Source organism: Embiotoca jacksoni, unplaced genomic scaffold (assembly GCF_022577435.1).
Source record: "Embiotoca jacksoni isolate LCO1_2020_lvr unplaced genomic scaffold, fEmbJac1.0.p SCAF_20, whole genome shotgun sequence".
NCBI classification, from domain to species: domain Eukaryota; kingdom Metazoa; phylum Chordata; class Actinopteri; family Embiotocidae; genus Embiotoca; species Embiotoca jacksoni.
In genome coordinates, this window is record NW_027185341.1 from 4,686,409 (window position 1) to 4,827,681 (window position 141,273).

General features: G+C 41.8%; 9 protein-coding genes across 14 annotated transcripts; 3 read left to right on the forward strand and 6 right to left on the reverse strand.

Moving 5' to 3' along the window:
- Positions 1–12,005: 12,005 nt before the first annotated feature.
- metrn (meteorin, glial cell differentiation regulator) lies at positions 12,006–17,532 on the forward strand. The gene is made up of 4 exons (XM_069155776.1): positions 12,006–12,306; positions 13,103–13,536; positions 15,007–15,066; positions 15,712–17,532. The coding sequence occupies exons 1-4, from the start codon at positions 12,200–12,202 to the stop codon at positions 16,023–16,025; spliced, it is 915 nt and encodes a 304-aa protein (XP_069011877.1). The 5' UTR covers positions 12,006–12,199; the 3' UTR covers positions 16,026–17,532.
- Positions 17,533–27,806: 10,274 nt separating this feature from the next.
- Positions 27,807–33,632, reverse strand: ccdc78 (coiled-coil domain containing 78). The gene is made up of 14 exons (XM_069156285.1): positions 33,561–33,632; positions 33,209–33,340; positions 33,034–33,120; positions 32,412–32,768; positions 30,991–31,041; positions 30,788–30,876; positions 30,429–30,507; positions 30,156–30,281; positions 29,858–30,054; positions 29,314–29,488; positions 28,444–28,487; positions 28,273–28,354; positions 28,089–28,189; positions 27,807–28,007 (listed from the first exon to the last, which is right to left on the reverse strand). Exons 1-14 carry the CDS (start codon positions 33,630–33,632, stop codon positions 27,920–27,922), a joined length of 1,680 nt encoding a protein of 559 aa, XP_069012386.1. The 3' UTR covers positions 27,807–27,919.
- A 633-nt stretch (positions 33,633–34,265) lies between these two features.
- Positions 34,266–59,410, reverse strand: ift140 (intraflagellar transport 140 homolog (Chlamydomonas)). The gene is made up of 30 exons (XM_069155779.1): positions 59,308–59,410; positions 58,686–58,849; positions 58,307–58,528; positions 58,037–58,158; positions 57,777–57,907; positions 57,178–57,353; positions 56,843–56,934; positions 56,636–56,742; positions 56,260–56,402; positions 55,920–56,123; positions 55,754–55,826; positions 55,563–55,654; positions 55,268–55,395; positions 55,070–55,187; positions 54,794–54,915; positions 54,551–54,686; positions 54,142–54,273; positions 53,278–53,510; positions 39,258–39,435; positions 38,562–38,752; positions 38,358–38,453; positions 38,114–38,246; positions 37,621–37,764; positions 37,345–37,473; positions 36,974–37,156; positions 36,674–36,877; positions 36,259–36,471; positions 35,717–35,883; positions 35,430–35,571; positions 34,266–35,265 (listed from the first exon to the last, which is right to left on the reverse strand). Exons 2-30 carry the CDS (start codon positions 58,830–58,832, stop codon positions 35,086–35,088), a joined length of 4,338 nt encoding a protein of 1,445 aa, XP_069011880.1. The 5' UTR covers positions 58,833–58,849; positions 59,308–59,410; the 3' UTR covers positions 34,266–35,085.
- tmem204 (transmembrane protein 204) lies at positions 40,429–50,142 on the forward strand. The gene is made up of 3 exons (XM_069155778.1): positions 40,429–41,600; positions 42,354–42,509; positions 48,018–50,142. The coding sequence occupies exons 1-3, from the start codon at positions 41,321–41,323 to the stop codon at positions 48,251–48,253; spliced, it is 672 nt and encodes a 223-aa protein (XP_069011879.1). The 5' UTR covers positions 40,429–41,320; the 3' UTR covers positions 48,254–50,142.
- A 498-nt stretch (positions 59,411–59,908) lies between the features above and the next one.
- On the reverse strand, positions 59,909–69,069 carry telo2 (TEL2, telomere maintenance 2, homolog (S. cerevisiae)). Of its 2 annotated transcripts, XM_069155780.1 has the most exons (20): positions 68,422–69,069; positions 67,755–68,032; positions 67,584–67,652; positions 67,174–67,321; positions 66,980–67,082; positions 66,823–66,891; positions 66,572–66,713; positions 65,476–65,612; positions 65,285–65,364; positions 64,408–64,521; positions 63,640–63,728; positions 63,451–63,542; positions 63,202–63,318; positions 63,011–63,082; positions 62,718–62,888; positions 62,541–62,632; positions 62,337–62,436; positions 62,053–62,117; positions 61,695–61,810; positions 59,909–61,249 (listed from the first exon to the last, which is right to left on the reverse strand). In XM_069155780.1, exons 1-20 carry the CDS (start codon positions 68,760–68,762, stop codon positions 61,110–61,112), a joined length of 2,535 nt encoding a protein of 844 aa, XP_069011881.1. In that variant the 5' UTR covers positions 68,763–69,069; the 3' UTR covers positions 59,909–61,109. The 2 variants fall into 2 exon arrangements, 1 of the variants encoding a protein (XP_069011881.1); XR_011178625.1 differs by lacking the exons at positions 59,909–61,249; positions 61,695–61,810; positions 62,053–62,117 and having other exon boundaries at positions 62,350–62,436; positions 62,723–62,888.
- Positions 69,070–70,228: 1,159 nt separating this feature from the next.
- rab11fip3 (RAB11 family interacting protein 3 (class II)) lies at positions 70,229–98,533 on the reverse strand. 2 transcript variants are annotated; one of them, XM_069155781.1, is made up of 14 exons: positions 95,558–98,533; positions 88,821–88,914; positions 85,494–85,570; positions 82,565–82,737; positions 79,529–79,729; positions 77,226–77,363; positions 76,171–76,206; positions 75,937–76,030; positions 75,485–75,729; positions 74,994–75,075; positions 74,679–74,816; positions 74,410–74,565; positions 74,150–74,290; positions 70,229–74,065 (listed from the first exon to the last, which is right to left on the reverse strand). In XM_069155781.1, exons 1-14 carry the CDS (start codon positions 97,193–97,195, stop codon positions 73,952–73,954), a joined length of 3,327 nt encoding a protein of 1,108 aa, XP_069011882.1. In that variant the 5' UTR covers positions 97,196–98,533; the 3' UTR covers positions 70,229–73,951. The 2 variants fall into 2 exon arrangements, with proteins under 2 accessions (XP_069011882.1, XP_069011883.1); XM_069155782.1 differs by lacking the exon at positions 77,226–77,363.
- Positions 98,534–99,243: 710 nt separating this feature from the next.
- decr2 (2,4-dienoyl CoA reductase 2, peroxisomal) lies at positions 99,244–103,957 on the reverse strand. Of its 3 annotated transcripts, none has more exons than XM_069155783.1 (10): positions 103,813–103,957; positions 102,506–102,624; positions 102,282–102,350; positions 102,068–102,119; positions 101,848–101,983; positions 100,954–101,078; positions 100,566–100,659; positions 100,383–100,487; positions 99,969–100,157; positions 99,244–99,765 (listed from the first exon to the last, which is right to left on the reverse strand). In XM_069155783.1, exons 1-10 carry the CDS (start codon positions 103,924–103,926, stop codon positions 99,731–99,733), a joined length of 1,038 nt encoding a protein of 345 aa, XP_069011884.1. In that variant the 5' UTR covers positions 103,927–103,957; the 3' UTR covers positions 99,244–99,730. The 3 variants fall into 3 exon arrangements, with proteins under 3 accessions (XP_069011884.1, XP_069011885.1, XP_069011887.1); XM_069155784.1 differs by having other exon boundaries at positions 99,911–100,157; XM_069155786.1 differs by having other exon boundaries at positions 102,506–102,610; positions 103,813–103,884.
- Positions 103,958–106,439: 2,482 nt separating this feature from the next.
- On the reverse strand, positions 106,440–119,821 carry LOC138202078 (retinol dehydrogenase 13-like). Of its 2 annotated transcripts, none has more exons than XM_069155789.1 (7): positions 119,759–119,821; positions 109,685–109,803; positions 109,427–109,582; positions 109,218–109,322; positions 108,816–109,028; positions 108,578–108,679; positions 106,440–107,489 (listed from the first exon to the last, which is right to left on the reverse strand). In XM_069155789.1, exons 3-7 carry the CDS (start codon positions 109,566–109,568, stop codon positions 107,167–107,169), a joined length of 885 nt encoding a protein of 294 aa, XP_069011890.1. In that variant the 5' UTR covers positions 109,569–109,582; positions 109,685–109,803; positions 119,759–119,821; the 3' UTR covers positions 106,440–107,166. The 2 variants fall into 2 exon arrangements, with proteins under 2 accessions (XP_069011890.1, XP_069011889.1); XM_069155788.1 differs by lacking the exon at positions 119,759–119,821 and adding an exon at positions 110,764–110,989.
- sbk1 (SH3 domain binding kinase 1) lies at positions 113,344–126,973 on the forward strand. Its single transcript, XM_069155787.1, has 4 exons — positions 113,344–114,089; positions 121,892–122,133; positions 122,767–122,969; positions 123,384–126,973. Exons 1-4 carry the CDS (start codon positions 114,052–114,054, stop codon positions 124,209–124,211), a joined length of 1,311 nt encoding a protein of 436 aa, XP_069011888.1. The 5' UTR covers positions 113,344–114,051; the 3' UTR covers positions 124,212–126,973.
- Positions 126,974–141,273: the final 14,300 nt, after the last annotated feature.

Genomic DNA, 141,273 nt, shown 5'->3' on the forward strand with positions numbered 1-141,273 from the left:
AGGAGTTCCTTAAAGTACATGTGTGAATCGCCAAAAATGGTGACTAAATTCACCACGGTTGCTATTAATGGTTAAAATTCCACCTTGGCCTGTTGATGGTGATTCAATTTTTAGTGAAGTTGAAACGTTTGGAAAAATTGAAAAAGTTTTGCATACACTACAGGAAGATATTTAATATCACTCCAGACCCCCTTGAAAACACGTATATCTACTATCCAAAGAATGTCTGGCAATTTTAGTCGCATTTGAATGAATATTTGTTGATGGTGGAGTTATAGGTTGGAGTGAGCCAAAGATTTGTCACAATGTTGTCTAACTCCTGGGAAGATTGGTGGTGCAGTGGTTAGCACTGTTGCGTCTCAGTAAAAGATTTGGGGGTTCAATTCCCTCCTCTGTAATGACTGATTTTAAAAATCATACTATAGCAGTTCATTCAAATTATGAAAAAAAAAAAAAAAAAGTCATACTACAGCAAAAAGTGATCTGAAAATCATTTTTGGGTCACTTTTTGTGACTTTTGTGCTATAGTATGACTTTTATATCATATTTTGGATGATATGCTATAGTATGACATTTGGGTTACTTTTTGGCCGCCACAGGCACGCCGATCGACGAAAACAAATTCTTATGATAACTTCTAATTCCAAACATGTTAAGAGGGCACAGACTCAATTTCAAGTCGGTCCGACAAAATCCCTAGGAGAAGTTCGTTAAAGTACAACATGTGCGAATCGCCAAAAATGGCAACTAAATTCAAAATGGCGGACTTCCTGTCAAGGTGACGTAATGGTGCAATGTAACTTTTTTGTACATCTAGGTGTGATACACATGTCCACCGGATTTCGTGCATGTAGGTAAATGTGGCCGCCGGGGCATCTCTTTAGGGGGCGCTAGTGAGCCATTTGGCCACGCCCACTTGCGACTCTATTAAAATATGAAATTTTTCGCTGGGAGAGATATGTGTAAAAACTTTCAAAAAAAAGTTTTTGAATATGATAAAGCCTCCAAATAGTCCATTTATTTTTGAGGAGAAAAATAAAAATAATCGCTTGAATAACAATGGAGCTTTCGCACCTTCGGTGCTCGGGTCCTAATAAAAGTTAACGCAGTGAGTCGTGGAGTCATTTCAGAAGTGCTCGAGTGTAAAATGAACTCTGCTGGTTTGGACTAATATAAATACTTGAATGATGAACACAGAATATTTTTGCAGTGTCTGGCGACTGTTAATCATTAGATCTGGATGGGATTCAAGTGAGACATGTTTAGTTTGGATGAATCTGATGAATGATTTGGTCATTTTTTCTCTTATTTTTTGCATCATCCTTATTTTTGTAGACCTCTGATGACTGCAGTGTCCTCTCTTAAAAAGTTATAATGTTTATATCAGTGCTTTACAAGATGAAGAATGCGTAGCCATTAGTCGACACTAAGGCTAGCAACTATCTAAAGTTTAGTCCGTCTCTCTCTGAATAGAACAAATACTCGTCTCTTTACTCTTCCCGTAACAATCCAGCTATTTGTTGTCATGTAAAGTTGCTGAAAAGCAGCTTGTCTTGATCCTAGAAGTGTGTAGTCGGCAGATCCCAAATTGGTCGGTAATCAGATCAGTGTGAGGAGTTTGACAAATGACCAATGACAAGCACTGGACGCTGGAGGATGGGTGGAGTTGCATGGGGTCAAGGCTGGGGGTCAGAGGTTAGCTTTTCAGAAGCGCTCAATCGAAGGGCCATTAAATCCCATCTTTGTGAAATTTTTTCAGTGAGGTGCAGTGGTTCCATTGGGTGGCCCCAATCCATACACTAGCTATGCCCAGTTAAAGCTGTGTGGCCTGATGAAGGAATGATTGGGCCATACCATCACCCCGGATCAGGTATTGAAGTTTGTGTCTTCTGGTTGGTGAAAACTGGGAAAATAGAGTAAGATTCATTGTGTGAAGCTAAATAAAAATCAAATAGAAAGTCATTCATTCTGCTGTGCAGGCACAACAAGATGAAGATGTCCATGCAGATTGTACTTGAAGACTTTATAACAAAATAAAATGGTTTTCTACACCAGCTCTCGGATTTAAATCAACCCTTCTATGGTCTTATATTTTCGTGAAAGCGTCTGCAGTGCAGCTCCTTACCAGGAATATGAATGGAAAAAGCCTTTGTGATCCTATTTTAATTTTTTTTTTGTAACTCCTCAATGTGTGTTATCTCATGTGTAAAGTATGTCGTCTCTGGGGCGTCTTGTCTCTAGCTTTGTTTTTCTACGCCTGCCGTCCAAATTTCCATCACAAACATCTCACCCTGACTGACCTTTTGCTTTCTGTCTGTGGAGAGGCCCTGATTAGCCTGCATACATGTGCAGATAGGCCCAAAATCCTCCAGTTAGGACTGTGTAGAAATGCAGGTTTTCATTTGTGTGTGTGTGTGTGTGTGTGTGTGTGTGTGTGTGTGTGTGTGTGTGTGTGTGTGTGTGTGTGTGTGCGTGCGTGCGTGCGTGCGTGCGTGGCATAAAGAGGAAAACTATGAGTGAGTGCACCCGCTCATGAATGTGTGCATGCATTCAGGACGATACTCCATGCTCTACTTATTCAGCTCGTTCCCTTTTCCTCTTTTCGATCGCTCCTTTGCTTTCTCACTTGTCTGCACTGCACAGTTGGCTGCAGAAAGAAACTACCTCTATTGAAGAGTCACTCTGTCGGAGGACAGACTCTGTTTTGTCTCTCCTCATTTCCCCTCTTCTATCAGCTTCCACTGGCCGTCGGTCTTGGGTCAGATGAAGAAAATAAAGCCAAACAACCACACGGAGCTGTGAGATAAATATTTATGGCTTTGCTGGATTCCCAATTTCCTGAAAACAGAAAAAAGGAGTTTGAGACCACTTAGACAGGCAGTAACACCACAAATCTTTTATCTAAAATGCAAATGATATATATATCAGATGTGTGACATAGAAGAGACACTTTAGCATTACTTCATTAAAATAAAACCCATAAAAAAACAACGTTAAAGCCCAAAAAAATAGTCTTCTCTACATGCATTCACCCCACCTGTTATATACATTCAAATACACCTGTTATCATGAGAACCTCCAGCCTCGCACACCACTACACCCTGAGGGATCGGTGATACGATACCCCTGAAGTAAGAGGTAGGTGTGTGTGTGTGTGTGTGTGTGTGTGTGTGTGTGTGTGTGTGTGTGTGTGTGTGTGTGTGTGTGTGTGTGTGTGTGTGTGTGTGTGTGTGTGTGTGTGTGTGTGTGTTTGGGTGAGAGAAGAGGGGGGCTGGGGTTTACTGGAGCCAAAGAGACACCAAATTTTTGGCAGTCCCAAGGGTTTCTCCTGAACAAAGACTACCTCATTTGCAACAGATGTATATGTTTTTAAAAGGCAGGTTTGTTGATGAGTCGGAGGACACTGAGGTGCAGGGCCTGAGGGAGGGGAGGGCAGGTCGTGTGCAACGGTATTTAAAAAAGAAAGTTAGATCAAAAGAGAAAAAGGGATGAGCTGCAGGTCACCAAGGAGTCTGAATGGAGTTGATGAAAGATGGTGGGAGATAAAAGACGCTCTGGATGCAGATTTGGTGCACCATTAGGGTCCCACTGAGTCCCTTGTCAGAGATGTGAATTGTCATCTCTGGGCTGAAATGTGAAGATTCTCCAATTACTGCAGAGGCCAAAAGAAAGATTCTTAAATCCCTTCATATCATTATTTTACATTTACTGTTACATGCTGCCTTAATCCAGTAATTTACCATCATATTGTCTCTATTTCACCTGTGATCTTCTGATGTTTGCATCTTATTCAAATTAACAATCAAACTAAAATGCAAACTAAAATATTTGCAAGTAGTGGTCCATGCACAAGGTTGAATTTGTACAAGGTAAAGTAGAAAGCACTAACTTCAGATCAGTATTTTCAGTGTTAATAGACATAAAGCTTTGCACCATCTTTGGTTACAAACTTCAAAGCATTCAGCTCTGAAACCATATAACACATTTTCAACTTTATCACTTGAAACTGAATCCATCAAGGCGATGCTGAGCGTAATTCTGATCAGCAGCAAGATTTAAAATCTCCGCAGGAACAGCTGAGAGTCAGCAACTGTTAAGCTCTTTAGTATTTCTATGATATGATGTGAAACGTGATATGTAAAAATGTAATCTCATCTGTCTTATTACACTGATGTGTGAGCATGCAGGAGGGCGGAGGCTTTGGGGATGAACAGTGGGGGGTTTCGTGCATGGACAGATAGCCGAGGGGGTCACAGTATTGGCATGTGTCTTTTGTCTGAGGAAACCATTGTCTGAGGGGGTTTAAAGTTTAAAGTTTAAAGTTTCTATGTGTGTCTGTGTATGTGTGTGTAGGCAGTCTAATTATACTCTGCACAGCTGAGGATGACCTACCTCCTCAGTGCAGTGGAGGGGAGGAGGAGGGGGAGGAGGAGAAGGAGAAGAAAGAGGAGGGGGAGGAGGAGGGGAGGAGGAGGGGAGGAGGGGGAGGAGGAGAAGAAGAATGAGGAGGAGGTGCTCGAGTGGAGTCAGGCAGCAAAAGTAAAAACTGACCATCCAAATCATTTTGTTTGGAAGTTTGTAGCATTTTACAAGTTTGACTGTCTGATCTCCTAAAATTGAATGTAAGCACCTCAATGGGACAATAAATTATTACTGAGTCATACAGCAGGGTTTTTGATGCGCAGTATTACATAACAATGAGACATGGTGAGATTCTGCTGAGCAATATTGTGATAAGTGTGCATACACTAAGAAGGATTATGAAATACACGGTGCTGTACAGAAGGAAGCATAAGTCTGACCCTCTGTAGGAAGCATCATTTCTCATTGATCAGCTTGAGGGACATATCACCTCTGCCTGAGACCAACTCATCATGTTGTAACATTTTAACGTGAAACATTTCACATTATAACAACATAAATAGTATATTGGTATGACAATATACGTTTATTTGTAATAACATGCCACATTTGGATGTCGTTATAACGTGAAAATATTGTGTTATGGCATGACATTTTTTTTTTTGCTTTAAGGTGAAAAATATCTTGCTGAATAAACTTTTCACATTATAATGTGATACTGATTAGTTTTTTTGTTTGGGGGGGTGGCAGCAACATGCACATGTACTCTGCAAGAAAACATTTCAGATTTTGAATTATTTGCCCAAAATGTCAAACTATTCCCTAACTGTCTAGATATTTTTAAGTCAAATTTTTTTTGTGGCCGTTATTATCTGTATAGACATGTGACTCAACTGAGCTGTTCCCTAAACTTTAGGTTATAAAGCCGATGACATTTAGAAGGACTGATGTTGCAGTGCAACTTTTTTCAGGATCAGAGTAACTTACTGAATGACCATCTGTACCCTCTGAGATTTATAAGCATTATATTAAAAGTGCAATGGTTATTGGAATAAAATGATCTACAATCCACAGAATCAAAAGTACGAAAAGTCTTTTACAACAGTTTTAAATTAGTGGACTAATCTTGGCTGCTAATAATATGCATCTGCCTTGACCGCCAAAATATAGCGCCTTTGTGTGTTCCTCTATTGTATCCAAATAAAGGTATTCAAATGTGGATGTGGTGATCCACAACATCTGTCTTTCCTGTGGACGTATGTAAAACACTATACCTATTGTTAATTTTGGAGGGATCCTGCTCCTTGTTAAGTTTCCCTCCAAACTGATTCAGCCAATTAGAAGAAGTGTGGGGGGTAGGAGAGCAGCGAACAAGACAGACAGCGGTGAGCCCCTGTCTGACCCCTAGCTGGACTCCAAAAACACTGCCTATCAAACTCACCAGGCCTGAGGCATCGCTGCAGCACCGCTGGGCTGCTGATTACAATACTCTCATCTGGATTACAAACAGTTGGTTTGGGAGATGCTCTGTTAACTGCAGCTAATTAGAGTCATAAATGTAAAGTGAAAGGGGCTGGAGCTGCAGTATTCTAAAGGACAATAACTAAAGTGGGTTTCCGTCCAAAAACAGACAAACCAAACCATTGACAGACCTAATTTAGCAAATAAATGCCAGGCAATCACAACATGCTCGCCCACACACACCCGTGCTCTAATGAGGGCAATGCAGTGTTTGTAGATGAGCAGGACACATGTTTACTTCAGTCCGGCTACAATCAAAAGCCTTGGTGCTGTCTGCGAATGCTTTGTAGTCTAAATTTACCCCCAAACCTCACGTACCGCAGGAAACTTCCTGTGCATTCTGCGGTGGCTGCAATGTGTTTTTATTTGGATTTTTTTTTTCATCCTTGCCTGCTGCTTTCCTTGCCTGCTGCTTTCAATCAAACGCTGACTGCAAAAAGTAAAATCTTCAGAATTAACAGTCGCAACGTTGCGTGAAGAACCACTTAAAACGAGTCTGGCCTGTTTGTCCTTCAGCATTCAATCCTTTTGAACACTGAGGAATGTGCGAATCATCGCAAAGGACATCAAGGTTAGCTGCACTGTTGACGCTCTGCCTGTTTAAAGTCAGCCTCAGTTCAGTGACACTATCATTACCCATTTACATTGAGATAAGGGACTATAGATCCAGCCTCTTTGTCAAGATAACAAGACAATAATCATCAGACTTCAAGGATTATTACTTTTCATCACCACAAAACTGCTGTGAGGGACATGACCCCGCCATTACATTATTTTTACTTAAATGATATAAGAAAAAAAATGACACACTAAAGGGATAGCAACAAATGCTCAGAGAAACGGAATGTCTGCAAACGTTGTTTTTTTTGTATTAATTATGCAGAAAATTGTCTTCCGTGGTGTTATTTTATTGGTATTGCATGAATGGATTACCAATTATATTAAAGTAACCACTAATTGTAGCTGTTCAATGCATTAAAACTGTAATATTTCCCCTTGAAGATGTAGTGGCACAGGATGATAAGTACAAGTAGTAACAAGTGCTACAAAAAGGTATCTAAGTACATTCGTGAATATACTTTAGATTCAAAACACTGCAGACAAAAAGTTTTGTTTCGTTAATTGCTATTGAGGATTCTGTTTTCTTTCATTTCAAATTGTCTATCTAACACAAGGTACATTATGCATAAATATTGAGTTTGAGGAGTCAAAATGTTTAACTATTAAAAAAGATGGACCTAAAACTTCAAAGGTTTAAGTGTGGCAGAGAACTTTGCAAGTTTGGGCACAAAAGATAGAGAGAGGTCGACTTCAGACACATGCAACCTCTTCCCTCCATTTTGCAAATGAAAGGTCCCCAGGGCACCCAGCTGTGACCTTTGACCCCCCCCCCCAGACACTATAATTAGGTTATATTTGGCGTTGCTGACTGCAAGAAAAGTGTTGAGCCATAAAGAAAAAGACAAACTTTTAAAAATGAGTTTGTCACAGACACACATGACAATGATGAATGAAATACAAAGATTAAAGTACGCTAAACTGAAGGAAGTCCACATGTGCATGATAATCGCAAAAGAAAGAAAGACACAAAAATAAAGAAGATTTGTTGGCTGCGAAACCACAGACAGCATATAAATTTCATATAAACATAACAACACACAGGCAGTATTTTTATGCAAACGTTATGTGGGATCCCGACGGAGAAGATTAAAGCACACAAGGGGCGCATGAGAGGATTGTGACAGTGGAGCTAAGTGATCTATTACATGTTTAGGAATGCATTAGAGAGCATTCTCAGGGTGTCTCTGTGCGTTTCCAGCTGCGTTTGCTATCAACCCCGTCTGCCTGTTTATCTGCTATACGACTCTCTTGTCTTCTGTTTCCCACTGGGCTTTATATACACACACACACACACACACACACACACACACACACACACACACACACACACACACACTCACTCTCTCTCTCTCTCTCTCTCTCACATACACACACTATACAACCAACATGAGAGACACACTATGTGAAATTTACTGTCATACAAACAAACAGGATCCTGAGAAAGTGCAATGAGAGAGCAGGTGTCAGTTTTCACAGGCATCTCTCATGGGGGGCTCGCACGGTAAATATCAGCAACAGTTTTTTCCGAGCAACTCACACTGTTTTTTTTCTCACAGCCTCCGGCCGCCGTTCGACTCTGACTGCAGACCAGCGGCCCCTTACCTGAACAGAGAGGTGAGAACATGTCGCTTTCACTGCTCTCACTGACTCATCACGTGGGAGGGGTTCAGTCGACCCCTTTGCTAAAACGCCGCACGTCACTATCGGGACTTACTTTCGGATAACAGATCTGAAACGCTGAGTTTTTGTAAGACCTGTTGTGCTTGTCAAACAAAATCATTAGAGGCCTTCAAGACTGGTTGCACGTTCATTTTACAGCCTATAATACTGTCATAGATAAATAATAACAGCGGTCACAGCAAAATCGTATCATTGGGACATGTTGTACTTATCAAACTCTGGTTTTTAGACAAAAGTATTGACTCTCTTGCCCTGTTTTCAGCTTGATAACTAGACTTAACTGTAATATGTGAGGGATCCATCCACAGCACAAATAAGTGTATGTTATTGTGCTTTCTATATCAAGGATTCTCTCATTCATGTATCCAAGATTCCACAGCCACTTTCAAATGAATTCCCATGAATAACCTCCAACTAACACAGTCCCGCGGTGTGAAAGGCATATTTTCTGCCTCCCTGAACGTAAGCTGATTATCAACAGTATCCTGACAAGGTCTTAGATCTCATTACCAGCAGATAGATGACCCTGTGCAGGAAAACAAACAGCAGTGATTTCAGATCAACCAGATTAGCACTGAGGTGCCATGGGAAGCTGCAGAGCAGTCTGGGAACGAGGACATCTCAGCTTCTCAACTCATATCAGGTCGTCCTTCAGTGTTTCAGCAAGGACGTTTTGAGGAGCGTACTGCTGCCACACTGAGCGTTTCTGAATAATATAATACCTGCCGACTCCATCAGCCTTCTCATAGCGCATGTCAGGTTGTGTTCACTCCCTGTCATGGCCAGTAAAGTCCAATGCTCTGTTACATAAACACAGGTGTAAAATCCTGATACATATTTAGCTTTTATGTTCTACAGTGGGCTCACACAGTAGAGTTTAAAGGTGGGAATGTAGTTAAAATAGTCATTAAATCAATGATACATTTATACAAATTGTTAGCATGTTAACAAGCCTCAAAATATGCATAAATTTTGGATTCTACAACGAGCAAACTACTGTTGCATGTTAAATGAGACATTAGTTGTTGCACGAGGAACTGTAGTTCATGTTCAGCATCGTTGCACATTCGCATCCAGCGGGATTTAAATGCAACCTTTACAACAGTAAAATTTCTGCCTGCCAACTCTAAAGGGGAAAAAAAAAACACCCTCTTATCTCCCTTTTTCAAACATGAGAAGAGTCTCTGTGTCTGAGGCAGTGAGAAGAAACAGTGAGAGAAAGTTACACACAATGTCAAGGCTCCATAAATACGACCAACAGCACACTGTCACTACATCCTCCCTGTGTTTGGACATACCGACACGCAGAGGAATACAGCCCACCAAGTAAATACACAGAGCTCACACACGCACGCAAACTCTCGTGTGCGTACGGCGGCACTGTTTGAAGACCTTCTCATTGGCGGGCTGGTGGGAACGCAGAGGACACACAGAGAGCAGAAACTCTCCGGGAATCTGCTTCGGTGGTTAAACTATGAGGACAAACAGGCAGTGTGTCTTTACAGTCAAAGATGGCATTGTTCTGGATGTAGAGACGAGCAGGTCTGTTGGCTCACGCACGCACACCGACCTTCGTTTGATTGTAGCTCTGCACACTGATGTGTCATCTGTGGTTCTTTTCTGTGTGTAGTCAAAGGTCCTATGAATACAACATGTTGATACAAGGTGGATGAAAGGGTCTCGTACTGCCACATCAGAGTTCACTGCATACAGGACATACAGATTAGGACCCTTTTTTCTTTTTTTTTTTTACATTTTCGAAACATTTTTATTCAATTCTATTTTTATTTTATGTATTATGTGTATTTGAAATTTTGTACTCATCTTTTTTCTACTTGTATCCTTAAGATGCTGTTACAACTGCATTCCCCCTCTGTGGGATTAATAAAATATGATCTTAATTTATAAATATTTGATGGAAAAGAAATAATTATAAAGCAATATGAATTATTGTTGATATACTGATGATGTATTGGTATCAGTTCAAAGCCTGAATCTCACTAGAGTTTCAACTGGTTGCCTGGCAACTGGTCCCAGTCAAGGAACAGTCACTAACTTTAACAGTGCACCTCTAAAACTCATTATATTGACATGTTATGTGTAGTTTGTCATCTGGTTGCACATGACATTCCTCTAATTCACTCACTGCAAGACATTGATAATGTTGTAATCCAACAGTAGAGAACCACATTAAATCAGAAGCTTGAAGTGGAAGATCCTCGTGTGCATTCAGCACCGAATATGATCCAGGCTGGATACAACTGTAGCTCAGGTCATGACAGGGTCACATGGAGCGTGTGCGCTTTTGTTTTAATGGACAGATGCATGAATACATGATGTGTTTGACAAAATGTGTAAATTTCACTGTCCATGTCTGAGCACACTGTGCACACGTGGCTGCTGTGACAGTCTTGTGAAGTCCATACCCAAGTTTAGGCACTAATATATTCATTTGTCTTTGACCGAGTCCCCCCCCCCGTCGCTTTGTGCTTTAAACTCTGCTGCTTTGAAATGCCCCGCAGAAAACAAAGCTCCGTCCTGCTGCAGACAATAAAGCAGCTGGATTTCTGCACATGTGCCTTTGTGTTGGTCTGAGGCCTTGTCATAACTCCATCGGAGGGACCGAGACATTCATCACGCACACACACACACACACACACACACACACACACAAGCACGCAAAAAACACACACAAGTCCACCAAAAGTCACTGGCTTGGGGAGATGGATGGCAGCATTAGCACAAAAGAATATTTGATTTGGTTATAAATACCGCAACATGAAAGAGCAGCCCAGCGGGAGCAAAGGGCAGAGGGCACGACAACCAGAGGAGGCCAAATCTTCAACATCATCAACATCATATATGGTCTGTCTGAAAATCAGGTTAGCATTATTGAACTGTGACCACTTCTCTATGCAGACGGTTTTTACTTCAGCAATATGAAGTCAAATATATTTTCGGACATTTCAGAGGCCCTTAAAATGGCCGGAGCAGAAAGAAAAGCGTTATCGTAAACTGGTGAGCTTTTAAAAATGCAAACATTAAAACTATGAGCAAACATTTCCCAGAAAGTGGGAATAATTTATAAACCACGATATCTTTACTCTATCAAAGTAGCAAAGGGGTCTATTTACAGTTCTCTTTTCACTCAGGATTGTGTTTTGCCCATCGTTACTTCACTTGGATGTTTAACCTTCACAGAAATAAAATGCATTTGACCATGAAAGTCTTATTTTTACATTCTTCTGCTGAATGAAAAAAAAAATCCCTCTGTGCTCACTTTTAAAGTAGGTTTGAGACATGCACGTGTGAGTACTACATGCAACATGCACCACTAGTAAGTGCGATGTAGAAACGTGCAAATACAATGAGAAATGAGTTCACATGGAAAGCAGACGACTTTAAAATTTTTGGGTATTCATAGATTCTGTATTTTTAAATGATTCAGAATAAAATAAAGATTATAAACCATTTTGTGGATAAAAAAAAAACAAAAAAACATCAGACACAAATCATTATTCACAGCAGAGTATTTTTTTATGCTTTAACATGTCTGTAGAGGGTCTTTAAACTGCTATAGTGTCTGTAAACTCTCTTAGGCTGCCAGTTAATGCGTATTTTCTGTGCAGACATTCCCAACACAATAGCGGACTGGTTCATCTCCGCATACAGTTACTGATCCTGCGGGTCAGACGTCCCTCCCCCTCCGCTGTGTGAGTGGTTTAAAGTTTGTCTTGTCGGACTCCGATTGGTCCGTGAAGTTTTTCTGAGGGTGAATAACTTCAGAGCTGCGCGTCTCTTGACGCACAGCAGCCCGGAGAGGAGCGAGTTCAGCTGTGCACTCTTATCGCGCACATCAGGGTAAGAGGATAGGAAGTTATGGAGGTTATCACAGGTAGATTGTCATTTGTTTTATAGAGGAATTTTTCTCACCAAGGTGTAGGACATCGCAGTTTTTGGAATTATCTTTTGTTAGAACTTTCTTCTTTTTTAAGTGCATCATCCACGGTCGAAAATGTCTGACTTCGGGATCTGGATTAACGCAATTTGGATTTTACTTTTTGCCTTTTTTGACGTGTCCCTCTCAAACTATTCCGAGGACCAGTGCAGCTGGAGAGGCAGGCAAGTATTTCACGTGTTCCCTGTGATCTTCGTGCATTCGCTTTAATGAAACGATGCTGCAAAACACGCAGCTCAGAGAGATGCTACAGGTGTCTCGTGTGTTGTTGTTGTTGTTGGGTTTTTTTTTTAGAGTGAGTGACCGCTGGCAAAGCACAAAGCCTGAATGCAACATGTTGAGGCACGCCATCAGGGCGCAACTAACATGTTTGTTGTCCTCTGCTGCGATTGTCCCTCGGGGCTGTCTGCAGGAGGCATGGAGGGTCCAGACAGACAGGAGACTGAGGGATTAATGCAGATACATGGAGAAAACACACACACACTGTGTGGATGTAGCTGCTGAAGGGCTTTTCTTATCATAGCCATATTGTTCAAATATATTTGGGGGAACTTTAATCGTTATATATAGGTTTATATTTAAAGTTTGGCCCTGAAGATTTCATGACGGAGTCAGCACCACAGATGTGCCAGTAGGCGGCGCTTTTTTTTTTTTGAGTTTGTGTTTAACTGCTGAACTTCTAATGATAAATAATAATAATAATAATAATAATAATAATAATAATAATAATAATAATAATAAAGGATTAAATTCATGTTTTCTGGTTCTATTCATTTCTGATGGACATGTTGGTTTTAGTTGCCCGTTTGCAAAGATCAGATTTAAAGCATCTCAAACTATCTTGCATTAAAGTGCAGTTGTTTCAGAAAAGTTTTGGATTTCTGGCTCAAACTCCTGCCGGGATAAATCGCAGCGAAACGTTTATTTGATCTGGTTTCCTCTCCCCTGTCCTCCCCACAGCGGTTTGTCCCAGCAGAAGGGCAGCGTGGAGCAGATCTCCCTCCACTGCTCCGAGGGCACCCTGGACTGGCTGTACCCCAAAGGAGCCCTGCGCCTCACCCTGTCACCCCGCCTGCCCTCTGTGGCGGTGGGGCCCAGCGGCAGCAGCTCGGGCCTCATCACGGCCTGCGTCAAGCCCTCGGAGGAGTTCCACGGAGCCCAGCTCTACCTGGAGAGAGACGGGGTCCTGGAGCTCCTGGTAGGGGACCGGCTGGAGTCCTCTCCCCCGCCAAGGGTGCGCTGCTTCAGCCGGCTGCCTGGCGAGAGGGTGGCTCTCTTCCTGCAAGCCACACCTCATCAGGACATCAGCAGGAGGATCGCCTCCTTCCGCTATGAGCTGAGAGGGGACTGGACCGCTCGCCTGTCGCTGGACTCCAACCCCATCAGCAGTGAAGGTGAGTCAGAGGCAGCCATCTTGGTTTGAGGGGGGCTACTAGAGGTCAACTGTGAAGAGACACAATGACGTTTTTTAAAAAAAAAAAAAATTTTTTACCTCCATTTGTTAGTTAGTTATATAGTTAATAAATTAGTGAAAATATTTAGTGCAGAAAAAGTTTTGACAAATTTGATTAACTTGCAACCTAAACTTTATTCTCACCTCCCCCCCCCTAAACTGTGGTTGAAGCTCTTTTCCTGCCTTCCTGAAAAGTTTGGCAGATGCACAGTTCTGCCCCAACAGTGATCACATTATACCCCATAAAACCCACTGTGTAGATGATTCATAATTCAGAGCAGGCCTCTGTGGGCTGGTTGGACTTTCCGCGGCTGAGCAGAGTGCAGAGAGGAGGAAGTGGCCAAACTTTCCCCAGAGGCGTGCTGGTTTGGAGCAGGAGCAGGGGAGCTGTGGAGTTGGGAGGAGGGGTACAAAAGCACAGTATGTGGGGCTTTCTCCAGAGTCCAGAGCCCTTTGAATGGGTGCTGCATGAGTATTCTGGGATTACTGCCGTCGCCTAGGCAACAGGGAGGCCTCTGCCCAGCTGAGATGCTCCCCTCTTTTGTTGAGCTGCCTCTCTGTGAGGAGACTTGTCTGTAGGAGTACAGCCCCCTCACTCACACACACACACACACACACACACACACACACACACACACACACACACACACACACACACACACACACACACAGATTAGGTTTGGAAGGGGGTTTGCTGTGGACTAGAGAGGAAGGAATCTCATTTATTAAGAGGTTTTCACTAAGGAGGAGAATGTGTGGGGTGGGCAAGGGGCCTCCAAAGAACCACAAGGAGAACTTTAAAAAATGCCAGGACTTTTTTTTTTTTTTTTCCAGCCACAGTTCAGTCAGTGCAGCCAGCCAGAGCTCTGCTGGCTTTAGTCTTTTTTAGTGTCCAAATCATGTTAGAAAACTTTGTAAGGTGCACTTTATTTTTTTTTTTAGTTCTGAAAAAAGGTGTCAAGCCTTTGCAGAGTTACAGCACAGTAGTTTTTAAGGAGTGGGACTTAACTTATTTAAAAATCTTTGAAGTCCTGCCCTACTCCCTCTCTGGCCCCTGTCTTGGCTTTGATGAGGTGTGACTGTAGACACCCTGGAAGGCTTTAAGGGGGAGTTTCATTTGGCCTTTAAACTGTCTAGTGTGGAAGAGCCTCATACCTTAAAGCTCCTCTGGTCCTCCTTTGCCAACTGTAAAAGTAGCAGCTGTCTGTTAGAGCGCAATGGTTGGTTTCTCTCCTTTGTTGAGTTGAAGGTCCGGACTCTCATCTCACATTCCAGTGAATGTGATCTGGAAATTTGGTCTGTGATTTCCTGGGTATTAGCATATAGGTGTTTTTTTTTTCCAGCAGAATCTTGTATGAGGTCACCAACTGACTCTCCTTCTCTTTTCTTTCTCCCCTTGTTGTCTTTCCAGATGCCTGCAGACCCTGCAACAACACAGAGATCCTGATGGCTGTTTGCACCAGTGACTTTGGTAAGTTTCCACATATAAAAGTAAATAGCTAACCCAAGAATCAAAATCAGTGAATCCACCCCCTCAAATTCTTTTTAGTTTAGATTAACATATTAACCCAGAACACAGACTGAACACAGACATCGAAGCAAAGCCATAGAGTGAAATTATTTCTCATCAGGATCAACAAATCGGCTGTGTCGAATTGGTTTAAAGGCCAACGAATGTGCTCCTCTCAAAAGTGCAAAGGTTAAAGGTGAAACAGCAGATCTCAGCACCTCCCATCACACACCCACAGGAGCCCCTAGTGGAGGCACTGTAGTGGACTAATCCTAACATCACCCCCCAGGAGAAAGAGCAGTGGACTAATCTGCAGGCCTCTGATTGAGCTGTAAGGCCACTGAGAAGTTCAGCTGGCAACAAAAGTTAGAAGGATTAGTGAACAGGCCAGGGTCCTCTTACGACTTTCCATCAGTTGGTGGCTCACAAAGAACCACATCTGAACCAGGCCTGAAATAGGACAATGACACATCAGCAAGATGGAGAAAATACGCCAAAGTTATTTTTTCTTGCTTTAATGTAAATTAAAGGAATAATTATAATTATAATGTAAGATTATAATGAAAATGAACTTGAAATTAACCTGAGGGTCCTGCTCTTTCCCAGTGGTGCGAGGTAACATCCGGTCAGTGGAGGAGGATGAGAACTTACGAGCAGCAGTGATCAAGGTCAGCGCCACCCGCGTGTTTCGTCAGAAGTACGCCCTGTTCACCAGCAACAGTCGCCTGGCCAGCCGCGGCGAGATCAGGACTCTGCTTCAGTGTGGCGTCAAACCAGGACCCGGGAGCTTCCTTTTCACCGGCCGCGTCCATTTCGGTGAGGCCTGGCTGGGCTGTGCTCCCCGCTACAAGGACTTCCAGAGGGCTTACACCACAGCCAAAGCAGCGCAGCAGATACCCTGCGAACTGCCGGTAGACTGAGACAGAAACTGTGCAGCAGCTTGTCGACCATGCAGAATCGAAGCTGTGCTGAAAGGCAGGCCGAAACTCAGCCCTGCTCCACGTTCAGGAAGACGCCACGATGTGCAAATGGTCTCAGAACCACCAACGGACATCGTATTCCCGAAGGACTGAGGATTGAAATGGACCTTTTCCAACACCATTTCAGTGCAATATGCAGTCGCCGGGTCCGAAAGTCTTGAAGGAGTCGTGACATGGCTGAAGTGACGATTACAAGCATACGGCACCGGACAGTTTTACCAACATTGATGCAGCAAAGATAGTCACAGTTATCGCCAAGCTTTCCATTTGGAATAGATTAGGTCAAGTCATTATTCAGGCCTACTGAGAGTCATTGCTTTGAAACTCAGGAAAAATTAGGAAAAGTTTGATAGAAAGTTTCCTGACTATTGGCTAATATCCTGCTGAGGAGTCACTTGAGACAGGTGTTGCTGTGGTCTAAGCTTTCAAAATGGCTGCCTTTTATTCACAGTGTATTTGTTAAGATAACACCTGATGTGTAGCTGGCTTCCTCTGCACTGGGGTTGTCTTCAGTTTTACGATTATCAAGGAGATTATATAAAGTCCTCAGTAAAGGAAATGTTCAAACACTATTTGCACTGATAAAGGAAAGGGAATGATCTGGAAAGTGTGATGCTGCAAGCACTGAAAACCAAATAAAAAGCAACTATATGTAGCATAGTGGAGCGATTCAGAATTTAATATATGTACAGATAATGTGAGCACATACAGTAGTAACACAAAGCTAAGGCTACACGAGCAGCTTCACAGCTCAATACAGTGCTGAAAGCACTTTCATATTCTAGCCAGTCTGAGATTTTGCTTGTGAGGAGACAAGAGAAAAATATTTTATATGTTTAATTTCCATAGCATGCAATATTTCTGCAGAAAATTTAACTAATTGGACTGTATGTGATTTTAAAGAATATTTAAAAGTGTGTCTGTGTTCAGTAGCAGGAGTTTTGCCAAAGCAGTTATGAATCTGGTTGTTGTCGAGTCATTTTCTGCTCTCTGTTGTTATATATTGTAAGAAGTAAAAAAAAAAAAGATATTCAACTGTATATATTCAGCAATGTTCATTAAACTGAAGACAACAGCCATTCATAACTGAAGTCTAGTTGGATTATATGAAATTTTGGTGGAAAAAACGCATTGCTCCACTGGACACGGCTAGCTCAAGAGAAAACAAAATATGCATTTAATGTGTAAAATTCTGTGATGTAAAGTGATCCATAGCTAATGTGCACTATATCAACAAGGAGTAGGGGTTCATACCAAATTACCATAATGTGCATACATTGCCATTTTGCTGTTATTTCTGATTTGAGTTTATGTTAATATCAATGTGAATGTAAATATGTTGATAAGAAATTCTAGAAACAGAAGAATGAAAAAAGTTTTGTGCCTGTATTGTGGAATATTTTTTATGTTTGTCTGCGTTATTAAATATTCTGTTTAAAAAAAAATATCATTGTTGTTGGAGGTATTTATTTTCTTGAAGCCTTTTTACTTAAAACGTACTCTTTAAAGCTTTGTAACTCTACACGGCTCTTTAATGCTCCATAATCCTCTTCTCTAAGTCATCTAAATGTTTAGTCCACATCAAAGGGTTGAGTCCAAAGGTTCCCTCCATGGTAAACTTTCCTCAGACATAAGTCACTTCAAGTACTCATGAATCAGATTCCTGAAGGCTCGGAACAAATGGCATGCCTGAGAGGGCGAGAGGACCTAAAAGAGGGAGAGAGATTTAGGGGCTGAGGCCGTTCGGACAGGGAAGGAGGTAGAAAACAACAGTTGGAATTCTGTTGTCCTCAGACTCCCATTTTCAGCATTCAGGAAGTAATAAATTGCCATTAAGGGAGCGGCATGGCAGACTCGGCTGAGCCGAGGTGCCACACAGTCGCTCACTTCATCCTGACCACGTGTGCACAAGGACACAATCAAACAATGTCCTTCCTTCTCGAAGGTCGTCCGCCTTTCAACCTGGAGTTTGTTTGCACTCTCAGCTTTGGTTCGGCCTACAGCATCTTGTAGCATATCGGCTCCCTGTCATGGCTGACTGTGGTACATTTTCTGCTCTAACAGATAAGGAGCTGCACAGTAGATAATACATGCACATCCACGTTACTGAACCTCTATGATAAATTCACCACCTGTTTCTCCTGTCTGCCTAAACATGTCCTGCACACACCTCAGTAAAGTCTCAGATTTACAGCGTGCAGTAAATCCTTTTGAAAAAGAGCAGCTGGGGAATTAACATGGTGTTCAGGTTAAATGGAAAAGAATCACAAAAGCTCGACATGCTTCCCACGTCCGGCCAGCTCTATCAGCCTCAGAAATACACTGGTTTGCTGCTGCATCAGGAGCTCCTGTATGTGAACCTCCAGCCTCCCCAGCTATTTACTGCCTCAGTGCCCCTTTAAAACATCCTGTGTCTGGGGGCCCCCTGAGCTGCCCAGTACACACACACACACACACACACACACACACACACACACACACACACACACACACACACACACACACACACATACATACACACACACACACACACACACACACACACTCCTCTGCCGCCTCCCTTTCAGTCCATCCGAGGTTCGTGCTGCAGGGCTGATAAGCCAAAACAAAGAGCACTCAAATTATACTCCCTCACCTAATACGTCATGTGACATTTAGACCAAGCTCAACTTCCTGCATTGTTGTCACTTCTTTGTGACCCCAGCTTGAACCCCTAAAGAAGCCGTATTAATGTCAGCGTAGCAACTACAAAGGGGCACAGTTTACTTTTGTATGAGTTAAATAAAAGCTAATAATGTTTTAATGCATGCACCATACTGAACACATTGTGGTGACTTCCATTCACTGGTAATGATGGAATGCATTCCTTCAATGCCGAGTTATTTTCATTTGCTCTGTAGACACACAATAAACCCTCCTCCCCCGCCCACCCCCGTCCTCTCTTTATTCTGTCTCGTTGCGGGGCTGAGCCGAGGTATGGACATGGCAGAGCAGGAAGTGCTCAGGAAAGGAGAATCTGAAGCAGCAGGAGAGAGTTGCTGGGTGTGGGCTTGCAACAGGCCCCCATGGGAGTTGGAGGGGAAGTGGCCGAAGACAAAGCTCCAGAGATGAGAGCAGTACAGACAGGGGAAAGGTGCGCCTGGACATAGTAGAGTACAACACCCCACCCAGTCCTGTGTTTCCAGCAGAAACTCTTCCTGTTATCCATCTATATAAAGGTTCATAAGTCAGATACAGGATGTACTTAGTCAGATATCAAACCAGCCAAATCTTCCTGCATGTATTCTTTTTTAAAACAATATTAATCAGACATGCACAAACTGCCATATATGAGCAAAACACTGGTTTCAGTTTTCTTCAGCAGTTCATGTTGATTTCAATCTTGTCTGTTTGTGCTCTGCAGGTCAAATCTGAAATCAGCTCTGCTCCGGTTTTTGTGTTGCTGTATAACTGAAGGAACATCCATTCAATTTCTTGTATAAACTATTGATATCCTTTTCCAGGGTTAAAGTAATCTCCGTATTAATTTTCATTTCTGTACTATATCTCTCTTTTAGTACACAATAGAGCTTCTCACGCATATCCTGCTCTTTTCATAGGTCCATCAGCTAATCTTTCCCACAACTTGGTCCACAGCTGCTGCTTGTTGTGCTGTTGTGGTTCCAAAACAGTGGTTGCACTGCTCTGACACACACTTGACCCAAATCTCATATCTCTCTCCTCGTGCTAAACGGCACTTGAGGCTGTTAAATGACTAAATCTCCGAAGCTCTTTGGCAGTTTTCTTTTTCCACAGTGATTCACTCTTGGTCCTCGGTGGCAGGTGATAAAGAGTTCGCTGTTCAGTGTGTACTTTGACCGAGTTCATGCTAAATGTCTTTCAAACACTTTCAGGTGAAACATAACTATCGTTCCCTCACAAGATTTTAGATGTATGTCTGTATTGATGCCACCTCAAAATGGGGTATATGAAATGTTTAGGCATGACATGGAAATATGATATATCTGTTAGTTTCATCCAGCTGATGAATGGAAACAAGTCTGACGATTATGCAAAATGATTACATTAATATCTTGACGTTTGTCAAAAGAGATTAGCTTAAAAGCTAAAGCTAACTGTTAGTATTTCTTTTTTGATTTGATGTGTAAGTTTTGCTGATTTTTGCTTCTGTACTGCTTTTTTTTTTTTTACAAGCTAAATTAGTAAGAATTTATGAAATCTCCTTTAATTTCCACAAAAACAAATGATTTTGTAAAGGAAAACACTGTAACCAAATATGAGACCAAGTGGTCTGTCCATCTCCTCCTGTGACTCACTGGCTGTGCATCCCGCTGCCTCTCCATCAGCAACACCAGCTGAGAGTGAGCCTGAAATCTATTACCACATTTTGGCATCCCAGATTCCCAGCTGACAATTTCTGGTTCCCATAACACCCTGGAACAGCTGGGAGGGTTGATTTCCAAAAGGAAACTGTGAGTGTTCAGGTGTGAGAACATGATAACTTGCTCTGCCCGAGTGCTTATCCTCAGACCATAAAAGTGGCAACCATTATCAAATATTAAACTTCAAGCCCTGCTCTGTCTTTAATGGAAGAACTTTGTCTGTGCAGTGACTCATACTGACTAATCTCCAGTGAGCAATTTACAAAAACTAATGTGTAGAGTACTTTTCCCAGAGCAGACTGACATTAGGAGAGAATAATGTGATCAGTTTTAAAGTAGAGTGGGCAGTTTGGGTGGATTGAGAGGTCAAGGCAGAATAGAGAACAAGTGTAAAGCGGTGCAAGAGCATGTTTATCTGGCCATGTTATCCCTCTGAAGTACTGAAGGGAGGAGAGCGAGGAGCCCCCTTTGTTCCTCAAGAGCCTGCAGATGGCTGTAATCCTTTCCAAAATGCGCACTGAAAATCAATCAAGACAGGGTGGACATGGTGTATGAGTGTGGAGGCGGGCGACACTTTTCTCAGGGAGGGGGTCCTGTAAAGAAACACAAGTTGGGTCAAACAAGCGTCTTTGGTGCTTTCCCGCCAAAAAAAAAGTATTGTAAGGAAAGACAGAGGGAATGAATTGCAACCCCCTCCAGCGAAGGCCCGCTCACTAACCCTCCGTTTGAACTGAACACAGCTGCCATCTCCTCCGTTGAATCCTGGGGCAGACATCGCCTGCAGGGGGTACAAGCACAAAACCTCCAAACTCTGACATCATACTCTAATAATGCTACTTCGAGACATTTATTGGTTGGTTGGTTGGTTGGTTGGTTGGTTGGTTGGTTGGTTGGATGGGTGGATGGGTGGATGGATAGATGGATAGATGGATAGATAGATAGATAGATAGATAGATAGATAGATAGATAGATAGATAGGTAGGTAGGTAGGTAGGTAGGTAGGTAGGTAGATAGATGGATAGATAGATAGATAGATAGATAGATAGATAGATAGATAGATAGATAGATAGATAGATAGATAGATAGATAGATAGATAGATAGATAGATAGATAGATAGATAGATAGATAGATAGATCGATAGATCGATAGATAGATAGATAGATGGATAGCATGCTATAAACACAAAACATACAGCTAAGGCAATTGGAATGTAGTTTTGCTGTTTATATTTGGTTGTAAGTAGCCCCTACATGACACCTTAGAGGACTGTTAGTTAACCTGAGAAACACAAAAATGTCAACTTTGTCAAGGTGCTACAAGAAAAGTCAGAAGATCACCTAAAACATAAGGACTCATCCTTTGCCTACCGTGAATGTTTGTATCAAAATTTGACCAACGAGTGGGGAATGAAAATAAATCCAAGAATCACCAAAGTAATGAGGATTCATCTTCCGGTTACTTTAAATACCAAGTACAAAATGTTATGGCAATCCATCAAACATGATATTTCAATGAAGGGGGAAAATGTGAACCCTCAATGGTGACACGAGAGGAAAAGTCAGGAGATGTCTAAAGGCAGGAGGGTTCATCCTCTGGAGACCAACATCTGTGCACAGATCACATCAATCTTCATATCACAAGCCATCAAATAGTTGTTACGATGCGACAGATCCACGCTGAAATCTACAAAGCAAGACTGACAGCATGGCAAATTATCAAAATATTAACCAATGCTTATTTTAAAATATCAGCTATCATCATATGATCATTTCTGAATTGTAACTTGAATGTTCTTTCAGTTGTTTTGCTGCTAAAATCCTCATCTCTGAGCAAAACTCTTGTCAAACAATGACACTTGGACTCTGTCCTGCTTCCTTGCGTGGCTGACGTCAGTCCTTTGGATATTAAGCCCCAGACTGAGAGTCTACCCATCACAGGGAAACACACCTGTTTTTTTGCTGAGCCCTCAAACCCTAGCAATTAACCACCAGGATTATAGTTTTCTGACAAAACATTTCTGATTGTCAACACAAAAGGGAGAAACTTCCCCGGCAGATTAGCTGAGCTCTTGTCTCACTACCTCCCACCCATTTTCTGTTTTTTTCCATCTAATCTTGCAAACTGCAGCGCTGCCTGCCTCACCTTCTTTTGCCCATTTTCTTTTTGCCTGTTATCTTTCCCCTTAGAGGACTTGTCTTGGGTTACCTCCTCTGAGACGTATTGCACTGTGCCTATTGTTCAAACTGTTTATTAAGGAAAGAGGTAGGCAGGAACGAAACTGCCTCTCACTGTGGTTTTGTTATGCTACTAGTATCTCCTTGCATTTTTCTCCTGCAAAACAGCTTCAGGGTGAGATTTGTCAACAGATATACCTGGTGCACGGAGGTGGGACATGATGAAAACATGGTGTTGATACAGAAATTATGTTAGATGTCATAAATTGGTATTGTATATTAAGGTTTGTAGTTCTGTTTTGTGCCTCTCAAGCCTCTCTAACTTCTAGGTAATGATTTCCTACAATTCCCACCATTATTGTGTGAATATCTGTGACAATTACCAAATTGGTACACAGATACCCTGCTAGAAAATGAGCTCATGAACATTGCTGAATATCTTTGATTCCAATCACAAAGCCCAGTATGCAATGTACTTGCATTTCAATTTGGTCCATTGAGTCTAGTGGAGGTGGAGAAAATGGTTCCTCTGCTGCTGAATTTCTCCGGTATGATGGCTGAATATCAGGGAAAACTGGTGAGTCATGTGTTTGACCACTGGAAAACCTGGTATTCAGTTTTGGTTTTTTAAAACCATTTCAAATGCCCCAAAAACTGAACTGTGAATGTTTTAACACGGTGCCACAGTCTCTGTGATTAACCAGTTGGCATCCAGAAAATCTAAATCAAATTCTAAGTAAAAACTGAGGATTATCCAGAGCAAGGGTTGATTCTCGGTTGACTGATCAAGTCGAAAGTTCAGTGTTTACGGTTTTTCGGAACAACTTCCCTTGAAGGACGGGTCATGAGAAAATATTGTACTGGGTACCACCAGTATGCAAATATCTTAAAACCCTGGCGCATTAAGACTGAAACTATTCATGGTCCGGTGGCTCTAGAGGTGAGAGACACACATTTCGTCTTGACATTTGAGTGAACCAAACTTTTAACAGTGTTGAAACTGATGAATGAAGGATTTATCCTTTTAACATCCATTAAATGAAACTTTTAAGTTACATACGTCTCACGTGGTGGAATGTGACAAAGCAATGCCAAGCTGCTGCTGAGAGCATTTCTCACGTTGGATCTAGTCAAAAGAAAAAAGAAACGCAACAACTTCTGAAGCCATTTATGCATCAGATGTGCTGACAGTCGGGCGGCATGTTTATATTCCGACAAAGTGCACTCACAGTGTGCATCAGCCCGGCCGCTGGGGCCTGTACGATGTGTTAGAAGCTCCCGAGCTCTCCTCTCCCTTCGCTCTAACATTCATTCCAGGGGAACATGTGCACTGGAATTCTCCCCCAATTAAGACAGGGATTAGCCGGGTCCACTGTGGGAACGGGCCGAGTGTGGGAAAGCAGAGGGTCTGTCCCTCTCTCCTTCCCTCACCGACACTCAGCCTCATTCTCACTCGCTGCTGTTCATCAAGCTGCCTCCCTCCCGTCTTTCTCACCCTTACTGTAACTGTTCCTCGTCTCTTTTGTCACCCTGTATTCTGTCTTTCTTCCACACACTCCATTCAATTATCACATTTGATCATTTAGCATGCCTCTTTGGAGCTTAACCTGCTTAAAAAAAAAAAAAAAATCATATTTTATTTTCATTCTTCCCTCTCATCTTTAAAATTATGCACACAGACCCCGTTTATTTTTTATTCCCGTCTCTTTTAGCCACCCAGAATCTCCACAGCTTTCAGTCCTAATTCTTCAAGGTTTTCTGAAGTGCATGGTTCTTTCTGTGCTCGCCTCTCCTGCCCCTTCCCTCCTCCCTCTTAATGCCTCTCCAGCCTTCATGCTGAAAGCCTGTCTGGAGGGAAGCTGAGGACTCTTGCATGAATAGTCTCAGACTGTCAGATTGAAAAAAGAGGGGGTGAAAAGACAGCTCATCAGAAAAGACAGGTGTCTCGGAAAACAGACAGTTACAGTCCACGTCTGCATTTTTGCTTCAAGTATGCTGTGTATTGAACATTAAATTTGACAGAAAATGATTTATAATACATAATAAAGCCCCTAAAACCTGAGAGGACACCGACTAAACAACCATGAGAACATCCTGCTTCCACTTCGTACTCGTTTTTTTTATTGTCACTGCATTTCTATCATGCTTTCACGATCACACCAGATTCTTCTCTCACTGCCCCCACATTCCTCCTTCTCATTGTCACCTTCTCTTCCTCATTCCCACTCTGCCTCTTCTTTCCTTGCGTTCCCATAAATCCCTTCCCCGTGCACTCCTCCACACAAGGCTTGTCCGTTCCAATTACAGTGGGGCCATCGAGCCCCTCGGCTCACACACACACCGCACACACAGCCAGCTCTCATTAAGCCTGTATCAATTAGGCATTAACCTCCTAAAACAAAGGGCCTCTTGACGAGCGGCCCATCGCGAGCCATGTGAGGTACTTCCTCTGCATCGCTACACCCTGCTTCCCATCCTCCGAACGACACATTCATCCAACCTGTCTCCCCACTTTCCCACCACCAAACCAAATGTGCGTCCAAAGTAACATCAACGAAACAGAAGAGAGCAGAGAAAGCGATTAAGGATCATATGTTAACGTGCAGTCTTAACGTTGATTGAATCAGGGTCTTGCAGTATAATGACGCAGAAATACATGTAATGACCAGAACGCAAATCTATGGTGTAATCAAACTGTTTGAAATTTCATTATGAGTTCGACCTAATCTTCCGTTGATGTGCAGCTATTTTCACAAGGTGTTATTTTGAAAATATTTGCAATATTATGCTGCAATCCTGCAAATAGAGTAAACATGCTCAGAAATATTTCACTTTTAACGGTCTATGTTATCGGTCAGGTGAGCTGAATGCTGTAATGTACTGTTACATGTTTTTAACACCCAAATAAACTGTGTAAAACAAGTCCATTTAAAAAGTCACATCAAGTTCATTTATTTGCGTCAGAATTTTTGTGAAAGTCTGAAAGGACAGAAAAAAGGAACCATTTGTACTGATATGAGAGCCTGAATGTGTAGATTACACAATCACAGCGTATTCTTTTTTTTGCCATTGTAAGGTGAAAAAGTTCAGTAGATGAGATAGACTCCACTCATTTAAACAGACTGATGTCCATTAACTCTGTACAAAAGAAGCTACAGGATTACAGAATGCATTGCAATAGCAAATCAACTTTAGCTTTGATAAGACACAAATGAGTTCATTGGATTTGATCATAATTTCTAAGTTTTAGTGTTGATGGCATCCTAGAACTTGTCAGAACTTGATCTACAACATATGTGGGATTCATCAAGTAAGATCACTTCAGTAAAATATGAATGGGTTGTATTGAGAAGGCAGATAGAGCACAACAGGCTTAGTTTAAGGATTATTAATGGTGTGCGGTTCTGTTGTAAGGACTTTACTATGTTAAGTGCCCTGAGTTGACTTGTGTTGTGATTTGGCCTAATATAAATATAACTGAATTGAAATTGAATTGAATTACATGAAATGTGATTATTTTAACACATTCACCATATTAATATGTAATATCTTATCACTCAATTACTGCCTTGCATGAATTGATTCATTGTATGTAGGGTTGGGGGTTACGGTGATAAATTACACTTGAAACAGCGACATTGTCTCCGGTTTGGTTCGACAAAGTCAGTGAGAACTCTTCACTGTTAAGTTTCTACCCAGCTGGATACAGTTGTTTCATAGCAAAATAACTGCAGATGGCGTCACCACCCACTCCTTTTTATTCTTTCTACTATTAAAATGACGTCTTTGTCAATTTTGTAACATTTCAACACGGCAGCAAAAATCATTAATTAACGTTTGTTTTGTTGTCAAATTTGTATCCGTTGGATCTCATCTAATAATTGCTATGAACAGTATTTACATCATAATAGCGGCCACATAAGTGGAAGATAAAAAGCTGCTCACATACCAACAAGTCAACTTGTCCAAGATGTATCGACTTGGAAGAAAAAATCTTGGCACGTTGCCGTGGGGACCAGCTGCAGGGCACCAGACTACTACACATTTGTAATGTTACTATTTCTACTTCTTTTCTTGTTTTTTTTTTTAAATTTACATTGTGCATTTTATTTGTACAAGTTTGCAGCGGTCTCTGCAGACACACCACCTCCCTGTGTTTGGTGAACGGGCAGCAGAGAACAACCTGGTTTTAGGATTTTCCCACAGATCTGCCGGTGAGAGGAGTGGTGCCCAGCACCCAGCGTTTTGGCACAGTGACTATGTTGGCAACGACCCAAGCTGAACACCCCCACCTCCACCCCTTTTCCCAGGGCCCTGGGAGTGTAATACATTACTAACAAAATCCCACTTCCCATTCCTCTCAAACTTTCACACCCATGCTCCCCAGCCCCTCCTCCCTCCCTCCCACGACTGGCATGCCCCCTGAAAAGGGAATTGGGGTGACATGCGTATGACTCTCTCAATCGCCTCCATTTTTCCCATCATTCCCCGGAGTATCTTAACTTCAACATTTTAACTTATACCAGTAAAGAGACTAAGAAAAACTAATAAAGTCTGATTTAAACTCATACGTTTAAACCAAACCTGACAACTTTTCAGATACTTCTAAAGGGACTGTTTAATAGCTTTTATGTCAGCTGTGGCATGAAGCATGGGCACCAAACACACGAGAAAAAAAAAAAAAAAATGCAGACCCTTTCACCATTAAAGGGATTTAAAGGGAGTAGTTGGCTATTCACACCATCACTGAGGTTATAAATGTGAACCCTCCATTCTGGAAAAAGCCCGGCTTGTTTGCCCCGCGGTTCTCAGCACGGCATTGACGGGAAAAGTATTCACGGGCGTGTACGTGTCTGGGTAACATGTAATGACATTATTCTCACCAGGGTGACCCCTCATTGTCACAACGCTTTCTTCTCCCGAGCTCGTGAAATTGACATAAGCTTTACAAACATTCCAGGCATTTTTTTCTCAAGGCCAGATTTCTTTGGGGGCCTTTCATATAGGAAACCATCAGTGTGAGCAGCACCACCTACTGATGGTGTAAAACACGTCCCATATGGGTAGAAATGCTTAAAGTTGATTATTCAGTTAGATTTATGTGGAGTGTCGACTTAAAAAGGCTTTAAATGTTGTTATTTTAATTCAAGACTTCTCACAACCACCGGGTTATGTATAATTTTAATGAATAAATGTACACATCCATAATTTTCAGTTTACATATGTGAAATTTGTCCAACCTAGATTTGCTATATTTCATGATTTTGATGAGTTTTCTTAATTGAGAGATGAATGAGCACTTTGGGAGCGCCCCGCCTTCTCTTTCCCGTGCAGCCTGCGGAGATGTGTGATCTCCTGTTTATACCTGCAGGTAGCAGTAAAGCTCATTGTAACACTCTTCTGAGAGTGAACATTATATGACTTTCACATCAAGCGGCTTCCTGACCTGCCCAGGTGGTTGTCGATGTAGTCCTGCAACTCCAACACCTGCGCCTCGGCAACTGTTGCTCTGGTGATGAGGCGGCCACGCTCCTTCTCCAAGCCCACCTAGTTGAAGAAAATGTATCTTAATTAATTAATCAAGAATGTGTTCAGGCATTATGAAATTCAATAACAAGGTATTTATTTACCAGTGTAGAGTCTGTGATCTCCCTCAGCTGCTTCCTCATATCCAGCCAGGATTCCCCACATATCTGCTCCAGTTTTGCCGGCCTGATAAAGTTACATTTTTCAAAAATTTCTGACATATGTGCACAGCTGACCCCATTTCTCATTTGGTAAAATATAAAAATTACACTCACTCATGACAGTTTAGATTTTCCACATGCACTTTAAAAACAGCCATCTGAAACAGAAAAGTGAGGGTCAAGAATCAGTAAAAATACATAAATAATTGTAATAAATGTAAAACAATTGCTTTAAAGTAAAAAAAAAAAACTTTATAATGTGCCTGTTTGAAGGTCAAGAACTTTATTTTCCCCTCAAGAACTTAATTTGTGCTGAAGGTAAATAATGAAGATGTTTATTTACTTTCTTCCTGAGAGTTTCATATATATATAAATGTATAAACATAAAGCCAATATATAACTAAGATAAAGCAGCGGATGATTAACTTAATCTAACGTACCGACTGGAAACTAAAAGGGCTATCAGGGAATAATTTTGCCTGGTCTGTCTGAAAGTAACATAATCCATCACCAGCTCCACTACAGCTCAGTAACTAACACATCATTTCTCACATGTTGAATGCTCAAACATGAATGAAAAATGTAAACTTCTGGTTTTATGGAAAGTCAATGAGTCATTCTTGGCAGATTGCATAAACTTTGTTGGAAAGTCACGGTTCTGCTTTGTCAATCAGCACATTTTCCAAAAAAGTCTGTTTTCCATAAACATATCTAAAACAAATAAACTAGCACCCATGATGACAATTCTCCAACTGTAACCATGATGCCAACCAGTTAGATTGAAATAAATCTCCCATCAGTGCTGTCACATAATCAGCAGTCCACCTCAATTTTTTTTCCCCAGATCACCGCTCACAAAACAAATCCTCTTTGGTTTTATACGGGACACAAAGAAGACTCCCAATGGACCAAATACAAACAGTCAGCAGACAAAACAAAAGCAGATCAATCCACTTCAAAGCAGCCATCTTTCTTTTGTGCTACCTGCTCCTGGGCTGCCTGCAGATGAACTTCCAGCCTCGCTTTGTCCCGGCGAAGTAGCTGCAGCTCCTTCTCAGTGTCATCTCTCAGTTCAGTGGGCTCCAGGCTGAAGTGGGCCTCTGGTGGTCCAGGGTCCAGACCATTCTCTGGTTTTGCCAAGATCTGCTCCCTCTGAACCCTGAAGATCAAGATGCATAAATGTAGCCAGGTAATCATTATGAATTTACATTGTGGATTCTATTGATGGCTGCAGGTCCCAAGTTTAACTATAGAGATTGATAATAGATAATTCATCGGTAATCAGTCACATATGCTTACACCAATACAATCTGTAAAAGTTGCTGATTATGCTGTATATAGCAAAGTGGTTCCCAACCTAAGGGTGGCGGACCCTCAAAAAGAATAATGGTAAGAAAAAAAAATGTAACAAATAAATTCTGCTTTTTTTTTTTTTTTTTTTTTTTTTTTAAATGTTTATGGGATATGTATGCACACTAAACAGCAGACACATGTAAACAAACAGGAGAGTGACAACAGGAAGTGTCACCTGTATGCAATAAGGAGTCCATGATGGGTTCTGGTGATTGTCTGCAGTCTCTTCTTGTAGGAACGAGCAGCGGAGGCGAGCTGCTCCTCCCTGACCCTGTAGGATGAACGAACATCCTGCAGCATATTGTCAACAAATGTCCTCATCTTACTTTGCTCTGAGGGGCTTTTACCCTCTCCAAGGCCGTCAATGTATTCCTGGATTAAAGGGGGATAAAATGAGACGGTGTGAGGAAGTGCTAAAGGATTTATGTAGATTATCATACTTTAAAAAGTGCTTTGTGTGTGCTGCTACTCACAGATAAGTCCTGTAAATAACAAACCAGCCTTGCACGGTACTCCTCATTCAGCTCTTTGACCTGCAGCTGCAGTTTAGAGTTTTCTTCTTCTACGTGCTTCGTTTGGCTCTGAGAGCACATCAAGGCCTCAAAAGGAAACAACACGTACATTATTTTACTTCCACTGTTTTTAACCGGCTGAAATTGCAACTCTGAGGCTGCCAAACAGTGGAAGTACTAAAAATCATTTTAGGGACGTGCTGTAAATCAGTGGCCGGATCTGTTCATGCTCACCCCGCTCTGCTCAGACACTTTCTGCTGACTGATCCGGATCGCTCTGTTGTCCTCCTGGTGCTCTTTACCCATTGCCACCCTGATGACCAAAGACAGGCCCGACCACAAGAGTAGCAGAGACCAAAATCCACATCACAGGAGGAAGCAAAGAGACCACATCACACGCACAGCAAATGAAGCCACAGCTCGGGAATAAAAATCAAAGATGCAACCACAAAGCAGATGCGTGTGGGCTGAACACAGGAACATGCATCCTGAGATGGGTACGCTTGTTTGACGACTGGAAATGGAGAGATAATGATGTTTTATCTCAGTTAAGCCGGTGCACAAGTACTTGACAAACATTCGCTGGCGCTCACACTCTCTCCTCCAGCTTCTTCTGCTGCTGCTCGTAGCTGCTCCTCATTTTCTCCAGCATGTCTTTGATCTCATCTTGGTTTCCAAGCAGCTATGAGAGAGCAGACGGATGAAAACTGTCGTTGGTTTACCGAGGCCTGTAGAACACATGTTGGCCACCATTTCTAAAAATGAAATGGACTGTATTTTGATCAGAAATACTCACAGTTTTCTCCATAGTTTTTTGCTCCTTGTCCAATGCTGCGAGATCCGCAGGCTGTTAATACAATGACATAAAATTGGACCAAACCTCGGAAATAAATAGTAACGCCATAATAAGTATTGAAAATGTAGTTTCACTCAAAATGAAAACCTTTTTGAGGCCGATTGTAATCATTTTTTTTTAAGGCATTACATTTATGATAACAAGGCTTTGTCTTCACGTAACACCCAAGAAACTATGAGGGAAAATGATACTTTTTCACCCACAGGTACATCGTTTAGCTCCGGTGGCAAAAACTGTTTGGAGAAGTTTGAGCATCATGTTCCGATTGTGTCGGAGCTGGAAAAGATTTTCTTTTTGGGACCGTGGCCAACTCATGCTTTCCATGTCCACACCCCTCTGCAGATGCCCGCATGCAGCCCAAAATGTATGACAGCATGTACCGTACGCACCACAAAACGTGCCAACTATTTAAGCACCGCAAAAACAAAATGTATTTATTTTCAGGAAAGGGTGAAGATTCACTGATTCTCCACTTTTATAATTCCTCATACAACTGTACAAAGACACACACATGTTGGTGAAACCAAACATGTACATTTCAATTTATGTAGTTTTGTTCTTCTAGCAACGAATATTACAAATTATATATTTGTATTTTGTAGAGGAGCTAATATAGTATCTTTTTATACCTTTTACTATTTTCATGTGCCACGCTAGCCAGAGATTTAGCAAGTGTTAGCAAATATGGCGGTACGGAGCAAGTAGTCTTGGGAGATTTTGGGTACAAATACAAACAGAATCTACCTCTACTGTAAATCTTTTGAGATATTGTTTAATCAGCTACTATTTGGAAATTGTACCAAACGTCAATAATATCAGTGAAAGTTCAATAAATAGAGGTAGCTACTTTTAGTAATGTTGGCCAATCAGCAGTCAAAGAATTGTTTCATGATATTTAACATATAAATGGGTTATTATATTTTTAGAAGGAAGGAAGAAAGAAAATAGGACAAAAGGACTTTCTCTTATTAAAAAAGAAATCTTGAATTTGTATTTTTCATAGGTTTATTTCTTGTGACAGCTTGCACTGATGGGGCAAATTGACACAAGTGCACATCAGCTATTTGACTGCCTATAACTGTTCTGAAGTACGATCTTAAAATGTGTTGAATTGAAAAAATGCCAGAGACATTCCTCTTTCATTTGGTAAATCCTGTATAACTATGTGATTTGTGGATCCCAAGATATGTAAGAGAGAGTGAAAAGTGTGACAACAAGCCCCGGTCTCCCTACTTATTGGCTGAATTGTTTGACGCCTGGTTGGTTCTCAAACAAAAGTCAGCAAGATGTCAGTGATTGTACTTTAATTTTGACGTGAATAATTCCATTAAAGGCACCCAGCAACCAATACGCCGTCTCACCTTGACTCTGTCATGTGACAGGCGACTGATCAAAGCCTGCACCCTGTCCAGCTCCCCGTGAAGGCCCTGGGTGGTAGTCCTCACGCTCTGCTGCTGCTCCTCCAGCTGCCTGTGGAGGGCGTCCTGGGCCTGAGCCAGCGCCAGCAGCTCTGCACTCAGCTCTTCACTCTGAGCCAGTTCTTTATCGTGGGCCTCGGCCAGAACCTGGTAGCTCTTCCTCAGCGTGGCGTACTCCTCTGTCGAGTCTTGGCCGCTCTTTTCTTTCACCTTCAGACGGGCCTCAGTCGACTGGAGCTCCCTGAGCAACTTGTCTCGCTCTATTTCAATCTCAGTTATCACACCGTTTAGGTTTAACATCTAAGCAGAGGAAACATGTGCAGCACAGACAGTGACTCACTGGGAGAAGGGATGTTGTGGAGAATAAACTCATGGAAACTCCATTTAAAACAAGCACATATCATTTTGTCATATTGATGGATGCAAATCTTTTGATTCAATAAACTAATTGATTTTCCTGAGATTATTTCCATCTGGTTTATGACATTTTTTGAATGGTGACCAAATATTACCCACTTTTTTTTTAAAATTTACCACTACATACTTTGTCCCAGAAAACCCTCACCTTGTTTTTCAGCTCGAATGTCTCTTCTTCATATTGTTCTCTCAGTTTGTTAGTCAGAATTTTCTCCTCCACAAGCTCCTTTGACATCTGAAAGATTAGACAGGGAAAACTTTTGGCTCTATAATATAAAGACACATTTATAATTTCTCAACACGGGCTCAGGAACTCTCGTCACCTTCAGTCTTTCTTCTTCACTCTGGATCAGCCTGCAGGACAGGTCTGTGTTGGAGCTGGCCAGGTGGCCCAGTCTGCTCTCCAGGTAGCCCACTTTGGTGAAGAGTCGTTCATTTTTATCACGTATCTGCAGCTAAAGTGAGGTGGAGAGAAACACACATGCAAATTAAGTGATATTAGAGGAATTATCCAGCTTCAAGTTTGCCATGTTTACCATATTATAAATTTGTTTCAAATCAGTTGACTTACTGAATGTTCACTTCACCCTTTTCCTGTAGCTTAATGTTTCATACTACCAAACTAAAACTAACTTTTTTTTCAGCAGTGTTAACAAAACTGTATATTTTACTCACATTTTCTTTTGTCAGAGCTTCAACTCGCTCCTGAAGTTGATTTAAAGTTGGCAGGTGGTCCTCAGCCTCCATCTTCATTTACTGTTAACTGCTGCTTGTATCCACCAACAGTACGTTGCCATAGTTCCACAACACAAATGCAACTGGTGTGTGTGCGTACACACATTTTTAATAGCCCATTTGATACAGACTTTGAGTGTGTACTTGTTATTTATTTTTTCAAAAGCAACACAACTATCACTGTAAATGTAATTCAGGAATATCCCAACCATCTTTTTTGTCTTTAACTTTACCCACTGTTCGCTGCTTTCACCCTTTTGAGCATAAAAGTCTCTACAGTTGGCTCTGTTTACAGTTCTATCCCAAAATAATGACTATAGAGGACCTCTAGCAGCTATATCATATATATACATGATTTATAAGTTCAAGGATCAGTAAAATGAATTGGGGCCTTGACAGAGCAAAAGTTGGTGAATTTCATTGACAACAGCACCCTCAGGCGGCTGCAGTTAGAATAACAGTTATTTACTGCGCCTGAAGTGACTTTGTTCTTTTAGAAAACGATAAAAACACATTAGGTTTAACAGGTCTAAATGGTCCATGTATGATCATTGTACATCAGTGAAAATGACTACATGTTTGAATAGTGGCTATTGCGAGGGGGTCAGCTGACTCAACTCAATACAGGTACTACCCATATAAAGCCTTACAATTCAATTTAATGAAAAATGTTTTATTAGAGGAACTTTACAATGTTTAGGAACAATGCAATCAATTATTAATCTAAGTCACTAGTAGAAGTGGCATCACAGGTTATCAAAAATAGCTGCAAAATACTTTACAAAGATATAAGTTTTGACACGGAGAGGATAATTTACATTTAATACATCATCTGAATATAAAAATACATTTTAGCAAATGTATGTAAACCACATGGTGAGATCTGGGGTTAAATTTATAACAACAGTCAGAGGCAACTTGAGCTTGAAGGCAATAACCTGTGTTCATCGCTCTGACCCATTCAACACAAAAGAAACTGTAAAAAATAATTTAAGATTGAACAAAAGAGCTACATTAAGTGATTACAGTTTTTTCTTCCTTTTGCAGATGATACATATGGAGTGTTACTTACTGTATATCTGCATTAGACTGAAACCTGTGGGAGGGTTTCTTCCCTTTCTTCCTCCATGTTTTCCAGGTATTTTGTTTTGCAGGTCAAAACCGTTTTCTGAGGTAAGAGACATCCTCTCAGGCCAATTGCCCTTTTAGGTTTAGAGAATGTAAAATACCCTGATGTGGTCTTAGTGTAAATTTCTCCCTTCATATTTTGTCTTCACAGTACTCACTGTGTGATTGTCGAGTGCCCTCTATTGCAACCAATCACTGCGCACATTTTACCGATGTGACTTTGGCAACTCTGGCGCTTTTCATGTTTCTGTTTCGTACAGAACCAACCGCACAGTCGTTACCGGTCTGAAAAAGTACACTCATTGACAAGGTGGAAAAAAAAAAAAAAATGTCACAGTTAAGACACATTTAAGTCCTCCTCCACTTCGTCCTCCTCCTTCACACTGTGTCTGCGGTCACCATGATCTAAGTGTACACCCATCTCTTTTTGCAGGGCCGATAGGCTGGCAGGGCTAATGTAGTACCTCACGTTCTGCGATGGCAACAGCCTCTGGAGCTCCTCCAGCTTATGGTAGGCCTGGAAAAGAAATTATGAAGAAGATAGACAGCTGAGAATCCAAGGACTTATTAGGGTTTATCTGCATAAGTCTGTAATATTACGATGATTCAACAGTCCACCGAAGTCTTCATTTTCCCTAATTCATTTATTTAATTAAAGCTTTAAAAAAAGCTGCAAGTCACCAGTTGGAAGTTGCCTTTCTGACAGTAGTGCTCGACCAGGAAACCAAATGCATCTCCGACCCTGACAGCAGGGTCCAGCTCCGGCTCCTCCAGCAGGGCTTCACACAACTGCACCGCCTCACCAGCGTCGTCAGCATACAACCTGCAGGCACCACGTGAAAAGACTGAAACTTTAAATGAAGGTCAGAGACGGACGATAACAAAACCCTCTCACAAAAAATCCTACCTGATCTGCAAGGAAAAAAGAGGAACTTGTTAATATAAAAAAAGAACACGTGTATTCTTACCTGCGTATGTGGACAAACTTCTTGATGAGGGTGATTTTATGCTGCAGGTCAGCCAATTTTACTTCCTGTTGTCCAGTTGAGGCATCCTTTGCTTTTGAGAGACACTTGAAAGCCTCAGTCAAAGCATCCAGAGCCTTTTCATAGTTCTGGTAGTCGTCAATCTCCACCTTCACCATGGTAACAAAACAATATTGATTTGGCATCTCACCTTTTTGTCTTAACTTTTTCTCATATTATTCGGATTTTTGTTAACACCTTTCAAAAGCTCACAACAACTACAGTACACCTAACACCTAAACCCTTCAAGCATTTTTCTTGTTGTTTCAAGATTATCGTAGCAAAAATAAAACCACAACTAACAACCTGTTACTTAAAACATGTATGTTTTCTGCTTCTCTCCGAGTCCTTTAATATGATGCTAATTTAAGACCCCAAAAATTAACAACTTCCTCCAAAATGTTTACTGTCAATTTAAAACCACACAAGTATTGATGATAGGCCTCATGAAATTGACTGATATTTTGTAAGGACTATTGCCTCACCTGAGCACAAGCTTCGTAGAAGCCAGCAAGCAGGTCAGGTGCCCTGCCTTTAGTGTAGAAACCAATTATGGTCTTTAAGATCTCTGGATCTTTACGCCAGTCCAGAGACTGGAGGTAGTTGGCAGCCATAATGAAAAGCTCCTTCTGACGACAAACATTGGCAAAGAATATGATTTTCTCCGTGTCGCCTGACTTTAGGAGAGCCCTCATTGCCTGTTCAAAAGAAACACAATAAAACATTTTAAGATTTCAGACTCATATATTCACCGTGTTCACATATTAGTGTGTATGCATTACACATGTTACTAAAACATGTAACATCAGACTGACAGAGCAGATGGTTTAAATATGTCACTCGTCTTACTTTCAGAGAGTACTTCCAGTGTTTATACACACACACACACCACATTATTACCTTGAGTTTGTTGCCTGCCTGTGTGTATTTCTTAGTGGCCAGGTGGTAGTTGCCCTGACGCATGCAGCAGTCGGCTATCTTCTCCAGCAGCTCCTTGCGGGCCTCCTCTGACAAGTCTTTTGAATCAGTCACAGTCATTCTCTCAGCCAGATCCTCTGTGATAGTCAGGTTCTGGGTCACACACAGCTCCAGGGCTTGATGGTACTGGATAAAAATATGAAGACAAACACACACATACAGTAAGTATGGACATTTGAACAGATCAATGGGGAGGTTGGCGATGATGTGTCTCACGGGTACCTTCTTGGCTGCCACCAGCAGCTCAACAGACTTGTCATACTGGGAATGTGTGATGAAGAAGTCAGAGCAGCGAGCTAAGAGGGCTGGGTCAGAGTTCTCGTTCAGGTCCTCTGCAATCAGCTGAAGTGCAGAGAACTGTTGGGTGGCGAAGGCCAGTTCTAGAGCTTTGGAGACGTAACCAGCCTAAAAAGAGAAATTAATAAAAACATACATGGTTCACAACATAGTTCACATTTTGGCACATCGCTACTATAAATTAGGCAGAGTTTAAATTTTTCCCCATCAAGTTTGCTCAGTTTAAATATGTTACAATACTGCCCCCTTGTGGAATAATTCAGAATACAGTCATTGAGAAAACAGTTGAGGTCGACCTTGTGGTAGAGAGCAACGGCTCGGTCCATATGGGTGTCTTTCTCCTCGTAGTAACAGGCAGCCTCCATCATGTCCTCCGGGTTACTGAGCAGCGCCAGGTTCATCAGCTGGTCATCCAGACCGTTCTCCTGCTCAGACACACGCAAGTCAATAAAACACTGAAAAAGACTATAAAGCACAGTGATGAAAATGAGTCAAGATTCCGATCTATATGTGGGGTCTTCAGAGGGACTTATTTCTGAGGCTGCTGACAGATACACAGTGGGATACTGTACCTTACAAAGCCGTATAGCGTTGTTGTAGGCCTGGGCTCGTGTGTAGAAGTGGACTGCTTGTTTGATGTCATCGTGGCCCTCATAATGTCTGGCCAGGTGGTACGATGCCGCTCTGTCACCGGTATCATTGGCTATCTCAGAAGCCTGGTAAATAAATAAATGCATTGTCACATTTATGAACTGAAAGGTGTCTATTCTCAGTTAATCAGAGCATTTTAGTCCTCCCCAAGTAAAGTTAAAACAATAGAACACTGTAGTTATAAATCACATTATTGTTACTGTTTATTGTGGCCGTACATATTTGTGGGTCAACTGCAAATACTAGTTACGAGTTAAATTGCTGCAGCGGTTCATCGAACAAACAATGTACATCTATATTTAGTATGTTTGAAAGAAAGCTAAATTCTCAAGTGTTACACCCACTATAAAAAGGAGTAAAACTGTGTCCTCAAAATGAAATTACTGTTATATACTGTTATACTTGAATACAAACCTTCTGAATGTTCCCCATGTAGCAGTGGACCCGAACCAGGGAGAGATAATCCTGAGCACACTCATAGAAACGTAGCGCTGAATCCAAGTCTGACTGGCTCTCCAGGTACTGCGCCCACCACTTATAGATGTTCCTCGATTGATAAAATTATGGTAGCTTAGTGTATGCATGCAGTGTGAGGGTCAGGTGATATCCCTGCACATGACAAGCCTTTTACCATCAAGCTAAAGCGTAAAGGACTTACTTGTCTTTCATTTTGTTAACGTAAGTCTGTAGAGACGATGTGTCATCCTGCAGCATTCGGGGCACTTCAACCCTGTGTGTGTCAGATTTCTCATAACTGTAACAAAAAAACAAAAAAATCATAATTGGTTTCTGTAGTAAATATGGCCGGATACAGAATCTACTGCATCATTGACCTTAAGTCAAACCACAGAGTGTGTCTTACTAAGCGAGGGCCTGTGTCTTGTCGCCCATGGACTCCAGGTATTTGGCATAGTTGTAGTAGGTGGTGCGCAAATGGATGCGATCGTGAATTTCCGCCGTCTCCAGAGCCGGCTGCCATTGGCCCGAGGCCTGGTAAAAACTGTTCAGCAGGTCATAGCGTTGACAGGACTTGTACAACTTTTCTGCATCTTCCTGTTGGAAGACAGGAAAAGATGATGGAAAGATAAATGCCTTCGGTCCGGGAAGTCCCGTGGTCTGTGGGTGGTGAAGCGCTTAAACCTAAAAAGAGCATGTGTTATTATAGGATGTGGTATTACTGTGTTTTGGACAATGGTTGATTTATGAAACACATTTAAAAAAAATAAAATAAACCTCTGTGTTCATTTTATAAACTGGAGTAGAGGAATGATTTTTCAGTTTTTTGTTATCTTGTGTTTTTTTTTTTTTTTTTTTTTTTTTTACTGTTCACTCCATTGTCCGCTTTTCAATGTATGTTGTTTTTTACACATCACATCTAAGTCATTTAGTTTTTCCAAATTTCAAAAAGACATCATGGAAGGTTGAAAGTTTAACTAAAACTTAAAAGAGAGAAATAACACTTTGTGCAGTTTCTTTAAACTAGTTAAAAAAAAAAAATGGGCACGTCAGACTGTGAATGAGGCACGTCTCACCAGTCGTTTACACTCGAATATCTTACCAGCATGCCGAGCTGAACGGCCAACATCCCCACTCGGGCTTCTGATTCGGGCTCGGCCTCCGCTTCCTTCAGTGCTTTTGCTGCCCTGGCATTTCCCATATTCCCAAGGCACACGCGTGCCACATCCAGCCGGCGGGTTTTTACACACATCCGTGCCATGTTTTCCCACACCGCTTTACTACGGAGACAGGAGAAAGGGCTTGTTTGCAAGGGTGATGTGTGGCTCATTGCACTGGTATTTTGTTATTCAAAAAGTGAAAACAGTTGCAAACATGTAGCTACATCCGATAAGAGATTTCCTGTTTGAAAAAAAAAATACACCGTTGGTACATGTTCAAAGAATTTCCCAGTCATTTCTGGTTCAGCTTAGGTTTATATTTTCAGACCCAATTAGACAAAAATACATGTGAAAATGGTGACAAACCAGACCCAAATAAATGTATGTAAATACCAATAGGTCTCACCAGCCAAATCTCTAGTACTCTAGTATTATACATACTGATATAAGTATAACCTCATCAATGAGCACATGCCAACTGTGGAACTTTAAACACACAGAAAGAGGCGTGCTTATCATTCTTTGTCTTTCCTATTTTTTTCCCTTTGTCTTGCTGACGTAAATCACCCCCTTCACTTCAGCTGCAATTCCAAATTTAAGATTCCACAGCCATCTGGTCTCTATTTGCGTCCCCTCCCTGCTCCGTGCTTTAACTGATACAGATGTGGGCTGATTATTAAAGTTAGGCAACAGGAAATACCCCAAATCTTTAGGGGCCCTGCTATAAGAGGGAGCCCGAGTGAAGTAAGAAGAAAGCAAGAGCAGAGTGTGTCGGCCAAAATCGTACTCTATATGGTCACAGAAAACCAGCCCTGAAAAGAAAGAGTGAGATATTTAAAAAAAATGATGAGAAAAGTCCAGCTTGCAGCACACAGAGCGGCGAGATCTGGAGAGCCAGAAAAGGAAAGACAAGAGAAGAAACAGGTCTGCATTTGGCCTCTCTTCCCATCCTCTTTTCCTCTCAGGAAACACATCCTGTTGCTGGCTGGCTGTGGCGGCCAATGTGTTTGTTGCGCACGAGAGAGAGGACTTTAGCGAACGCCCCCTGGTCTCCAGACAAAAGAATACACCAAGCAGTGACGTCTGAAGGGGGTCTTTTGGACATTTTCACACACAAACACACTGACACGCACATATTTAATGTGATCACGAAGGAGGGAGCTGTCTGTTTAAAGCTTGCAACAGTTGCAAACTGATGTCTCGGAGTATGATGAACGGCAACTCCCCCACATTTCAACTCTGACCTCAAGGATTTGCAGAGAAACTGTGTGAAAGAGAGAGAGACCGAAAGAAGCAGAGGGAGGTGGGCTCGAGGACTTCTTGTTCCAGTCAGGCAGCAGGGGCTCTTCAAGTCGAAAGTCAGTCTCGGGTAGCCTAAGTAAAGCCACCGACGAGTCAGCTCCTAGCAACACTATTCAAAGAATCTACGCCTTTTTTTTTTTTCATCTGTACTCCTCCGAAAGCTATGTGGAGTTGCTGAGAAGAAAAAAAAATAAGAAAAACAATCTCCACAGCTGCACACACAGAAGTCAGACGAGTGCAATAAGCAAAGCACTGAAGAAAGGAAAAGGAGAAGATCAAGTACAAAGACAAAAAAGGGGACAAAATCAAGCAAAGACTGAGATTCAAGAGTCAAGCTGCGGCCAGCCAGAGCCACTGGAATGGACCTAGGTGCCAGTTGGATTAATCCCCACGTACCCACATTGCTGTCTGAGGAGGAGGGCTGAGGATCTGCTGCTACGACTCCAACTCCTGAATGAGGATGAATGGAGATGTTCTTTAGCTAAACCCTAAAACGACACTCTTGTCAAGTCCACCTCTGTGCGAGCTGGAAGAAGAGGAGGAGGTGGTGGCGGAGGAGGTGGACAGGAGTCAAGGGGCCCAGAGCACTGCTAGTGCTGCTGGCCCAGAAGAGAGGCAAGGGAGCGGGCAGCACACAGAGGAGGAAGAGGAGCGGGAGGAAGGACACAACGGAGGGGGAGAGGTGGCGAGCGTCGGGCGTCGCATGGCCGTGCAGAGGCTGGTGGCGGCAGCGGTGGCGGTAGCCCTGCTGTCCCTGGTCTTAAACAATGTTGCAGCCTTCACACCCAGCTGGGTGCTGCAGGCTCTGGAGGACGGACGCAAGCGGAGTGTGGGACTATGGAGGATGTGCCCCACTGGTGGGGAAAAGGGCCGCGATGACTTCCAGGGTGGGAGAAAGGTGCAGGGGACACAGAGGCAGTGTGAAGGCCTCGGATGGGGTTCTGATTATGCAGGATACCAAGAATCTCGCAGCACTGTCAAATGTAAGTTTGCATCTAACTTTACATGTCTACTTTCCCAAAATAACATGAACGTGTTTAATATCTTTCTAATCCAACTTGTTGGCTGGTTGATAGATTCTAGACTGTAGTTCTTAACGGAAACATAAGCAATACTCGGGGTGTCTCTGTGTCCGGTGTCATGTGGCACTCTTTTTTTTCCCCTTTCCATATGAAAACACACTGCTTTAGAATTTCACTGTCAGGGGCACCACCACTGCATCCATATGTTGACTCTAAGTTCTTAACTTTATGTTTATATAAGGCATCAGTGTAAACATTAGCCAGTGGCAGCCAGTCAAGAATTTATGGGATGTACTGCATTTAAAAGTCCAATTATTTTTGTTGGCAATAATGCCACCAACTTAAGTTTCAGTATCTTAATAAACACTCAGACAAAGACGGATCTGAAATTAAATTAGGCTTCGTTGCCATCCAAGAACAAGTCTGGGAAATGCTGACGCTCCATTGGCCAGCTTTATTGGGCACAATGGGGCAGCGCTGCCTACTAACAAAGGGCCTCACCATTCATAAAATAAAAACAATTGTCAATGCCACTTTGCAAAAAATGTACACTATATCTCCCCTAAAGTTTAAAGGTGCACTTTGAGGCCCAGACATGTTATCAGAAGACCAACACCACTCATTTCAGGTTTATCTACTGTAGCTTGTCATGTGTATACAATTTACACTTTTACGTCAAGAAATATGACACCACTTTTCTTCTGGTCCTTAAAGTGCAGTTTAACATGATGCGAGCATGTAACCTGATGGCAACAGTGGCCCTGACTGCCGGTCAGCTGATCTTCCTTCTGGGCCTCATGGAGCTGCCCATCATCACGCAGGAATCCCAGTGGTGGGAGGAGGCCATCGCTGCACTCTTCCAGCTAGCCAGTGAGTACCAGCATTCCTACCGCCTGTTTGTTTAAAGCACCTCGCACATAAAGTAGTCTGAGTATCCTTCGATCAGACATTGTAATATTTTACATATTCTGACCGAGATAGAAATTCAGATGCTGCAGAGCAAAATTTATGTGTTACCTGTCGGTGACATAAAAATCAGAGAGGGAGCTGGACTCTGAGCTTCAAATACTGCAGGAAGTCACCGCTAAAACTTACCGACACCAAAAAAGGCAGCCAACCTCTACCTTTGTTTTTAGCCAGAAAAAAAATTATACCTAGATTTCTTTTAAAACGCCTGGTAGGTGATTTTATTTGACTACATTTAAATCCACATCCACGGTAAATCTAAATAACATGGGGACAATGTGTCAAAACCAAGCGGCAACCAACAATGACGTCACCCATTGGTTTATGAACTACCGTTGTGAAGCCTCGAGCTCGGATTTTGGCTGTCGCCATCTTGCTAGTTCAGAGCGGTTTGGAGCGAGAAGTGACCATATTTGGACAATCTGGTGAGCAGTGGATATAACTCTATCTGATTGGAAATCCGAGGAAACTATGCCCCGCCCACGTACAGCAGAAACCTGACAGGCCTGTCAATCAAACAGACAACCTGCCCCCCACTCCCCCCAAAAGTATTTTTGAGGGTTATTTTCGGATTAATGACATCATTATTTTCCGAAAACTAATAAGACCAAGTGACTTTAGCGAATAACACAAAAAACAACTTGTGACTGAGAGAAATTAAATGACCAGAGGCTTTTTGGAGCCAACCTCTAGTGGCACTTGGTAGTATTGCAGTTTAAGGTATTTCCACATCGGCCTCATTTTTTCAGACCCAGAGGCTACGCCCACTTTTATATACAGTCTATAGTCAAAACATGCACACTGCATAGAAGTGGAAGAAAACATGGATTTAATTTATTTTACAACTATCCAAGAGCAGTTTTTTTCTGTATTTCGCAAACGTGGTTTTCTAAAGCCACAGTGTTTCTGGTTGTAGTATCAAGAGACAAAAGTGTTCTAAAAAAACCCGAATGAAACAACACACCAGCCAAAACAGAGAGAGAAGACAATAGAGAAACCAGCAAACAGAAATTAGGATTAATTAGAATTGGAAACAAAACCCCTCCTCCACAACGAGCACCCATCCATCCATCTCACCCCGCGACATTAAGAGTTGGCTGGCATCGGCCTGTCCCAGTGCCCCTGATGAGGAAGTGTGTTGTGTTGTGCGCTGTGGTTGCTCAACTGCTTGCTATCAGAACAGCATGAAGGGGGTCTGCTCTGGGTCTAAATTTAGTCTTAGTCCAGAATCCACGGGCCTGAGCTGCAGCGAGCCAGGGAGCGACTGTCGGGCGCCAGGATATCCCTACTCAGGACGAGGAAATGTCTGTGACTACCTGTTATGCAAACCCCTGAGCTGAAGAAGGAAAAAGAGGGGAGGGGGAACGGACGACGGGAAAGACAGTTTTTGACGGGGACTGTGTGTTTGTGTGTGCAGTGGCAGGAGGGATTATGTGCACACACATGTTTGTGTATGTTAAGCGTGCGTGTTGCGATCGTGTGTGGTGTGCTTTGGTATAGAAATGTTCTTTGGTACACATGACAGCAGGGTGGGAATTGCCTCAGCCTAAATAAACGGCCCGAGCTTTTATGTCTATGTTGACAGAATGTCTAAGAGTACAGCAGCCAATAAGGAACTTCCTCGTTATCAATGGTGTATTCAACACACACTGCAACAGGGAAGACGGCTTTTATCTAAGAGCTTGGTGAGAGGATTGAGACCCACCCAAGGTTACTGAATTTTCCAGCATAAGACAGCTCCATGAGCCAAAACCTCAGTTACAAAGAAGTCATATCACCAAAGTATGATGAACAAAGACAGTGGCAAAATAAACTTCTTTGTTTTAAAAGAAACACACCTACTTCCCTGACATCTAAAAACAAATATGCTCTGTGGAAAAATCTCATCTTCCACATTTATTCTCTCACCATCTATTGTCGACAAAGTGCCAAGATGACCCGGGAAAAAACAGAATATTCATAAGCAGTAAAATGATTAACATGAAACCTTGTGTGGACAATCTGAGTTACACACAGGAAAAATGGGTCTGTAATTCTGCAAATATCGTTGATTTGGTTTGTTTAGATCTTGAAATAGTTCAGCTGTTGTTAGAATATTATGATATTACTATGATAAAAGGTTGTTGAAACAACTCAAGGTTCTTACTAGCTTCTTCCAGAACGTCGCGTCTACAAAACATCACATCTTTATCAGATGTTTGCTCCATTGTCATGAAGAAAGTTAACTATGGAAGTTTAATCTTGACCTTACAAGCATTAATTTATCAGTTAATAGGAGTTAACAGCAGTGTGTTTGTCAAAGGTTGGAGAAGGAGCTCTGATTCTTGACGTTCTGGCTAACACATACTTGAAGTCCAAGATTATGAATTACAGCCACAGAAAAAGATAGTTGCAACATTTTTCAAGATCAAGAGCCTCATAAACATAGTAGTGCTTTGAGCTGAATTCTTGTGTCAGCATGCAAACATGCACACAACGATGTTAACATGCTGGCATTTAGGAATGTGCACTATGTATGCCAACTAAGTTTGGCATGAGAGCATACTAACATTAGCAAATTATCACACACACACACAAAAAAAATACAGCTGAGAAACTAGAGCTGTGGACGACTTTGCATCATTAAGATTCTCCCCTTGAGATATTTGGACAAGTGAAAAATGTAAAGTATTAGCCGTGGTAGATGCAAAGTCCGGGGGTAACATAAGTCACCAGGATTCATCATTTGGGCATCATGGATATCTGTACCAAATGTCATTAGAATCCATCCAATGTTTATCGAGGTATTGCAGTCCAGGCCAAATGGTTGCTAGGCCAACCAACCTACAGCCCGACATTGTCGTCCATCAGTCAACACTGCCAGCACGTATGAAAAAAAATACTAGATATTCCCATGTTCAAGTCTCTCAAAGTAGAACATCAATACTTCGTTTGTGTCGTAGTCTTTCTTTGTCTCAATGTATAAAGAATATTCTGGAGTTTTTGAGCTGTTGGTTGGACAAAACAAGCAATCTAAAACTTCCTCAGAGTCCTAGAAAATTAAATGGGCATTATCCATGATTTAATTTATGAATTCAGAAAATAATCAGATTCATGAATAATACAAAATAATTGTTAGCTGTAGCCATAGTTCCTGAGAATAAAGATGGATAAATGGTGGCTTTTCTTTTCAAATTTCACACTCAAGTCAAACTGTCTTATCGTCTGAGTACAGACGGTTGTACAGGCCTCCACCATTCAGCAAGCCATTCCCCATTCCTGCTACTGCCCTCCCCTTCTCAGTCAGTGAATGGGCTTCAGTTGTGAATGAATGGAGATATTTTTACCCATTGCACTCTTTCTCTGGAATGTTTTGATTTTCAGACGTGCCAAATTGTCCTACAATTGCTCGTAGAGTACGAGAGTGTGGAATAACAGTAATAAGCTCCACAGAGCGCGATCTTAACAGTCTCGGCCGGTGGAGGTTGAAATCCCAACACTGACTGTTTCACCCCAGGAGACAACTCCGGGAATGTTTTTCTGAATGGGCCCAGTAGATAATATCGTTCTAATTTCTTTGGATTTTGAGAAACTGTGGGTCTTAATTTAAATATTTTAAACCTGGCTCCAGAAGGACTTACTGTTTTCCTATTAGTCTGTGGCTCACTAGATTCCTGCTGACAACAATGACTAAAGGCATCCAGATACATTAGTCAAATGAGTCAAATCAATCAAAGACTATTCTAAGTGGAAGGAAAACAAAGGAGCCAAATAAATGTCCAAGACCTACAGTTAATATAAGACTTATTTAGATCTCTGTGACAGATGTTATCAAATGTCCAGCAAATATATAAACCTTGAAGCTCAGGGTGTGGCAAGGAGGGAAGGAAGGAAGGATGGAAAGAGGAAGAAGAGGAAGGAAGTTTGAGATAAGTCGGTGCCAAAAAAGAGGTTCACACAGCTCACCCTGGGCTGGAACTTGTGGAGGAGATTATTAATTTTCTTGGATAAGGATAAGGGAGCCAGACAGGTTAAACATTAACAGACTGAGCAAACAGTTGCATTCCTTAAGCGTACACACGGTGGGATACGCAATGATACACAGACACAATTATTCACATCCTCACTTAAAACAATGACGGCCATCTTACCGCAGAGGTAGAGAAATAAATCTCGATGAATTCCCCTCATTGGTGCCACTGACTGCTTCAGGAAATGGACTGATTCATATCCTAAAGCACTAACATCCCTGTTTCCAGTGATTATTTTTGGTGACTGTATTTATACCACAGTGGATGGGGCAAGTTTTCAGACATGTATTATTGTTTAACTTTTGAGTGGCTCCAGACCACACCTGAATGTAGTGAGAAATCGACAAAGGAATACTTAAATAGCTTTTGTATGTATCTAATGGGAGAGAAGGAGGAAAGGTGCGGACTATGGAGACACTGAATAATGTTGATGCTTTCAATAAAACAAAGATCAAAGAAACAGCATGGAACTGAAGGCAGTGGCTTTCTACCTTCGCATGCAAGCAGGAGTTCTTCATTGCGTGAGGTTAACTATGTGAATCAAAGAAATCAGGACATTAAACATCTCAAAGGCTATTCCAAGCACACAGTCACGCTCTGATATTTTTACACTATTGAGTGCTTTAATCTAGAGATCTGAAGTTCTTCCTAGGAGGAAACAGGTTTCCCAATTCAAAGGCCCCACACAGAGCTCCAGCTGAACTGTGAAACACAGGGCAGCAGGGATGGATGTCTAATTGTGAGCATGTGGGTTTTCAAAAAGCCACTGGGATACTTTAGTTACACATGAAGCCATGGAGTCTGTTTATCAAATTTAAAACTGGGGTTTTCTGAATATCCAAGAAAAACTGAATGAGAACATACATCACAGAAAAGGAAACATTCTTTAGGTTAGTTTACTCAGAAAAGTGAAAAAAGTTACCAGTTTAAATTGCTATGACTAAAATGTCATAAAACACTAGAAGAAAATTCAAATGAATTTTTTTTTTTTTTGGCACATACAATTTGCAATTTATGTCAACCTCAGGATGAATTGTAAGGACTCTGACTTTAACTTTTAGTCTAGTTTTGTCTACTTTAACTTTTCGTTCTACCATTAAAGGTTCATTATGTAGGATTAAAGGAGATCTGTTGGCAGAAATGGAATATAATGTTCATATTTATGTATATATATATATATATATATATATATATATATATATATAAGTGTATATTTACAGAGAACTAAGAATCATTGTGTTTTCGCTACCTTATAATGAGCCCTTCATGTCCACATAGTGAACAGGTCCTCCTCCACGGACCGCGCCATATTGCATTGCCATGTTTCTACGGTAGCCCAAAAGGGACATGATATATTGGTAAAAGATTGAGATTTTTTCTAACTGTCCTCCCTCCCATGTAGGTTTTGTGCTGGTGATTGGACTTGTGACCTTCTACAGGATTGGACCCTACACACACCTGTCCTACTCTTGTTACTTGGACATAGCTGCTTGCCTGCTGGCCACAATGGCAGCAGCCATGCTCATCTGGAACATTTTACACCGCCGCGATGACTGCCTCGCTCCACGAGTTATAATCATCAGTCGCTCACCTTTTCACCCACGTCTCGACAATGACTACGTGGAGTCGCCCTGTTGAGCCACGAGACCTCACGAGCTGAGCCAATAAGGAGTAACGGACTACAGTGACAAGACTCAGCTCCCAACTCTTCGTGTTTTATTCCAGCTTTGTGCCTGCAGTGTGACTCTCAACAGAGGAAGACATTCCTGTTGCTCTACAACAGCTGGAATAACATGTACCTGAAATTGTATTTCACCCACTATAAACAAAGCTATCAGAAATAATTTGCTGCTTAGTGCACAAAAGTCCCATATTTAACTATGTATAAATCAGCCCTGAAGTTCCAGACATGTTTAAATATTGTATGATGTTTCATGTATTTGTGCTTGCAGGAGCTAATTGGTGGCTGGTATGAAATTTGGATTAGGGCTGTCTTTTATAAAACATCCTAATGAAAAGATCAAGCTGGAACTTGACCTATTCTGTTGAATGCACACTTATTAAATGGTTTCCTGCATAATTATAAATTCCAAATGATGAAATATGTTGAAATTATAATGTCAGAATACCTCACATTTGTCTCCATCCTTTTAAAACTTATTATAATTTTATTACATATTAATATTAATGATTTATGTTGCAAGTATAGGTAAACTAACAAGGTAAAAGCACAGGAGTCACTCAACTTCAGCAACGTTCATAAGGTGATCATTTGATCAAATTAACTACCAAAAAACATGACGGTAAATTCTCACTCTATGACTCATTGCCACATGAATATTTCTACTCTTGAAACAAGAAAAATAAAAGAGATAAATGACCTGCTAATTCATGTACGTGAATTAATTTGACATTTTTAGGCACTATTTTGCTGCTGAATTGCAATTTGGAATGACATACAGTACATATTTCATGTTCTGTGATGCTTTCCATATAAAACTCTGCTCGCTTGTGGTACATACTGTATACTTAAATTAATATAATATAAAAGAATAGAACAATGCTATCATTAGAAGTAGTAGTATTATTGTGACCATATCCTATTTCAGCAAAGAACTGCAGACTATCTGTGGGTCTTCCGCGTTGCCAAACATAAAGGCACAATAAAATAATAAGATATCATGTAAAGTCAATAAACTAATTGGTAACTATTCAAACACAGTGGTTGTTGTTGTTGTTGTTGTTGTTGTTATTGTTACAACTGTTAGATCTCCAACACAACACCTGACAAAAGGAGAATACAGAAAAAAAAATAGAAACTGGAAAAGAAGCCATTGGAAGCACTGGGGATCAAGTTTAAATTTGTGCAACAGACGTTCAAGACTAACTCTGCGCTATTCTACGTTCGCGGTTTATTTACTAACGTTTTCCAGAGCTTTTGATCATATATCACTGGATTCTTCATGAACTGGAATTTGTTCAGGTGTCAACAAGTGACCGTGAGTACATTACTACGTGCAAACCTCTGAAAGCACAAAGCTGCAGTAAGTTAACGTTGCGTTTCCAATATTTGATCACAGATCCGTGTTCCCAAGGTCAAGAGTGAACAAATTAGTTTGCTAAGAGTCAGTTTGCATTGTCTGAGTTGTCACCTCAGATATTTCTTGATGGAGCTAGTGACCATACAGTAAATGGTCATAGCAAATTAATCACACAGGAAATAAGAGAATAGCATATTTTTTCACTTTGAATAATCTAAAACAAGCTGAACGTGTACGTTGTATGGCAAAAGTTACACTTGTTTTTACACTGCCAGGCAGATTTCATTCTGTAAATTCAGTGTTTTCTTATTTTCTTGAAAGTTTCTGGTGTGCAAAGAACAGCAGCCTAAAACACTATTAGTCTACTGTGGTAAGGAAATAAAAACTCTCTGTGCAGAGAAAAGTACTGAAAGCTGTTCATTCTAAATATCTGAAACATAATTGATCATTAATAACATGTTGAATAAAACACCACAAAGTAATCAGCCCGAGAGTGTTAAGCCCTGTATGATTATGATTTTGCCCTTTTTGGTTTTGCAGTAGCTGTTGTAGAATTGAATATCCTGAATTATATAGATAACATTGTCCTGCTGTTATTTTGACACGTCTTGGATGTAAATGGATTCATGCAAATGCACATATTCAAGGAACACATTACTTCCAATTCAAACTGTAATGACTGCTTCTAAGAATTATGGTATTAGTTTCTTTGAGGAATGACCAACTAACAGAGTAGAAGAACTGCAATAGTATTATGCAATGAATTTCATTCTTTCCAATGAAACAGGAAAAACTGAGAGCCTGAGGTTCAAATGTATCACAGCCAGTTATGAGCACATCATATCAGTCTCAGCCTGAACACTTCCTCGGGTGTTTTAGCTCCTGATGGAAAGGGGAAGTTTTGTTTTCAAACAGCAAATGTAAAAGAAAAAACAGTAAAGCAAAGCTTGCCTTGATATGGGCAGATACCCTGTAGCATGTCATCTTCGAGTCAAGGACAACATGAATGAAAGGAAGCAGCACAGACTGGACAGAATAAGACATTCCAACCTGTATCTGACACTGATCACTGCTTTGGGCGGCCGAGGGACTTCCACACAGACAATATCCGTTTTTGATTAAGCGTGTTGTAGCTTTCATAATTGTCTCTACTAGTCTCCAAAATTCAGGGATGAGGCTGAGTAATGCCCTAGTGATACACAGAAACTGCACACTAAGGCCCTTTTCTGCTATACAATTCACTTTACTACCAGGTTACATTATCAGAGGGATCGAGTGGATTTTGTAGCTCACACATACATGTAACTCTCCCACACATCGGTCACTTTAATGCACACGTGAAGTGTTCACACCTGGAATTAACATGCATTCAGGGTGGTCCCAGGACGCAACCAGGATACATAGAGGACGCATTGACATCCAATCTGCTCAGACCACATTAGGAGGTGGTTCACATTGCTCTGGTTCATATTGAGGGACCACTGACTTCTTTTGTTTTTTCGGTACTAGAGAAATTTTCCTCCCAAGCGCAGTTGAACAAAGCAAAGAGAGATTTACTTCCAAACTGAACTGGTGGCTGTTTAGTGATTAAATACACTACAGGCTGTTTCTCCAAATTCTCTGGGTATAGTTTTATTTTTTTTCTTTGACTTTACCTCATCTGTAATCATCAGTCACATCAGACCCACAGCTGTGGAAGAGTCCCCGTGCACAATTCATTTCTCAACCGCAGCGCAGATCCCAACCCTCTCAAACTCGCTGGATTTATGAAATAATCTGAGCCTAAATCATAATAATCAGGTTATGAATTACAAACTCTAGCGTTTAGAAATTCACAAATGTGAAATACATCCTACATGTCTAATTGAGGGTGCATCAAAAGGCTCAAGTGAACAAGGATGTCTCATTTTGTTAAATGTCTGTTGCTTCAACTTTTCTCTCTTCAATATTTCTGTTAATGTTCATGTGTTTATTAACTTGTGTTATGTGCATGGTCACGCGAGGCACATGCGAAGACACATTACAATGCCAGGTATGATCAGAGAGCCGTCCACTTGTGATGTGATGTGATACCACCGGGTCTGAACAGGCCCTGAGGGAAACAGGTATATTGGCTCTAGTGTCTCAAACAGATATTTTAGGATATGACCTTAACTACATGTACTATAGGAGATAAACTTCTAGTTCCTGAGTCAAACTCGAGACTTGTGAGAAACTCTGTTGATTCAAAGATCTACATCACAGAGACGAGTCCCAGAAGATACAGGTTATGGCTGCAGGAAATGCATATTCCTGTGGGCGGAGATATGCGGGAATCAAACACAATACCAATCCTTAAAAAAAAATAAGGAGCAGCAAAAATAGCCATCAATGAGGAACTTAGTAAAGCTGTCATCAGGCCTATCAAACTCTGGAATATCCGGCCAGTAGAATACACTTTTTTTCCCATTTGCGTAATGTTTGTACGTGCGAAAGCACCACGACAGTAGAATTCTGAACGAGTGCTCCGAATCATGTATTCTCCAAAAGATAATACCAGGTCATTGCTAAAAATCCCAGATAAGTTTCCCTAAGATCTTTTTAGTGACATGATTTAATGTCCTTTTGGACCAAACTGGCAGCGGGACCTTTTGGGTGTGTGACTCAGAATGTGTTTAGAAAAGTACATCCCCTCAGAACACACCCATACAGAAACAGTCACATATGTACACATTGAAGAATTCCTTCCCTCCGCACAGACACACAAAAAGTTCTTAATCATGTCCTGTGTTATAAAATCTGTTTCATGTACTTACATAAACAAATAAAGGTTTGGCTTGGGTGGATCTAATTTGGTCAGAGCAGCAGAGTTCAAAATGACATATTAAATGATGTATAAACTGGATTCAAAAATGTTACCAGCCTTTCTAAAGATCATATTTTTTACTGATGTGTCAGGTGTCAACATTTAAAATGCTCTTATTGTTTAGAGACTTAATATCTGAGCTTGAGGGGCGTCATAACATTTCTAGGGAGGCTGTGGCTCAGACGGTAGAGTGGGTTGAACACTAATCGGAAGGTTGGTGGTTCGCTCCTCCTGTCCACATGCCTAAGTGTCCTTGAGCAAGACACTGAACCCTAAATTGCTATCGGTGTGTGAATGTGCTCCTGATGGCAGCACCTTGCACGGTGATCTGTCTCATTAGTGAGTAAATGGGAAAACTATGTTAAAGCGCTTTGAGACCGAAAGGTGATAAAGCGCTATACAGGTACAGACCATTTAGACAGCACATCAGAATTAAGGTTGCAGTACTATTGTGGTAGTTTGACCTTAACGGTCTAATGTGCTGGGTGAAATGAGGAGTGAAGAAAGACAAGTGCCAACAATACCTCATGTTTTATAGAAGTCAAAAGCAATTTGTTGCAGCTCTCTTAACTATTGTGGAGCCTTCTGAGAAGAGTCAAGGCTGTGTAACAATGCTTCCCTTTGAACTAAAGCCCCTGTGGAAAAGACTGGTGGGGATGTGATGACAATGATCAAACAGGGAGGAGGTGTTCTCCAAGGGTTTGTCATCCTGCATGTCTCCTCTCTCTGCAAACCCCACTGAGCTGACAAATAATGTGCTCGTACTGAAGTCCTACCTCTTGATGAGCTTGATGGACTTAAAGGCTTCATCCATGTCACCAATGGTCAGGTAGAAGCAGAAGTTGAGCATGGCGTCACGGGTGGCCTTCTCGCAGTTCTCCAGGCCCACAAAGTCTCTGAGAGCTCGCCTGGACACCATTTGGGGGAACTGGACGGGCGACCCTGGTGCTGGCTGTGTCTGGTGTGAAGGCGATGAGACCTCCGGCAACCCAGAGTCCCTCTCACCTGGCTGAGGAGTGTCAGACCAGGTCTCAGTGTCAGTAAGCATGTGATTCGGGGCCAGTAAAAAGTGAAGCACGTCGTTAAGTTGGATCACAATAATAATAATTTTTTTTAAAAAGACCAAAATCTTGGGGAAAACATGGGCATTGGGTGAAGGGGAGGAGGCAGAACGAACCAAACAACAAAACATCACAGAACAAATCTATTCATCAAGACAAGTGCGTCAGGAATTGGACACAGATTACGAGCTCTAAATATTTCACGGATGCATTTGTGCTGCTAATTTTGTCGAGCCAGTATTAACATTTTTGCTGAAATGCATCACAAGGAATACACGATCACAGCTGCTGGACGTTGGGAGTCAAAAACACCGACGCTTTCTCTATAAACTGTATGGGACAGACACTTACTTCCGGTTGAAAGACACCACCCCTCCGAAATAACAGCTGGGGTGTTTTAGATCAAACACAGGGTTTCACATAAGAATAAGAATTGGTGTAAGCACAATAAATATGTAAATATAACAGATTTCAAACAAGAAACCGACAACGCCCCAGTGAGAAATGCCACATCTGTAAATAGCGCCCCCCCCCCTCACTGAACAGACGACACACAAGCAGAACACATTCTGTCCTCACCTTGCAGCTAAAATAATAGTAGGGCACATCCAGAGCGAGGAGGGCTTGCAGGCCTGAAGGTTTGGGATAGCAGTCCTGCAGGAGGAGCCCATGCTCCTGTGTACAGAAGAGTGTCACCACTGACACTTCCACCTAAAAGGACAGAAAGCATCACAATGTCAAACTGCTTTGAAATTAATCTAATCATTTAACAAGTTACCACATACTGACTGCTGGTAAGTGCATAAATCAACTATATAGATATATATTTATATGTACTTAATATGCGTTTTAGGTCTCACTTTTGCCCACTTAGCCTGAGAGGATACTATTTTAACACAGAAATGCCCAGTAGAAGTCAAAGTTACAAGCACTTCCTTTGCTCACAGAGCTGTACAAGACTACCTCCGTGTTAAAGTGAAGTCTTTACCATATCCAAGAAACTACATGATGAGGATTCAGAGCTTATTGGCACCGTCTCACAAACAAAAAGACGAGGTTCACTCTCATCCCAGAAGTGAGATACAGGACAGCGGCCGCTGAGCTCTGCCCCCTGAAACTGCTTCCTGGAAAAAGTAGAACAGATATGTAAATTATGTGATTAAAAAAAAAAAAAAGTAACTTGAACAAACACAGAAAAGACAGACAGACAGATAAAAGCTGCTTCAGTTACTTTTCGCATTCTTCTGGCTGAGAGATGCCACTGGACGGTCTGCCAGTGAAGAAGTCAAAGTGTGTAACAGTGTCCATCTCAACATCATAAAAGTACACTTTTTGATCAGGCCGCCCATTAACCTGAGAGGAAAGAGTTGCATTCAGTTCAGTTGTGATATCATCATATATTAAATTTACAGAATGAAACAAGAAAAAAAAAATGCATGGTGCATTATAGCCAAGATTATATCCAAGATTTCAGGGAGGAAAGTGAGACTGTAAATTGTTCATTCACCTGAGAGATTAGGATGCTGATTTGGCTGCCGTTGGCGTTACACTTGACTGACCTCAGCGCTCCCAGATTGGCAATCTGGTCAGCCAGGTTCTTCGCACTGCAGTGAGCTTTGGCATCTCTACAAAGACATACAAAATGTCAACAAAGAGAAATTGAAGATACATAAACACCACACGCATAAAGGCATAAATGCCATACCTTCTGGAGAGGTCAAACATCCTGATGTGTGATGTGTCTGTGCCCACCACCAGGTAAGACTGACACACACTGAGTAGCACAGGGTTTCCCTCTGCCTTGGAGAAGGTCAAAAGTTGCTTCACTGTGCCCTAGAGGAAAGAGAGGGCCCATAAACCACTTGCATGTGTGTTTACACTCTTTTAAAATCAATTCTAACTGAAACTGTAAAGAACAGTTTCAGAGGTGCCTTTTGAAAACGCACATCTCTGTGTTTAAGCGGATATTGGATAGCGGATTCTAAGTCGGGCAGACATACCTGTGGCGTGCGGATTTGTACCCTGTTTGGTTCCACAGTGTAGAGGTTCTCGCCATGGACAGCTACCACATGGGAGTCACAAGGAAATGATCCTGGGAAATCAGAAAGCGGGAACGTAGAGATGAAGTGCAGTGTCACCTCTGTAACATGCTGTTTGGACTGTTCAGTGAGTTTCCTGGTAAATGTTGTACCTGTGTTGCGTAGAATATTCCCTGAAAGCTCATACACAGTGACCTGCTTGCTGTTCCAGACTGTCACCGAGTCCTGTTGGTGTGACAAAACAAGTCCTGTTAACATGCCATCAATTTAAAGTTCTGCTTGTCTTGCAATATTTTGGGCCTTCATCTCTACTCTCACCTTGGTAACACACACTCCCTTGATGTGCATGTCAGACTGCAGAGGGAGGTGCACTCCTGAGGTGAACTGAGTGACACTGAGCTGTGAGGGGGTAAGCTGCACTGCTGCCACCTGCTGGCTGAAGTGGGCTGACATCACGTGCTCAGCCAGGATCAGCACTGTGTTGGAATTGTTCGCTGCCAGCAGATTCAGACTGGAGCCCCACTGAAATGAAAGATCGGGCTGAACTTTCTGAACAGAACACTACACGTAACTTGTTAAAAATATCATCGCTATATAGATGCTATGTGACTGATATTCATTTATAAATAATATAACTGGTGTGTAAATGTTGGTCAACCTGTAGCTGAGTGACATTTCCCTGTATTTCAGTGGGTGTCTGCAGCTTCCACTGGGCCTTGGTGTCACCTCTGGTCATGCCTGGCTGCACCACCATCCTCCACATTGCTATGCGCCCATGGTTGGTACCAGCTGCTAGGATTTCTGGGGATTCCACAATGTTATATAAAAAACATTCGTTTTTTTTAAAGTCTGATAATCAGGCGGAGAGTATCTACTCCCGTTTTAGGAATATGATTGAGGGTAAAATGAAACATCTTAAATCACAGATCGTGAAGAAAAAGCAGTGCTTTATAGAAATAAGAAAATGTAAGTGGAGGCATGTTACTGACTGTAAAGCCTGTTGTATTTTTTTACAACAGACACTTCACAGTTACCTTTTCCTGCACAGTATGACACACAGTTGATCATCTCTCCCCTCTCAAACCCCACATTCTCGTCAAGAGACAGAACATAGTTGTCATCTCTCTCCAGGTCCCACAGCCTAAAAAAAGATTAAAAAAAAAAAAAAAATCGAAGGGCAGATTATTACTTCGGTTTCCAATAGGTATGGATATGTATAAAAGCACTATGTGTATACTGACCTGATGATTTGTTCCCCTGTTGCTGTGATCAGGAGGCTGTTCTTCGTCCAAACAATGTCTATGGTTTGCCCAGACTTGCTGCTCAACTTAACCTTTCATGAAAAACATGTTCACATACAAGGTTGTGTATTAGTACAGACTGATCTTTAGACCTGACATAAAAAAAAATGGACAAAAATATGCAGTTGAAGACAAATTTAACTAGTTATGACATTGCAATAATATTTTATTGGCTAATTTCTGTAGAAAAAATATAAGAATACAAGTTAAGACAACTATTTGAAAAAAACCTATAAACAGATTAGATGGACATTGTTTTAAATATTTTGCGATACCTTCATGAACTCTTGTGCTCCACCCTCAGGTCCCAGAGTGTATTGTGACAACATGAGGGTGTCTGTGATCACTGCGAGGGCCTCTTTCTTTTCAATATAGAAGAGCTTCTTGATGGAGCCCTCAACACTGAGAAGTATGCTCGTCTTACACTGCTCATCCACGCTATGAACTTTGCCTATACAAGAAGATCAAGTTAAAAATGTAATAAGTAGAATATCTATTGCCTCAGAGCACAACATGTTCATATTTTGCAGAGATTTGATTGGATTTCAGATCAGTAGCAACACAGGCTTATTGCTTCAACTACATTTCATATGATTTGTAATGTGTCTGTGAAGGAGTCCTTTTAGACTGTCTTGACTCCTCCACTCTTCATTGTAACTGCTCAACAATGGAGCAGAGCACCATAATGGAGGAACCATCAATGTAAGACATAGAAAGAAGCCAAAAAAAAGTTTTTTTATGCTGAGTTCTGCCTTTGTGGGAAATTGTTGGTCACAGACAGAGATTAGACATGTAACGAACTATGCAATGTGTCTAAAAATCAAGAGTTGACTTAAACATGTCCAAACTCAGAGAAAAATAAACAGTTTCTTACCATCTGCAGTGCTGACATAGAATGCAAGTCCCTCCTGTGGGCCCATCTTCAGAGGGGCCCCCTTCCAGCTGAACATGTCCAGAGCGCTCTCATCTCCACTCACTGATGCCCGAGCGAGCATTGCCACGTCACTGTAAAAAAGAGTAAGGTCCGACTATCAGCAACACTGGATTTAAATCAAGAGGCAAAAGTGATATTACAATGTTTTCAATCTAATCTTACTTTTAGGACTTTGAAAGGAAGAATAGCCAGCAACTTACTCTCCAGGTGAGGCAGGTTTGAAGATGCAGCAAGTTAGAGGTTTGTTGTATTCATGCTTTACCAGATGGTTTCCTTGAAGTCTCCCTCTGGCATCGACCTTCCACACTGCCAGAGCTCCAGTCTGTCGAAAAATAGTTACACTATATTTATATTAAGAAAAACAATGCACGTTTATCACATATTAAAAACTGTCTTACCGGCTAAGAATGCCACTATATGTAGATGACATGTACACAAGTGTATGTAGTGAGTTATTGCAACACACTCACTTGATCACCAGTTACCAAGCGGCTGCCAGAACTACTCCACTCCAGCAGTGTGATACAGGCTGTATGTATGCTGGGAAGGACTGTTTGATCTCCAGAGGGGTGTGTCAGCAGCACCACCTCTCCATTCTCCCAGCCGAGTGCCAACACTGGCTTTGTGGGATGCCAGCGCAGCACTACGGGCTGGTGAGGCCGTTCGACGTGGCAGCTCTCCACATACTCTCCCTGTATATGGACAAGAGATGGTTGTAAGTATGCAAGATTTTTTTTAATTTTTTTTTATAAGTATACTGTAATTGATAATATTCATATGCAAAAAAAAAAATGTTAGAGAGCCCTCTACTTTTCTGTCAAGAGTGCATTATCAACGCCAAGCCTTTACCTGCTGCAGGTAGAGGTCTACATTGCCTCCAGTGGCAGGACTGCTGGAGGCCACAGCCAGTACAGGAAGAGCCGAGTGCCAGGTCAACTGAAAGGGCACATCACTGCTTTCAGGGGCCCTAATACGGTGGTCAAAATACACCGCCATGTCCCCAGTGCACCTCTCTAAATGAGACCAAACAAACAGGAGATGGGCGCTGGGTAGAACCTCCGGTACTACTCTTGGTTATTAATCTGTGCATACTTATCTGTTTGGATAATTGATGCTGTAAAAGTTCATTAATCACAAGTTAATTATAAAATATACCCTCGAATAGCATCCAGTGATTCACAGTCTAAGTTACTGCATGATCTCACTTGGTTTGTAGTAGACTAAATGGAGCTATTTCACTAATGGATAAAAGATAAATAAAGTGGACTTAAAAGAAGTTATGGATTCTTCATAATCCGTGAAACAATCAGTCGACATTCACATGATGTGACAAACGACAAACCTAAGTTAGCTTTAATTAGCTGCTAACATTAGCTAAGCTAGATACGCTGGCCAAAGTTAGCATTTAATGGCTGGTCCTTGCTGTTGTCAAACGAAGTTAACCGATATTGTTTAATCATTTTAGACCCACCTCAGTGTCGCTTTCTTCAAATTAGCGCCAAATTATTTGTTAAAACTCGAAAGGACTGAAGACATCGACCGTGTTGTCGTGTAGCCTCCTGCGTGAGCGTAAAGCGTCTCTCACAGTTGCCCCTGACAACCTCGCGGGCTGGACAGTGGGCGGAGCTACGGAAAACGACGAATATGTCCGAGTGCCTGCCGAAGATAGAGCTGGATAAACAGTCGATTGACTGTGAGAATGAAATATGTCAGCATTTCTGATCTTTCTGATGCAGTGAATACATATTTTTTGTATGAGGGATGTTAATGTTTTATATATATATATAATGAAGTTAGTTCTGTAAGTATATTTGCTGGAGATACTGATATTTTACCATGTTGTCAGACAAATCAGAGTTGCGTGACATTTTCTGCAGCATGTTCATTCAGTGTAATTGGTGATACACTGTGTAATTTATCATGAAAAGGAAGTGTTTACATTATACATATGATATATATAACTTTACACAACTCATTTTTTTGTTAGAATATGCCACGAAAACTGTTGCATTCAATGCCATTGTCTTTGGTTATTGAGTGGGAGAAAATATTTGACATATAACCTTGTTTCTGGTCATATTCTATGCACAAATCTAAATGAAAAAGCTCTACACACCACTTTAATTGTTGCAAAACAATGAAGATGTGGTTTAATTAGATTTTTGAAGTGGACTGCAGAGGGTTTAATGTCTCCTGGAATCACTTAGCTGGTAAGTTTGCAGTGGTTTTTTTTTTTCCCTTACAGCTGTTGTACCTTTTTGTCCCAAATAAAGACAGTAAGACTGAAGTCTAGAGTTATAAGTGTGACTTATCTCTTTAGCCCAGCAAGCAAATATATACTTCCTATACTAAACTTTTATCCCCATCATTAATTTCAACCAATAATAAAAACAAAAAATCCCAGATATGTTTTAGTTATATTATTATTTAGTTATTCTCAAAAAATGTCTATTGTTTCTGTACTTGTAGCCGTAGCTACTCTCAGCCTTATTTATAATTGTTATACTTATATAATAATCAAGGAGAAGTGTTCGTGAAGCTTTGCCTGAACAAGTCATTAAAAAAAGCAGATGGCTATTAAACAATGCAAAACTTTATAACTAATACTAATCAAGTCAAAGCCACCAGCGATGAAAAGTATAAACAAATGTGTATTTTAAACTGTCATTGTTTGAGAGGGTACAGATGAACACACGATCATCCGTGCCCTCTGAACACCCACTGACCGTGACATCAGGAAGTTGTAGTAGGTTTTCCATAATTTGTGAATGCATGTGTGCATGTGGATATTCACAGGATTTCCTTTGCAAACAAACAACCGCAGTTCAGAGAGAAGTGTCTGTACCGGAAAGAGGCTGAAAAGGATATCCTCATAACATAAGTTTTTAATACTTTTCAAAAATGTTGTATTTTGGACAAATATGGCAGCCTTTTCTTCATTGTATTAATATCTTATTTGGTCCATAAATTATAGCCAGACATTAATCTAAACTATACTGTATATTATAAGCCATTCACAAACGTGTGAGAAGACGAGTGTCTTTCTTTTCCTCCACTTGGCTGTGTGTTCCAGGATATGAAAAAAAAAATAAAAAGTGCAGCACCTGCAATAAGTAAATCTTGAGCTAAAAGCACATCCTTCCGGAAAATATCTGGAACACCATTTCCACCGACTTCAGTGCTCAAGTCGCTACGAGGACATGTGTGCTGTAATGACCACCGACATTAGAGATACATCTCCCTTCGTATGTGGTTCTTCTCACTTGTAGAATTTCATTGCTCACTGCTGATGCTGTGATCATGACTCAGTGCTTGTGGATTTTGTAGCTGCTTCTTTAAGCTTTTATCCAGCAGCACCAGACTCTGCACCGCCAGATTCCGACAGTCATCGTCAGGGTCTCCTTCAGCTACATCTGTGCATAGAAACAACACAAAAAGCATTACAAGCAGCTCTGAGCACCGGTGACAACCAGCGGCAAGAAAGTCTAAATATCTCAGTTTAACTATGGAAGAAAATGATCTGGTGTTAATCAGCCAGTCACGTCATAAACAGCTATGCAGTACAGGACATCCTGGTTCCTCATCTATTCCCAGACATGTTCAGTCCAGCTGTGCCTGTGTGTGTGCATGCATAAATGTGAGTTCCTGAAGGGAGATTGCTGACAGAAGTAACTGATGCAGGTGCAGCTTTGGGCCCCCCAAAAAAGTGTTTTATAGTTTATCTATTTTTATCTATTAACATAAGGAGATATTTTCTTGGCAATAATCTAGAAAATCTGAAACGTGTTTGTTTGTTTAAATTTAAAAAAAGAGGAACCATGGGAACATTTATAACCAGCAATGTTTTTTGTTTTTCACCTGTCAGCCAAGCTCTGGTCTCAAACAGTTGATCACTGAGGTCCACCAGCAGGTTTTGACTGGGCATGCTCAGAAACACAGAGCAGACAGCGAACAGGACGCCTCGTCTCACCATCCTTTAACAGAGAGAATCCAGATTAGAGCTCAGACTGAAATAAGATAACAAAACATCCTGTCCAGAGACTCCAGATCTTACGCTTTGCTAAGGTTTACTGTTATTCTCTTCTCTGACCGGGGCTGTAGTCAAACAGTTAATTCACGTTGAAGATAAATATGACACCACAATAGTCCTAACGACCGTAAATATTTTCTACAAATTGAATTTACACACAGACAAACAGTTATGAATAATACATACTGGTCAGTATGGTAGCGCACTGCCCACACAAAGTCCAGCAAAGCACATCCCATCTGTGCAGCAATCTGTAAAAAAAACAGGAGTCCTTATCTTATTGTAGTGTTCAATACATATCAACATATAAATCAAAGCTACAGTAAACTAAGATGGCTGGTGAGTGTTTCTAATTAGTTGGCAATCAATCCTGTTATTTTCTATTATATATATATATATATACACAACAATGATATTGAGCTCTACACTGAGAATATGCCACACTGTCATGGACTGATGGATGAAAGTACCGGTGCATTGACTGCCTGGTGCATGAAGAGGCCCAAAGTGTGGATCAACCTGCCCAGTAACAGGTGGTCGCTGCCCAGCAGGTCAAAGGTCACCTGAGGCCTGACAGAAAGGCATCAATAGTTTTGAAACAGTTCCGTTGTACAATTTAACACACAAACTACGACTGTTGAGATTTAAAAAGTTACATAAAAGAATATACTTACTTGTCATAATTCCTGAGCAGAGGGAAAAAGAAGTGTCCAGCGACAGGGGCGTAACGGTTGGGGGTAGCCTTAGCTACAGGCTGTGCGGCACCCTGCAGCAACCAGACAGCAAATTAACAAAGAGCCTCAGAAGTGAGCTGTCAATCAAAGGCAGTAATGTCTGTCTACTGTAAGTACCTTACTGAGGCGTTTTGTCTTGCTTTGGATTCGTTTCTCTACCACTTGTCGCCAGTGAACTGGGTTGTCGCCGGGGTACGGAGTCAACTCTGTGATGGAAGCAGCACTAATGGATGGATCTTTCTTGTCAGTGATTGGCCTGGAGAGCTCCTGAGCTGCGATGGCAAGGATCTGTCAAACCAAAACAAGTGTCGCCTCCTAATTACGTGGGGGTCAAAGATGATCACATCAGACAACAAAATCCTTTGCAGGCACACAAGCCCTTTAACAAGAGGTAAAGCCGCTGTTTTCACCTCCAAGATATCGAGCCGCTGGCGAAGACTGTAGTTCAAGGAGTAAAACTCCGAGGTCAGATACTTAATCACCTGTTAAAGAGCACAGAGACACAGTTTAATTTAAACCAGGAATAAATGGATGTTTAAAATATGGTGATGAAACGGTGAGGTGAGGAACACAGATATTTGTAAGTGAAGGAGAACCGTACAGGAATACAGTCAGTGACGGTGAGAGCCACCATCGTCGCCTGTCTGAGAATCAAGAAGTCGGTAATGCTGTATTTATCCTCCATGTGAAGAAGCACTTTGGTCATCTGGACACTGATCTGAAACAGCATAATAAACAAACATGAACTGCAATGTCAAGAGTGATCTGTAAATTACATTGAAGCTTCAACCTTGAGTAATCAGAGGAAATATTTTAATAACGAGCATCAGTTTTTCTATTCCCATCATACCTCTCTGGCTGCAAAGGCATTTCTCCGCACCAAACTCTCCGCAGCTCTCAAGCTGAGCTCCACACGCACTGCGTCCGTAGAAGATATTAATGCTGGATTGGTTGACACATAAGAAAATATTGGCGTTGGTTCAAGACAAACAGCGTTTTAAAACAACTGCATTGGAGGATTAAATCTGTGGAGCCATACTTTCCAGACAGTCTCGAAGGTAGCGAGGTGGTGATGCCTGACTGAACTTCTGATCTCCAGACATGTCGTATGGAGTGAGCTCATCATCACTAGATCAATAACAGACATGAGGTTAACAACACATGCCTATACAAATACTAACTAAAGAATTAAAACTGCAAGCAGTGATATGCGGCTCCCCGACGTGCAGCACGCGAGGGTCCGCATATTCCCCCTTGCAGTTTTAATTCTTTTCTCGATCTCGTTCCTTATTCTTCTTTAAAAAAAAAATTGCCTTTTTTTGGCGGCTTTAACATCTTTAAAAACTCATGAAAGTTGGTGCAAGTTTCATGAGGTTTAGAGCATCGTTTGGCCTTAAACATCAACTTCCTGTGTCACGGCAAAACATCAAACTTAGCCGCATCGCCCTGGCTATACTATATACTATATACTCTATACTCTATACTATACACTAACACTAATTTTTTGTTAGTTTTGTTTGAGTTTTTGTATGAGGTTTTTTATTTTGTATTGTTGTTGACCTTTGGTTTGGTATTAGTATGACTGCATTTACAACACAAACCCGAAACCCCGAAAATAAGACATTTTTCACCGGGAGACGCGTGTACCAACTTTCATGAGTTTGCCAACTATTTACATAAAGCCTCCAAAAATGCAGTTGTTTACGGAGAATAATAATAATCGCTTTAATAACAACAGGGCTTTCGCACCATCGGTGCTCGGGCCCTAATAAAGCCTCACAGACAGACAGACAGAGTTAATACTTACCTATCAAGGTCAGAGTCTTGACCAGTGTTTGACAAATGAGGTGCTGATTTACTTTCTCGTGACACATTCTGAGTAGATGGAACCGTTTCATTGGTCTCTGAAGGAGAATCAACTCTGTGGATCATAGATTACATTAAATATAACTGGTTGGTAGTTCGTCCTAAATAGAGAAAAAAATGCAACAAGTTGAGTAATCAATTAGCTGATCAATAAAAGATGAATTGCCAACTATTTACATAATTGATCAATTGTTTTGAGTCTTTTTTTTTTTTATCATGAAAAAGTGCAAAGAATTCTCTGATTCCAGCTTCTTAAATGTGAATATTTCCTGCTTATTTTAGTCCTCCATTATAATGAAATGAGTTTTTTGGGTTCTGGACTTTTTCACCATTTTCTGACCAAATCAAACAGCTGATGGCTCAAGTGAGAAAATAACAGACACATCAACTGATCAATTTGATAATTTCTATTTGCAGCCCTAAAACTGACTTTTCGTGAACTTTTTTTAATTAACAATATTAAATCTCATTAACACAATAAAGGAACATGTATTTTTTTGGAACAATCTCAGGTGAGCAATCTGCAACACAGTGAGTTTTAGCTGTATAACCTCTGGAAACAGATATAAAAATAAATGGGCACTTATAATGGGGTGCTATTCTGTTCTTTTGTTGCATCATTATTGCAACATTAAAGATTCATCAGAGTTTTAAAGTTGTATAAATTCTCATTTTCTAAATGTTGAGTTTCATGAATCCTAATAATAAGAGTGTATAAACCTGTTGAGGATTATTAATGAGACGGGTGGATCTCATGTTCTCATCACTTAAAAAACAAAGTCTTCCACATCTTGAGGTAAACGATGTTTCACACCTACCTGTTCACAGGCTCAGGCTCATTACAGGTGACAGGAGTCATGAGAGAAAGCAGCTCACACGTCTCTTCATCCTGATCATACTACAACAGCACGACACAAAATATCTCAGTAGCATTTCAGACAAGTCGTTCATCAAATGTTCTGACGCCAACTGGACTAAATGAAGCCACTTAATTCAACACTGACTGTACCTGGAATTTGAGTTTGGTTCCATTGATATCCATGCGGGAACTCAGGCACTCTCCGACCACCATGCCCACACGCCTGATACGCACCACGCTGCTGTCCAGGTGGCTCTGCATGCCGCCTAGCATACACTGAAGTAAGTCTGAGGACACACAAACACACAGAGAACAGAGCTGAAAGCAGTAATCTACAGTATATTGCACTTCATATGGATTATATGAACATTTCACTACATAAATACATGTAAAGTCAGTAGTAGGTTCTTTGATATGAGCTTAGTATCAGCAGTTACTTTTCTGGGTGAAACAAGTTAACCGTTTTTTCTAATGTTTGATTTGTACCTAAAGTTATAATCTCATAGATCTTCTGTTTTGTTGTCTTTGGCGGCACTGATGGCGATAAGCAGTAATTGCAGTTGTATTTTTGGACTTCGCTTCTCACAGATCCAAATAGTGTCAACTATATGACGTCAGTCAGTCCCTCGAGCGGAACAACCACAGATGGGTTATGGAAAAAGCGTCTTTAACTGTGGACAACTTGTGTTTTTTCCCGTTTTTCCCCGTGTTCAGTTGGGAATACTGCAAATGCAAGTGCCTTCTTCACGTCATCATCGGGCCACAGGCTCAATCCACAGTGTTGCCTCCTTCAGCAATACATTATGACTTAAACGATATTTATTCAAATGAAAATCTTGAAGATTATTAGTTTAAAGTTATCAGTAACCAATACAAATGTAACATCTTCAAATCTATGACAAGTGTTCAGAAGTCCACCTGCTGATGAAGATCATGTGAAAGCTCCAAGGCGGTTATAATATATTGGATAAATATGGATATGGAGCGGACATGTGAGGTAAACTTATTTTGTCAACCATGTTCTTCTGCAATATGCAGGTTCTTAAATTACCCAAAACATGCCAGACAATAATTGTATCCCTCTCACAGAAAGAACGTTTTTAAAAGAAAAACCCAGATACTTTAGAAGTACGCCGGCTATTAAAACAGCCCTGTAGACCAAAGCTTGTTAATTAGTCCAAAGTCAATAATGTACACTGCAACTGTTGATTTATTGGGTGAGTTGAGGCCGAAGTCTTTATTGTACCTGAGCGTAGCTCCTTCAGCTCAGAGTCTTTGAGCAGACTCACACTCAGCAGTAAGGCCTTACTGACGTATATCTGCTGCTCCAGAGGAGTGTGTTTCACTGCACTGGGATTAGCCCAGGTCTGAGACACAGACCGCAAAACCTGAAAACACACACACATACAAAAAAGGACACGTCAAATCGTAACTATATTTAAGAAAATATTATGATATATCATTTGCATTAGGCTGCTAAACTTCCCATGCACCTACCTGGATAAGAAGTGGCCTTCGATCCCGGTCTGCTGCGAGGTAACCCACAACGGTTCTCAAGACTTGAGTCTGAGAAACAATACCATTCATTAAAACATCTGCATATGATATTTACAACACATACAATTTACTGCCAGGTGGTGTGTTACTGTATTACCTCATACTTGTATTGCAGTAGCAGCAGTTTGTGAGTGATGACAAACTGAGCCTTTTTATTTGTTAACACAAGATTTCCAATGAGCCTGCCCAGAGCATCAGGCCTGAAAACAAACAGACAAACAAACACTGAGGTCAGTGAAGGCAGACAGGAAACCGATCGACCCAGCCTGAGTGAACCTGCAGCCTCTTTACCCACTGACAGCCTGCACCAGCCCGGTGAGCACGCTCTCCATGCAACGCTGAGGAACGTTCTCCAGCAGCTTCCAGCAGACCCTCTGCCACACCATGTCTGAGCGCGTGCAGACAGACAGCCGAGGAGCCATCACTGCCAGGACCAAATCTGCATGAAGACAAAATAAACCAGGAGTTCATTTATTTCTTAAAAGTTATGAAACAGAAAATGTTAAGCCAAGACACGTTTGATATGACATCTGTCAACAGCCAATCAGAATTCATCGCTTCCCCATTTCCTTTCTCCCAAAACAGATTTTAGGAAATACAATTATGCCTTTTAAGTGCAGAATTAAAGTTTGACCACAACAAACAAGTAACTACAAATCTCCATTATTTGTACATCTTCCTGTAAATGTAATCGAACTCACCACTGTGCCCCTGGATGCACACTTTTCCAAGTGTTTGGGCCACAAACATCAAAGAACAGTCTGTGCCATCTACAAGTGACAGAATACAAGTGACACACAGACAGAGTGAGAAAGGGCACATACAGTTGTACAACTACAACCGTCATGAATGTGTAAAAGGTGCTGAACAACCTCTGAGTGCCAGGCAGGTCCGCTCCAGGGCAGTGAGCATCTCCGTGGCCAATAGTGGGTAGTACTGCTGAGGGAGGAAGAGGGGCTTGTTGTTGCGATGTAACCTGTTGGCGGTGATGTCCGGCAGCGCGCTGATCCGCCCCAGCAGAGCCTCCCTGAGCTGGAGGGAGTCAGAGGGAGCTGCCCCCAGACAGTAGGACCACAGCAGGTCGGCGAGACGGCTACTCTGAAGGAACCTTTCTGTGATGCTGATCAAGTGGTCCAGATTGGTGGTGGGTCTGTGGTGGATTGGAAATAACAGTATCAGGAAATGGAGGAAACAGTAAACATGGTGTTCATCCCCATGGACGGATTACGATACAACGGGCCCCTGGGCACAAACATGTGAAAGGCCCCCCGCCCCGACATTGCGATTGTTGTCTGTGTCTTTGAGGTCATTTTGTGTTTCATTTGAGTAACTTTGCAACTTTTTGTGGTCAGTGTTTCTCACTTTAGGAGTTTTGCATCTCTTTTTTTAAGTCCCTTTGTGATTGTGCAGTGTTGCTCTCTGGGATATTTTGCAGGCAACAAGCGCAGGCTCCCCGGCCGCTTTGACCCTTGAACCCGTCCCCATTAAACCTATTTAGCAACCCTTCCAGACTCATGCCCCCGTCTGTCCTCAACTCACCTCAGCTCTCCGATGGCCTCCATCAGGACCAGCAGCGCCTGCTCTGGAGGGCCTTTAAGGAACAGGCCGTCCCATAACTCTGTGCGCTGAGCAGCTGGGAGGCTGTGCAACCAGTCAGCCTGCATGTGGCTGACCAGGAACTGAAGAGTCCGAGTGTAGTGAGCTCTCCTGAACTCCGTCTGCTCAGCTGACGTGGTTTTACTCTGCGGTCCTTCATCCAAGAAAGAGTGGAGAGTCTGAAGAGCCTTGATGATGTCCTCACTGTCCGTGGATGAGGCGAGTGTCCGGAGACACCGGGCCACTGTTGGTCGACCCTCAGTACTTGTCGCAAGTGACTCCATTTGTGAAAAGTAAACAACAGCAAACACCACCTCTCCTCCAAGACAAACAGCAGCGTTTCTGCAGCGTTGTGGAAACACTGTTCATGCCACGAAGAGTGAAGTCTGCTGGAGTCCCATCAGTTTAATGAATTAGCTTCAACAGTCAGCCGGTCAAAAATAAATACGTACCTGCACATGTTTACTAAACAAAACTTCAGCACTTTATAATGACATCGTTTATTGTCATTGTGAATCTAAATCATTTTTTTCGGGAGAAAATCGGTTGCTCCTACTATCAGTTCGCGTTTCATGCCGAGGTACCACGCAGTTCTTAGTGTGCGCCATCAAAATACATCCGTGGTAAGCAAGAAGGACATCATCGGTTCCGGGGACTCTCTTTCCTGTGTGACATTCAAGAACACAACGATTTTTGGTAACACTTCCGGGTACTTGAATAATGATCACGGCATACATCGATTAACAAATCAAATAAACGGGAATTTACTCCATTAAGATTGTGTACGTCAAATGAAAGCAACGACATAAAGAAATTTCTTCTTTTTTTTTTTAAATATAAAAATAATTGATAAAGGCTTTTGCAGTCAAATAAGACATCTTATAATAATTTTTGGACTCAGGTTTGATACATATATTGTTACCTCTAAACAAATCTGTGTCAGTGTGGGTGATGAGAAACAGCAGCAGCAAGCAATTACCAATGACAGCTTCACTAATATCTGGAAAATTGTTAACTTAAATAGAAAAAAAATACAATTTTATTTCCTAAATTAGTATTTTTTTTTTCCAACAAATAACTGCACATTTCTCAAGACTGTTAACCGAGTTTTGATTAACAAAAAGGTGGACCCATGAACACTCAATACATTAATAAACCACTGAAAATATATCTTTATGATTGAACGCCTATTGCAGCTGACATGGTGGCTAATAGCCGTCAGATGGACTTCATCCGTCCTTTAGCTGTGGAGGTTGTGAGAGGTATTATATAGTGTTGATGATTAACTGGTGACTGTATTAATACGTTTAAAAATACCGAAGCATGAACTGTATATAAAAGGTACTGAAGACAACCCGTACTTACAGGTTGTGGCCGAGGGGCCCAGCAGCACATGTTCACAACCAGCAGGTGAGGCTGATGGGTCGGTGGACAGATGTTATCACCAATTGGTGATGTACAAGGTACAAACCAAAACAAAGAACCACAGGAATGATGGAGTGGAATATTTATGTGATCAATACAGTGATAGACAGTGTCTGCATGTGGAGTTCAGGCATCAATGAGACAGTTTAGTGGAGAGCATTGCTTTTAATCTCAAGTTACTTACCATCCGAGATCCCGCCGTCACTGTGAAGGATGGAAGTTAAGTTTACTTCAGTCAAATCAATTCTATTTATAGTAATAAAATAATAATAATGCAACGTGAAAGCTTGCAAAAAAATGAGGCAACCAAACACAGGTAGTTTTATTCCATTTATTTTTCTAATCTTACTTTCACTGCTTACCTTAAAATTTTCTCTTTTTACAATGACTGAAATTATAGTTCCCAAGTAACAATTAGGATTAGATCATTTTGAGGATCTTCAAAAATAATATACAGCTGTAACCAATACTGTTATAATTTATACATTTATCTTTGAAAATAGGAATACATTTAAGTTTTACAGATTCTCTTTTCTACAATATTCTCTTTATTTCTTCCCATGTCACGTGACGGCAAGCCATGCACTACTCCAGTAGTGACGTTTGTGCCTTGAGCAAACTTTCTTTGGACACTGGAAGTGAGCGTGTGAGAGAAAGAAAGAAAGAAAAAAAAAAAAGTCCACAAAAATGACAATTCATATTTACAGTTTAGGTTTTATCAATATAATTTAACAAACTGACAGTCACGTGGTCAGTGCTTTCCCCCGGGCTCATTATCGGGTTAGTTTAGAGGCAAAGTTTGAGACGCAGAGGCACAGTGTTTAGACTAGCAGGCCAGTTCTTGTTTTTTTTTTTTTCTTTCAGGGCAAGCTGACAAGACTGTTGATTTATGATTTATAAGAAGAGGAAGTGTTACCAAAAGCGTGATCACAGACCCTGATAGATTAAGTGATCAGTTTAAGTTCAAGCATCTATCTTTGGTCATTTTAAAAGCAGGAGTTGAAATGGAGAAATTAGATCTGGTTAAAGTGCAATTGCCTTCAGCTCTGTGGTCTCACTGTCTAATCACACTGTAGCCGATAAGTCATCAAACTATCTGTCAGAAACAGACAATTAAATATGAATCAGGGAGAGAATTAAGTGTAGTAAAGAAATATCTGTTGGGGAAAACCTTTAGTCGCACTAAAAGGCAGAAAGCTGAACTCGGCAAGCCTGATATGGGTTTTTTTTTTTTTAAGGTGTCATGTCGACATTATGAGGTCTCACAACCTACAACTCCACTAAAGGTTGTTATAGTATATGATTTGTCAGTCAAAACAGAAGTCAAACAAGTGAATCGGAAATATACAATAAGAAAAATCTGTGTTTTTCATGCAGTACCTGACTCCATCTGGGAAGACAACGGCAGAAACTGCGGACTCTGCCGTATCTAAATCACGACCCCGAAGAGGTCAAAGCAACGTCAGCATTAAGGAAGAGTGCGCGGACCTCGACAAACAACCATCTCTGAGCAGGTCACATTCAAGCTTTCTGCACACAATGGCGACTCGCCCAAAAGAACGATAGAACTCCTTCTTAAAATCAATAAATTCTCCCACAGATTCATTCCCTGTGAACTAATCTCCCCTGGTGAATTCAAAAAAAATGTACAAACATATTTTCAGCAGAACAGATCACAGAGTGTGAGTTGCCTTTTGAATAAATATCTGCATGTGATTTAAAACGAGAAGAAAAAAAACAAAAAAAACAACAGAGAACTGTACACGCTACATGCTAGAGGAGAATACAGGCAGCTGTCTCTCAGCATAAGACGAGAATAAAGAAATGCTCTTTTCTGTTCGGACTATAAAAATACCTAGAATCTAGAATGAGTGTAGAAAAAACTTTACATGTACAAGTCATTTACATCCAAGGCCATTTTTTTTTCCATGGAGTGGCAGGTGAAAGAGAGCAGTGAGAGAGACTTAAAAGAGGTGAACAAGGGTGAAAAATAGTAATTCTTCTTAGCGTATTGGTGCAGAACGCCATGCTGTTTGGACAAAAAAAAAGAAAAAAGAAACATCCAACAACTTCAGTTGTAGAAATCCAGTCAAAGACGCCTGGTCTGTAAATCCAAACACAAAAGTCCATTTTCCAGGTCAGAAAGAAACGTCCAGAAGCGCAGAGAGGTGGCTGCACAATACCGATGAGCACAGAGTCAGTCCATACATCTTCTTGCTGTACTTCTGATTTACACCAAAAACGCAGGAATTCGCTTCAGCAGAGGAAATTCAAGACATTCGTTTCACCTGCTCTCCGCCCGTGTCCACGTTCTCGCCAAGCATTATTGCTACTAAGGTCTGCAACGTCTCTTGCGGATCAGGTCTGGCTAAGAGAAAACTGGCAGCCAGCAAGAAGCTCATGAGAGCGCCTGATGGCTGAAGAAACTGCAGTATGTAAATGGTAATGAATCTAAAGACAGTGCAGTGTTTTCCGTTGCATTCTGTAACATGTCCAATTAAATATGACATTATATAAGCGATGTTTTTTTTCTGAAGCATGAGTGTCAGCAGTCCACACCGTTCCCAACTTTTGCCGGTGTGTCTATAGGCGACAAATCCCACATCTCTTCAAAATAATCTTCATTTATGATTTGCTCCCTTCAAAATAAACTTTTTTTTTTTTTATATATATAGACAAAAACAATAATGAATCCAAAACATAGTGCAAAGTACGACCGTTTGATTCTTCACGTACAACCTGTCGAATGTCAGCATTTTTACTGACAGTAAATCACTTGTGCAGAAAATTAAAGCTTCCCTATCGCTTTCACTCAGCAAGAGAACACTGGAGTCAGGTGGGCTGTACTTCATTAAAAAAAACAACTACAATTTCCAGAATCACTCGTCAGTTTCCCTTTAAGCTTCATTCAAGTGTTTGGAGAGTCAGTATTTGCTGTCAGTTATGTTACCCAGGAGATAAGCTGGCGTTATCTAATGTGTGTGCCAGGGAGTGATGGGAAATGTAGTGCTTTTGTCCTTTTCTTTTTCTTTCGTTTTTTTTCCTTTTTCCACTTGAGGTTTCCAGCCCACATGAAGCTCCAGGACCCTGTTTCATTGTAAAAATAAACGATGAAGCAAATTAGAAAACCACCCACTTCCTTCTTTTGGGGACACTGAAGCTTAGAAGAACGACTGCGTCATTCTTTTCACTCCTTCTGGTGTCACCGAGCTACTTCACAACCTTTTAAGTAACGCAGAGCAAAATGTCGAATGCCTCACACGCGTGCGCACACACACACACACACACACACACAAACGAAACCCTCCAGGCATGTCCCTCACTCGGGTTCACTGGAAAGACAGCTGGACTTGGTTAAAGGACAGAACACACACACAGCAAGCTTTAAAAAGACTAATTTGACTCCTGACCACTGCTTCATACGGCTTGTGGTGAAAACACGAATCAGCGTGGCTCAGGAGGTCTCAGCCCACATACCATCATCGTCATCATCATCATCATCGTAAGACTTCACTGACTCAACTGAGGCATGGATGGTGTATAATCAATGAATATTTTGATCACCTTTCACTTAAGGCCTTTAGGTATAATAGTCTGATCTTTTTTATTTAGGTTAATCAAACGTTGACACTGTTTTTTTGGGGGGGAGATTTTTCTACGCCTTGTGATACTGACCTCTCACAAACATTTACACATTCACTCACTCAAACAGGGGAGACTCAGGTCCCTCTAGCCAATTACATGGACGTCACCAGAACCCAAGTGTTCTCAGGAGGGCTAACACGCACACAAATAAGCACAGGACTCGAGGGACATCCAACTGAAAAACAGCTTATTCTTCACTGACAGCCATTAGAAATCTTCCAATTCTTCTTTTCAGGGGGGGGGGGGGGGAAAGTTAAGTGCGTTGTTGTTGTTTTTTCTACCAAAATGTTGTCCAAATATTTTTAAGTCCTCTCTTGGTAGTTTTCTTTTAGCCACGTCTCCAATCTGTTTTACCGCCTATGGAGTCACTCCAAGTGGCCCCTCAGGCTGAAATGCATGACGTCTATTTGACCTCTAGGATTGAGGGGTTGCACTCCATGATGGCCACAATGATTTTGTCGATGTAGTCCTGGAGTCTGTAGTTGATCTCCTCCTGCTTGTGAACGGTTTCCATCAACTACAAAAGAAGAAACAGAAGTCAGTGGAGCTTAAAGTGATAACGGGTGAACTGACAACGAATGCGTTTCTTGACTCAACCCACCTCTACACGAGACACAGAGCTGATCTCTGCTGCCAGGGAGTCGGAGAAGGAGGCCGACATTAAGTTCTTGGCTCCCTGAATGCTCAGGTTGATGATCTGTCCGTTTAACTCGTCATTCTGCTCCTTCAGAGTGCGGTTGTCCTGAAGAGGTGAAGCCACATTATGTAAGAATACAGTCCAGATGCTAAACTATTCTTCCATCTCAAAAATACTGTACAAAATGCTCAAATAGCGAGGAGGACTCTGAACGTTCTCGCTACCTGTTTGAGTCGTTTGATCTCTTGCTCTAACTCGGCTTCGCGGGTGCGCGTCTGGTACTCCTGCAGCCCTGCGCCAGGTGTTCGCCCTCTCTTTGCTTCAGCCTCCAACTTGTACAGCTGCAGGTGTTCCAGCTGTTTACGCAGGTCTTCAATTAGCTGAAGGACATCAGAGGACATTAGGTACAGTGGAAAAAGACGGGATTCTTTAAAAGGACATTCGCAGCGTTGTTTCTAACGCTCCACTTTGTACACAGTGAAAGCAGTCCCACCTCCTGCGTGCACTCCTTCTCCTTTTGGCTCTGGTGGCGCTCGTGACTCAACTTGTCAGCCATCTTCCTGCGAGACTCCGTCTCCTCCTTTAGCCTGTCGCACATCGATTCTCCTTCATCCTCCAGCTTCCTTTTCTCCTACAAATAATTTTAAAAAAAAAGAACAAAAAAAAAAAAGAACAAAAAGGAAGGAGGAGAGGATGAAAAAAATAAATATTGAAAACAGGTGAGGAGGAGGCAAAAATTGTCGTGTGAGCCACATAAATTGCGATTTTTGGCAGGAGCACATAAGAGAACAGACGACATTGCTCTCACCTCCTCTAGTCTCTCGATGTTTGCTCGAAGACAAGGAACACATGACCTCAGCTCACTGTTCTCCTCGTCTAGCTGCTGCAGCCTGAGACACAAACATGAACATCAAGAGTTACAATACTTTACCCAAATAAATAGCAGACTGTCCATTGAAGATTAGAGCCAGATGGGGGCAGTGTAGAGCCGTGATTCCTCCAACAAACAACATGGCCATTGCTGACATCACAATGAAGTAATGTGTTTTTTTTTTTAAATACCATCAAATCAAATACAACAGTCACAACAAAAAAACCTATAAACAGCTGATTACAATCAAAGCTGATTGTTCTTGTGGCTTATTATGCATCAAAAATATCTACTCAAAGATCAAATTGAATCGTCTAAATGTGGCGGCTGGCAGAAATCTTTAGTGGATATAAATGATTAATTTGTGGTACAGTAAATAAATATATTTTGAAGGCCTAAAAACACCCAGTGTTTCCTGATCTGCTCACCTGGCCTGCATGTTTTCTAGCTCCAACCCCCTCTCTCTCTCCAGTTTGCTCAGGCCCTCCTTGTGACGGCGAGTCTCTTGCTGTAGTTGCTCGTCGGCGTGGAGCTCCTGCTCCTTCAGCTGCTCCTCCAAGGCGTTGGCCCGGTGTACTAGTTGGAGGTTCTCCTGGCGCAACCTCGTGTGCTGCTCGCCCGACGCCTCAGACTCCTTCTCCAGCTCCGCCACTCGACGCTCGAGGAGGAGCACCTGGAAGAGGTAGATGTCTCGGAGTGAGCACAAACAGTACAGCGATTTATTGCTGTATTAGCAATAGTATTGACGTTAGAAATGTTCTTCCTTCTTTTAACAACTGTAACGGGTGAAACCCTTGGCAGGTTCCAGGCGCGAACATGTGTAACCGGGGAGATGTGAAGGCAGGTGTTTCTGAAAAAGATTAAGAGCTAACTTTGTCACCTTGTCTGTGATGTCGTTGTCAGCGAGCTCCAGGATGTCCCGCGTTAAGTCACTCATGGTGTCCAGAGTCATCGAGCTGTTCTGGAGGAGGTGTCTGCACATGAAGAGGAAAAGTGTAACTCCCAGAGGCCGGTTCACATTTGTTAAACTGCTGTTTCCAAACACAACTATACCATAATCCTATTAGAAACACTGTATGAGCTTCCGCCTATCGAAATGTACCATTTAGCTTACCTTGCTACTTTCTTGCTGGACAGCCTCTTGCCAGCGCTGGATGGGGACATACAACAACAGGAAAAATGGTCAGGAAGAGAAAAGGGCAGAGGAAAGAGACACCATCCCCTAGTATTCCTCCCATCCACCCCCTCATCTCTCCGTCTACAAGCCCCACAGAACAAAAGGGCATGTCGAGGGGGTTCTTTACTAATGAAGTCCTGTTTTGATTGAAACTAAAGTTACGAGGTATTCACACAGCAATCAAACACAAACACAGCAGTGCGCATTAATAGTATCTAACAAGTGCTGATGTAGGATCAGTTCTGTTCAACAGATTAAACACGGACCCGTGACGGTGTTACAGAAACTTTCAAAATAAAATTTCTCAATTTATTGAAAAGCTCTCAATTCTGTCCCGTCTCAAATTGACAAGATTGGTAAACCGATCAAAAAGGCTTTCAGAGTTTCTGTAATATGCTACTTGTCTCTAATCCTGGATCAGCAAGTCTTTTCCGATAAGGATTTTATCGGAGTCGATGAAAGTTTTACTCGACTACCAGAAGGCATTCTGCAGTAACTGAAATGAACCATGAAAGCAACAACATGGAGAACAAAAAAACAACACTGAAATAGACACCACTTACCTGTTATTCATATTTCAGAGGCTCTTTCAAATGAACGTGACATGTACAAATCAAACTATGAAGCTTATTTTTATGTAAACAAACTGTTTATGATTGTAGATGACAACAATAAGAGGAAATTAGCTACCATCACCCTAAAAAAAATGCAATGTAGCAACTGGAAGGGAGTTTTCCCCATCAATAAATGCTCTACGCTACTATGGCAACTAAAAACAACAAAAAGAGGACAGGTGAAGAAAGATGGGGAGCAGAGTATGATGTAACATCAAACCATAATGTGTGTACATCACAACAAAACACACACCATGTTGCTGCTAGTCCAACACAGCATGCACTCGCTATGAGAACATGCGTGACACTGCATCTAACGAGCACTGCAAACACACTCACAAAGCTGAGACTCAGAGGCGGTGTGGAATGATGTGTTACCTAGTCATCTCTAGGAAATTGAGGCGAGTGGAGAGGTCCTCGAGACGACTTATTTGTTTGTGACACTGGCTACAGAAAAAGTCCAGCGCCTCCTCCCTGAGGAAGCTCTGAAAGCAGTCAGGGAGAGAAGCGGGTGCACTGGAAAGAGGAAAACGGGGAGGAAGAGGAGGAGGAAGCTGTGAGTGACAGACAAGAAGGTGGGGTTGCATTCAGGTGGTACAGGAGGTTATCAGTGAAACCCACAGGAGAGCTTGAAAGAGTAAAGAGTGAGAGCTACAGTGGGAGGGAGACGTGAAACAGGCCGCTGCGTGGCTGTGAGTCGGTGTTCTGGATAGTGTTCGGAAACAAAACCTTTTCTCGGATAAAGAATGTGTTTATCTCTCTTCGCTGCTAATAAGTTGGTTTTCGCTGCTGCCAAACAGACCAGACAGCTCTGCAGTGAGCTCAGGAATCCAACAGGATTCTTAATATTACTTTAAACAGACCAAAATAACAAACAAATTAAACACAGAGTTGTTTATTTCATTGTTGGGAGTCTGTACGCTCTCTTCGCTTCACCTCTACCAGCTGATTGTTCATTCAGCGAGAGTCAGGTCTGAATTATACAACAAACTGGCACATGTTTCTGCTTATGTAGGCAGAAAGGCTGCCTTACATGACAGACTCAGTGTCACCAGACGACCATATGCACTGTACTCTCGAGCCCTTTCTTTCACGCAGTGTGAAGGAACACTTTGTTAAATGATGCCTACAGAGACTTTTGTTTGTGTGGAACAGAGGCAACCCAACAGTGCATGTGCATGTACAAGTGCTGTGATATGTAGATAGATAACTGTGTGTGTGCGTGTGTGTGTGTGTAGGCAGCACTGCTACATGCGCCAAAAAAAAGAGCACGATTGGCTCAAAACAGGGTGACGCATTCACAGTGAGTGGGTGAAGTTTGTGGGATGCAGTTATTTTTTGTCTGTTTTAATTTTTCTGCCTAACCACCAAGCAGATTTCTGCTCAACTCGTAAGGAAAATAAATAATGTTTCAAATACGAGTTCTGTCACTCTAAAATATAATATAATGGCAAATGAATAATTATTGCTTTAACTTCACAAATGTATTTTGTAATGTGTCTATTTATGTCTACTTAACTGCCACATTTCACTTGAGTGTATCCTTTTACTGGTATTATCAGATACAACATACATGTGGACTTTCTATTTAATATTCACAAATTATATTCTGTATAATGAGGTCGGTGTAGCTATATACAGTAAGTACTCCACTAAAGATAACGATGACTTCAACTAAACAGTAGGAGTTCATGATGAGGCTATACTTCAAGTCTTTCATAGTGATGACTAAAAAAAAAGTGCTGCCAATCCAGTTACACCAGCTTATTTCCACATTGTCAATGGGATATAGAGTACTAGCCAGTTAGCTGTTAAGAGCTTCCTGGCAAAGCAAATCTCAGAAATATCACCCAAGTGGGAATTACGCATTATCCAGCTTAGAGCCTCTAATACAAAAAAAACCCACACAAAACACACAAAAAAAAGGAGGAGGGGCGAGCAAAGAAGTGAGTGGGAAAAGGCTACAATAGGAGCAATGCAAGTAGAGAGTGTGTGGCTGCATTTTTGTTTTCAGTGGACACTTTACACTGGTGTCAAGCTGCATCAGTGCTGCAGCAGCCCAGAGGCAGAGCCTCCTCGAGATAGCAGAACAAAAACAACCCCGTCAGTCTGTTGCAGAACACTTGGCAGGAGATGCCACCTTTTAAGACAGACGGACTGAAACACAGTGACTCAGACTGTTGAGGATCATCATCAACAGCCTAATAAAAAGGAGCACGTTGGCCATACATCCACATTCTCACTGTCTGCAACAGTGAAAGTAAGCCTGATGGAATGAACTTCATGTTTGCTCCGTCTTATCTTGGCCTTGGCCAGAAAAACAGGCAGACAGGGATGGGAAGGACGTCTCCAGATAGCTCTTATCAACGCTTGACCTCTTTGTTGAAAGAGAAACATTTTCTCTAAAGAATGTACAGCGCTGCCTTTAGACCTGGACAGTACAGCTGAGTGTGACACCGTCACGGTGTCACACCTCTTTTCAGGAATGTCCAACAAAGAGAAAGTTGTGATTTTTACAGCCTGCTGAAAAAAAAAAAAGGTTCCTATTTAGGAACCTTTGTGTTTTAAACATTTGAAAATATAGTCTTACAGAGTTTGGGCACAAATGCAACACGTTATGATGGTTGTTTATTTTTGTCTGGCACTCTGGATTTAGTTGCGTATGGAAGATGAGCTCATACCTGGGGGAGAGCAGTGACGAGCCATTGACCTGCTCGGGCGTCTGTGTGAGAGGGGAGTCGCCCTCCCCCTCGAGCCTTTCCACGCTACTCTCCAGCAGCAGCTCTGAGGTATTACTTTCCCCAAAGTCCTCGAAGTGCTCCTCCTCTCCGCCGATGACTGTCACCACGGAGTGGTTATGGAGCTCAGAGTTCAGGGAAAACCTGATGGACACATAAGAAAGGTTTGACTGTGTTACCGAGTGTGCTCGTGTGTACATACAACAACAGCACGGCTAATTTGGGGTCCAAGTCACAAATAGAGGAAAATATGACAGGTTTAGAAAAAGTAAAAGAATATCCCTATGAATGTCCACATTACCATTAATTTAAGAAACCATAACCTGAGCAAAGCCCAAAAGCTTGGAACTGACTATTATTGTAAATCCCAAACAAGTACAAATAATCTTTCCTCTGGAAGGGTGGCAATCTGGACAAGTTTGATCGCTTGCCTTCAAGGGTAATCTGTTAATTCACATTAATCCCAAAGGCTGCATTAGCTGAAACAACATGTCTTGTGCCTCCCTGGTAATGCAAACCCACGATGGCAACACCTGAGACATGTGAGAGGAACCTCTGTGGGGTTTGATGTGTGTCAAGCTCATAGCGAGGGCTGTGCCTTTGGCTCTCATAATTGACTGGTTATCTGCTACTCATCTGGGCGAGTTACAAAAGTAAGAAACGCCTTGATCTCCACTTAACAGGAAAGCTGGAAAGGTAGCCTTTCCTGTTGTCCAACAGGACGCGTTAGCTATCTTAAGCACACATACACAGGACGAGGATGTCCAAATCAGCAGAAAAGCTTGCGTTCTCAGCACATGATGACAAAGCTCATTTTATTTGTTTACAAGAACAATGTGAGACCAGTTGTCTGATTCAAAAGCTAAAACATCACCTTTATTTAATCTATGAAATTTTAAATAATCAAAAGAATCTACTGTTGGACAACAAAAAACACATTTTGATAACAATTAACTCTTTTTTTAAACTAGTCGACAATTCAGTTTCAGCTGCAGACATACCCCCAAAAAACAACAACAACCAGGCTAAACTAGTTAAAATAGGGACCCAACCAATTTTATAATCACTTACCCTTTACTCAGGCTCATAGTACTTGGCCCCATGTTAAGGTCCCTCACACAGAGGGACGGTGAGGAACGGGAACGCATCTTTCTACGCCCTCCGCTGCCCTGGCGTATAAGCCTCGGAGCAACTGGAGTTAAAACCCCTGACAACCAGAGTGGAATTCTGAAGTTTCACAGGTTACCCCAAATTAAAACAGAAACCACAACTCTCCAGTTTGGAGAAAAACAAAAAGGGTCTGAGGCCTTTGAAAGGGGTCAACTCTGTGTTTCTAAAGAGCTACCAATCTTCACTGCCACATGACGGACGCTGCATCTTCTGTGTCACCCCCCAAAGACTTGTACCAGTACGCGCTGACGGTGAGTGGCTTAATCAGATTTGAGGCTAAGCAACGGCCAACAGACAGTCCTGTTGACTGTCCGAGAGCCAAATGCGTGTGGGGACACATGGGTAGGACAGAGGGGGGGGAGGAGGAGGCTAATCCTGTTAAGATTCTTAATCCCCAGTTCAGTGCATATACTGCTATCCTTAATACCGCTTTGGCTGCAGCCTCTTGCAAGGGTTAGCTCGACTAACCAGGCTAAATGGAAAAACCTCAGTTTACATACAGTTCATCTATAGTTTAATTTCATCAGTTGGTTCTGATACACCATAAGCACCGTTTTTCACTTGGAAAGTTCATTAAAAGGTTTGTGTTAGATATGGGCTATAAGAAGGCACTGATATATCCAAAGGAAGCATTTTTTTCCCCTCTCTGCTAAGATGTCCAATGATGAGTTTCCAACTTTTGGTAAACAGACTGCTGAAATGTGAGAATATGAAGGTCACAGAGTCATAGTTTGAGAGTTGTGTTGTAGTCAGCAGTAGATTTAGAGGGGTGATGGTATGACTGAGTGGAAGGGGAGAATCGGCCAAAGGGAAAAAAAAAAAAAAAAGAAAAAAGGAAAACTAACACACAAAAAACCGCAAACTCAACACTTCCTGGAATTCAAGGCTCACTCATGGAATGGGAAGTCCAAACACATCCATGTCAGGCAGACCACTCCAATCCGTCATCCAGCCGGACAGACAGGTCACACAGTCAGCAGATAAAGCCACAGTGCTCGACACTTCCTCTCTTGTTCTTGCCCTAAAAACTAGATCAAAAAGGCACACGCGTGTGCAGACGTAGAAATCTAATCTGCAGCAGCTACCTGTCGAAACCAGACATTTCTACGGCGGCTAATTCGAACTAATCAACAAAAGTGTTCAAGGTTTCTCGTGCTTACACTGCACAGATTCAAAATTATCTCGGAATGAGCTTTCCGGTTCAACAGCAGGAAAACAGCAGCGGCGAATGTTGCTGACCATGTAAAGTGTTGTCCCAAACTCCCCGTGACGATGCATGGTGTGTGAGGACATTAAGAGCTGAACTGAACAGATAATTAGAAAAATAAACATGGAAGAAGAGTAAGATACAATAGGTTTGACTGACTTTCTACACACCGCTGTGTTCGAGGGAGGAGGGGGGGGGGGATTGAAGGCATTCAGTCAATGTAGTGGTGGTTGTCTATTCCTCTGTTTAATCTGTCTGTCTAGTGACCCAAATAGAACCCAAGTGATCCTGTGTTGGGCACACAGGACTCGTAAATCTGATCTCTGTGAAAGGTCATTGCAGGGCAGCTCCGGGGCTCTAACCCCTGGCTGGAGATTTAACACACGTTTTTGGTAAATTCTGGAGCCAGGAGCGATTACAGCATTATGACGTTGACGTGGTTCTCATGCCGAGTGGGTTACAATTGACGTCGAGCAGAAGTCCTTCACGGTCACCAGCAGCATTCTCCGCATCAAACACACAGCAGTAAATATGTATATTCATGAGCATATTGGCCAAAACTGACATGCTTGCACATGGCTGAAGGTGACATTCATACCGACCTATTTCCACCATCCTCGGAGTCGTGCAGCGTGGCCTCGATGCCGCTGTCCGTCTCCACATCCTCGTGCATCTCCGGGGGGACGAGGGCCCCCGTGTCCTCATCAGTGAAGGTCTCGCACTCACTGTAAGTGCTCTCGGAGCCCAGGTACGCACTGTCTGTCACCTCATTTTGCTGCAGTAACACAACAGAGAATAAGGACAATGTTACAGTGTGATCACCGATCAGTAAACAAACAAAACCATAATAATCTGAATCACTTAGCAACAGGGAATATTTATGTTATTGGTCTCAATTGTACAACAACGTGGCTCGAAAAGGCACACAGTGTTCCACTTTAGCAATACACTCATTGGCAACAATGTCTGCAGAGTTTTTTTTTTTTATTGCCATCAGCTTTATTTGAAATCAAAACTTTTTGTATCAATGTGAAGCAAACGGGAGACAACAAACCTATAGGTTGATCAAAGAGTGTGAAAAGGCAGCCATTTCAAGGAATGTTTATTTTGAATCTTCAAGTCTCACCAGTATGTACCAACGGCAATTACAGCAACAACCAAACAAATCTCAGCGCATAAACAGACTTCAGAGACAGTCTGCTGCATTTCAGATGACGGTTCCAAGCAAAACCTGCTGCATCAACACCTCTAAGCAACAAGTTCAAAGCAAAACGAGCACGCTTACGGCTTTCCAAAAAACAAATACCAAATGCTAAACACCGATACGTGCCAAAAACTAACATCTGAAGGTGTCAGCGACAAGAGATGCATCATCAGGTATCAGAGCTGTGCAGCAATAATGAGGCCAAGACAGGTGAGTCATGCTGGAAAGCAGAACGTACCAGTCTACATGAAGTGTCCGGAGCGGTCAGGCCCAGAGGGGTGTCCACCATGTCCAAAACCATTTCTCCGTGCCCAGACTCATTGACAGGAGCGCTGTCCTGCCATGAGAACCCTCTAATAACTCCACTAAAGCCTCCTCACCTTCACTCTCTCTCTCAGAGTGAAAGAGAGCGCATGTTGGAAAAAATGGAAACTACTGTTACACCTCGTTCGGCTCCACTGGGTGGCCAAAGGGGTGGAGACAGAGGCAAAGTCCAAACAGTAAAAGAAGTCAGCTGTAATGCTCAATCACCTACTACCAGCCTCCAGCTCCGAGTGAAAACACCACACAAGCAGCTGAATAACCGTTTAATCTTTCCTCTACTTCCTGTCCCAGTGTGACAGTGTAGATCATTAAGTCATGTTCTACATGCCTCAGGTTGTGCAGTGAATGAGGACTATACATCACAACAGCTTGCCTGTGTCAACAGAAAGCCGGAACACCGACTTCCACTTGTTAAGTGGAAAAGCCACCATTACTATTAGGAGTTCGAATTGAAGATGGTAATGAAAAAAAAGTTAGCAACCGTTGAAAATATTTAATAAAAGTACAAAATGTGGTGGACGGGGCGTTGCATTTCTCTGATGCCAGGCCTCAGCTGAACAGCCTCACCTTGCCTGTTTTGAAAGCAAACAGGGACAGAACAGTGCAGCCATTGAGAGAGGAACCCCTTTTCTGCCAGAAACTCAAGGAAAAAACAAGGCCATGGACACAGGTGTGGCGTCTAATTCAAACACGCACAAACTTCCCCAAAAACTCTGCTTATGGGTTCCAGTAAACAGCAGCCACGGCGGCTGGAACATTTCATGTAAAAAAATACTTTATAAATAACTGTTTACCACGCTGTTAGTCCACATTTACATCTTAAAGCTAAAATTAAAACGTACAATTTCATAACCGTAACAAACTGCATTAGAGATTTCATGTTATGAAACCCAAACAAAATAAACAGTATATGCAACGACATAATATAAACAATCTGACCTCAACTGAAGACATTTACACTCCACCTGAAGCACCTCAAGGGCAACTCAAGTACATCAAACTTTTGAGTTGTTTCACAAATCATTCAGGCAGCATTAGAAACCTCAGGAGAGAAGATCCATGTCTCGATTAACTACTTTAAACACACGCAATTTAATATAAGAAGTGATCACCTCAGGCTTCAACTCCAATTATCTTAATTTAATCCTCAACCTGGCTGTTCTCTGTCATTTAATTAACTCTATTTTGTTTTTCAAACAACTTATAATACAGTCTTCTCTGTGGTTTTGAGCCTTGTGCTGTCAACAAACAAACAACAAAACGTCACATCAGAAAACAATCAGTCTTTTGTATGAGTCTTCTTTACAAAAACTCTGTTTTGTTTTTTCCTGACAAAGTATTTTAGAATACCTGATTTAATCATTCAATTATCAACTCTTGTAAAGTGGAGGGAATACATTTACACACTTGGCTATCTAATACACGGGCCTGCACTTCTAAACCATATCAAGAGGGGGCGCTGATACTGAACAATGTGAAGCCACTAAAACAACAGTCACTGTCCAGTAAAGCTGGTGGGGCACACAATAGCAGAAACGTTTCAATTTTGCAGAGGTCAGCAAAAATGATGGTTAAATATACAAGTTTCATGCACAAGAGGAGACAGGAATTCCAGATATGCCGACCACAAGTGTAAAAACAAGTCTACACACACACACACACACACACACACACACACACACACACACACACACACTTTAAAACTCCTGCACATTCCAGCTAATTCAATATTTGTCAAAGAATACTCAAAAGCCTCGCCTGCCAGATGCTATTTAGTGTCAGCCAAACCAGGCTGCTCAGTCTGTGGAGCATTCACAGAGAGGTAATGATAGCTCTGCGAGCCACTCGGTGAATTATACAGTGGGAAGAGTGAGAGTGCACAGGGAGTTCAAGCCTGTGGCCTTCGCACTGTGCGCGCCCATGAGAACTGAAAGCACAACAACTGGACAGCACACACACACACACAACTACAGAGAGGATAAGCCTCTTGTTAGGCGCCTCACCTCATCGTACTCCTCTGGACAGCCCACAGCTCCATCCCCTGGACTGTAGTTCACATTGTAGAGCTGTGGCTCTGGGCCTGCAGACATGAGAGGAAGAGGACAGGTTTAATGTGTGCAGGATAAACAAGCAGACAATAAGTCATTCAGCAAAGGAGGCTCAACAAACACGGGAGTGGTGTGTGTGTGTGTGTGTGTAGTACCAACGTCCATGTGCAAACAGACAGATACAATGTAAAGAGAAGAGAGGGAAGGTGTCTCTGCAGGTGTATAAAAAAATAAAAAATAAAAAAAAAAGTTGGTGGGGAAATGTTTAAAAACATTTTACAGTATCATAACCAGCAAGTTGCAAGAAAATTAATTAAGAGATTAGTTTTCCATTCGTAATGCAATTTAACTGAAAATCAAGAGCCAATAATCAAAATGTATGCCTGACAATTTATATGCATTTCTGATTATCAAACATGCATCTGCATTGTGATCAAATACAGAATGCGAAGTAAAAATTCAGGTGCCTGTGAGCATTTTTTCTGACATACACAAGATGGGAATGAGGCATCAATCCAGAATATTACTTTATTCATGTCCCAGTTTCTTTTTTATTAAAATGTCTATTTGAATGTCTGCCAAACTCATAAAGAAGATCTATGATTTGACAAAATCCACATTTCTGTATGTCACAGTCTGTTCATTGTATTGAAAGCTGTGGGATCTGAGAATTCTATAAATATAATGTCAGAATTACTTGAAAAAACAAATATGATTTGGATAAGGTAAATTGTTTTGCAAATGATTAAAGGTGACATCATTTACAAAGTAAATGTCCATGTGTAATAAACCCATATTTCCCCATCTAATGCGTTTACTAAAGTGATAAATCAGCACATTTTAGAGTTCATGCCATCATTGCCCTACTTTGGCATATTTACAGTCAGCAATCGAAGCATGATGTGACAGTGAACATTATGTAACTTCTACACTCACATTTCAAGGGCTATAGAATGTCTGGCAATGAGAGTATTGGCAAAATAAAATAATAAAAAAAAGGACAAGAGGCAACCCATATCCAATTTATGCTTGTCAATACAGGCCTCCACTGAAAGCACCTGCAGAACAGCAGTGTAACCCGAGACGGACCGACAAGAGTCCCAACCGGCCGCTGCGGCTCCTGTATCGAGTAAACAACGCTGTGAACAGCACGGTGCCGAGAGAACAGACCACAAACAGAGCTCTGCCAGTATACCCGAAGGTTTTTGTGCCCCTGGGTCTTATGCAAGCTTTTGCTCTTCGGGATTCATATGCATTATGGGCTATTAAAGTAAATGAGTCTGTAACACATAAGCTGGCTTCTGTTGAGCGACACACCTGCAGTCTTCTTGGCATGATGTCCAAATATCAGAGGACACATACTTTCTAGACCAAGTTTTGTTGTTCTAGACATGCCACAGCCACTGCAGGGTGCACGGCAGTTCCAGAGCCTGCAGGCATGTCTTTATTACAAGGTACCGTTTTCAGTGAGGAGTGGTACAGAAATTAAATATATTAAAAAAAAGGATGATGGATAGCAGTGAGGTTTATATTGAAACTAGACTGCAGACTGGAAGAGCAGGTTTTGTTTACAGCAGAGCTGGCGACAGCGAAGGGTTAAAAACAGGACCAAAAAAAATCTATTGTTCAGCTGGAAAGTGACAAGCACACTAGAATTCTGTCAGCAGTGTGCGAGTGACTTGGGAAGTTACAGTAGAGGTTGGATCTTCGCACACTAACGGGAAAGCAGGAGATTTCTCATTCCTTCTTCACATGGCCGAAGAGAGGCAAAAAGAAAGAACAGCGAGTGACGGGAACACGGGACAATGATCCGTCTCCAGTCACACCAGTGACATCCTTGTTACATGATATGTGCATTAGCCAACCAAGCAGCCAAAATAAACCAAAACTGCTTTCTTCAAATGACACGACTACAGCTACGGCATGGCGTAGCTGTCCGTCCGCCGTCTGTCAAATGATTTCAGATTGCCTAAGCTGTGAAATAGCCATCACATTAAAGGTTTTTGTTGAACATATGCCGATGCAGGAATGTTTGTGCTTTGACTATGATTTTACAACATGACTTCGCAATAACTGGAGTGACTAGAAAAATAAAAAAATAAGGGGAGAAACAGAGAGGGCAAGGCAGAGAGAGAGAGGACAGTAAATAATTAAGGTGAATAAGAGTCTCCGTCCAGACCTCTTCTCTCTGCCGTTCCCGCTCTGAAACGTCGCCAATCAGCCCATGTGTCTGTGCATCTGATGCTTTCCAGCACATGACTTATTCATACCTAAGTAACCAGATCTGTGCAACCCAGAAAGCCTCGAGAAAAGAGTTCTACAAATCGATAGGCCAGGTGGACTGAAGCGATCGCACCGTTGCGATGACGTCGCCACACTCCGTACAGCATCTCCAACATCCAGCGTGTGCTGTTGTTACTGGTTCAAAACTGTGAAATGATTTCATTTTGGGGCATCTAAATCCATCATGTTCACTTCACTGACTGTTATGAGCACAGAAAACAGCCCATTTTCAGGATGACGTAAAGCCTGAGAAACTCGGTGACGAAGCTGTCAAGACAGGTTTAAACTGTATCTTCTTTAAAAGGGTGTACATGTTGTTGTAATGTACAATGTTGCGTGTAAATGTGTGAGACAGTATTTCGAAGTGGAGCAGGAGGGCATCAAAACGGTTAAAGAAAGAACAACATTATTTTGAGTCCAGCAACAAAAGAATTTGGGTCAGTCGTCTTTCTCTCCTTTAAAAATCCCTCAACTCGGCTGAGCGACAGATGCAAACACACTATGCTGACAACAATATTTACCGCCACGGGTAAATCGGCGATGGAGCCAGATGCTGGGAACTAAAGCTGTCCATGTACATGGTTATGTAAATGTAGTGTTATAATTGGGGAAGGATGTAGGTGCGGACATTTGCTGCTGAGGTGGGGTTTTTTTTGTAATGACAGAATTAGGCACATTATATAGAAAAAAGTAGAAAAAATGATTCGTTCTTTCACATGGAATATACGACAGGAAGGTAAAATGACAATATCATGGAGTTCACCTTAAATCACCGTTCTTTGATTGGTGAGGAAAATGTTAATATGTCAAATAAGAGCTTTCTGGATTTACTACACATGACAATAACAAGAGATTTTTATGTCCAAATAATTTTAGTTGGCAGGTTTGACCAATATTTTGAAGTATCTTAGTCTGTCTTAGTCAACAGGCAAACACAAAAAGGGGACACCGAGTAAAGTTTACAAGGTAAACAATAAAAGAAGAGAAGTGTTGAATCACCTCCATTACTAATCGCAGAGATCCCACGATGGAAGTCTTCAAAGCTGATAACACCGAGGCCGCTGGGATCCAAAAACTTGGTCAGATCCTTCACCTGAAAGAGAGAGGGAAAAAAAAAAAACGAAAAAAAAAAACAAAACTTCAAAACTGATTTCACCATGGCAACAGCAGAAAATGTTCCTAGATTAAAACTGACTTGTTCTACCTAGATGCTTCGAGATGATGTAATAAATGATGTAAGGGGACATTTTTTTTGCTGAAGTGGGCAAACGACTCAGCTGCAGTGTTTGCATACTACTTCAATGGAGCAGCATTCCACATAAAGAAAAACAGGCCAGGATTTCATTTGAACACATAAACAACATAAAACTGCTCAGTCTTAAGATATTTTCACTCACATGACAGTTTAACTGCAGAACTAGGTGAACGCCAAGGATGTTTTGATTACAAGAGCAGAACGTCACCAATAAAACACACATGACCTCCTGAAGAAAATCAACTTCTGCAGACGTCAAGTGTTTTACTTTATTGGATTCAGGGCAATAGTGACTTTATAAAAGAACTTTAAAGTGAACAAAGGTCTTAAACTTGTTGCACATGGCCAGAAAAAAAAAGAATGAAATATTACTTAAAGCTTAACAGTTGCAGACAAAGACTTAAGATTCTTTAAGCAAAATTTTACTAAAACACAGCTGTGATTTTGTTTTGTAACACTTACACGATCGACTTTTGTGGACAAACTCTGCTGCACTGAAGTGTTAAATGATTCATGCAAGTGCACCTACATGCTGTATTTTCCGACAGTCTGTAACCTGGCAACTTGAGTGATTCTGTAACCACAGGACCTCAGGATACAGCATACAGAACAAAACAAAGAGCCTTACAGGATCATTTTGTTTGGTTATAGTTATACATGTTTATAATGTATGTGAAATTATATCTAACCTTATCTGTACTGAAAGGGTTTATTGCTCTTAACTGGCTCCCAGAGACTTAACCTGGGAAGTAGACTTGATCCTGTAAAATGATCCGTGGTACCACACAATTAAAATCTATTCACACAAATGATAAATTAAGTCAAATGTCAAGCATTACAAAATTACACTAAACAGCCATTACAGTACACTTACAGGCGTGTTTCACAGACAAAATTACTGGAGCTGGGAGGGAGCCTGAGAGAATGTTGCATGAGGTTTCTGTGGTTTCGCCTCACTTATTCCTTGAGAAAGTGAGCATACGATGTGAACACGGTCATTTTACAGACACTTTCGTTCTGTGTTTGGCTCCCCTCTTCCACGCTTTTTATATCGGTTACAAATAAAAACAAGTTGATCTGCTTAGCAACGCTGAGCTCGGACTCAAGGGGCTGAGAAAGCTGAAACTCCTAATAAACCGACTCCGACAACCCTGCTGCAGCTTGTGATCTGGGTTTTTGTGAATTAAACCCAGCTGCACTTAGAGAGAGAAGGGGAGGTACTGATCTCACTGAATGTTAAGTTCATCAAGGGTCGTCCAACTCTCATCTCTACAGCAGTAATTAGTAATTAGTTTTGCTGCATTTTCCAGGCCAAAAAAAAACAAACAAAAAAACTTTTTTGCACAAGCATTGAACTTATGCAAAGAAATCTGTGGTTGAGGTCAGCGGTAGGCGTTTGAATACTGCTCTTAGTTTCCCAGCTCATAATGGAGTGTCACAGTTCACAAAAAAATAACTTTTGTTCCATGCAGCTATTCAGAAACACCTCTGCAGGGTGAAGTGAGACCGCCACAGTGTGATTGTGGAAGGAACTTTGAGTGTCTGAGGCTCTGACAGCTTTTTTTTTTTTTTTTTTTTTAACACGTTTTAGTTTCATTTCTACAGTTAGAGACAGGGGCAGTATACTATAATAATTCACCACGGACCGAGCCACAGTAAATCTGCCACTGACAGCCAGAGCGACCGGAGCACTTTTAAACTACTACGCTGTGGAAGCTGTCCATGGCCTACATCCGAGTTGTTAAGTCTGTAGAGCAGTGCCAGGCCCCTCAGGTCTGGTGAGCAGATCCTGTTGGCTATTCCTAGGTCTAACCTAAAAATTACAGTTGAATGTGTTTCAGCATCACCCTGGAAAAGCCTCTGCACAGCTGTTAAATTGGCAAACTGTTCCAATATAAACAAATAACTCCAGATCTGCCATTTCTGTTTATGATTTACTTGAATGTTGTCGGTATCGCTCCGTCTTGTCATGGACTCATAGTTTATGTGCTTATTTTTGTTGAAACTATTTCTTTGTACTATATTTGATTTGCTGACTGCGTCCATTGTTTTCCTGCAAGGGGTTACAAAATGCCACACGATCAGAGTTTGTTTGCATGGAACAAACAAACAGTCGTTAAAATGCCTTCTTAAAACAATTAAATGAAGATTCTCTCTTGAAAGGCATTTGGTATAAAAACTATATTTGTTTGTCTTTGACTTTCTTAAATTCAGAGGCTGTTTTCATGTCACTTCGTGCCTATTTCAATTTTAAGCCTTTAGTTTTGTGAATGTAACTAACAGTATCATCATTGGCGCTGTATTTTGTGATAATATGCATGGTTACACCTTACAAGAACAGCAGCCATGAGAGACATTAAAAACTGAACTTAACCACAACTCTGTCAGTTCCACTGCTTATTGGAGCAGCAAAGGCACTGTGGTTTTTCTGTTTCCTCTATTTGTGTCTAATCAGTGCCGGGGCACGCCTGGCCGCCTCCACACAGACCACTGTTGTGCATGACCCCATGGAGAAGAATACCCTTTTGGTGAGAGTCTTTCCAGGAGGGGATTTCACAATAGCGCCGAAATAAAACTCCTAATAATCGAAAAACCCAGTGGGTTAGCATAAAGATGTTGTTTAAAAAAAAAAAAAAAAAAAAAAAGGCAAAAAAAAAAAAAGGCTGAATAATCTTTGCAAATAATACATTAACACAAAAGTGAACTCAAGAGAGGGGATGTTTCAGGACACGGGACATTCCATTGTGGATTAGAGAGGGCAGGACATAAAAGCAGCGGGTGAGGGGAGGGTGGCTGGCTAAAGTAGGGTTTGTAGTGTCGACTCACAAGAGAGACGCCACCACAATGCAGTGCAGTGTGGCTTTTGTGCCAAATCAGGGTCAAAACCAGAGAGTGAGTGTTGGTTAGAAAGATCTTTTCAACAGCTGAGTTCACAGATTCGATGCCTGCAAGACATTTCACCTTTGAGGGCACTTTTTTTTTTTTTTCTCCAACACTCATCAGAAGGTCTTACAGTATAGAGGCTCCACTTGGAAAGCAGCAGGTCAGCATTGACTGCTCAGTGTCCCAAGAAATATCACTAAACTACAGTAAATAAGATGGTTTCATAACAACACCTACAGTGGAGGCTACAAATCAGACCTAACTCGACTGTTCGCCTGAGAAACATCTCACCCAGAAAACTCAGCATTGGGAAATCAATATTATTAAACAGCAAGCTGTAGGATTTCATATGGCAACATCTGATTTAACTCATATTGATAAGTATGTGTCTTGTTTCTCCAAAAGAGCGATGTGTTCAACAGTTGACACCTAAGCAGTATTTTGCTCTCCATTGCATGATGCTCATATTCAAACCACACACACATTACAGTAGTGTGTTTGTGTGCGTGTGTACATGACCACTATCATATGGTGGAAAAAATTCTGGAGGAAGCATTTGCATGCTCAGCATACAAGCAGGAGCCGAACATTCATGCAAATGTCCCATGAATATCTTCCTGGCGTCTCTGATCGGTCACTGGGATATTTGCAAAGAGATTACAGGACAGTAGTACGCATGCAAGTCCTGCTCCTGGCCCCCAACTTAACTATTAAAACATAAACACAAATACCAAGTCTCACCAAAGGCCTAGCTTTGCAGAGACAATAAACAAAGTGAAAAATATGATGTGCATTTGGACCAAATGTTTATCACACTCAGACATGGATCAATCTAAAAAAAAATCCTTGTGTCATTATAAGCTTACCCCTAAACCCCCATAGGGCAATTTAACTTCCCATTTATTTACCCAGTGGTATTCATGGATGTTCTGAAGTATCAGTATAACTTCTTGCCCTGTGGTTTTCTCAACCACATGCTAAAATACTTTACCACCAAGACCCACAGTATAATTTCAACAATCGCTCAGGCGTGGAGGTTATTCAAACTGCTTTTATCTCCAGATGACTGAATGACAAGGCTTTGTCAGGGCAAAGCTTATTCAAATACATTCATATGTATTTATCTCTGATGCGAGAAGAATGACCCATTTGGTACCTGAACAAAGAAACAACCTGTAATGTAAGTGAGTTAGCCTTGTTAGATCAGACGTGACTTTTCCACTGATCCTTGTGTAGAGATAATGAATGCCAAATCCACTGTAAGGCTACATGCATTATATAACATTCCATAAATTCTGAAGATAAGTCCGTCTGCTTCCTGCTTATTTGTTGTAAATGAAAGAGTTGGAAAGGCAAGCATGCCTAAATTACAGTCTCTCCCTGGGATCAGGAACGGACAGAAATCGGAGAGGAGTTTTTAGGTGCATATTAGCCCGCGCAGCACTTGGAAACCAGATATCCGATAGCTAACACAAAGAAAAAAGCACAAGTAATCAATCTGCACAATCTGGTTAGAAGTCCAAGGAAAACCTTTCAGACGCAGAGATCCCAAACGAAATGGCTGGAACTGATTTGCAGGAGGAAAATTCCACCAGAAACCAAACAGTGCAGGGAAACGGACCACTCTTCAAAATAAAATTAAGTCCCAGCGTCATATAAATGTATCATCTAGAAAAAGCAACATGTTGAACTGCTTTACATTGGACTAACATGACAAAAGTTTTACTTCTCTGCCCCTCAAAACAAGGTCAGGGGCAGTTGGTGGACAGCACCCAAACCATGAGGTCCCTCTGACTCAGGAAAATACATTTTACTCTTAATCCTTCACAATTCCCTGCCTGGGGAGCCGCAGATACCTATGGCTAGACACGGGACAGATCAGGGGCAATAGAGGCGCTTTGAACTGGGAGAGAAGGGATTAAAAAGTATTAGTGAGTGAGCATCCCACTATGTGTGTGTAGTACCAACAAGTACCCATGCTCACCCAAAAGCCCTGGTTCAAATTTACAGTCAGAAAAGGTTTAAATTAAAAAGATGAATATATTGGAAATTAATTATTTGCCTAAACTTGGTGAACAACACACGTTGCAGTGGGGTGCCCCACAATGCAAGAGAAAATCCTTACAGGCTTGTCTTTTTCATCAGGACATCAAGAGGCGTCCAAGACGGTGCATTGGATGTCATGAACTACAGCTTAAATGCATTTTCCGACTGATTAGAATCATTCAGATTCAATATTGTGGGTCAACTATTTAAATGGGATGTAGTCAAATACAGCCTGGTGTTTAAATGCACCAGCTCATTTAATCGTGTGAGAAAAGTTATGACTGCATCGTGTTTGATCGCCTAATTCTTTCTCCAACTGCATTATACGAAGACCCGTCCCTCGTCTGTTTCTGATTGGCTCTCATCCCGATATTCTTACCCTAACCATCCTATCAACCTAACAATGAAGGGAACGAACCAGAGCCAATAAGAGCCAGAGTAGTGTGGGTAGTTGTGGAACCAAACGGGAGGGGGGGGAAGAAAAATAAGATGGACATCTATCGTCTGTTCAGCACAGTATTGTCAACACCTTGATACAATTTTTCAATCAACTTGGGCCTGTTTATTCTGATTGACAGGTTTATATGGAGCATTTTTATTCTGATTGAGCATTTAATCCATCTTTAAGCGGAATATTAGGCTCGATAATGATGAACCACTACACAGGAAATAATCAATTGGTGAGCCACACACCCATTAGCAGCCCTGACGCCCTACATTGTTCGATTGGGCTATTTTCATGCTGATTTCCTGCAGTCCGAACACAGCATTGGTCAAAAAATGTCATAATAAAAAAATAATTTTGCTGTGTCATGCTCAAAAGATGGACGTTTAATAGGTGTCAAATTTTGGTGAAAAATAGGTAAGAGACAACAAACGGGTAAGAGTCACAGGCACCAAGCCATACCACAGGAGATAATCCCCGACCCATGGGATATGCAAATGCAGAGATGAGTGTTTATCATTTGACATGTGGAGGAGTTTCAAGACTGACAAAACTCATTACACACAATATGCCTGACAGATTTATCTGGATGACAACCCAAATCCCTGTATGTTGGAAGCTGGTAGTAAAACACACCAGCACCCAAGCAGGAGTTATGTTACTGCTTCATGATGTGCCAGTGCAACTTCAACCTGATGCAATTCATTTGAATGATTAAACTCAGAATTGGTTTAGAAACGGCATAAATTCTGTATATACCAAAAGTACTATTGTATCCAAATTTTAGACATTCACACAAAGACCCATCAGTAAGAATTACAATATTTGGCTGATTCACTGACTCTACTTCTAAATGTAATGAGTTTCAAATGGATATGGATCCTAAAAAACTAATAGCAAAGACACATCAGTAGATCGATTTCACTTGATTGAATTAACTTGCTTTGTTCAGGAAGTCCTCTAAAGTACTGCAGAAAATCAATAATAAAAATAATTTATGCATGTGCATGGAGCTGTATTGTTTTACAAAGCACTTCACTCAACATGCATTGCACAGAAGCTGACAGCTCAAGAAGGGGAAGTGCAAAGAAAAACAAGGCAACTCACCTGATCGGCCCCATAGGCAGCAGCAAACTCCATAAACTCCTCAATGCGAACGAAGCCATCTCCATCTTGGTCTAAAGCATCGAAGACAGCTTTTAGCGGTGAGACATCTTCCTCCCTCGTGCTCACAGTTGACACCATTGGCAGTGAGTCATCTACCACCATCTTAGAGAGGGAAATTGACTCCGCAGCTTGCTCACTAGTCCATCGGGCCTCAGGAGAAGAAGTGCTTAAGTCCTGAACTGAAAAATCCAAAGCGTCCACTTTGTGACAGTCTGAATCCTCGAGCCGGTTGGAGTCCGTCAGCCTCTCCTCTTCCCTCTGCTCAGCTGTTGGACTGGGAACACTCCCCGTCTGCACACCCTCCCCTGGTTTCAAGTCCCAAGAGTCCTCATCATGGACCTCTTCAGCAGTCAAGCACCGATCCAAGGCCATTGCATTATTCCTCTGATTTTTGGCTACAGAATAAGTTTTGTCCTCCATCAAATCCTCGGACACGTTTTCCGCAGTGTGACTCTCACTGGTGAACTCACCCTGGATGAGTGCATCTTCAGCCAGAGGCAGAATCAATGGTGAAGGTTCGTCTGACAACCCCAGAGCAAGTGAGTCATTCTCACCTTGTTGCTCTGGCGTAAGATTTCTAATTACAGCAGCTTCTGCATTTACCACCTCTGACTCCTCGGTTGATGCGTCTAATGGCACATCTGTGCAGAGAACAGCAGCAGGACTGGCAGCATACAGGCTCAGACCGCTCTCAATATCTGGAAAGTCAAAATCCAACAAAGGCACGGATCCTTCCGAATACTCCAGTGGTGTGCTGATGTGGGTAGGCTGGAGGCAGCTCTCCGGTGAACCTTGCAGGGTAGAGCTACTGATTACAGGTAGATCAGTCACTCGATCAGGGAATAAACCTTTGTCTCCAGTTTCACGTGACAAAGTCTCCCTGCTCTGTGAGGGAGGGAGATCCGCCTGCTCCTCTCGTGACAGCTCCTCACCGAGACCCCGTGGCTTCGACTCACCTGAAGACTCAGGGATGAGACACGCGTGTTCATCTGAGAGGAAGTCTACCAACAAAAATGGATCCCCTGCGTTGGTCTCAGAAATCTTCACAGGAGAAGATGGCACACTGAAGTTGATTAGCTCAGCCTGACTACTGACAACATCCGAGCCCTCAAAAGGGGAATCCTGTGTGAGAGTCAGCTCCTTGCAGGCGGAGCTCTTCCCAATCACATCAGCAAAGTTGGGAGAAAATAGCCATGACAAAGTGCAGTCACTGATTTCATCGAGTCCCTCAGTTTTCTCTGTGTAAGACAAGTCCCCTATACAAGTACTACTACAGAGGGAAGCTGGGGAAATAGTGGAGCGATCGCCCTCAAATTGCAAATCTCCGCAAGAAAAATTTGAGACATTTATGAGGTTGCCCAGCTCTACCGGCTTGTCCACGAAAACCTTTTCCTCATCACTTTGGGGGGATGTTTGATACCCGTTACTGTTGGTGAAATCCAAACCCGCCTGGCCACCCTTGTTTTGACCGAGCACAACTCCATTGTCTGAATCCAGTGTTTGAAATCCGAGAGGAAATGGCTGTTCTGACTCCCACTGCGTGTGCCCCAAAGGGCCGGACAGAACAGTCGGTTCCATTTATACCGTCTGTCCACCCCTCCTTCTGCAAACTTGAGAAAGCTGGTGACCTCTTATCTCACTGCTGCGGTGAAGATCCAGCTCTTCAGGTTAGATCCCATGCTCCCAGGCGGCACTAAACATCGGCAATGAAATCTTGAAAGAAGTGTGCGGAGTTCCTCACAAACATCGCCTTCCTCTAAACATTTAAAAGCTGCTGACTTTGATTTTTTTTTTTTTTTATTTTTTTTTTTATGAATAGTAGTATAAAGCAATAGCTTAACTTCAGAGAAGATGGGTTGAATTAGAAACAACTTTTTAACTTTTTACCATCCATATCGCGACAGGGATGTTCCCTAAATGCAGAAATCATGTTAATTGTCTTCACCTGACTGAATATCACTGATTTATACGTGTGTCGACTCACTACGTCCAGTCCCGTGGTGGCAGGTCCACTCCCGGCTGTTGCTAAATGTTTCGGCTTCAGCACATCCGACGTCAACATGCTTCACGTCGACCTGAAAGCTGCTAAAAAAAAAAAAATCACCCGGAACAGAACCGGCAGTCCAAAAAAAACAAACAAAACAAAAAAAACCCGACCGGCATCTCCGCCGACGAGCCCGGTTCAAGACGATGAATCAACTCGCGCGTGTTTTTGTCAACATTTGATCTTTTCTCAGCCGATCATCCAATCGTGTCCATCGGACAAGCTCCGCGAGAAAGCGATTCGTGGCCGGGCCGGGCCGGACTTCCCCCCCTTTCCAACCTGAATTAACCTCGGGCTGCAATTAGTGCCAAATCGCACATTGAACGCCAACCCGTCTTTCCTTTAAAAGGGGGTTTATGCCAGAAACCCCCGTTAGCTCCTCCTTCGAGCATCCCGCTCCTCTCCTGCCATTGGTCAAGGCGGGCTGCTAACTGGCTAGCTAGCCGAATTAGCCTATTAGCCCAGCTAAAACGCCAAAAAAAAAACAGTCCAGCTGCTTCGTCTCTCTGATGAAAACAAAAACAACAAAAAACTAAAACGTACACGTCGACGTGTCGCCGGTTTAAGCGGACGCGTTACGGGAACGGTCGGCTCAGCCGTGGTCCGGTATTGTTGCTTCGCTTCGATGTCGTTTTTCCAGCTGCAAAATCCACCTGTGTCAGTCGGGAGGACAGGCCAGCCGAGACGGGACCAAAACCCTCCTTCCTCCCTCCTCAAATTCCTCTCTTGTTATCGTCTCAAAAACAAAACACATCCGTCTCAGCGACCCGCGTCAAAAGCCGCAACGAAACGGGGCCGAGACGCTCCATCATGTGGAAGCCAGCGGACCGATGTTGATCACAGACGCCGAGAGCTCTCGCATCAGCATCAGCAGTGTCCCAGCCTCCTCCTCCTCCTCCTCCTCCTCCTCCTCTCCAGCCGCATACACACACACACACACACACACACACACCGCTGACGTTTCACGCAAGCGTACAAAACATCCCGCAGTATCATTGGCTTTTATAGCAGCGATCAACCTGCGACTTTAGATAAGATGTGTGTTTGTGCACGAAACACCTGTCGTGTGTTTAATAAGGTGAGCAGAAAGGTCAAAGTTCAGGGTCAGCTATAACAGGTGCCTTGCTCAGTGACACATCAGCAGGGCCCGAGAAGCCCATCACCATCTAAACAGCTCTTTATCAACAGTTGATAAAGCATGTGAACCAATATGGTATTGCCTTCGCAGCTCGTGATGAAAAATGTGTCATTTTGAGAGAACAGAAATTGTTCAGGGGATGAAATTGTTGTGTTTGGGCGCCCTCATGGGACTTACAGCGGTATTAACATACTTCATGATTGCAGTTGCCGACTGTAGCTCATCACGTTAGTAATTAAATCCAGCGGTTGTCAAGTATTTGCAGAGCAAGTCATCTTCTTAGACCCCTCTTCACCGATTATGGTTTTATTGTGGACACGAGCCGCAAAGCCAAAATCAATGAGCGATGTCTTCTAGTCTGTTCCACCTGTAGGGTTGTTAAAACGTGAACTTAGCCAGTCTTTTAAAAGAAAAAAAAAAGAAAACTGAGGAAAAATAAATAAATAAATAGTTATGCAATGTTGTTGTTTTTTTTATTTACTTTTTTCCTCAATCAACCATGAAGACATGGATTTCAGACCCCCAGTTGGATACCAGTGATTAAATCTAACTTCCCATTAGCGGCACATATGTTGGTACATTACTGTAAGTGTAAACAGCAGTTACAAGTAATTATACAAGTTTCATTAATACATGAGACCAGAAAGCACATAATATGGGATGTGATAAACATGACTGTACATGAAATGCCTGATGACAACAGTATGTACTGAAATGGGTGAAAGATATCTGAATAGTTTCATATTATTTGATCTATTACTAACATTGTAAATGCATATTATACAGTGAGCATAGTAGGTTAGTGTTCAACTCCACCAGCTACCTGGCAATTCACTATTAAGGCACCAGTGGGTGAGATAAAACCCACATACTGTGCAATACAGAATCCCTTTATGACAGATGGAAGCTAAATCGCTCTCGTTTTCGGCATTTACTTTTCACTTTTCTTTTCCGATGACCAATAACCTGAAAGAAAACGAGAGACAAGTGGATTAATAGAGCTTTACTGAAATTAAACAATCTTTTTAGCTTAAAATCAGAGATCACACACACACACACACACACACACACACACACTCGGTCACATGGATCTCCACCTCCTCCTACACACCTGGAGGAGGACAGGAGAGTCCTTGTTCAGAGTTTAGCAGATTTAGAGGAGGCTATACCCATCAACATGGAGACGTCATTGGCTGAGGTCAGCCACGCCCCGCCATCAGCCACCAGGATCGTTCCAGTTACGTAAGAGGATGTCCGGCTGGCCAAGAAAAGGGTGCAGTGGGCCATCTCTGTCTTATTGCCAGCTCGCTGCAAAGGAATAGACTGGAAGACACCGGCAGCCTCCACTCGAGGGCCACCTGAGAGTATTAAAGAAAAAGTCCATCTTCAGATGCCATTATTTACACTTAGGTTGTACATGTGTGGGTTCACATGAACCCAAGAGCAAGCAATGTAATGAATATGTAAATGGTCATTATCGACCAACAACTACAGCCCTCAAAAGTTGCGTTTTAAAACGGTTCAAGATCAAATTTAAAGGTGCTAAATTAGCTGTTTGTTCAATACTGTGTTACATTTTTTACCCAGTCTGCGGAAGCCCTCGGTGCCGGAGATCGGACCCGGAGCCACAGCATTGACTCTCACCCCACTGGGCCCCCACTCCACAGCCAGGTGCTTGGTCATGGCGTCTGGGGAGGAGATAGGCAACATGGAGTCATTAGATTCTTATTTTTGATATTATAACATAACACAGAAAACATTCTTACCATTCGCTGCCTTGGCAGAGCCAGCATGCACCTGGAGGGCCTGTCCTCTGTATCCAAGTGTCGCAGATATGTTGACTATGTTGCCTCCATGATCCTTCACACACAAAAAAAAAATCCCAACCGATCCAATAGGTAAATAATCACATCAGTCTCAGTGCAGAGGAAGAACTTTAAATCCCATTTAGATTTAAAAAGGCATTTATAATCTGTGATCTTTACTGCCCTCTTTTGGTGACCAAAGTGAATTGCACACAATGACTCATTTAAAGTTATTGATCAATAAGCTAATTATGGTCCTGTAGCTTCAGGATTTATCTGGATTTTAGTTCTAGCTCCTTAAACTGAAAGTACGAAATGCTGTGTCACACAAATAGTACCAGCACTATACCTTGAACCACTTCTCATAAACCACCTTGCTGGTGTTGAATGTACCCATGGTGTCTATCTCCAGCACTGTCTTGAAGGCGTTGAAGGAGAGTGCGGCAGCAGGGCAGAGGAAGTTTCCAGCAGCATCTGTCCAACAAAAGCATTATAATTGTAACCAAAGACAAAATGATGACACACTGCTGAATACAAACTCCAGGTAAAACCTTTTTCATTTAGCCTTTATGAATACGTCATTAAAACTGTAAATGCATTCTCTGAGATGTGTGAAAGAAGCTGAGATCACAGAGCAAAGATGATCTGCACTTAATACCTCTTTCAAACGAATGACCAGGGTCAGACTGTAGTTATTTAACCAATGTTCAACTCTTATTTTGTAAATTCACACCAAGTAAGTCAACCTGTCATGACAATTCATAAAGGAAAGAATTGCATGAGGATGAACTTACAGGTTCAAACAACACGGCAAACAGAGTGGTGACCTTCACACTGACATTGACCCTTGTGGGTCACAAAGCCAAATTAGACACTGAGGGTCGACCCTTTTAAAACAAAATCAACGTGTGGAGAACCCAGGTTGGACCTCGGTGTAAAAGGGGGATCATAATCTTACAGTGATGTAACAGTTTGTAGCGGGGACGACAGTGCAAAGATAGAAGATAAAGAGAGATGCAGCGTCAGAAAAGTTAATGATTAAACCAAAACCTTTGAAACTTGACCTTTGCTCAAAGTCCATTTGTACTTATTCAGCTCAAAGACACTTGAAAATGTATCTGGACCTTTGGTGGGTGACAGACTGTGGGCAGCACAGCTCCCATGTAAAAACTCAGTCATCAGCACAGAACAGTTTTCAAAACACACATAAGAAATTAGTCTGCTTTTGTCAGAAGTGACGTACTGTTAATGAGGATGTCTACACAGCCAAACTCTTTCAGTGTCTCATCCACAGCCGCTGCGATGCTCTCCGGCTGCCTCACATCCAGACATACAGGAAGACAGCGGCGTCCTGACACAGCCGACAGCTTTTTAGCCGCCTACAGAGTATATATTCATGTTACCTGAGGCCAAAACACGGAGATTTAGTTATCCAGACTGTGGAAACTATAAGAAGAAATAACCTCTTTGAGCTTATCTAGGTTCCTGCTGGCAATTACGGTGTCGCAACCATGCCTGAAAGAAAGAGAAGAACACAAAATAAGACTGTGGAGAGACAATGAAATAACTAGAAAGAGCACATGCTGATTAGAACATGAAAATGTGATCATTTAATAACTTAATGTGAGACAAGCAGGTATTGATGACTGATATTTCCGCAGAAACAATCCTTCTCACCTCATGAAGATTTCAGCTATACGGAATCCAATTCCAGATCCCCCGCCGGTGATAAAAGCAACCTGGTCTCTGATAAAAAAAAAAAAGTACAAACAAAAAAGTACAAAACATGTCGTTCTAAATGTTACAAGTAATTAGATTACATATTGTAACAGGAAACATGTCTAAAACATAGACTGTATATAATTATAATGTCAATATAATGCACATATTTTCATGCTTACTTTAATAAATCCGGGCTGTAGATGTGTGTGTAGGAAGTCAGGCAGTCATCTGTGCCGACGTCTTCAGGCAGCAGCTCTCCGTTTGGTTTTGGCTCCGCTGCCATGCTGATAAATAATGTCTGTCAAAAAGATGCCAACACACCGTCATCACCGTAAACCAAATGCAGTAAATGAGTAGACTGTGAATGCAGGAGTTGTACAAAATAATGAAAACACCTACAAACACTGGGCCTCCCCTCGGCAGCAGTTTGTTTAAGTCGTTAATGTTGTTCATTTTGATTGTCAGATAACTGAATTCAGCTAAAAAGTATTTTTACTTCCGTCATTGTTGTTGGTGGTAGGGATTTTTGTCCGAGGTATTTGTGAGCACATGTTAGGATTTTTGTGACGTAAAATAGAATTTATGTAAAGTAAAGAGGCGGAAACTATTAAAGTCATTTAAAACTGAATGCAGTCCAGGTCAGCTCTACCACATGGTAAGACAGTACAGGTGAACGGATTCTAACAGGTTTTAATTGTATGTATGAATATGCAAACGAGGTTTTATTTAGTTAAACATGAGCAAATTTATATAAATGTCTAGAACAGAAATGTGTCCATTGGCTGAAGCCAGGTTAAAAATTTGTGTTTCAATTTGTTGATATATTGGAGTCAAACGTTTTTACAGGGGATTTTTAATCCGAATAAAACTGGAAGGTTTGGAGTATAATTACTAATGAAGAGTTTTCTGACTCCGAATATGACCAAAAACTAATTTGAAGAAAATGGTCTTTAAAGATGTGTACTGTAAATTCCCATCAATTTTTTTTTTATTTTTTTTTAAAGGAAACCACTATTTACAGACACAATACCTAATTGAATCCGTAGCAACAATGACGTAAAATATTGTGAACTACAGGAATTTTTTTTGTATGTGTGGTATGTAATACAGCATAATTTGGTGAATTGAATTTAAATCCATAGACAGAGATAAATAAAGTTGAGGAAAAGATTTAAAATGTGCATTTTGATTGCCCCCTCACTAATCTGAAAAAAGACACATTGTGGAGGCAAAACAGCCCAAAAAATGTGAAAGCTGATCAGTGTATGAAACAAAGATGTATTTGTTTGTAGTGTTTCGCCTGAATCACTCACTGAACTCACGTCGTTAACCCAAACCGTAACCTACTGTGGGCTGTTTCTCTCATGTTGTTTGGCTCTTTAAACATCATTTGAGGTACCGACGCTTTTATCCACTAAAAACCAGGTCAATGTTTCAGTCCTAAACTTCCAAGACTTCCCGGTGCACCGAAGCTCAGTTGTCATACCTGCGGAAGGAAACAAGCTGCAGAGCTGAAACTCCTCTCTGGTTGAAACTCGACCTGCACACGAAACACGTCTCCAACTCGGACCAGGTGAAGCCGCGTTGATTGCTCCCTCATTAGCTGTTTGCTCGTCTGGTGAGGACGACTTGTCCCTCGGACGTTCGCTTTTTCGCCTTCGTTCAGCGGTGCATTGTGGGGGATGAAGTTCCTACCGTCAGGGGTGCGTTCAAGATCAAACATGTCTCGCCGCCATCTTTTTCTTCTAAAATTACTGTCGGTTCGCAAACAACTTTAAAAAGTCCTCCACTTATAGTAAAAGAGCGTGTAACATCATGCCATTTTATCACGTGAGCTTTCTCTTTGTCTTATATATGGTAAAATGCAATAAAATACGTTCAGTATTTCTTTTCTTTTTCCTTGACTCCACAGGTCCCAAACTTTTCACTGTCCAGGTCAGACCTCTTCAACCCACTGTACTAATGGCTGCTACTATTCCCACTAAATAACAATTCCGACACCCTCCCGGTTATTCTAGAAACCATCTGTGTAGATTTTATGATAATTGTGATCACTATTTCTCAGGTATATAGGCTACTTCTTTTAACTCCCACTTCATTCCTTATCAAGACTTATCTCTACTTCTGATTAAAGCCACATGTATTCTACAAACTGAGGTTGACCTGATGAACTTTGAGGCCTCCATTTCACATGTCCTCCCTCTTTCTTCCCTTATCCACCCCCACCTATGCATCTGGAACCAGAAATATTCCCAACAGTCTTTTAAACTCTTCTCTCTTTTTTTTAGGGTTTTCCTCTCCAAATTCCTTTCGATCCAATACACAAGTTTTTCTCTTTTCAACTCTAGCGATAATGGAGGTTGACTTCAGCTCCTGTATATAGTCACTGTGCTATGTACTGTATATTGTTAGTCTATCCACTATTTGAAAAGATATTTCTGTTGTGGCTCCATATACTTTACAACCATAACTTATTGTTGACCTCATAATTACTTACTGAAAGTCATGTAATAACTATTTACCTTCCCCCCAGGCCTTATACCTTGCTGTTCAAACACGTTATTGTTGATATAGTATGAAACAATAGGAGGAATTTACAAACAGATAAAAAATACTGTGGGCCCTAAACTTTAGAGGTCAGGCTCTATTTGATTCATGCCAGAAAGACAGACTACATCAGACAGCAACATCCTCTAGAGACTGTAAGGTCGGCCACAATCTGGAGAGCGAAGGAAAGCCCAGTGATTCTGTTCCTCATCTACAATAACTATCAGCTTGTAGGATGGCACCAGCGAGGGGATCCACCTGTAAACCAACCCCGAATTAAACGATCCACGGTTTACAGTTTCAGAGTCGATGCTGATCAGTGTGCCTGAGTGCAGCAGTGTGGCGCATATTGATCTGTACTTTGGGAATTACTGTTGGGAAAAAAGCTCCATGCAATGGATCCTTCAAATACTTTTGGGATGGATGTTATTTCTCTGCACTCAGAGGTTCAGAAATGGAAGATGAGTGCTTTTGCAACTTGATTTGTTTTCAGCGAGACACGATTAAACCAGAGCAAAAACAGGAGAGCACATAACTGTGTGCATTAAAACAAATGATAACGGGTGCTTAGGCTCTTTCTTTTCAACTTCCTTAATAATTTTTGATGTTAATTTCCAACCTCCATCTTATCTCAAAGATCTTCCAGTAGCTCTCAGAATGCTGGCCAGCTTGTACTACCTCGAGTTTCCAAAAGTTGCAGCCTTCAGGCAACTCTCCTGTGAAACCAGCTTCTTCTTTCAGTTCGGGAGGCTGCCACCTTCTTTACTTTTATGGTTAGACTTAAAACTTTCCTATTTGACAAAACTCATAGTTAGGACTGGCTCAGGTGACCCTGAATCATCCCGTAGTTATGCTGTTATAGACCTACGCTGCTGGGAGATTTCCCATGATGCACTGAGCTTCTCTCATCTCTCTCTTTCGCTCTCTGTGCATTTATATGACACCATTACATCCCATGAACTTCATGCCTTCTCTCGATCAATGTATTGTTTAGTATTTATCTGCGGTTCTTGTTTTTCGTGTAGTTTTGTGCTTTCGTTACTCGCCCCACTGTTTACCGTCTTGAATCGGTCTGCTGTTCTTTTTTTTCTCCACTCTCTTCTGACTCCAACAGGTGGAGGCAGATAGCCGCCCACCTCTGAGCCTGCTTCAGGCACTTTCTTCTTGTTAAAAGGGAGTTTCTTTCCTCCCAGCTGTCGTTTATGTGGGAATTGTTGGGTTCCTCTTTATAATGTTGTAAAGACTTTTCTGAGTGCCTTGAGATGACCTGTGTTGTGATTTTTTTTTTTTTTTCAAAGGTTATCGTATCCTTGCATGCTGAAGCAGTTGTCAGTGTAGATTGATTTGTAGAGCATCAGATTACCATGCAACAATAGCACAACTGACAAAGAAGAGGTCATGTTTCTGTGATGGATTACCAATGTCAAGTAAGGGCCAATCAATGACTTCTAGTATCGCATTCAGAAATCTGAATGGTTCCTCTGAAGAAATGATCAGCGATAATATATATTTGATCTGTATAAAAAAATGTGGAAACATGTCATTTAATACATTAAAATTAATGTTCAGCAGGCAGGTGGCGCTATACGTCAACATCAAGTTAAACCCATTCTCAGAACTCTAAATGTGAGCCTACAGCGAGACTGCGTAAGAATTCCTCCTTCTGTAAATACATCTACATTTCAAATGACTGAGCTGATTCAGCCGCCCTCCTGCAACCTCCGTGTGAGAGAAAGCATGTGAAATAAGGTCTGTGAAAGTGTGTGTGTGTGAATAGGAAAATAGTCATTTTGACATGGAGAATATTTGCATCTTATAATGGAGCTTTTTGAAATTTCAGCAGCAGTTTGAAATCCTCCTTTTCTTTCCATTTGGTTTGTACTGCATGCATCTCAAATTTGTCATTGCTAGTATGGGATTTTAGCAGCTCGTAGAATTTCTGGTAAACAATGTGTAACACTTGAACAAGCAAAGAAGAGTCATAAAGTCAACAAGACAAACAAATTACCATCATAAGGCAGTTTAAAGACCATGTGAAGCGAAAATGGCAAAATCCCTCTGTATTTTTGTTCATGAATTCAACTTTGAAATTGAGATTTATGAATTAAGATTTAAGATTCAGTAATTATGAATTACATAGTCTCTTAAAAATGAGAGAACATCCTGATGCAGGAACATGAAGGGAAATACAAACGAATCAAAGTCTGAGACAGTGGGTTGTTCCTGTGAGCCTGGCACTGCTCAAATCATAAAGGTCCGTTATCCCCTCCTCCCTCAGAGACCAGAGCAGACCTCACAGTCCCACAGCGCTGACAGCTGGTCCTGGCCTCTGTCCGAGTATTTGCACTTGGTCTGTCTGTGCGGCTTTGTTCTGGCCTTCTGCTGGCGCATCTGACGTGCCGGACTGTCCCTCCACCTGCAGACCCACCAGCCTGCTGCTGACCTCCCACAGCCTGCAAGCTGCCTCCTCGTCCAGAGCCAGGGGCGCTGGCTCCTTTTCGGTCATCACATCATAGTACCGTCCCGTCACCCCCTCCATCTCCTCGGACACGGCCAGGTAGATGCTGGGCTGGGCCCCCATCTCTGGGTTCTTCACCAGCAGGGAGAAAAAGGGACCTGTGCAGGATGAGCTGATTAAAAGTCAACTCTAAACTCATGTTAGTAGAGATCATTTGTCGAGAAAAAAGAAAAAGAGAATCATATATCCTCCACTTCGTCCCAGAGTGAGGACTGAGAAGCTGCTGCATCAACAGCATGGATCACACTGGTGCACTTCGACCTAGAGGTTTTATTTGAACGAGTTTTTTTTTTTGGTTAGTTGGGATGATGTAGAACTTCAACTGAGGAGTGAAACCCTGGTAACACTGGTTTCTGGTGGTTTTCATTTTAAATTCAGTTGTTGTATCTCGTGCTCCTGTACTGGCTGCGTAACTGAAAAACTGGTTGTAGGTACAAATTTGTACTTTACTTTCCATGTAATGTCACTTTATACTTCTGCTTCACTTCTTAGTCCGCTACGTATTTAATGGTTAAACTTAGGGGTGACTGTGGATCAGATGGTAGAGTGGGCTGCGGTTCGATTGCCAGTTTTTCATGTCCACATGCCCATGTGTCCTTGGGCAAGACATTGAACTTTGAATTGCTCTTGATGGCAAGCGAGTAACTTGCATAGAAGCTCTGCACCATTAGTGTGTGGATGTGAATAGGTGGATGGGAAACCCAAAACAATCCATCAATATTTCTATTTTATATGTACCTTTGATACTTAAGATGCATTTTGCTGAAAGTACTTTTTTTTTTATCAGGTACCATTTTCAATGCAAGACTTCTATTTGCAACGGAGTACTTTTTCAGTGTGGTACTGCTACTTTTACTTTTTACCTAAAGAGCCTTAAGTAAAAGATGAATGACAACAACGTAAATCCAAAAGTCACAAAGCCACAAATCTGTGTCCTTTTTTAATAGCGGTCAAGTTACCAAGTTGAAACTTAGTGGGTGGAAACTTTTTTGAATAGAAATGTGGTCAATTATTTTTGGATGTCTGCCTATTAATAAAAACAAGTTAAGAATAGAAAACTCACTGTGAAACCTAATGTCCGACATCTAAGTCCACACAGCCTGAGCTCACTGCAGCATATGTATTAGGTAAGCATTTATTGATTTCTCTAAACTCTAAGATACCAGTAAGGAAGCAGGATACTCACTGAGCACAGAGCTCGAGAACTGTGATTGGTGCAGGCCGGTGTACCTCCCGAGCTGCGTGGCAACAACTCCCGGGTGCACAGCATTCACTGTGACTCCTGTGCCTGTTGCACAGAAACACACACACATGCACACACAGCATTGTTTAAAAATACATATCCACTGGCCAATTACAAACAAGAACATAGGCCCGTTCTCCCTCCCACACATGCCCACATATGCAGCAGCCAGTAGACGTGCCTTGTAGTCGCTTGGCGAGCTCTCTGGTGAACAGAACATTGGCAAGTTTGCTTTGACAGTACGCCTGCTTAGTATCAAACTTCTTCTTCTCCCAGTTCAAGTCCTCAAAGTCAATTTTTCCAATGATGTGGGCGAGCGAGGCCAGGTTGATCACTCTGCTGGGGGCGGACTCTTTCAGCTTATCCAGCAGAAGATTCGTCAACAAGAAGTGGCCTAGAGGAAGACAGAAAGTCGGAGTCAGTTAATGACGGACTTAGGGATGCTTCGCTGGACTGTAAAGAACTGTTCGATTCTTATAGAGAGTTTAGAAAAACAGACACTTCTCTCTTTTTGATGTTTAATCTTAAACCAAGTGTCGCCGGTCTAAATTGCCTCTTTCTCCAGTCAGGGGAAAGTAAGTACCTAAGTGATTGACTCCGAGCTGCATGTCGAAGTCGTCCTCTGTCTTCCATGCTGGACACCTCATGACTCCTGCATTGTTTATAAGTATGTCCACACGCTGCTCCTCTGCAGGCAAGACAATGTTCGAGAAACTGTTACCAAGTGTGCTTTATTTTGATATTTTAACCGATGACTAGAAAAGTGACAGTCATGTACTGTAGATTCATCACCTTTGTTGATTCTCTCTGCAAACTCCCTGATGGACTTCATGGAGGCCAGGTTGAGCTGACACGCGTAAACGTGAGGATTTAGGGTTTTCCCTCGGATTTCCTTCGCAGCTGCCTCGCACTTCTCCATATCTCGGCATCCCATAATAATCCGACCCCCTGGCAACGAGGAGTGTGTCAGTCAGTTAGAGCAAAATAAGATATAACGCATTGTGTGTTCGTGCACCAAATGAGAGGAACATCTATGTTTACTCGCCACACCTCTCCGGGCCAGTTCTTGGGCAGTAGCTTTGCCGATGCCTGTGTTAGCTCCCGTCACAACCACAGTCTTTCCATTAATGGTAGCCTTACTGGGACACCGGCCTCCAGTCACATGGTTTCTACGAGAAGAATGGAAAAAAGATTTAGCGGCATCTCATTCAAACACTGTTGCACCTTGTTTCAGCATTTTTCTCAGTCTATAGCAATAAATAAATCAGATCTGTGTTCCAGTGAGCCCGATACTAATGTCCTGGTTGCAATTGGTTTCGAATGCTGCAGCGAGGTGACTAGTACATGTTATCCTGAATACATTTCACCTATCCTGGCATCCTTTACACTGGCTACCGGCTCAGCAAAGGATTTATTTAAAAATTCTATTGCTCGTTTACAGGTGCTTAAACGGGGCAGCCTCCAGTTTATCTGTTAGACCTGACACCTCTATACCCCACATCACTTGCTCAGGTCACCGGACCAACAGGTCTTAGAAGTCCCTCGATGCCGACCGGCCTTCTGTCGGTGGCAGCTCTGAAACTTTGAACAGTGTCCCCCTACAGACCAGGTAGTCCAGTTTGCGGTTCAAATATCAAATGAAAACATATTTACTCTCACTGGCATTTCCAGATTAGGAACAAACTGTCATTTCATTTTTACTTTTACTGTATGACTGCTCATGTGGGCTATACCTTGGAATGTTGATTGGGCTTAATATTGTTTTGTTTTTTAAATTTCTCTTTAATTGTGTTCAATTCTATCTAATGTGTTTTTAATATTGTCTGATGTTCTGCAGCACTTTGGTCAACGTGTGTTGTGTATAAATGAACTGATTTAACTTGACAGATGGGACATCAAAGACGTCTCCTAACTTCACAGTAGCTTCCTTCACTTGAGTAAACACAATAGTTTGTTAGTCCCCTCACTGTTACTACATGACCTGCCAGTGCACCCACTGTAACGACCTTTAGCATCAACTCAATTATCTGTGTTTGGTTTCAGCAGCAAAAGTGACACCCTGCGTAAAATACAGCCGACAGTTACATCACAGTGGCCTTATATGCGTTATATACTGTCGAGTTACTCACTTCAGTAAAACAGCGCATCCGAGCACTGATCCGAAAACAGAAACTGGTAAAATATATTTGCTCATAACTCCGGAATAACGCTGAAAACAGGACATAGGCTACTACATGAAAAATTGTTTAAACTCTGTCCACAGCTGATTTCACATCAGTCCTGTGCAGCTGCACAAGGTTACCCGCGCACAGTTATTGCGTCATCAACTGGTACTGGTAAAGCGAAAGAGGGGCATTATGGGAAATGAAGTCCGAAACAGTTTGCCCAAATTGGTGACTGGAAATGGTTTCCAACGTAAACACTTTAAACACGGTAAAAAAAAAAACATTCTTGTAACTATTATACTGGAATTTGGTTTTACTTAACACATTTAATTCACCTTAGTTTTTTTTAAATTCTTACAGAGTTGTGTCTATATATGTGTGGACTATATGCAAATACAGATGTGGAAGTTTCACAAGATCTATGTACAGATTTGTCCTCTATTTTGCAATTTGGTTTTCTTTTCTCAATTGTTTAATTATTTGGATTTATTTATGCTTGATACCTGCACCAAATGAAATTCCTTCAACACCTTTATGAGTAAAAGTGATTATGATTATGATGTGAAAGAATGATAGAGTTCAGGGAATCTGCTCTTTATTGATTACTAAATATATTACATATATAGTTATTTTTAATCCTTTGAAAAAGATGCACAGTACAAAACTGTTCTCCACAAAATATATCTTATCTTTTTTTTTTTTTATTGCATTTGTCTTTTTGAAAGAAGTTTGAAAGAATAATAAAATAGTCTTTGAAGATTAAGAGTCATCAAAGATGAAGAGAGTTATGGATTAGTGGGGAAGGATGATGTGGCTGTAAATTGCCTTTTCTCTGTATGGATTGTGAAAAAAAGATGTGAAAGGACTCTGCTGTTGTGACTGCAGTCAGAAAAGCATTCTATCATTGGGGAGCCTGGTAATCGCTGCAGAGGAAACCCAACGTATGAGACAGAAAGTTGCTGCTGTGGAGGGTCAGACTAATGCCCAGATGGGTGAGGGGTTGGGTAGAGCTTTTCAGAGTTTTTCAGAGTTTTAGTGGGATTATTGACAGGGAAAATGTATTCAAGTTATCAATGATAGTCTACGTCCCCCGGTACAGACAGAATTATGTGCTACATCTCCGAGATTACGTCAATCTCCACCATCCTCCACTTTTCCTAAAGACAAAAACTTCTTGACAAATGTAACTCAAATTCTACACGATTTATTCACTAATCAATTAACAGACATATTAATTTGGTTTCAAGGGCATCAAGACATCATTGCATACTCTCATGGTATGACAAATTTTACTTAAACATGGAGTCCCATTTTTCCCTCTAGTTTTATTTTTTATAAAGCTTTAGCTCAGCTTTAGAGCCCTGTGTAACTACCTCTCCTGTGACACTGCAGCTTGTAGTGCAGCAAGGACACAAAGTGCCACTGTAAACTCGACACGAAGAGAACAGAAAAAACAAGGCCATCCCCTTGCAACAAGAGGTGGAAAACTTTAGGTGACACACAAAAAGTAAAAACTAGGACGTGAGTCTGGCATCTGAAAGAGGGAGTGAGGAGGGGGAAGAGGAGGATCGGCGGAGCAGCCCTGCTCCATTTGTTCACAGCTCAGAGGTGTGTCCTCCTGGTGTGTTTGACCCCTTGTGCTCTCAGCTGTCAGCCCACAGTGCTTGACCCGCTCTATGATTTATGACAGCTCTGTTCCCACGATGATCCCGAGGAAGCTCTCCGCCTCGCTAGCTGTTGGCCTATAACTCTGCGGCGTGAGACACCTGGATGTCTCAAAGCCGTGCTGAAAGTGCAGCTATTCAGCATCTCCCCCCAAACAAGGATAACACCACCGCCGGTCAAATTATTTTGTTTAAGGAAACTGAAAGATCACGTTCCCCTGTGCTGCCTTGGTTTCATTCTTCTTTTTTCCCGAACTTGGACGGCTTCTTATCTTTCACTGTCTTGCAGCCTGTATGAGTCTGATCTGCTGCTCTTTAGCTGCTTGGATGTCCGGGGTGAAAAAAGTATTAAAAGAAAAAAGAAAAAGAAGTTGATATACTGTGGTATTTGTGGTCTGAGGTAAGATGGGAGAACATATTTCCACCATGTCACCACTCCAGAAGACACACCCGTCACCCCGTCTGATGTGTGGTCTTTAGTGATGAGGCGCTGAGGTTATCCTCAGTCCAATCTGTTCTGGTTGGCAAACATGTCTGGCAGGAGCCCTGTTGTTAAACATGTACAGTAAAGGGGAGCTGCTAGGCCAGTGAATTAATTGAAAGTCTTGCCTCTCTGCTACCTAATAAGGACAGTTGGCAAAGTCATCGTGTGAAGTAAACGTACTTGAGGCCATAAGCTGTTGAATTATGTAAGAGTAGAGCAGCTTGTTCCTGCAAAGCATGAATACAAAATACAAAATAAAAAGCTCTTGGACTTATTTGGTTTGGATGCCGGTTGATCGGGCGGCGCTAGGACCCAGGACACGTGCGCGTATTAGTTTGCCTGAGGGTGGAGACGGTGAACAATGAAGGAGCTGACTGGTAGGACCAGCAGAGGAGCAACATCTGAAACACACGCACGCGCGCACACACACACACACACACACACACACACACACACACGCAAAACTCTATAGTCCCACTGGACCGACGGACAAACCAGACTGACCGGGAGACAGTGACAGCAGGACACAGAGCTCAGTTCAGAGGGAGTGGGAACATGTAGATTTGTTTATGCAGGCTGCTGAGTGCTTTGCTGAGCCCCCTGCGTGGATGTGATTGAATGGGTTGGTCTCTGTGTGTGTGTGTGCGTGTGTGTGTGTGTGTGTGTGTGTGTGTGTGGTGCTGAACTGGGTCATGCGGACTACTGGAGGAGCGAAAGATAAACACGCACCCTCCTTCCGCTGCTTGGCAGGTTGAGATGGTGGGCGCTCAGAGGAGGGATCCCAGCCTGTGTCCTCATCTCAGCATCAAGCATCAGATGCTGCTTTGATTTAATCCGCCTCCGAAGAAAGTCTCTAACTGAGGAGCATCTCTAGAAACAGGGACAAGCACCAGCGAGCCGAGCGCAAACCGCGGACCTCGTTCACGCGTTGTCAGCTGTGAAACTAAGATTTTTTTTTTTTTTTTTTTTTTTTTTTTAAAGAAACCTTTTTTTTTTTTTTTGTCCGCGTCTGTAACTGATTGATAACAACGAGGTGAGCCGTCCATCAGTTCCTCCAAGCGGATCAGTGCTGAGCAGAGCGCAGCAGCTCTGTTCCCCGGGCGGATGCAGGACCATGGAGGAGAGAGACAGGTCGCCAGCAGGTGAGCGAGTAACACCTAGATGCACCCTGAGGTGCCTGAAACCGGGTCACTGTGCATGATACTGTATCCTGCAAGGAAAGGAAGGGAGCGAGAAAGGAAGGAAAAACTACTCAGTAGAAATACGTCGGCTATTACTTGACAATTAAAAGCCGATATCATTCGTTTTCCTTTCTTAAATATCTCTTTTGATTCCTTGTTTTTACTTGGTTATTTAAAATGCTCTTTTAATTAATTTCGATGCACTGATCGTGAATAACTTAATGTTGTCTGAACTTTGACCCACGCAGTGGTATTTGTATATGAATATAAAGCAGCCTAAATATCAGCAGCTATTGCAGCAGCACAGCTTTGTTTACCATCAGGCTATGATTAATCCTAATGATTGACTTAATTTGTGTTTTCACCCACATTATTCGTGACACATTCACATTTGTGTGCCACAGTGCTTTTGTTATTCGGTCTGTGTTAGATGGATACGAGGGCATCCGGGGTGTAGGCTATTCCCCTTTTTTTTAATGGCTCTTTTATACATTGTCCAGGGCAGACATGTGAAATCTCATCGTTAATGCTGTCTAATGCATTTAAATGAGCAGCTGACTCCATAGTGCAAATCCTGTAAAATCTAGAGGCTGGTAATGGACTCCAAATGAAATCCAACTGCAGCCAACACACATGGATTGTATTGGTGTAAAGGAGCAGCAGTGATGACTGAGATTTTCTGCTTCGGTAAAAGTGTTACTTTACACAAAAAAACAGATAAAATACAAAGTCAAAGTTGCTTTGTTTTGAAGAATGTACTTTGTGCCTTATAAAACAAGAGACATTTCAATATGCGCTCAGGATTACACTGATATTATGAGTCATCTCATTGGTGATCAGCAACCTGTCTGCAAACAAATCTGCTCTAAAAGATAAATGATGTGATTGCTCATTACCGTGGGCCCCACTTCAAAAACTCAGGGCCACATTTTGCCTGAAATTCTTCTCCTTGAATTGAACAAAATCCATGTGAGTGTCCAAATAAATGTCCCAAACACACCCTGCAGAACTCCTGCTGAAAACAGATAAGACAGCTGCAATATGAGGGCTTAGATCAAACAACAGAAATAGGCGATAACCCACTCCAGCTGGCACACAAGCACCAACTCAACCCATCTCTGCCCCTCAGCTACACAACTCAAAGGAACGGACTCAGTCGAATACTGGAAAGATGACGTCAAAGCAAAATTTCACCGGTTTTTGAATTTCTTTAATAAACGTCTCGGCAGGCACAGTCTTGACTCTGTGTTGGTTGTCACAGGAAAACATGGCCGCCCACAAAAGACAAAGGACACAAATGATGTTAATTAGGAGACTAAGATGACAAGAAGCCCAATTTTATTCACTTGTTCCAAAGTCTGAACCCTGCTGGGTGAAAATAATGAAACAACACAACTACCTGCAGATTACATCTTCACTCGTCATCCTCTCGCTGAGAGCAGCTGTCTAATAACAACTCCTGCCAGTCAGCGGATTACTGTGTACATGTTTGCTGTGAGTAAAGTGGGCTTGGGTTATGGGAAAGGTGATTCAAATTAAAAGTCCTCTTCTTCTTCCTCCTCTTTTTCTTCTTCTTCTTCATCACGTTCTTCTTCATCATCTTCTTCATCACGGTCTTCTTTTTCCTCTTCTTCTTCACGTTCTTCTTCTTCTTTATCATGTTCTTCTCTTTCTTCCTCATCACGTTTTTCTTCTCCATCACAGTATTTTCTTTTCTTATCACATTCTTCTTCTTCATCATGTTTTTCTCTCTTTCTTCTTCTTGTTAACAATAATGTGAATATACATTATTTATGCTCTCCTTTTGCCCTATTTTGTTCATCAATGATATTCTAAATGATTGATCAGTTTTTGATTTCTGTATTTCTGTCATATTTCAGTATGTGAGACAGCGTTGGCCTAATATGTCATGCAATTATAGCATGGCTGAATATATAGAGAAATGGAGGGGATTAATGAACGCAGTCTCAGCAATAAGCATTAGTGCATTGATTATGGTTAGAGGCTATTGTGTATGAGCAGGATAACGAATACTGTTAGTTTGCCTTGAAGTGGAGGGCTTGAAAACAAAAGAAAAAGCTGTGTCCTCCTTAGTGGGGCTGTTACATCATTTAGTTACACCTCCCATTTAGACCCCATCTTCCTGAGCTCCTATAGAGTCACATTTCCCCATGTGTGTGACATCAAAGGGCCTCAGTCTATGCGGTAGAGGGAGGGATGCTTCATTTTTGTGTCTCTCTCTCTCTCATTCTCATCACATGAAGCCTGCCCATTGTAACTTGAGGTTACTGGATTGTAAGGTTATAATGGAGTGGGGGTTAGGTACAGTACAGTATGTTCCACAGGGAGCTTATTGCAGTGATATTTCACTGCTGAATGATTTCTGCAGGACATCATAACGAGGGTGATGGTGACATTGATTATGATTGGCATTTATAATCAGAAGCCCAGCAGTGGTTTCTCCTCCCAAAGCCTTAATCCTTAACTACAACAATGGTGGATCCTGCAGAGGGATCTATTCTTGTGCTCTTTTTTAAAACCATTGTGCTCATTTTTCTTTTTGGATGGCCATTTGTTGTCAACATCGAGCCAAATGTCCTTGCAGTATAACTGCCCACAGCTAATCTCCACTCTCGGTTGTTGTTTGGGAACATTTAACCTTGGTTTATCCCTTCCTGGGTCTTAGGTCATCTCTGTGAGGGCAGCTGGCTGCCAAAGCTTCTGCCAGGGACTTTCAGCAGGCGGTTACTCCACAGGGTTTATGGTATACCGTAGAGAGAGAGAGGATGGGAAGGAGAGGAGACGCGAGGAGAGTTAGGAGCAGGTTACACAGCACTCAATCCCAGCAGGGATCCTCCATATGGGCAGCTGGGCAGAGCCGAGAAAGGGTGATTTGTCAAAGTTGAATGTCGATTGCTTGGGCTGCCGGTTCACCTATCACAGCACAGCAGGAGGTTTCTTCATCCGTGTGTTGACGGAGGCGCTAAGACCCACTGGGTCTGATGTTTTGTTCCGCTGAGGAAGGTGATTCAGGTTTTTAAGCCGGAGAAGAGAACAGTGTCCTCACTGCAACTGGCTGTCATGAGGAAGCCCATTTACAGTAGTTGTGACCGAATGCAATTTGGTTTCATTCCACACATCCATGCAGAGAGGACAAAGAGTGAAATAAAAAAAAAAAGATAACATCTGTATAATTTTCAGTGCATGCAGTTATTTTATTTTCAGACTGACAGAGACACACCACACCAGTCACATCGGATTTCACTCACTGATTTCACTTTGACCCAGAGGCAAGACATGTTGGGCCTTTTGACAGTAAATTGGACACAAGAGATCAGTCCTCACCCATAATGACTCTTCTGCCGAGAGCAAAACAACTAGTCCATTAGTAAAAGAGAGCGGTAAAGATGTGAGGCTAGCTCTGCAGCCTATTTATTTCTTTCATTAGTCCCTTGTTTACATTTTCGGGAACAGACAAAAGAGAAAAGCGGATGGGAGGAAGGAGGTAGGAATGAATGGTGTCTATGTGTGTGTGTGTGTGTGTGTGTGTGTGTGTGTGTGTGTGTGTGTGTGTGTGTGTGTGTGTAAAAGTTGCTGACTCTGATCCCCTGCCAAGTAATACATGCTTTGTGTACACTACAATACATTTGTTGGATCCAAATTTTCACCTGTCTGATGTGAATCTTTATTCATGCTTGAATCGTGCTCCTATAACGTCTTTATGAGGTAATCAATGTCACGTCACAGTTCATTGCAACTGTATCATTCATACAACTTACACTAGGAGAACCAATAGTTCACTGAATACAAAATTATTGTCCCTGATGGGTCCCATGTCAATACAACAGAAAAGATTCGTCTGCTTGCGAGTTCGGATTTCTTATGGTAATGAACCGCTGAGGAGACTACAGTCAATCTTTGGAGAACAAATAGCACTGTTAAGATTCTCCAGCCCTGCTAGTGTCTCTGTAAAGCTCTACTTATGCACAGTGTGTCTTTTAATCAAATGCTAATGTAATCATGCTAACACTATAATAACAATAACAATGCTAATCTGCTGAAATAATGTGTATCACATTGACCACTGTTGTCAGGTGTGTTATAATCTCTATAAAGAGAGATTTACATAAGAATGCAGGATGTGATTTTGGTACCACAAGCGTTCTGCTTTGTATTTTGAGTAGTGTTGACCAATCATGTTTGAGCAGGCTTTGGTTGCATACAGATAAACAGTCTGTGTGGAGAGTAAAAGAGGCGAACCCATCAGCTATCGTCTGAAAACAATTTAGCTTTTGATCATCTTTGTTGCGGTAGTTTAAAAGTGTTAACTGAGTATAAACTGGCTAATTACGAAACCATTTAGTCTTTAAACTCCAACTCCCGTATCTCAAGTTACTAAAGGTAAAGAACGACTGTTGCTCAGAGGAGGAAGTCTTATTTGCGTTGGCGACACCGTTGGCCCTTGTCGTCGTCAAAACTGTTTACTGATGAGTTCAGAGATTGACTGTGTTTGCTTGTTAATACTAAACACAAAGTACATCTGAGGCTGGTTGTAGTTTTGCAAGAATTTTGCCATAAGCCAGTCTTTTTTTGACCTGATGATGGCACTATATGAAAGTTTAAGGGATCAACAAAATGAAAGCATTTCATCGTGAGGGGAGCATGAATTTGTGCAGGAAATCTCATGGCAGTAGTTGGGATGGAGATCTTTCACTCAAAGCCACAACTGTCTATCTCATGGCAATGCCAGAGGAAGAGTCAGGATATCTCCAAAGTCATTAGGATTCATTCATGTTTATACAAAATTTCATGGTAATCCATTAAAGATTTCAATCTTAACTGAAGTGGTGGTCCAAGTGATGGACCAACATTTCCACCCTGAGAGCCAGGTCACTACCAGTAGGGCTGAAAGTAAAGCTTATCTCTGACAATACAGTTTAAACTTGACCTTTGTGAAAAAGTGCCACCCAAGTCCAGAGTAAGACTAAAAAGAGCTCAGGAGCTGTAGGACAACACATTGCTCATGTTGAGAGCATGCAGTGAGGCTATGAGCCTCACTTGCCAGCAGCATCACAGGGGTTCATCTCGGTTCACAGCTAAGAGTTTGTAGACCAAAAGGTCAACTGCTCCTTCGGTTTAAGATAACTGTGTGTGGGGACACGTGGTCAGCAACAGGTTTCCAGACCATCATTGTGGTAATAATGAAGTACATTTTTTGCCATTTTCTGGGAACAGACTGGGTTTAAGCGGGTTAAACACTGCAAATACACAAATCTTTGTTGGAATAATTGCTAAATGGAGCCAGAAAGTCAATCTGTATTTGTGGCTGGAAAACAGATTGTTGCTTCGGAGGGAAAACCTCGTATCTCCCCATTTTAAGAATCAGGAAAACAGGCTTGTTGTCAAACGGCGAAATGTCACAGGCTTTTTTCATCACAATTAAAAAAATGAAAATCGCTGTAGTTATTAGGTCTTCGACAAAAACATAAACAATACCGGAAAAAGCAGTCAGGTCAGGGATCCGTTTTTAAAAAGGCTTACTGAAGATTAACAATGAGTGAGGCTCAAAACCGCCCAGACATTAGAATGAGTCTGGAGCTAAATTGGTATGTGGAGCATGTGCATGTTACCTTGTCTTTAGCTGCCTGAGAGGACAGGAGAGGAGCAGAGAGCAGCGTGGCAGATCAGCGGGGCATGTGGCAGCGGCCGAGCACGAATGTTGAGTCGTGTTGAGAATCACAGCTGCTCCCTCTCAGAGGTAGCAATACAAAAGGCCTTTGATAGAGTGTCACTGTGCGACTGATACACCAGACCACCCCTGCCTCCTCCTCCCAAACACTCACAGAGAAAAACACTCGCACACAATCATCTCCCAGAAACCACATAAACTTCATCCCAGCACCTCCGAGGCACCACGCTGCACTTTCTGCTTCACATGTAGAGCATCCAGCTGCGGAGAGGACCGTCCCCCCAACCACTCATCACATTTTAGGACTTTTAATCCAGTTCTGCAAAGGAAATGGTGGAGGGGGAGTTGTCTTTGTGGGAACTGAGTAATGTGATTAGGATCAGTGCCGGAGTGCTGCACATTGGAAAAAGCACCAGTAAAAAGTGCCTCTCCTTTGCCCTGCTGTGTTCTCACTGATGGAGGCCGTGGGGCCACGCAGGGTGGGAGGTCAGATGAAATGTGCTTCCACTCTGTAGGTCTGTCTGTCTGCTTTGAATTTTTAATGACCAAAACCTGGACCATAAACTGATCTGGACACTGATCAACTTCTGTGTTGACTCGCTGAGGGCTATATACAGTGAGCACGCTCAGCATGAGTTGGCTAGAACATTCATTGTGTCTTATATAACCATCTCCACACTTATGATAAAATCAGGAAGCAAGTGTTATCTGCAGTGATGCATACGGCTCTTTTTTCTATTTGCAGTCTTGGTTTTTTTTCTTGAGCCAAGAACACCCAGCTGTAAATGGTTGCATCTTATTTTAGTTTTCATTGTCTAATAACTATATTTATCACACTCTTCCCACAAGACCAGCACCTTCCAAATGTCTGAACTAAACTTACTCTAGCATGTTTTTATCAGCTGTAAATCTGTTGCTACGCTTTTATGCTGTTTTTTTCCCCCCTAAATGTACCCAGCAGTCGACACACACACATTCGCGATGCTGTTGTTTAGGTGTTCTGAACCTAGTTTCAACCAGAGGTGCAAAAAAAAGTAGCTGCAGGGAAAGAAGAACAAAGAGACAAGTGGTTGGCTTTGAATAAAAAAAAAGGCCATCAGCAAAATTGTTTGTGCTGATTTGGTGCCTATTAGTATTGTGTGTGTGCATGCTGTGCATGATTGGATGATTAAATTTGATTGTGTGTAGGGGGAGAGGGGTGAGGAGAGGCAGAGACAATAGGTAAGATCATTGGGGTGATCTGATTCATTTCATTAAAAGGTCTGTTTTTTGTAGTGTGTCCAATAGTTTTCTTTCATTTTGCTCAAAGACTGTAGAGCCACTGATCGTTGATATTCAATTTGTTGTCGGTGATGTGTTTGGTGTTTTCTGACTCCATCTGAGCTTCCAATTAAAACGGATGTATTTTTACCCTCGCAGGATCAGTTTGACCTATTTCAAATTTGGCACCTCTGAAAGTCAGCAATAACTTCTCTGTTGCAGTATTTTATTTTTCAGCTTCAGCAAAATGACCGAAATACTAAACTAAAGTACTAAAATACTAAATGTATTTCCGAGGCAAAACAAAAAAAACTCCTTTCCTTATAGCCCTAAAGCAGTTCCAACTGCATGGAAAATGTATGTACAAGATCAGTTCAGGGTGGTCACAGATTATGTGGGGCATGTTTTACCAGCATGTGTACACCTTGAAACTGTCAGCTGTATTTCCATTTGTTAGTCCTTTTACCTGGTGTTATCGATTTTCCCATAGCTGTCTGCCAGGAAGTGCTGTCTGAGAAATGCCATATCTGGAAGCTGGCCAGAGTGATCTAGAGGGACAGCAGGAAGCCTGATACATTAACTGAGAGTTCTCTCCCTGTTGATGGCTTCCCTGAATTGATTGTGTGGAAATGAAGGTCTGTTAAAGCCTCCCTGATTTAACCATCCATTGGGACACGCTGTGCAGACAAGAGTTTATGGAGACTGTGATAGTGAAGAGTGTCTGGTCATAAACACTCACTGTGAGTTTGCATGTGAAAGCTTTATATCACCTGCCATCGTCGTACTGACCTGCAGTGTCCTCCTCTCCCATCAGTCTTCCCCACAGCGTCAAGGCGAGCCTGTCTCTTTCTCCATCCGGGCCGGGACGGGTGGGCAGCGGCGGGGGCTCCCCTACATCCAAAATGGGCTACTGCGGAGGGGTGCCAGTGGAGGATATGCAGGCGCTGGCCATCACTTCTCTGTCGGCAGCAGATGTTACCAAACAGTACGAGCATATCCGTGAGCTGGGGAAGGGCACCTATGGCAAGGTGGACCTGGTGGCACACAGGACGCAGGGTGAGTTCAGCAGACAGGGTTCAAAGTGTGGCTGCTGCTCTTCATCTTCAATCTCTTTCTGATGAGCGTGTCAACCATGTGATAAAACATAAATACAAAAGCTGAAATGTAGGATAGCAGATAGTTATGATCTCAGAATCCACATTGTGCCTGCATGGCCCACAGTTGAGCACAGTCACTTAAGTCTCAAGGTGAAGTGTTAAGAAGGAATTTTGGAAAGTCTTAGATGTACTGTTTAATCTTTTGTAAGTAAGAAAATCCAGGTAAGAGAGCTGGCTCAGTCTGAGTGCAGTCTAACTAAGCATTGTAAAGTGTTGCAGAGTAGAATGAGAGGCTGAGAGGACACGAGAGATTTTAAGTGCTGTGTGAGGACTAAAGAGCCTCTCCAGCTGTGATCATGAACAGCTGGCTATGTGTGTAACAGAGGTGAGATTCATTCGCTGTATATGTTTATATGAATGAACGTAGCAGCTGTCTCAAAGACGGCGTAGCGTAGTCAGAAATCTCTCCGCTCCCTCAAAAGTATGAGGTAATAAATTCACTTGGAGCATGTTGGTACTTATCTCATATAAAGGTTTAACACACTAAAATGTAATTCTCTGTTTTCTGCATGTTAATATCTGATTTTTGCAGGCACCAAAATGGCGCTGAAGTTTGTTACCAAGAACAAGACAAAGATCAAAAGTTTCCTGCGGGAATACAGTTTAACAGGCTCACTTAGCTGCAGCCCTTTCATCATCAAAGTCCTAGATGTGCTTTTTGAGACAGAGGACAGCTATGTGTTTGGACAAGAATATGCCCCCGCCGGGGACCTTTTCGACATCATACCCCCACAGGTAACGCTGTCCTTCTCACTTCCACCAATCAGCACCCTCGCAATGCAGACCCAGCAGTTTTAACAAGCTCTCCTGGGATTGGAGCCTTGTCTTCGTCCCGGTTTTCTCTCCTTGCGAAGCTCTCAGTTTGCTTTAGTGGTATTCCAGTTGATGTGCTGGGAGTTCTCGACTTCAAGGTTCTTCTAAAGACTCATTAAAAATGGTTTCAGCGGAACTCAGAACTGAGACGCTTTTGTTTCAGTTTTTCACTTTTCACTTGACTTTCAAACCTCCACTCAACATCACCTAGCATATCTAAACTACACACCATGATGCTCTTTTCCTGTGTCACTCGTCTCACCTTCTACAGAATATAGTGTACCCATATTAATAAAAACCGTCTGCTTTCTCTCTTTCTCTGCCATTCTTTCGTAGGTGGGTCTGCCAGAGGAAATGGTCAAACGCTGCATGCAACAACTGGGCTTGGCCCTGGACTTCATGCATAGTAAAAATCTGGTGCATCGGGATGTCAAACCCGAGAATGTCCTCTTGTTTGACCGTGAATGTCGCCGCATCAAGCTGGCTGACTTTGGAATGACCCGACGCGTTGGCTGCCGTGTGAAACGGGTGAGTGGCACCATCCCCTACACGGCGCCGGAGGTGTGCCGCGCCAGCCGTGCGGAGGGCTTTCTTGTGACCACCAGTCTGGACGTGTGGGCGTTTGGTGTGCTGATTTTCTGTATGCTGACGGGAAATTTCCCCTGGGAGGCAGCCTTGCAGGCCGATGCGTTCTACGAGGAGTTTCGGCGCTGGCAAAAAGCGGGGTGTCCCGTGGGAACGTACCCATCTCAGTGGCGCCGCTTCACCGACGATGCTTTACGCATGTTTCAGAGGCTGCTCTCCGCTGAGCCAGAAAAACGCTGCGGAGTCAAGGATGTCTTCTGCTTTGTCAAGTATGAGCTGGTCAGTGAGCTCAGGCGACGAGCCTCTTGCCGAGCCAAGAGAGGTGAGAGGTCAAGTTCAGGAGTGTGTACCGGCAGTTGCACTTCCTCCTCAACATCCACTTCGTCACGTTCCTCCCACAGACACCCGGAGCCCTCCACCCCTCCAGGAACATCCTGCCTGCGCCCAGCACCGCTCAAACGCAGTGTCCTCTCCGACCCGCTGTCTCCCAGAGAGGAGTCTGGACAGCACCAGTCTCCAGGCCGAGACAAGAACAAAAGCCAGATGGTGATGGCAACGGCCATCGAAATCTGTGTGTGACCACACTAATGTTAGCGCTGCAGAATAGATGGCTTTTCACAGAACTAAAAAGCTGTGAAGAGGTGTTAATGGCTACCACAGAGAAGCCAGTGCAAAAGGAGCGGTACTTTAACCATGAAAGAAAAGCTCAGGATTCCATCCCAAGCTGTGGAAATGTACATCATCAATCAGTGGTACACACTCGGACAGCTTATCACTGACATTCAATGCCATTTCAGTTTTGATTTGTGACCAAAGACTGCCTCCCAAGCTGAGAAGCCATGCAGGCAGCGTCCTCGAAGCTGCTCATTCTGCCATCCTCACGTTTGTGTTTTCTGCCCATACACTGTGGTGGTGCTAATGATTCTATAGTTAGATTCACTCCATGTCTTTAGAATTTATTTATCTCAGAATATAAGCTCCAGGATATCAAAAATTTCATCTGTTCACTCGATGTTGTTCAGACAAAGGCTGGTGATCAGAGACAAAACTCCGCAACTACATTCGACTGCCGTATCTCAGACTTCCTGCCGGCTTCCGATACATAAAACTGGTCACAGACTTTCTCAAGATAAAGCGTTACAAAGACACAAATAAACATTAATGTAGCAGTTTCTACGAGACGTCTTTTCATGTCAATGTCTAGACTGAGAGACGCATTCTCAGTGACAGGCATCAGCTCAGGACACTTCAGTGGGTCACTTCCTGTTTTATTATCAAGGGAAATCCATTGAGTGGCTGGAAGATACGTCTGCCACTTTTGAACTGCTCTCAATGAGATTCGTTTCCAGTTCATCCCAACAGAATACAGGGATTGTACATTTTCTGAGTGGAAAGGCTGGTGAAGCAAGAAGAAGAGAAGAAATGTCTTTTTATTGTTTCTTTTCTACCTGCTGTTTGTGTTTTAGACGTGTGTGTGTTTCAACTGCTAAAGCACAAGATTTTTGTAATGGAGGATGACTCTTAGAGAAAACTATGAATATATTGTACATAATTTGATATTTCTAGGAGTGCGCCATAATATCAGGTAGTTCAACTATGTAGCTGTACTAATTTTCTACAACAGGGAAATGGGGTTTTAGGGTTACTGTCGGGGCAATGCACCGTATGTAGCAACAAAATATGAAGAATGTACAGTCTATCTAAAAAAAGAATGAGACATATAGAAATATCACATTGTATAACACCGTAGCAACAAAAATAAAAAGGAGACCAGCTCCTTTTTTATTTTTGGGTTCTTTATGAACTGGATCAAGTTGTTTTTAAGACATAAATTGGTGAATATATTTCCTTCATTTCTGCTGTGTCCTGTCACTATAACCTCATCATGAGGAACATCCATTTTCCTATGTAAATGCCTCCTGGTTGTCATCTAGTCGAGCAAACTGTCTTCATTCATTCAGTTAAAGCTAATGAGGGCAGCTTTGTAGGGCGACACCTTCCAATCTCGACTGCTCAGAATATGTTGTTACACCCCGTCTGCTCGCTTTTAATTTAATCTTGCTGCTTCTCTCTCTGGGACTTTACCCACATGTATCACTCAAATAGCAGAGCCCAGGTGTTTTAATGTCGAGGAGGATGACTTCTGTGTCAGCCACTGACATTGTGCGAGCTGTAGATTGATCCTGACCAGAGCACGGCTACAGCATCCATCGAAATACCAGTAATTATGAGCATCTAAAAAGCAAAGCACGTTGAGTGCAAATGCGTCCCTGCGTTCTCATTACCATAATTGTTCTTGCCTGAACTTCGTTACTCTTCTGTCAGTCAGGTGTGTATGCCTACGTATGCGCTTGTTTGTGCTCGTCTTCTTATTTCCCCCACTTCTCCCATGACAGCCCATCACCTCTGTCGCTATAGAGACAGTACTCGTCTGGTCTGGCACTCTGTCCTCCTCTTGAAGTCTAATTTAACCCAAATGAAACAACTGGCCACCAACACCTCCTCCTCCTCCTCCTCCTTCTCCTCCTCCTCCTCCTTCCAGCGCAGTCATCCAACAGCTCTTCATGATAGTTGCTTAGCTTGTTATACCTGATGATGTATTTCTGCAGATACCCGTTTTTCCTGCGTTTAACGAGCAAGTTCGCACACCGAAGTCTCCTAATCAAAGCTGATGATGGTCCCTGTCATTTTCTTTTCCTCGTTCGATCCGTACTCTCGACTCGGCAGAGGTGACCTGATTGAGGCTGAAGCCCTGTCAGAGGGATGTATTGTACGATTTGCTGTGATGCTGGCTGCCTCATAGGATTTGTCAAACGGTAATCCTTCGGTAAATTGTAGTGGAAGGTGAATTAGCCCTGCCTTACAACTTGCTGCTCTGTCTGTATGAAGATCTACATAAAAGAAAAAGACAGGGATTAGTGCATAATTAATGCAACTCAATGTAATTTAATGTGAGTAATGGTTTAAGGTGTATGGCAACATCTATTCCACATTACGTGATGCAGCATACCATGATGCAAGTGACACCGTGTTTCGTTGCGAACTGCTTGTCATGAGATGACTATCAGTTCTGGAAATGTGAATTGTTGTTTCTCATGGACTGTTATGACAGCCATTGTCAAGTTAAATGATGAGTTGTCAAATTATATCAAGTTTCATCTAAGCTCCAGAGAGAGTAGCCTTCCTTGTACCCACTTTATCCTGATCCAGTGATGAAACTGTTTTTCTGCCAGCAAATCTCGTAGAAACTCATGTAAATACTGTATGTATTGTGTCTTTAAAAAATGGAATAAAAGATAAACAAAATGTTAATATATGTTGAAATAAATTTATGCACCACATCCGAGGCTCCTGGGTTTTTCTGAGGGTACTTTGAAATACTGTTTTTTTTTTTTTTTTTTTCTGCCAGTGTGTGCAAACGTAATTCAGCCCAGCTTTGTATGGTCCCCAGACCATTAGCTGAAGGTCAGCCTGAATCACATGTTTCCCAAGGCTTTGGCTTTCGTCTGGTTTGCCAGCGAGCCCCCCAGACTACTTTAATATACTGACTTCCTTCTGAAAAGCCCAATTAACACATCTATAGATAGGAGTTATCAGCTGCCCTCAAAGAGCCAGCGAATTCAAGGACGGTTAGAATATGGCACTGAGGATGAGAACAGTTATCAGCCCACCAGCCCCTCTAACTGCATCTCAGCTGTTGTGTCAAGAGTGGAGGAGTTCGCTCAAGTTGTTATCAGGCTGGGTTTAGACAGTGGCGGGGAGCGATGGTGTATCTGCCACCGAATAAAGCTGATCAGCTAGGACATGGCAAGAGAAAAGGAAAGGTCAGCCATGACACACTGGGGTTGAGTAGCGAGTGGAAACTTGTCCTTTGTGATTCTCTGCCCTTAAAGGGCAACAGCCGTCGAGTGGCAGTCAGGGGGGGTCCTAATTGTGTTTAGCTGCAACACCCAGAGTGAGCCAAAAAAGTGCAGATGACATTACACAGGATATTTTATTCTATAGCAACTTATCTGTCCAGAGTTTCTCGGGTCATGTTACTGTTGTGTTACTCCATTTCGCCACAACTATCTGTAAGGCTAAATGAGTTAAGTAGGAAAATATGTTATTTTTTTCAGACTGGGCTGAACTGACCCCTTAAAGGTTCAGCAGTGCTGGATTATTCTTTAGCTGCAGCTTTTAAAAGACTGCCAGCTAAACCAAATTGATTCCCAGTACTGAAGCAGGCTGGATGTTAAGCCTTCAGTTGGTGGTCCAGGAGCACGGACAGCCATAGGGAAGTGATCCCTCCTGGATGCAGCTGTCTCCATGAGATCAAGTGTTAAATCCCCTTCGGTTTTGCTCTCTCAGCGAGGGCTGATGTCGCTAACGGGAGGTGACTGGTGTGACTGATGGGGAGACCATCCACTGTCCTGATTCAGGTTAGCATATCTCAACCAGTGACTACCAGGTTGAACAAATATGACAAACTCTATGTTATCGCAGCATGAAATGTTTGGCAGAAAACAAGAGGCTGCAGCTTTGCCACGGTGTGTGAATCAAAGCGAAGAACAATAAATAATTCAGGTGCTCTTGCAGCACGAATGCCAAGTGTAGCTGAATGGTTTAACATTTTAAGAAAAATTTACATGACACTAGTTAATCCTAAAAGTTGCATGGGGCTAGATGGAGTTTCTAACCTCGTAGAGGAAGCTGGAACATGCAGCTATACAGGTGGATGCTCATATCTTTTTCTGCTTTGTAATACTGTGTATCTTCTTCAAATCTCTTCCACAGATGAAGATGAGGACATATTTGTGCAAATGGAGACCACAGGCGTATAATTACTGGACATTTCTGTTTTGCTGGTAAGCAATAAAAAACATGCAGCTGTTGTGTCTTTATGTAAACCACCTTCTGTGGGTTTTCTTCATCTGTGTGCAAACAAGTCTGGGCGAAGCACACTTCTGGAGTTTGTATGCATAGTAAACAAAGCGGGGAGATATTTTTAAGTTTTTATTACTGCAGAGTAATATTAATTTCAGCTTATTTTAGCACCACAGGGAACACCCAGTACAGTATTAAACCTCCTGCGTCACCTCAGCTTCCTGCCTCCACCTACCGATGAATCCCTCTCAAGCCGTCGCTGGCAACGTTGAACTACGCTTTTGCTTTTGTGCAAAACAACCAGAGGCATTATGATGGGAAAAAAAACGGCTGAAGACTTGAAAGTCAGAAACTGGGATTGTGATAGTGATCTCGGCAGGGGTTGACGATGAAGGGATGTCCCCTCCGCTTCCTCAGATGTAGACTCAAGCATCATGTGGAAAAGTGTCTGATCACAGCAGGAAGAGAGAGGACAAGAGAGGAAAAGGAATGTCAGAAGGGAGAGCAGTACATGCAGGCAGAGATGTGTCAAGTCGGACAAATGTGTTTGTGTGTGCTCGAGAAGAGTCACGCAAAGACAAAGTGAGTGTGTACACTATAAGACATAGTGTAACCACCTAAATTTGTCAGCTGTTTTTAGGTCGCTGCAAACCTTTACAGTATGTTTACTGCTTGAGGTATTGCTGCAAATTTTTTTCAGTGCCAGACATAAACTCTCAGATAGTGTGTGGTCGTCTGCCACCATTGCTATAGCAACTGAGACGATCCCAGTTTAGAAGCACTCTGTTGAAATTTTCTTCTTGTTTTAGAAACCAGCACCACATTTCTTGCTGTGGATGTACTGTAGGAACACTTCACTGAGGATTTCATTATATATTTTTGTTTTGGCTTATAATACTGAAACATTTTGTTCTTTATGTTAGAGTGGGTGTATTGTCTCATTAAGCTGGAGGGTGCCTGCTTTTCACCATGCACACAACTTGCTTCCTCTGCACAGGCAAGCATCCAACGCAAGCTACTGAGGAAGGTGCCACACGTGATTTTCTCTGAACCCCACTGTATTATACATAATTAATCTGATGACCTTTTGACCTTCTCTCTAGCACCACACTGACAGCCAGATGTTGATCCAATGTGACTGCCCAATCTTCCCTCGGGGCCTAAATCAAGCCGAAAATATGCAAAGACAAATCAAAATCTAATAGAAAGGTTGCCGTAAAATGTATCATCATGTCAATACAAAGCTCAAAATGTTGCATCTTTTATCATCATATATGAACTTTCACCCTCAGATATCATAATCTATCACTATCTAATGGTAAGGTTACCAATTACGTGTGTTTAACCTCATTTTAGATAAATTTTTACAAGCACCATGAAAGCCTCCTGCAATGCAATTAAATGGATCCGGAAATGAACACAAATCAAAGCACTAAAAAGTCCCTGAACAGCTGGTGTTTATGTGAGCCAGGAGACAAAACATGATAAGATGCAAACACAATTCTGTGAAGCTGGTGTGTTTAATCAAATCGTTCAGGTTATGTGCTCAGAAAATATATATATATGTATGCATCTGAATCCTGTTTTGCTGCTTGAATGGAAATGCCACCAGTTGTGACAAATCCCGTTGTTCACACTCTAAAGCCTTGTTGATGAACCCCATAAGCTTAATATATTTTTTCATTCATATTCACACAATCATCACTCAGGGCAGAAATTCTCCCTGCATTTTGAAGCCTGAATGTGTTTCCCGTCAGCCGCCAAGAGGACCTGCATGTGCCACCCACCAACATCTGTCATCTTCCATGCTTCAGTTCTTCCATCTCTTCGCACCCAGCCTAAAGGACAAATCCACCATGAAGGTACGTTTCTATGAAGTTCAGCTTCCACCACAGGAGCCTCATGACACTTTTCCATATATCACACAATATTATAGGGAAAACCTTACTTTGAATGTCAACTAAAACCAAACAGGAATTAGAATAGCAGATGAATAAACCAAAACAACACAAGAGCTTTGCTTTTTTTTACCCGTACCTCCTTTATCTTTATTTTAAAGAACTTGAGAGAATATTTCCTTTCTATTGACTACTTCCTTTTTCTTTTTTTTGGTAATCCATAGAGGATTTGATTAAAATATTAATTCTGTCAAATAACATATATAACGCTATGTGACATCATATGCATAAAGTCTTTTATCGTTAATCTGACAACTGGAAAAAAAGGGGGTGGATTTTAACACCTTTGGAAATAACCATGTTGTATATTCCCACGGCTTTATGCTAGTATAAGATAACCTGCTGCCAAATAGCTTCATATCTACTCTATACTGAGCCTGTGTTTGTATCAATGTTTTCATGTGATGAAGTTTATTTCCCAAAATATCAAAGTATTAATTTGAACAATATTGTTATGCATAATGAAAATGCTGACATGTCAAATCATCCCAGAAAATGTACATTTCTTAAGAAGGAATCTTTCTTTAATATATTGTAGGCTTGTTTTTATTTATTTTATTCCATTTACCACTCAATTGTTTCCTTATCAACAAGGGAGAATACAAACTCGGTAGCTCATCCTGGAGGTCAGCATTGGTGATATAGAAGTAGACATGCTGGAACACAACACCATAATTAATCAGAACCAAAAACTTTTTTTTTTTCTTGCCTGTAAACAGCACAACTCCCTCCTGGATTTTGGTAGACAACAGCATCATCCACATGTCTTTGCCAGCTTGTAAATTGCAAAGACCCATGGGATGCAGCTCAAGCGCTTCTCATAATCAGTGTCGTCACTTTCAATTATCTACTAATGAGTTTCTGCAACAAGTGGGGGGAAACAAGAGGTGCAGCTGTGACAGAAGAATTACAGCTAGTGTCTCCGTATAGGTGATTCATGTCCACCGCAAGCAACTCCTGATAGTGAGAAAGTAAACCACCTTCCAACGCTGGCTGGACACGGGAGATCATTTTCCTGCATTGTCTTGACAGCATCATTTTAATGGTTGCTGCTTGTCTTAGCCAAAAACCTAAGATTAATCCTTTCCCGGGATTACAAACAAAACTGAGCAGGATTTTCTCTCTTTAAGGAAGCCAGTGCGCTGCCACCATAATAGCTGTGACATTTACCAATATGGTCAGAAACACTTCCCATCAATGCTTTCATTTGCAGCCCTTTTCTGTGACCACCCTCCAGTCAGCCTCATGATTACTGTGAGGGGTATTTAAGACACCCGCCAGGACATCGATTTTCTATTATTGAGAAAACAGCCTGTTGGGCAGCACTGTGCCCCCTCAGTGAAGTCCCCTCACTGCATGCTGGGATTAAAGAACCAGCCTCAGCCCTCTCATTCCTTCCAGTTCTTTGTTATTAGGGCCCAAGCACCGAAGGTTTTTGAATTTAGTCGCCATTTTTGGCGATTCGCAACTTTGTCGAACTCCTCCTATGAATTTTGTCGGACCGACTTGAAATTGAGTCAGTTCACTCTTAACATGTTTGGGATGAAAATTTATCAAAAGAATTTGTTTTCGTCGATGGGTGTGTCTGTGGCGTGGCGGCCATTTTGAGCATCTCGCCATGAAACTACAAATTGCTGTAAATCTTATGTACATGGACCATACTAATACTCATACTCCAAGTGATAAAAAAAAAGTCATCCAAAATATCCAAAGTATGTTGTCTGAAATATTCAAAAAAAGTCATATGTCGTCCAAAAAGTGACCCAAAGTAAATTTTTGTATATAGTATATTGTATATAGTATATAGTATAGCCAGGGCGATGCGGCTAAGTTTGATGTTTCGCCATGACACAGGAAGTTGATGTTTAAGGTCAAACGATGCTCCAAACCTCACGAAACTTCAAAAGCGTCAGGCAACAACTTTCATGAGTTTTTTAAGATGTTAAAGCCGCCAAAAAAAGGCAGAAGAATAAAGAAACAAAATCGAGAAAAAAAAATTTAAACTGCAAGTGGGAATATGCGGACCCTCGCATGCTGCACGTCGGGGAGCCGGCGGCCCCGACCCACTGGATCCCCGACATGCAGCGTGCGAGGGCCCGCATATCACTGCTTGCAGTTTAAATTTTGTTTTGTTTTTTAGTCAAAATTCACAAGCATAATTTCAACATGTTTGACTGAAAATGTCTTGGGACTCGTATTTCTGTTTTTTGTAGCAATGACTTTCCCTTGTGTCTGTTGTGTATTTTTAAGCAAAATTTACCAACATTTGCTGGTTCCAGTTTCTCTTATATTGTGGGCTTTTTAAACCTGTATGCTATTTTCCAGAGCAGATTTCGCCTGATGGCCGATTCGCAAGGTGATGAAAAATGGATCTTCATATCTCTGTAACACTGTATAGACACTATACTGCATATGGGTGAAAACCTTTGGAAGATGACACCAAGATAATTCAATACAGGAATCCTCTCAAAGTTCTTTGACACTGTGTCCACTCCTCTATTTATCTATATTCGAAGATTATCTTATATTCTCTAGATATGAGAGCCCTACAATGTGATTTTCCCTGAGTGCCCACAAACACAATGATTGGTGCCTGTGACCTTGGGCATGTCTTAAATGTGTTTTATTTCTCCTGAGCCCTTTGAACAACAGAAGTCCTATTTTTCAAATAAAGTGACTCGATTTTCTATCCTTAGGAATGGACTCCAGTATGCAAAACAGGCTTCCTCACAGACTGCACACTTATTCTGTGTCTCATTCTTTGTGCTGCCTGAAGCAGCAGTGAATCAAAGAGTGACTTTGCATTAGTTTAGAAGTGAAAAGGAAGTCAGTCTTCTCGGTGTGAACACATTTATCTGGTTGGCCTCTTTTTCTCATCCTACATCGGACTGACTACCACAGTCTCTCCTGTCACTGCAGTTTTTGAACATTAACGGTGGGTTGATGAAGCTTGGTGCCTTGCTGCACTGACAGCTAATGAAGAAGCTTTGGCTTTGACGTCACATGTTAGACTTACTCACCTCAGAACCCATGGCACCGCCATCAGCTACGGACGAGTGTGCACCGCAGATGCTCTGGGAATACAGTATTCACCCTCCTGTCTGTGACAGATATTCAGCCAGCGGTGACCCAGCAGTCCCTGCCAGCGAGAGAATGAATCCATTTCAGTTACTGTGTGACACACTTATAGAAGACGATTAGAGACAGGAGAGATGGGGCTGGGATTTCATGAATTTCAAATTGCCAGCACGCTCAAGTTAAATAAAAAAAAAAACAACTGCTGAGATGAATGTGAAAACTCACGATATACAGTATATATATATATATGCAGAACAAGTTATCATCTCATGAAGAATGGCCCATTGTTATAGTATAACAAGTTCCCAGTGGTACAATAAAATATACTATCTATCACATCATCATTTGCTCCACCGGTACAAACAGTGCTGGTTGCTGCACGGACAGAGCGAAGATGATTCAGACGCCCATGAGGCTGAGAATAGAAATAAAGTGAAAGAAGTCAGACACATACGTAAGTTTTTGTGCTGCGGGTCGAGACCTGTGTGAGTCAACACTGCACCCCCCGTGTGAATGAAATGAAGATGTGAATCACAGTCACTGAACTCACTAACAGCCTCACACTGCTCTGGATTTTCTTGCAACAACCTGTCGAGCTCGCCGTTGTTTCTGAGAAGCAGAGCCAAAGCTTGATTGGGGTGACAACACATGCCGACGGTTTCCAAGAGGTGATTAGAATGAGTTGCATGCAGCCTGATGCGGTAGCTTTGCATTTGGTGTAAACACACACGCCTATGTTGCCAGGGCAATCTTGATTAACCAGCATGGTTGGTAACAGGATATAACTGGATACATGTTGTTTGTCTTCAAAACGGCAGAGCAGAGAAACAGCTTTTATGAAGCAAACAGGAAGCCCACTGTGAGAGCCATCCACTCTCTGTCAAAGATAATACATCATGAAAAAGGATGAGATGCTTTGGAAAAGCAGCAGCTCGCAGAGTTTTTTTTTATTTGACTCTAAGTGCCAATCTGAGTGCTTTGTGTTTACAGAAGAATGAAAATTATTTCCTGACTCACTGTTGTCAAAGCAGAAGAAGAAAGAAACAATAGTTATTTCTCATTAATTGCATTAGCATTAAAATACAAGGCAGCAAAGACGACCTCATTTCTTATCTCATTGTATATAATGTAATTAAAGCAGCTCTGCTTGCTCTTTAATTTGAACACATCATTAAAGTGAGTCGAGGGTCCGCTGGCTGATGATACCACCAAACAGTTGAAGGTCAAGATTACAGCAAACTAATTTCAGCGCAGAAACATTAAAAAAGCATTTGTCAAAATACGAGGGGCAAACAGACAAACTCAATGCCGCACACTAACACAGATTTATCATGTGAGCTAGAAAAATGTGTCCTCCTCCTCCAGTCATATCTGGGATATTCAAACAGAGAAAGAAGGTCAGTTTCTCTTTTTTGAATACCTTCATTATCAAGCCTGGACGCTGTCATTGCACTTGATTCAGAGAGGCATAAATACCTTTGGGACAAAATAAGAAAGAATACCAGTAAGAATACCATAAGGAATAATAACTTTCAAAGTAAGGGCGTGTCCAGTTAATTACTCTGCTTCCCATGTCGTGACAGGTTCTGAAAGAATATATTTTCATCTGAGGAACAGTTTATATTTGATAAAATGGAGTCATACAAATGAAGGTGAATAAATCTATAGTCCAATAAATTCAAATTTCGGGGGTCTAAATTCCCAGTTCAATATGTATGGTACAGCTTCAAAATAAGAAATTCTTTTAAATAGCTTTGTAATTTGCTTTTGTAATTTTAATTCATAATATATTGATGCTTTCCAGTTCACAGATCAAAGTGTAACTGACAAATGATCATAAATCATTACTGTTCAATTAAAACTCTAAAGTTTTATGTTGATTAGGCATTTTTTTTTGGTTGATGGAAGGGCTAAGTACTGCTGAGAAATTCTACCACTATTTAAGCAAGCTGAACTATTTAAAAACTCAAACCTTTGAAAAATCCAATGTCATAAAACTGAAAACAGGCCGGTTTTAAACTAAATGACAAGATAGAGGGTTTTCTGTAAAGACAAAAAGGACATTTGATGTGAAAACCTGCCATTAAAAACTCCCAAAATGTTCTCAAAATTCTTCAAAAATGTGCTCTGTGGGATAACTTGTCATCACTCAAGTGAATCCTAAAACCCAGAAGCAGCCGAACACAGCAGTTATCCTCATAATGACCAGCAGTGTGGTTATGACAGAGTTCTCCCTGAGACACATCCGCATCGAGCACATAAGAAGCCTGAGAAGAGGAGGAGATATTAATAGTATTCTGCTTTGAAGGGAGGGTATTTTAACCATTTACACGCTGGCAGCAATGATGTAAATCCGGATTATGAGATAATTTATTTCATGTTAACATCCTTTGTTTCTGCCTGATTCAGGCATCTTTATATAAAGCTTTGCCTTGACATGTGCAGAAAAGACACCTGATAGATATTTACAGAAAGCTATTCATGACAAAGATTTAATATTGAGTAATACTTCTCTCCTATGTAATTGTTTTTATATATTATGTATGTACAAACGGCATATTTCGATGTATAGCATCTTGCCAGTTTATTTTAAGTTATTTATAAGGTTTAACTCAATCTACTCCTTAGTCCTCCTCCGATTACAAAATTTATATTTTTTTAAATAACAATACATCAAATGACAAGTGAGAAAAATCTAACAATGTGAAAAGGTTTTGCTCATATTGGCGAACCTGTAACCCTGAATCCAAAGCTCCTGTCCCACTATTTTATTGCTCTGATTCACTCTCATACTTTCATTTCAGCCACAGCAGGCAGCTGTTCAGTGACTCAGAGCTCTAAAAAAAAACAACAATAATAACTATTGTAAACTACCTGGTCAGGAACGAATGGCAGATGGACAAATTTAGCTACTAGCTGGTAAACAAGAGTTGGTAAAGACCAAACACCAAAATAAAAAAAAATATTGTTGAACTTATCAGGCGATCAGAGACACAGAAAATCCATAAATCAATAGATGATTATTTTGCTCAATGAATGGATGTGTAAATCTGCAGAAGTTTGTCATAGCAGCTTAAAAGGAGATTTGATAATGTTGTGGTCACAACTTTCTGCTGTCTTCAAGTGGCAAAAAAATAGATTGTAGGTTTAAAGGGGAACTCCACCAGTTTTACATATGAAAGTATGTTTGCAGATCTTTGCAGAGTTGTTGAAAGCCTTTTGTGGTTCTGGAAGGAGCTCCGCCAAGTCTTGAGCAGACTGATGAATGGGTGCAGTTACAAACATTCTGACCAAGCTTCAAAACATTGTCTTCTAATAATCTAAATAAATATGTGAATTGAGATGTTTAGAAATTAGTCTTCCCTTATTTTTATTTTCCATATTTATTTTAATTGTGTGAACTTGTACATCATGTAAATGTACAGCCTGGTGAGTTCTCTATGTTATCTGTTTACATCTGCTTACTCATATTGACCTTATTAATAAAAATTTGGCCCCCTTTGTGACACTTTAGTCACATTTGGCACAATACACTGCCTTACACAATCTCCTGCTATAGTTTTCCTCCAGTGTTGAAGAATAATGAGAACTTTAGCCCTCACCTATTGATTACATAAGTTCCACTGAGCTGGATGAAAATGTCTGCTGTAACTCCTTTCAGTTACTTCAGAAACGAGTTTGGAAAAAGATACAGCTCCACCTACAGCAATCAGAGTAGACCTGTGTGTAATCAGAGCTCATGAAACAAACTTAAGTTGAGAATACGCTTCATGAGAACAATAAAAATATAACTAAACACGTATCTAATAACGCATTATGGCCTCTATATCTGGATCAAGTCACCTAGATATAATTGCAATATGTTCTGAGTTTCTGGTTTAAGCTTGTTATGTAACTCACTCTGTTTAATTACATTTTGCCACATTGCATAAGCATTTCTTGAAAGCTGGGTTGCAGACGTTGTACAATGTCAGTCAACAGAAAGAGAGTTTAAAATTTAATCGTTCTTAAAGTACTTTGGCCTGTTTGACTGCACTGGCAGAGCCATGGCGAGGTTGGCCCAAATCAGAACAGATGGAGCAATGCAGGGGAGCAATTTGGAAGTTAAAAGCATGCTCGGCTGTAAACATTTATGGCCTTCCTCATTTGAAAACCACTTGGACAGACGGTGCATTTCAGGCAACCATCAAAAGACAGTCTAGCGTTACGAATGTCCAAGACAGGAAGTGTAGCTCTGGAGTAAAAAAAAACAAAAAAACAATGATAAACACGCCGGCGATTGCAGCACACTGCCGTCAGTCAGCAGCTTTAAAGTTGAGGTTGCCTAGCAGCGAACAAAAGGTACCCTACAAGCTTCAATCTCTGCTCTCAGCAAAACCCAGCGACGCTGCATTGGGCATCGCTGTTTTGGATAAATGAGTGTGATGAATGGAAGAATTATAGTCTGCAGCGAGCGGATTCCTTTTTTGCCCCATACAAATCTATTCATTGCACTGTTGTGACAATAATCCAAAGAACACTGTTATACTGACACTACAAGGCACATAAAAAAACCACTAAGGTAATGCAGCCCTTTATATAATAGCTTCAGTATGTGCTTTCTTTTCTTTTCTAGTATAGAAGAAAACAGAAAGTCTACCTATTGTCCAAACAGAACGCTTGGCCAGACAAAAAAAACCCTGTATGAGCTTAATGTGTTTTATTTTTGCAATTACTCAGCTGATGAAATCACGCTTATGATTACAAATCAGCACTGTGCATACCAAATGAATTTCATTTGCATGTTTCATTAGTCATTGCAATGAACTGTATTGTTTGAGTCATCCAATAACTTACCGTACATGGACATTATTACATGCAGGTCTGTTCTCTTTCACCTTGTGTGGCTAAACTGAGTTTTCCTGCTTATGTCAATTTTGTTCTTTCCTTTTCTTCTCATAAATATGGACTGCCACGGAAAGAAAGCCGCTGGACATATTTCAAAGCTGCGAAATCCCATTAGCATTCCCTACACCCCTTTCTTCATAAATTTTTCCTTATCTCCTTCCTTTGCATGCATGAAGGTTTTATTCCCAGCTGTCAATCTAAAATTCCATAACATACATTACACAGTGAAGTGTGTCATGTGGGACATGCAGTGGCCGTACTCAAAAACCTCTGTCATTTCATACTTCACTGATTAGCCCAAGACAGTTGGAACACTTCAGAAAATGTGATAATTGTGTTTTCATGCTGTCCTGATGAGAGTCTGCATGCTCGTGTCGAAGAGGGAGCAAAGCACCGCGGCGCTTCGTTGCAATCATCCTCCCCGTAATCAGACAAATCTCTTAAATAAGGATTTACACAAGTGTTTCCTTCTCAAACAGCCAGCAAGGTCACTGAGCTCACAATGATTTTATTAAACATAAAATCTTGCAGGCAGCATATCATTTACTGGTTCTGGCTAATATCTGGATGTGCTCTTAAAGCCTTATACCTCAATATTTAAATGGAAAAATGAAGGATTGGCCTATTTATTATGACATTTGTTAATAAGAGCAGTTGGAGGAGGACTTGCAAAGAGATCGTTGTAATTATATGGTGAATGTTTAGGAATATACAAATGTGATTAACTAGTTTGAAACCAGCAGATTACATATATATTACACAATGGTAACACCTACAGTATTTGTTTTATTCATAAAAAGTAAATTAATTTTGACTAAAGAAAGATTGAATGTTGGTATTTGCAATAAAACTGTGCCAATGAATACTGTCAAAATCTTAAGTAAAATTTTTGTTTTCTAAATATTTCTAAATTCCATAAGCTTTAAAAGGGGATTTGTTTTGATTCTGTTATTGGAATTGGATTTCTTTTTTACATGAAAAATAATTAGGCAATTGATTTCCTTAAGTCTTGCGAACTGGGTTTATTTAATTAATTTCACTTGCCATTTTTAAGTTACAACAACTTCAAGAAATTAAGCAAATACATCTAAATTATATGTAAAGCTAACAGGTAAATAGGATTCGATTCATTAGCGGAATCACACCCCAAGCCATTGTACTCATAGTAAGTCCTGACAACAGAATCTTACAATCTTATATAGGAAACCAACAATTCAACAATTAACAGGTGAGTGACAGCTGGGAGGAAAAAAAACTCCCTTTTAACAGGAGGAACTGCCAACAGAACCAGGCTAAGGGGTCCCGCCTCCACAGGTTGGGATGAGGGGAGAGCGGAGAGAGAAAAGAAAAGCACAGAGATCCAATTATGAGGAAGCCTCAAACACAGCACCATTAACCAGGAGACCAAAGTTCAAGTCTGTGAGAAAGCCTAACGCTAACTAAACCTGACAATGTGTTTTTTGGTGCCTAAACAGAAGTCATCATACTTTTTGTGCCTAGATAACACAAAACGTGACACTGACACGGTATTCTCTTCTGGACTGATGGGTGTATTACATGCTTTGGCATGACACCTGGCTGAAAACATAAGTCTCTTTTTCAGTTATTTCTACAAAAATAATAATAATCATATCAATATTGATAATATATTTCTAGAAGGGGCTCATGAGGTTTCTGATCTGCAGACTTCAAAAGCTCATGGTATCCAGCAGATTGATATTCAGCTTCTGCAGTCCAGTCATTGTGAAGTGTAACTCTGCTGATACAAAAGCTTATTTTGACACGGTGCAAAGCACAGCATTTTTGCAATGTGCACATAAATCACCTTCAGATAATGGTTAAATAATTTGTTGGGTTTATTTTTGTGTTTTTCAAACTCCTCTCTATTTGAAGTTGAAAACAAGGTGGAGCTTTGAATCGGAATGGATTCAGTGGAGCTACTTTCTAGACATCACTTCAATTTGAAACACTCGCTTGGTGTAGTAAATTGGTATTTGCCTCGTTGTGGCATGCGCAGGCATTTATTCATCAATCTGCCCCCTCTCACATTCCCCCTCTTCATCTGTCTCCCTCAGTCACCTCACTTTCTACTCCCATTTCCTTGTCTCCTTTCATTTCTCGCTCCTCTCCCTGCCTTCTTGCTCAGTCCCGTTTCCCTTTTGCCACTTCCCCCCCTCTGTCTGGTTTCTCTCCTGAGGACTACACCACCTACTCTCATGAATGCATCTGCGTCATTCTTCCCATGCAACTACGTCAGACCTACTTAAGGATCCTGGGGGGGAAAGAGTGGATTTTGTAATGCACCCTCATCCACAAAGTCGGGTATTTGAAGTGTCGAAGGAAGAAACGGGTGATGGAATGAGTTGAAGAAAAAGAACGAGGAGGGAAAAAGTAGAAATGGGGTGCAGAGAGTGTGTTTGGTTTTGCTGCATGCTTCTCCTGTGACATGAGGAAATCTATCCTGTTGTGGGCAATACCACAGTATTATAAAACAAGGCTGTTCCAATTACAATTTGTCTCGATGTGTTATTCCTCATACAACACTGTTTGGTTCAAATTTTTCTGGAGCTTTGTGAATAGTTTTCAACAGCTGGTGTAGTCAAATCAAACAGGCAGAGCACGAAATGGATCAGGTTTTATATAAATGATGCAGTCCATGGCAAAATACCTGGATCAGCCACCTCTTTTTGGCTTTTAGGTTAAGATGTATAACCAAAGACATAAGTTATCCCTGTCATAACTCAGAAAATAGACCGTAATGCACGAATCTAACAGACAGGCAAGAAAAGTTTACTTGTGGTTGCACTTGAAACACTTACAGTGTGGACAAAGAGAGCAAAAGAAATCCGTCA

What these genes read in the sequence shown, in the direction of transcription:
- metrn (XM_069155776.1), top strand. Translation starts at nt 12,200, where the DNA reads ATGTCTGACTTCGGGATCTGGATTAACGCAATTTGGATTTTACTTTTT. An exon ending in CAACCCCATCAGCAGTGAAG is followed by an intron (nt 13,537 to 15,006) that starts GTGAGTCAGAGG and finishes TTGTCTTTCCAG; the next exon opens with ATGCCTGCAGACCCTGCAAC. An exon ending in TGTTTGCACCAGTGACTTTG is followed by an intron (nt 15,067 to 15,711) that starts GTAAGTTTCCAC and finishes GCTCTTTCCCAG; the next exon opens with TGGTGCGAGGTAACATCCGG.
- ccdc78 (XM_069156285.1), bottom strand. Translation starts at nt 33,632, where the DNA reads ATGGAGGCTGAGGACCACCTGCCAACTTTAAATCAACTTCAGGAGCGA. An exon ending in AAGCTCTGACAAAAGAAAAT is followed by an intron (nt 33,341 to 33,560) that starts GTGAGTAAAATA and finishes ACCTCACTTTAG; the next exon opens with CTGCAGATACGTGATAAAAA. An exon ending in AGATCACAGACTCTACACTG is followed by an intron (nt 28,190 to 28,272) that starts GTAAATAAATAC and finishes TTCTTCAACTAG; the next exon opens with GTGGGCTTGGAGAAGGAGCG.
- tmem204 (XM_069155778.1), top strand. Translation starts at nt 41,321, where the DNA reads ATGGCCGTGCAGAGGCTGGTGGCGGCAGCGGTGGCGGTAGCCCTGCTG. An exon ending in ATCTCGCAGCACTGTCAAAT is followed by an intron (nt 41,601 to 42,353) that starts GTAAGTTTGCAT and finishes TGGTCCTTAAAG; the next exon opens with TGCAGTTTAACATGATGCGA. An exon ending in TGCACTCTTCCAGCTAGCCA is followed by an intron (nt 42,510 to 48,017) that starts GTGAGTACCAGC and finishes CCTCCCATGTAG; the next exon opens with GTTTTGTGCTGGTGATTGGA.
- ift140 (XM_069155779.1), bottom strand. Translation starts at nt 58,832, where the DNA reads ATGGCGGTGTATTTTGACCACCGTATTAGGGCCCCTGAAAGCAGTGAT. An exon ending in TCCATCAAGCTCATCAAGAG is followed by an intron (nt 39,436 to 53,277) that starts GTAGGACTTCAG and finishes CTGTCTCCGTAG; the next exon opens with TAAAGCGGTGTGGGAAAACA. An exon ending in AAGACACAGGCCCTCGCTTA is followed by an intron (nt 38,454 to 38,561) that starts GTAAGACACACT and finishes TTTTTGTTACAG; the next exon opens with TTATGAGAAATCTGACACAC.
- telo2 (XM_069155780.1), bottom strand. Translation starts at nt 68,762, where the DNA reads ATGGAGTCACTTGCGACAAGTACTGAGGGTCGACCAACAGTGGCCCGG. An exon ending in TACTGCAATACAAGTATGAG is followed by an intron (nt 66,892 to 66,979) that starts GTAATACAGTAA and finishes ATTGTTTCTCAG; the next exon opens with ACTCAAGTCTTGAGAACCGT. An exon ending in AGCGGCTCGATATCTTGGAG is followed by an intron (nt 62,889 to 63,010) that starts GTGAAAACAGCG and finishes TTGGTTTGACAG; the next exon opens with ATCCTTGCCATCGCAGCTCA.
- rab11fip3 (XM_069155781.1), bottom strand. Translation starts at nt 97,195, where the DNA reads ATGGAACCGACTGTTCTGTCCGGCCCTTTGGGGCACACGCAGTGGGAG. An exon ending in TCCGAGGATGGTGGAAATAG is followed by an intron (nt 79,730 to 82,564) that starts GTCGGTATGAAT and finishes TGTGTCCATCAG; the next exon opens with GTTTTCCCTGAACTCTGAGC. An exon ending in AATTTCCTAGAGATGACTAG is followed by an intron (nt 76,207 to 77,225) that starts GTAACACATCAT and finishes GTCCCCATCCAG; the next exon opens with CGCTGGCAAGAGGCTGTCCA.
- decr2 (XM_069155783.1), bottom strand. Translation starts at nt 103,926, where the DNA reads ATGAGGGAGCAATCAACGCGGCTTCACCTGGTCCGAGTTGGAGACGTG. An exon ending in TTTATGAGAAGTGGTTCAAG is followed by an intron (nt 100,660 to 100,953) that starts GTATAGTGCTGG and finishes TTGTGTGTGAAG; the next exon opens with GATCATGGAGGCAACATAGT. An exon ending in TGACGTCTCCATGTTGATGG is followed by an intron (nt 99,766 to 99,968) that starts GTATAGCCTCCT and finishes GTTTTCTTTCAG; the next exon opens with GTTATTGGTCATCGGAAAAG.
- LOC138202078 (XM_069155788.1), bottom strand. Translation starts at nt 110,858, where the DNA reads ATGTCCTGTTTTCAGCGTTATTCCGGAGTTATGAGCAAATATATTTTA. An exon ending in CCAAGAACTGGCCCGGAGAG is followed by an intron (nt 109,583 to 109,684) that starts GTGTGGCGAGTA and finishes CCTCGTTGCCAG; the next exon opens with GGGGTCGGATTATTATGGGA. An exon ending in GTTCTCGAGCTCTGTGCTCA is followed by an intron (nt 107,490 to 108,577) that starts GTGAGTATCCTG and finishes CATCCTGCACAG; the next exon opens with GTCCCTTTTTCTCCCTGCTG.
- sbk1 (XM_069155787.1), top strand. Translation starts at nt 114,052, where the DNA reads ATGCAGGACCATGGAGGAGAGAGACAGGTCGCCAGCAG. An exon ending in GAGAGACAGGTCGCCAGCAG is followed by an intron (nt 114,090 to 121,891) that starts GTGAGCGAGTAA and finishes CTCTCCCATCAG; the next exon opens with TCTTCCCCACAGCGTCAAGG. An exon ending in GGTGGCACACAGGACGCAGG is followed by an intron (nt 122,134 to 122,766) that starts GTGAGTTCAGCA and finishes TGATTTTTGCAG; the next exon opens with GCACCAAAATGGCGCTGAAG.